This window comes from Scleropages formosus, chromosome 10 (genome assembly GCF_900964775.1).
Source record: "Scleropages formosus chromosome 10, fSclFor1.1, whole genome shotgun sequence".
NCBI lineage: Eukaryota > Metazoa > Chordata > Actinopteri > Osteoglossiformes > Osteoglossidae > Scleropages > Scleropages formosus.
The window spans coordinates 24373092-24507770 of NC_041815.1; the positions used below are offsets into that span (position 1 = coordinate 24373092).

At 46.7% G+C, this 134679-nt stretch overlaps 6 protein-coding genes across 9 annotated transcripts in view; 5 read left to right on the plus strand and 1 right to left on the minus strand.

Annotated features, from left to right (window-relative positions):
- LOC108932198 (class A basic helix-loop-helix protein 9) overlaps positions 1 to 275 on the minus strand; it is an 864-nt gene extending 589 nt beyond the window's left edge. The window contains exon 1 of the mRNA XM_018748441.1: positions 1 to 275. This exon is cut by the window's left edge and continues 589 nt beyond it. Coding sequence (XP_018603957.1) covers positions 1 to 275 — 275 coding nt within the window.
- Positions 276 to 22011: 21736 nt separating this feature from the next.
- nufip2 (nuclear FMR1 interacting protein 2) lies at positions 22012 to 30875 on the plus strand. 2 transcript variants are annotated; one of them, XM_029255751.1, is made up of 4 exons: positions 22012 to 22293; positions 25157 to 26860; positions 27586 to 27618; positions 28044 to 30875. In XM_029255751.1, exons 1-4 carry the CDS (start codon positions 22080 to 22082, stop codon positions 28094 to 28096), a joined length of 2004 nt encoding a protein of 667 aa, XP_029111584.1. In that variant the 5' UTR covers positions 22012 to 22079; the 3' UTR covers positions 28097 to 30875. The 2 variants fall into 2 exon arrangements, with proteins under 2 accessions (XP_029111584.1, XP_029111585.1); XM_029255752.1 differs by lacking the exon at positions 28044 to 30875 and adding an exon at positions 27733 to 28027.
- A 16123-nt stretch (positions 30876 to 46998) lies between these two features.
- Positions 46999 to 92671, plus strand: nlk2 (nemo-like kinase, type 2). Its single transcript, XM_029255773.1, has 11 exons — positions 46999 to 48782; positions 67405 to 67534; positions 68292 to 68347; positions 73758 to 73864; positions 74332 to 74417; positions 78163 to 78372; positions 80207 to 80308; positions 87516 to 87602; positions 89525 to 89723; positions 90520 to 90613; positions 90848 to 92671. Exons 1-11 carry the CDS (start codon positions 48301 to 48303, stop codon positions 90900 to 90902), a joined length of 1608 nt encoding a protein of 535 aa, XP_029111606.1. The 5' UTR covers positions 46999 to 48300; the 3' UTR covers positions 90903 to 92671.
- Positions 92672 to 97165: 4494 nt separating this feature from the next.
- Positions 97166 to 100257, plus strand: lyrm9 (LYR motif containing 9). Of its 3 annotated transcripts, none has more exons than XM_018748532.1 (3): positions 97166 to 97452; positions 98946 to 99038; positions 99490 to 100257. In XM_018748532.1, the coding sequence occupies exons 1-3, from the start codon at positions 97327 to 97329 to the stop codon at positions 99502 to 99504; spliced, it is 234 nt and encodes a 77-aa protein (XP_018604048.1). In that variant the 5' UTR covers positions 97166 to 97326; the 3' UTR covers positions 99505 to 100257. The 3 variants fall into 3 exon arrangements, with proteins under 3 accessions (XP_018604048.1, XP_018604046.1, XP_018604047.1); XM_018748530.1 differs by having other exon boundaries at positions 99495 to 100257; XM_018748531.1 differs by having other exon boundaries at positions 97166 to 97443; positions 99495 to 100257.
- Positions 100258 to 102398: 2141 nt separating this feature from the next.
- Positions 102399 to 112583, plus strand: nos2b (nitric oxide synthase 2b, inducible). The gene is made up of 25 exons (XM_018748513.2): positions 102399 to 102454; positions 102631 to 102690; positions 103379 to 103527; positions 104041 to 104203; positions 104296 to 104387; positions 104471 to 104612; positions 104716 to 104855; positions 105949 to 106123; positions 106517 to 106618; positions 106778 to 106972; positions 107126 to 107208; positions 107445 to 107589; positions 108391 to 108495; positions 108628 to 108677; positions 108803 to 108977; positions 109155 to 109287; positions 109487 to 109565; positions 109865 to 110055; positions 110228 to 110397; positions 110875 to 111085; positions 111224 to 111311; positions 111406 to 111527; positions 111678 to 111826; positions 112150 to 112344; positions 112533 to 112583. The coding sequence occupies exons 1-25, from the start codon at positions 102410 to 102412 to the stop codon at positions 112581 to 112583; spliced, it is 3210 nt and encodes a 1069-aa protein (XP_018604029.2). The 5' UTR covers positions 102399 to 102409.
- Positions 112584 to 113416: 833 nt separating this feature from the next.
- On the plus strand, positions 113417 to 116383 carry mrps23 (mitochondrial ribosomal protein S23). The gene is made up of 5 exons (XM_018748547.1): positions 113417 to 113587; positions 113881 to 114060; positions 114280 to 114357; positions 114527 to 114650; positions 115202 to 116383. Exons 1-5 carry the CDS (start codon positions 113544 to 113546, stop codon positions 115334 to 115336), a joined length of 561 nt encoding a protein of 186 aa, XP_018604063.1. The 5' UTR covers positions 113417 to 113543; the 3' UTR covers positions 115337 to 116383.
- Positions 116384 to 134679: the final 18296 nt, after the last annotated feature.

Here is a 134679-nt window from a genome sequence, read left to right on the forward strand (position 1 = left end):
GCCACACGCAGGGCGTTGAAGGCCTGGTTGTAGTCCAGGATGCGCTTGCGCTCCCGCACATTGGCGGCCACGCGCCGGGCCTTGGAGCGTACCGGACGACTCCGCTTTTTGCCCACCCTGCTGTCATCGGACTCGCTGGGGCAGCTGCTGGTGCAGCCCTCGCTGAGCGGGGAGGACTTACCGAGGTGTCCTTCACCTCCGCTGTCGTCGTCGGGGCACAGAAGGCTGTCTTCCTCCGAGAGCTCCGACTCCGTGAAGCTGGCCCTGCTCGCCATGTCTCGGCACTGCGGGATGGTTTTCTGGGCGCCGGGGCTCGCGACTTTCGCAGGGGGGCTCACAGCGGGGGCGTCTTCCTTTCGGTCTGCCTTGGCGTCAGCATTCACCGCACCTGGAGCCCAGGTACTTTTCTCTCTCTCTCTCTCTGTCTGATCGCATCTGTCTCCAACCGACAGGCACGTCCCTTTTTAAAGGCGTTGTTTTACTGGGTCACATGGTGCAGCTGCCCGCAAGGAGAGGTGTACCCTGCATTTACGAGCGCCCTGCAGGCAAATGCGGCTGAACGTGGGTTAACTCCTCCGACACACCTCCAGCCCTCGCAGGATCCGCACAGCTCCTGGGTTTACTCGCGTGCACGGCTCCAGTTGCCCATCACAGAACAAAACATGCAAAGTCAAAATAGGGCACCTTTGCATCCTGTCTCTTGCGAATGGCGCAGAAGGTACTTCGGTTCGTACCGGTTCAAGTCTACACAACATCGAGACATCGCAAAAATCGTAAAGGAGAGCGTGGATCGCCGGCGAATTTGATGAGAGGCGCGTTTTGTCATCACTTTGAAATGGGAGCTTTGCAGACAGAAAGGGAAAATTGTTCACAATTTAAGCTTCTAAAAATTGTCGCATGATGTCATCCAGGGGAATCTGTTGCATTAAAAAGTAAGGAAACTCTCGTCAGCTTTTATCTATTTTTCCTCACATTTTCCCTCCAAAGCCACCATCGGTGTTACCACTTATAATTATTCACACATTTATGCAGCTGGGTAAGTTCAGGCTGAAAGGCTGTGGTGGAATGACCTTCCCCTGTCACTCAGAACTGCAGAAACTCTGTCTATATTCAAGAAGGGTCTGAAAACTCATCGTTTCCGGATCCACTTCGCCCAAGATCTCTCCAGCTCATTTACGGTGTAACAGTTCACCCATCGTAACTTCATGAGCATCCCCTGATACAACCTTTATTCAGCCACTACTCTGGCATTGACAGGGGGTGCGGTGGCGCAGTGGGTTGGACCACAGTCCTGCTCTCCGGTGGGTCTGGGGTTCGAGTCCCGCTTGGGGTGCCTTGCGACGGACTGGCGTCCCGTCCTGGGTGTGTCCCCTCCCCCTCTGGCCTTACACCCTGTGTTACCGGGTGGGCTCCGGTTCCCCGTGACCCTGTATGGGACAAGCGGTTCTGAAAATGTGTGTGTGTGTGTGTACTCTGGCATTGTACTTGCTTATTAGTGTATCTTATAATATTAAAAAAAAAAAATTGGTGGGAGGGTTTCGGGATTCCTGTGTCTTATGCACCTACTCGATCGACGAACCTCAGTGCAGCAAGTGGTAGGTAATGAACTAGGTTTGCTTGAGACTTTCATGTCTGCAGCTACGTCTCCTTCTCTCAATGTAATGCATAAATTGTACTTTTGCTGAGATGCACGTCGCTTTGGACAAAAGCGTCTGCTAAATGAATAAATGTCAATGTAAATGTGAATGTAAATACCTTGCTTAAGGGTACTACAGCAGGTGAGCGATCAAATCTGGGTCCTTCGAGAGTAAGGTGGCAGCGATAAGCCTTACGTCATCTGCTGCTCAGTGGATTTTCAGATACAAACAATTTTAATGAGAGGAACCATTTATTTTTTTTATTAATTTTTTGCAACGCTTTTAGCTGACAATGATTTTTTTTTTTTAAATTCGAACACTGTTTGTTTTTTCTCGTAGATAAGGTGCGTTGCTCGACATCCTGGGTGTTCCTTGAAAAACCGGCGCAGGACCTTCCTGACAAATTGTACCTTTATCAGATAACTGCTATTTATAAATTTCCCCTTACACCTTGCGTCTGAGAAAGGGGAGAAAACACTTATCATCCCTGACCTGTGCCGCCGATATCGCGGTGACCACAATTAGTGGCGCTCCATTATGCTCTGTGGCAGTAGCCCGGTAGGGGGGACAGGGTAATTTAGGTGTCTGTGCTCCTGCTGCCCCATAAATCAGGCCTGAACATCTTGCAGGACAAGAACAGACAAGGGCCACAACTTCAAAGCTGAGGAAAAGGGAGCACAAATATTTTACAGTTATCACCTGTAATCGCTGCTGGCTCAAGAGCTCAGCCCCTTTGCGGGACTATTCTTCTCCCAGCCCCGGTACGCCACGAGACCGTCTCAAAAGGAGCGGAACCGTCCGTCCAAATTAATGGATCGCGGTATAGGCCAAATGGTAGGCGACTTTCTAGCTGTGATTTACTGGGCCCAGGCATCTCCCCCAGTACGTGCTACTTACCCGTTCAACCCGTCATTTTCTCTTCAGTTCCCCCATTAACATTTTTCTCAATCTCATCTTCCCGTAATGTTTTTTTCTGCACTTGTCGACGCCGTAGCGATGTCACACCGTATTCTTTTTGCAAGCCAAACAAGACTGGCTGTTCTTTGTCGGTTTGCGCGTTGCCTTTCGCTCAGCCGACCGCAGCGCTCCACACAGCTTCTTCCTATCCCCTATTTTAAGAGAGCGTGAACGTTCGTGGTACGCGCCAGTCCTCCATCCACGCTTTTTAATACCTGCAAAATGGCAGAACCCCTTGCAGTTACAAGCAGAAAGGCACAGATGATCACAGGCTGAAACAATTCCAGCGGGAAGAAAGTGAATGCCATCTGTCTGCCCTCACGTTGCTCATCGGGAGCTACGATGACAGCAGTGAAGTCTCGTGGTATAAGCAAGCACAAGGTCCAAATATATCTGGGTGAAATAAGTTCACGAAAATGTCCTCTTTTTTCTTTTTTCTTTTAGGGCACTGTCATTAGACTGGGGATTACAGCTTTCAGGGACTTTTTAAAACAAAATTTACAGCCAAACTCCTGAGAGCAGAGCTCCCAGCCATTTCGGAATTGCCCGCAATCTGGGAGGACGGAGCTAAAGCGTCACCTGGCAAAGCAGCTCCCCGACAGCGTCCCCCCGGCATCCATAAGCGGCGGAGTGCAATTAGATCGGAGTGTCGCGCCTTAACGGCCCGCACTGAGATGCGAGATGAATGACGAATTGGACCGTGCTGCTTGTCCGGCAGGATCGGGCGCTGCATTTAGCCCGTCCTTCGCATCGCCTGAGGGGGCGGTGAACTCTAGCCATTGCGTGCCGAGCGAGGGCTCGTTGAGAACATTGCTTCCTTCCTGCCCGACTTTTACTGCACGCGGCTACGTGAGGCCGAGTGTCTCGGCCATCGTTAGGCTTTTAGGAAACCTCACAAAGAACGAAAAGGATCTGGGGGCTGATTGCAATCTTTGCATTTTTTCTGATCATCATACCTCCCGTTGGTGGGAAGTTCCAGACTGATAAATTAAAGCAGGCTGTAGAATTCTGGAGCGTTTTCCGCACCGACGCAAGCAGCAGTTAGCATTTTTACTTGTGGTACCACTGTACCAGCGGCACCTTGTTTAATCTTGGATCTTGATCTTGAGGTGGGCACCTTTTGAATCAGGGGAAATCGAGGCAGAACTCGAGCTGGAGGTACGAAATCACGAATCTGAAGTTTTCAACCTTGGACTTGGACTTGGTTGAGGGCAGAAAAAAGAGGCAAACAACCACCAGATGGATGGACTCGGTTAAAGCGAAAACGGACGGAGTCTTTTCAACTCTAAGGACACGAGTTACTCACGCTCATGAGCTTTAAATCAAAACAGATGAGAAAATGTTGCTGTAATGAGCAGTTCTTTGCATTTTTGCTCACACTAGCATGATGATTTTGCACAATTTTGCCAACAAAAGCAAAAACAATAAGAAACAAAAAGATCAACTCATCTTTTCTTAATCTTTAAATTCATGAGGCATCACTGAAGAAGAAAATAAACCTTTTAAATTAAGCTTTAAATCTAGACTTTGTTTGCAATAATGATAAGCACTTGAACAAATATAACGTAATAAGAAATGTGTCCAGACACCAATACTTTTATTGTTTATAGTGGATTGAAATTTTTAACAATACTGTCTTCATGCTTCATTTCATATTTTTAATATGATTTTAATTTGGGTTGCTCCGAAAAAAAAAAAAAAACAAAACAGTTATTAAAAACCATATGCATCTGATTATGTACGTCTATTTTGAATCTAGAAACATTACAGTAATGAGACTTTTTTTAAATGTGATACGTTTTAAAATTAATTTTTATCTCAAAAAAATATGCAGAGTTGTAAATAGTTTACTTTTCAGAATAGTGTTGAAGACTGGTAGCTTATTTAAGGCTAGGTAACTGAAATCACCGCCACACCCATCATTTATCATGGATTCATGAGACTGACCAACATCGATATCAACTCAATGGCTCTGAACAACTACAAAAAAAGCTGTTTGTGCCTTGCAGTCATTTTATATAACAGTAGCTACCTTGTCAGACTCTAGTCAGGTTAGTGATTTTGGTCGGTATGTGACAGTTTTCTGTCTACAACTGTCCATTTAGCCAAATTCAGTCATTATTTACCCAAATATGAAGTCATTATAGCAAACTTTAGCAAACTTCAGCATACAATTTTTACTAATTTACTCAATATCATCAATTGCTTGTCCAATTCATTGTACAGACCCTATCCCAGAAACATCAAGTGCAAGGCTTTGGAGGAAATGTCAGTCCGTCGAAGGGTTAACAATTTTTATCCAACATTTCTTGCATTGTACTCCTATATGAAATTCTGAGCCATCGTTTCAAATCATGCCCTTGGATTACAGGAAAGGAAAGTGTTAAATGCTCCCAGGTCGTGATGATGTGTTTATTTGAGACGCTTGTCATGAATCAGCGGTAAGGTGTTTTCCACGTTCTAACATCGCAGTGAAAGACAAATAGCTCTCTGCTTACGGAAAAAGTTGTTAAATGAGCGCTGCAACAACGCCCTTCCTTTTTTTAATCTGCCATTAGAATGTAATTCATAGGTTGCTCACGTCCAGGTACCAGCATTCTGTCACATGCCCTGTTCTCTGTAATTTAAAATTAGCTGTAAAAACAAGAACCTGTACATAGTAATCATAGGTTTGTTGTCAGAATAGAATTTTCCAGAATTTGCGACATTCAGGTGACCTAAAAATCACCTTAAACCTCTTCTCACCCTATAAATCCTTGATGGCAGAAGTGGGGAGAGGAACTATGGAAGAGAAGATGGAGAAGTTGGGGGCTTTCTGCACACCTCTGATGGGTCTCTCTATGGTTGGCCATGACCTGTGACCTTCAGACCTCTCTCCGCCATCGCTGTTGTCTGAGCACCCCTGCCCCAGGGCCAGAGGGTTCAAGGTGGACCGGCAGGTCATGGGGAAGCAGAGCCCCTCACTGGCGTGCCTGTGTAATTACCCCATTGCCTTCCCCTAAGAGTCTTTTCAATGGACTGGGAGGCTAGGAAAGGGGGGGGGGCAGGTAATGCTTCTGATGGTCTGGTACGATAATTGAGGGTTTGTCTGAGGAGTCCACAAGTGTGGGAACAGCAGGGACAGTGAGAGGGATCTCACAATCGAACCCCACCCCCCATACCCCAATGTGCCTCCGACCGAATGCAGACCGTGACCTAAAGTGATCAGTGACATTATGTGATATGGTCTTAACCTGTGCAATTGCAGAATGGACAATAGCTACTACTTTTAAGGTTCTCACTCATATTTTATACGCCTGTCTTTTGAATTATTGACTTTTCTTGATTTGTTCTTGCAAATCGCTCGTGGACTCACCGGCTTGCGAGGAAAGTGGACTCAGGGAAAGTGACTGGAAGCGATAACCAAACACAAAATGAGTAACAGGGTAATGCTACGTCACAGATAACCTCAAAGAATAAACCAGGAGCGACCTGCAGCAGCGTGTCGTGAAACTGTGCCGTATTAAACACGGATGGGGCCCAATTTACGACGGTTCGACTTGTGATTTTTTCGATTTTACGATGGCGAGCCGGCAATAGACATTCAGTAGAAACCGTACTTCGAATTTAGATTTTTTTCCCGGGCAAGCGATGTGCGGTGCGATACTCTCTCGTGATGCTTGGCAGGGGCAACGATCCACATCTCTCCTCTCATCCTTGTTAGGGCTGGAAGTAGGGGATCAAACCTTCGACCTTTGGGTCCAAGGGCTGTAGCTCCGACCAGTATGATACCAGCTGTTCCGTTCAGCTGCCAACAGCTCATTGCTGAGAAAGCTGAGTCCCGGGAGGATATGCTGCGATCTGGGCGCCTGTTTCCGATTAACTCCGGCCAGCCAACGGACATGCTCTGAGACAGCTGAAGAGATCTACAAGCCAAATCCTAAGGTTTTTCCTGGAAATAATGATTATACAGCCCCAAGCCCACCGAGACAGCTATACGTGAAAGCGAGAGGCAATTCAACATTTTGCACACCGTAAAAGCAGCATGAAACAAGTGGTTTATTGCTTGTGAACAAGACTCTTAATTGAGGAATAATGACCCCTATATTTCTTGTTTGCTTATAGAAAGGCTGGACTCACCTGCTGCTAACAATAAAATTACACTGCAGCGCCAGCTACGGATGCTGTACTTTTTGCGTGTCACATTTTGTTTGGAATCTTCCCTCGGATCCCCGCGGTAACGAAGCAACGCCGCCTCGACAGGCCGAGCCGAACAGTTGAGGGCGGAGGTCGGGAAAGATCCCGGGAGAAGGGCACTTAGCCTTGATTTTGCGCCACTCGGACAGAGCGGTACGAACGAGTTCCAGTTCTGAGAGTCGATAGGGATAAAAGAGTCCGTAATGATAGCGAAGACAAAACCGAGAACAACATCCATTGCGGTTTCACAGCAGGAAGTTCTCCCGCAACATGAGACAGGGAAGGGTGGTGGTTTTCGACGCACACCATTAGCTGTGGCTGAAGCCACAGTGAGCCCCTCACCTTCCTCCAGAACCTTCTATTCATCTGGCGCTTTTATTTTTAATTGCAGCGTTGATAAAGGCACCGAAGCCTCTTTCCGCTCTCCCCCCCCCCCACCCCCCGCCGTCTGTCCTCCAAACACGGACGGACGCCGTCAGTCGACGGAACCCTCTCGTTCGCACCTTCGGCACAGTTCCACCTCGCGCCTGTAATTATTCAGCTTCCTCGACTCGCTCATAATGGAAAGCATTTCGTGTTTCTCGCCCATACCACAGTCTTGAGTAATGTGGCCAGGCGAGTGGAGCGCAACACTGCCATTCGGCGGACAGAGATTTACAGCCGGATTTGGCAGATTTATAGCCGTACGCAGAGAAGTCTGAAGTGGGTAGTTAGGCGCATCCCAGCCGGGCCTTTTGACAGATGACAACACACTAGTAATTATGGGTCGCCGCGCATAAATCAGGGACTTTATTGTACACCCGGTGACGTCCCCGGAGAACTAACCATTTTAAAAAGACGGCACAGAACCGGCCCGGCAGTGCTTTCCTGAGATTTGTAAACCCGTGGCCCGGGCCCCAATAATGAGTGGTTGTTAGCCAGTTGTTATTAGAGGTCTGGACCATATTTTATAGATACATATTTCCACAGGGGTAATTAGGGTAATAAGTAAGCAGGGGGACTCAGTGTCCAGTCCTTGGTTTTTCAAGTGGTATGTTAATGCATGTTTTCTGGACGAGCAAAAAAAAAAAAAAAGTGTGGAATTTGTCCATTTTGCTTCGCGTTTCTGCCGGCTCCTTGATCATGTTTCAGCAATGCCGTTAAAGTGAAGCGTGAGTTTTTGACAGGACACACATGCTTCAAAACCATCCGGCATGTGTTTTATTTATGGCATTTGTGCCGCGCAAACGTTTTCATTTGACGGGCTTCCATTTTTTAATCCGCTGCCTCCCTCGCGTGCAGCAGCCGTGATTTCGTTCAATTTCTGCCACGGATGCAACGACTCCCGTTCTTTTGGCTCTTTTGTTAAGCGTGCCTCGTAGCGAGGTATAATTGTTTAGCGCTTCTTGAATATTTCACATGAGCGTTTTGATATGCATCGGTGCAGATTACTTCAAAGGGGACTGTTTTTTACGGACTGAACAGTGTTAAATTAATGAAGACCACACACATCGAAATACAGCATGTCCGGCATAACAAATGAGACTTTCCGCCAGCGCTGACAAATTCTTTTTGACATATTAGATTACTTCCTTCTGAAGTATTACAGACATTCCCAGCTGTGACTCTGCCAGCGCTGAAATTCCCGGCCTTTCCATTCTCATTACAGAGCATCAGAAGTAACACATTGACTAAATTATCCATCCATCCTTGGATGGATAGATGGATGGATGGATGGATGGATGGATCGATCGATCGATCCATCATCAGTTGGATGGATGGATGGATGGATGGATGGATGGATAGATGGACATTGACCAAATTATTAAAAAGGAAAATTTCAAAATGCCTTTTTTGACAATTGAACACTAGTCGCATGCCAATGATAGGATTTAGCGGGCAATTCTAACTGATCGTGTCACAGGTGGACCCACCATGACGGCAACGTGACTGCTTGCGTGTGCAGAAGCCCAACTGCTATGCAAGCGTGCGATTTGCAAACAGATGATGATTCGTGATTTCAGTGAGGCAGCTGGGATGTCCATCATATATGGAGATGTCAGTTTCTCAGACAAAATGCATGTTTGTGGGTTGTCCTGCTGGTACCATATGAATTGGTCCATGCTGTCATAAAGTGGACCATCATCCACACGTCCATCCTGTTTATACTGTCAGGGTAGAGTGGCTCCTTCTATCTTCTGGATCAAATTTAAGACCCTGGTTATTGCCTACAAATGCATCAATAGAACTTCTCCCAGCTGCTTATAAGACTTGATCAACTGCTACGCCCCAACCAGACCCCTTCGCTCATCTATTTCTGCCTGCTTGGTGGTCCCACACACGAAAGGTAAATCACAGAGTTTCTCAGTTCTGCCTCCGTTGTGGTGGAATGACCTCCCCCTCTTACTCAGAACTGCTGAAACTCTGAGGGTCTGAAAACTCATCTCTTCCTGACTCACTTCGCCCAAGATCTCTCCAGCTCACATATGATGTAAATGTTCATGCACAGCAACTTTCTGAACAACCCCAGATAAGCCTTTACACAGCCACTGCTCCTGTATTGTATGTAAATGTTTGTGTACCTTTTTAATTTAAAAAGAAAAAAAAAAATTGTAGGAAGGTGATCAGGAATTGTCTATTGAGCTTTATGCACCTACTTGTGTGATGAACATCGGTGAATAAAGTGGAAAGAAACAAATTAAGTTTACTTAAGAATCACACGTCTGCAACTGTCTCGCTTTCTCCTAATGTGATGAACACATCGCATTTCTCCGAGATGTACGTCGCTTTGGAGAAAAGCGTCTGCTAAATGAATAAATGTAAATGTAAATGTACCTGGTTCAGAACCTTTCCCAGTTAGAAGGGCAACGGCAATGATACCGGGGCAGGAGGGCGCCACTACCTTTTGCATAATCCACCCATCCACCCATAACAACTTGTCCTGATCAGGGTCAAGGTGGTACAGAGCCTATCACAGAGTCACTGGGTGCAAGGCTGAGAGGGATATACCCCGGACAGGACACCAGTCCATCGCAGCCTTTCAATATTGACTGTGTTAAATACTTTAATTTTTGTTTTTTTGAGTTGAACTCAGAGTTGAGCAGGTTAGATGATTTCCTGCCCCAGGTGAAATCTCCCGTCTGACTGGTGTGGTGATCTCATAATAATCCCACACCCAGTAACGTCAGAGTATCTTGGCAAGTCAGAAATGATACGTCAATAAATGCCAAAGTACTTCAATAATAAATATTTCACAGAGAACATACATGAGAACATACATGTAGTAGTAACAGTATTAATAAGTGAGGGAACTAAGACTGGGTTAAAAATTATATTTCAGTCAAAAAATTATGTGGGAGTGAACATAGCAGCGGGGGTGCGGTGGCGCAGTGGGTTGAACCACAGTCCTGCTCTCCGGTGGGTCTGGGGTCCGAGTCCCTCTTGGGGTGCCTTGTGACGGACTGGCGTCCCGTCCTGGGTGTCCCCCCCCCCCCCCCCGGCCTTACGCCCTGTGTTACCGGGTAGGCTCCGGTTCCCCGTGACCCCATATGGGACAAGCGGTTCTGAAAATGTGTGTGTGTGTGTGTGTGTGTGAACATAGCAGTGGGTTTGGCCGGGTCCTGCTCTCTGGTGGGTCTGGGACTCGAGTCCTGCTCGGGGTGCCTTGTCCCGTCCTGGGTGTGTCCCCTCCCCCTCCAGCCTTGCACCCTGTGTTGCCAGGTTAGGCTCTGGTTCGCCGCGGCCCCGCTCAGGACAAGCGCTTTCAGAGTGTGTGTGTGTGTGTGTGTGTGTGTGTGTGTGTGTGTGTGTGTGTGTGTGTGTGTGTGTGTGTGTGTGTATCTTGCTCCAGGGTGCTACAGCAGGAACATGGATTAGAACCAGGGACCTTCTCACAGACCACCAGTGCTGTCCACTCTACTGACTGGTGCACCAGTAAAAGCTATCTGATGCAAAAGTTGCTGTTCTTTTGCAATTATATCACGAAACTGCCAATTTTCCAATACTGAATTTTCCTTTGGTGCTCCCATATCAGTCGTTCAATGTGCGCTCTCTCTTTTATCAGGCAAAGAGACAAATTTTCAAAGGTGATATTCTGCGAGAATGAAGTTGGGCACCATTCATATCACACATCTTGTGATAGAGTTGGACACATTATCATTAATGTAACCTGGGGTAGGGGGTGCGGTGGCGCAGTGGGTTGGACCGGGTCCTGCTCTCCAGTGGGTCTGGGGTTCGAGTCCCGCTTGGGGTGCCTTGCGACGGACTGGCGTCCCGTCCTGGGTGTGTCCCCTTCCCCCTCCAGCCTTACGCCCTGTGTTACCGGGTAGGCTCCGGTTCCCCGCGACCCCGTATGGGACAAGCGGTTCTGAAAATGTGTGTGTGTGTGTGTGTAACCTGGGGTCTGTGGCTTTTTCAGGTCTTTTAACCTCAGACACAGTCTCCCAGACAATGCAACCAGGGTCGACGACACCCCATCCTGCGTCCAGGTGGTGTTGCCCATTGCACATCTCTCCCAATCCACAGCCACCTGGATGCATTTTCTGCAGCCTCGGTAACAGCCTTGGCTGAGATACCCAGCATGCGATACGCTGTATAGTAAAAAAGCCTCCGGTGAAGCCCCTGCAGACTATTCTGATGGCAACGCACCTTGCCTTCCAGGCTTTTGAGCCACACTCCTCCACCAGTTCCTCATACTTTGCCCTCTGTCTTTCATCAGCCTCTTCCCTCCATTCTTCCCAAGCAACTGTGAGCTCCAGCAAGATGACTTCCTTAGATGCTTCTAACAGACATCTGGCCTCAGGGATGTCTCTGATAGTGGCTAGAAGACTGAGCTACCTTGCTAAATCTGTCACGTCCCACAGGGTCATTGCCCCTCCTGGTCAGAGGCGGCGCCACTCAGTGCCGCTAGTTAATGCTTACGTATCACCTCACAGTCTCGTAGGACACGGAGGTATAAAAGGAGCCAGCGGAGCAGAACTACTCGCGGATTCTTAATCAGCGGTTCTCTTGTGCTCCCTTGGCGATTAGTAGTCTCTTGTTCCCTCAGTCTGTTTTCTAGGTGTTCATGTTCCAGTCCCGGGTGCCCGTCCTGTCAGTCCCTGCCTCTTGTCCTCCAGTCCTGGTCCATCGTTCCTGTCCGGTATTTCGTCACGTCTCGGGGTTGTGGTCAAACTCACTGAATAGCGTTTCACTGTTCACCGTAGTTCAAACATCGTGTGTGTTTCCTGATCTCGTGTTTCCTGTTTCACTTTCACCGAGTGTCTTACAATACGCACAGTGCACTTCTAACATCACACTGCACGCGAGGTCATTTTGTACTTCGTCCGTCTTCGGACGTAATAGCAACGCGCGTCCGTGTCGGACTCCCGTCTGGACGCTACAAAATCAGCCATCGGTTGCCACTATTGCACCATCACCAGGAGACCTGGCCTGACACTGGGTGTTCATTATACTTTCACCTTCCTTCGCAAACTCTTTGGCTGAGATTTTCAGTAGGTAGATCCTACTATGTGCTATTCCCGTACTGGGAGATTCTGCCACAGCCTTGATCACCTGGTTCTGGCAGCAATTATAGTAGTTTATAGTTGCTAAGGATGTCCTCCAATGTTGCAGTCTTGGAGCACAATGGCCATGATTGACAATCAACTTTTCCCAAACTGAGCAGGTAAAACAGACTTGCCATAACATCATATAGTCTTTGGATGAAGAACATCTTACCTCGGGGCTCTACTGTCCAGAGCTCTGCCCATGAGACCTTACATTTCAGTGCCTACTCCCACCTTGACCATGCTCCATGCTGCTACAACCCAACCATCGCAGTCACGCATTCTTTTTCTACTGCTATGCACACATCCTCTTCTTTATCTTTCTCTCAGATGCCAAAACTGCTGATATTGGGGTTTCATAAACCAGAAGGGGCCAGAGAATTTGTGGCAGGATGCTCTACCGATATATCTACTGATGCTTTAAACCTACCTGGAAGTCTTGACTTATCTACTGCTGGTGTCCACCCCTCTAACTCTTTGCAAGCTGTGTCAATCATCACCGTGTCTCTGAAACTGTTTGAGAGAGCTCTCGAACCACTTTCCTGAGCTTTTCACTGGCTTCTCCAAGATGGATGGAGTTGATGTGCTAAAGTGGGAATAGTAGGCTGATCACTTGGCGATCCTTTCCTCAGCACCAGAGATCTGAACTTTAGTGGCTTGGAACTCATCTTGGTCCAGGTAACAAGCTGCCCCAGCTTCTCATAGCTCCTTCCAGATAGGTGCACCCACATTCAAGAGAACCTGTGAATTTTGTGGTTCTGCCAACGCTCTATGGGGACGCAGTAGCACAGTGGGTAAAGCCAGAGCCTAACAGCTGCTGAGCTGCTTGGTGGGGGTGGGGTTGAAGTCCTACTCAGAGTGTGCAGAGTCTGCACGTTTCTCCCTCTGTTTGCACACCCCCTCTGACCTGTGTGGTAGACGGCACTGGTAAATCACTTCTCTTCCTCCCCTGCCTTACAAACCATGCAAGTGGCAGTATGAGTTGGGGTTGACTCAATGGTATGTCCATCATCACCAGTGCCCTACACTGTTCCAGCTGTAGGACCACTGTCTAGTAGGATTGCTGTAAGCAGATTTCAGGTAGTTTTCAACCTCCTCTTTGGAGTGGAGAAGCTGCCCATTGTGTTTGTGCCCCAGCAGCCATTTACTGAACCCAAAGGACCCAAAATCTGGAGCCAAAGGACTTAAAGTCAAAAGCTTCAGACTTTCTGCCTCTCTCTTTCCTCTTTTCACCGGTGCCGCTCGGCCCTCTTTAAAGACATACACCTCTTCCTTAGAAGTAAAACATACCCAGTTGTACAAATGGGTAAATCATTGTAAGTAGCTTAACACTGTAAATTGCTTTGAGAAAAAGCATCAGCTAAATAAACAAATGTGACTGTTTGTGTTTATTGGAGCAGGCAAACGAAACATAGAGTTGTGAAATGCACAGGGTTAATTATACTGTTTTTTTCTCATAACAAGGGTTCAAGTATCGAAGAAAGATCTACGCAAGGGTGACAACGTGAGGAATGGGGCGACAGTGAAGGAGAAGCGCCAAGACCTCCTGTCCTCCCATTGAAGATGCAGTAAATCCTCAGTGGATCTCTGTCAGCACACTTCCAACTCCACCCCTCCACCACCACCCCCCACCCTGTTCCTCTGTTTGCTGGCAAGTGGAACTTTGTCCTCTGGCAGAGCGATGGTGTCATCTCTTGGACCTAACTTCCATCCTGTTGGGGGAGGTTCTCTCTCTCTGCCTGAGTCACGGACCCAGTGCAGTCTGGGCTCAGGGCCCTTGCCCGCGGTGGGGTGGGGAGGGGTGCGGTGGCGGGAGTGTGAGCAGGCAGGTGGGCAGACTGACACGGGGTGAGTCACCCTAGCACCACGTTCTCTCTCTCTCTGCCATCATCGTCCAACAGAGCACAGGGGTTCGCAGCCCAAAGTTCTCTTAAATCAAGTAAAATTCAGCGACACCAGAAGCAGCGTGAAAGAACCTCCTGCTCCACAGTGACCTCCTCTTCCTTCACGTATTTCTGCGGAGAAAACGCCAACCGGAAGGCGCATTGCGGCGTTCTTTCTCACGGGACCATTGCATCGATTCTGCAGAAACAAGAGCACGGCACGTGTAAGGCAGAAAGCATCGTCTATGAACATTGTAAAATGAGTGCATTTATGAAGCTGTACAATTGCAAAGAAGTGAACACGTTCACATCTAAAGCGATGCTGCGACGCTCACCTTGCGAACCAGTAACCGCCCGAGCGTCTCTTTATGCGTTCTGAATAGGCGCTGTTCCGCCAAGGGCTGTGAGATGTTCCTTTGTGATTTCCTACCAGTTTCATTTACTTTCAAAGCCCTTGATGGCATTTTTGAAACTCTTAAAAACCTTCTTCCATCCACTCAGCCGTACGCTCGTGTATCGTAATGTGCTTTAACCGAAATGCCGGTTTGTTAAAGAATCCGGACACGGTTTTACACCCATTACTGCGCCGTAACAGTCATCAATACGGCCTCGGCTGGATCACTCTGCACTATGGGAAACGCTCTCCCCGCACTAATGTACCCATTACATTTGTTACAAGGTACCTGCGATCAATAGCAGACGGAGGCCAAGCGAGATGGGAAGTGAGCAGAACGTGAATGAAATCCCACTGGCTACCCAGAAGGTATACAAAAAGGACACTGCAAGAAGTATTCATGATGAGCTGCAATAAAGTGACAAAAGTTATCTGCATCAGGAAATTATATATGCGTTGAGATGGATTTTTTTATATGACGTGGCAAGCTGTCAGCACGCAAGAGCACCGAAATATGGGAAGCAGGTAATATGTAGGATGGCGTCCCAGGACTTTCCATGAGATGTGGATATTTTGACATTATATCTGAGGTCAAGAATATCATAATCGAGTTGAAACTAGAGGGAACGTACCCTACGATGGACTGGCATCCCGACAAGGTGTACCCTACCATAGTCTTGTGCCCTATCCTTCCAGGACAGGCTCCCGACCACCACGACCCTGAAGTCAGCAATACAGAGTGTGTGAGTGAGTGACTCGTAGGGAAAGTGTATCTCTCGTAAATTGTGTCTGTGGGCGAAACAGGTCAGATTTCGTTTGAAATTAATTTAATAGGAGGCTGTGCAGGTATTGTGACTGAAGGCTGCTGCACAAAATGCACAAAACCGAACTGTGCGACAAGTCATCAGGACACCCTCCCCCCTCAACCCCGATGTTCAGCCAGGACTATTTATTTTACAATTTCTATTTCGGTATTCCTCTGATGCACGACATGTTTTCATGCCCCTGCCTCAGGTCATTGGTCACATGCACAGTGGAGGAGGACAGAGGGGTGGCACCGTGGCACAGCGAGTAACACTGCTCTCTCATGGTACCTGGGTGGTGAAAGAGGATGTGGGTTTGATCCCTGCTCAGTCTGTATGGAGTTTGCATGTTTGCCCCTTGTCTGTGTGGGTTCTTCTGGGTGCTCTGGTTTCTTCCCACACTCCAAGGACATGCTGTTCAGGTTCACCCATAGTATGTGAGTGACAGAGAGAGAGAGTGTGTTCCACTGGTGTATGGATGAGTGAGCCATTGTAAGTAGTGTATCTAGCAGTGTAAGTCACCGTGGTGAATAAGGTGTGTGGGCTGATCACACATAGAGTTCATTGGCAGTGGCTTTAGAGAAAAGTGTCTGCTAAATAAATAAATGTAAATGTAGGAGGGTATTGGTGACCCTCTCCCATGGTGATGTTAGTGTACGTGTGATTACGTTTAGCCTGTGTGCACTAAAAATGGTCTCATAGCAGCAAAGCACTTCGTAGTCCATTAAAAAACCTCTTTTTCTCAGCTTTTGCTGTGCAAAAACAGGCTGGACATTCCCTTCAAATCCTGTGTATATAATGCGGTTAAAACATGTGTTTTTGAAAAGATGGAAAGTTCTCGAACACAACACCGGAGAGCTTTGAGGAACAGCGTCGTAAATCAGCGCGAGCAGAATCACCTGTGATTACATGCGCTCGTCGCCTGTAATATTTCTCTCTTAGCACAAAGTACATAAACCGAGAAATGTGCAAATCGCCACGGGGCCCAGCGAGAAATACAGCTCAACGTTAAAAATTCGACATTAAGCTCACATGTCAAAGTAATGTCTGTTAATCATCAGGTAGGATGACGAACGGTGACGACTCCAGCCTTGGCTTTCTCTTCAGGCTGTTAAAAACGGAGGGAGTTTTTTGTTTATGTTATGTCTCTGTCTCCATGGCGACCACTGGCTTCTGACCGTCTTAAGCAGGAAAAAAAGTTGTTAATTCATGTGATTTTCCTCTGTTTCTGACAGAGAAAAAACAGACAAATGAGATAATGGGTTTTTTTACTTGTATTAATGTTTTTTATTTAAAAAAAAAAAGATAGGCTCCAGTGCCAGCTGCAGAGCTGAGTCTCAAATTTCCCGAGACTCGTCGCGAGTTTGTCGAACGTAGACGTTCAGTAAGATAGCTACTGTTTTTTTGTACGGCCGACAAATTACGCAGAGCGCTTCTAGATTATGGAAAGCTCGTGCGATTTCTCCGAGCCGTGGGCACTCCCGTGTGTCACAGCCCTTCCGTGAGACAATAATACGTTCCTGCAGAAAGAAGTACAGGTTGTCAGCAGCAAGACCCAACACAGGTGCGCGTCCATCCTCAGTAAACAAGGGGAATTAAACCGCTGCTACGGGCCCTTCCAAGTGGAGCTCCTCCCCGACTGGTTTCCCCGCATTACCAAGCCTCCGCTCTAATATTACCCCCGACTGGCAATATACAATTAAAACCTGCGACTTTTCACTCGGGGAAAATATTATTAGGCTCCTGGCCGGTGATTTATGCTCCGGCTGACGTTGCGGCAAATGCCTCTGTTTTTTGGGGCTGAAATGGAATGACGGGTCCTTTAGTTAATCCCGTTAACAGTCCTGGAATGCGAGCTTGTCCCCGGTGCCCTCGCACGTTGCGTCGGCTTTCTAGAAACTTCTGTCAAAAGGTGCCTTGGGAGGGAACGAGGGTTCGCTGGGGAAGAAAGGAGAAAGAAGGGCCTCTTCCTGAGGACGGTGACGGTATCTGAGCAATAAGTGTCGCCCTGATCTTCTCCGAGATGAAGGTCACACGCTGAATAAACTGCCTGGTTGTATTTTGTCGCACAGTGGCCCTCGTATACACTTTTTTAAAAGTTCTATACCTGTAAATATTCTTTGTTGCTAGTATAGTACAGTCCCACTTTGTTTTTATTAAAAATATATGAATAATTTGGTTTCATGCATTGTTCCATGTAAGGAAAGGAACCACCCATCCATTAAACTAGTGTCAAGACTTTTCAAAATGAAAATTCCAGGGTTAAGAAGCTCTCCTCCTCTGAAGGTTAAGGAGCTGCTTTGAAGCCACATTCCAGACTGTAATTATGAACAGTAGTCATTACAGCACCGTGGTCAAGGCTTTGTGTCCAAGATCTGGTTCTCACACGGGGCCTGGAGAGAGGGGTCCAGTGGGGGGCAGCATGGTGGACAGGTGCACATGCTTTCGAACCCAGTGCAGTCCTAAAGCAGTTTAATTCAACAGGTGAACCGCATGTATGTTTACATGTATGGATTTCACGGACGCTGTTCCCCAAAAGAGGGGGTGCGGTGGTGCAGTGGTGCAGCAGGTTTGGCCAGGGACTGCATTGTGGTGAGTCTGGGGTTCGAGCCCTGCTTGGGGTGCTTTAATGTAAACTGGCATCCTGTCCTTGGTGTGTCCCCTCCTCCTTCAGTCTGGTGCCCCATGTTGCCAGGTTAGGCTCTGGTTTGCTGCAACAAGTGGTTGTAGACATTGTGTGTGTGTGTGTGTGTGTGTGTGTGTGTGTGTGTGTGTGTGTGTGTGTGTGTGTGTGTGTGTGTGTGTGTTCTCCAAAGGAATGTACATTTGTTCTACTGTGCCGTTCACATATCCTAGTAGGTGTCTACATGAATGTAGGAAATAGCAATGTGTGAGTGTTAAACAAGGGGGGTGCGGTGGCACAGTGGGTTGGACCAGATCCTGCTCTCCGGTGGGTCTGGGGTTCGAGTTCCCCCTTGGGGTGCCCTGTGGCAGACTGGTGTCCTGTCCTGGGTGTGTCCCCTCCCCCTCCAGCCTTGCACCCTGTGTTGCCAGGTTAGGCTCTGGCTCCCTGTGACCCTGAGTGGGACAAGTGGTTCAGTGTGAGTGTAGAACATACAGCTTTCAAGACTTTGGGATGGACCAACAGACTACAATAAGCATCTCCCAGTGTGAGGGGACAAGTGAGTGTGCTGTGATTTGAGCTGGGTCTATTACACTTTATTATTTACTATTACGTTGGGCTTATTGTGGCATATCTCAGTGTTGCAGAACCAATGTAATGACTCCTGTAGTTTAGCACAGTAAACACTCAGCCTTCAGTCAGCTAAACCACACTTGGATGGTCCTGCAATCCATCACTGAGGAAAGATGGACTGGCCACGTGTACAGCTTAACTCAGATCGATATCGTGACCTCTGCACCGGTTGAAAATTACAAAACCTATTTCGCGACCGCTTATTTAGGTCGCTCAGCAGTCGACAGCTAACCCCAGAGCATGGTTACCAATCTCTCCACATGGGGTGAAAAGACAAGAAAGCAATGGCAAACATGCTGCTGGGAAAAAAAAATCTTTTCATTTTATACTCCACATATCACTTTTAGTCTATCCAAGGTCTAAGACTGATCAAAACACACAACATTTACAACAGTTAATTCTGATTTTTTTTACATGCTGTGGTTTTCATTAAAACAAAACTATTATTAATAATACACACACATTTTCAGAACCGCTTGTCCCACACAGGGTCACGGAGAATCGGAGCTTACCCGGCAACACAGGGCGTAAGGCCAGAGGGGGACGGGACACACCCAGGACGGGACGCCAGTCCGTCGCAAGGCACCCCAAGCCACTGCACCCCCTCTTATTAATAATAATTAAGTATAAATAATAGCAGATAAAACTGTTAATAATAGTCAATATTAAGTAGTAGGATAACAATATCATACAACTATGTATTCCTCTTAGTTTAACAATATACAGTTTTAATTCCCATAATTGCTACATAACACACCCACAAAGGCAGAAAGACTGATAATAGCATAAGATATGCAAAAATAAACCACAAAGAGGCCTCAAATTCAGATACCTGTTTAACCGATACAGCCGAGTAATTTTACTGGAGCAATTTAGAGTAAGTACCTTGTTCAAGGGTAATACAGCTGGGATTTGAACCTGCAACCTTTGGGTCCAAAAGCAGATCTAACCAATATGCTACCAGCTATAGGTGGCAATTTTTTCTCCAAGTGTAAAATTAAGTAAAGCACAGGAAATTTTAGTATTGATGGCACTGTTACTGTACACTGCTCAGGTTTACACAATGAGGTGAATTACTGTTTTTGACCCTGTTTCTACAGGAGTTCCTTGGTGCGCTATGCTGGAAAACTCAATCTCTGGGGACCTCTAGTGGCCAATGGCTGCATTACAACTTCAGTTTAACTTTTTTCTAGGAAAAACTGATTTTTTTTTTTTCTAGCCCTGTTTTAATTAGTGCCCTTTCACATGAAATTAAATTTTCAGGCTCTAAATGTCAGCATATCTATTCTGAGAAAGTCCCTATTAGCAACCGGAGACGGAAGGCAGGAAATACAGTGCGAACAGAAAGAGATCTTGGGTAACTGTACTGAGGGCGTATAAAGAAAATGCAACCAAGCCTGTAGCACAAGTGAATATACAGAATTGCTCATATTTTTACATATTTCAGAAATGACCCTTGGTTTGTTTATAAATTTTTTAATGCAATTTAAAAAAAGACAACATTTACAAAAAAAATTTGCCGGCATCATTCACAATTCACTTTAGTCTGAACGCTGTCGCAGTAAATGACTTACATATAATTATGACCTGTTTTCAGCCAGATAAAAATGACTGAAAATTGCTTAAGAAAAAAGTTTTATTCAGAGGGCACTTCAATGCTCACTAGGGGGCAGCAATGCCTTCGCAGCATCAACTGATGCGGAACTTTCTAGGCGACCTCTTGAAACATTCGACGAGTGAACAGAGGTACTTTGAAATATGATATAAATTACATTTTGGTATGAATTTTCAGACGCAGATATTTGCTTTAAACTGGAAACTTGGAAGCGTATTCTCTGAATAGGGAGTATAATGTGATGTGATGTTCTTGTATGTATTTTATTTGAATTTGGTTATGAATGGCAGTGCTAAGTGGAATTATTAACTGTATTTAATAGTTATTGAGGGAAAACTGTCTATTATATATAGGATACATATAATATATATTAATATAAATTTAAGATGTGTAAGAATATAATTTTTATATTTGAATAATATATTTATAATATACTGTTTTTACTATATAATATTTATCATATTAGAATATATTATCTTATGAATTTATAACTATATATCTGTATATCAGTGATTAAGATACACTGTTGCTTCTTCAAAAAGAAAATGTTTCCTTATGAGCAAGCAAAATGCAGTTCGATTTGAACTATTCTTTATCCCACTGTTCCAGGAAGATCCAGAAACAAACTGCTGGAGATCCTTTAGGATGACCGCTTTGTAGATGATTTACAGCTTTTCCATGATGAAGCACAGATTGAGATCCGCCAAGAACCCGTTCGTTCGACATTCTTTGAGCTGTAAAACAAAGTCCATGGCTGGTAAAAAGTCTCCTTTTAAATTAATTTAAAAAAAAATAAATAAATAAAATAAATGCTAACCGAGGGAATCATGTGTACTTGGTTTGTTGCACATATTTTATTGTTCAGGGAAACGCCGCTCCTTAACTTAAATGTCTGCGTGCAGATCGTGGAGTTTAACTTTAACTAGAAGTTCAGTGTGAAATAATCATGTGATGCCTGACATTTAAAATGATATTTGCGTTCATGGCCAGAAATGCGTCGAAGGACGTTTTGGAGCCGAATCCCCGCGTCCTTTGCTCATGTGCGGAGCTCCGAAGGGCTCGAATTGCCCGAACCGACCGCCTTGCTCGCTTGCGGGCGGACCGATTCCACACATTGAGTGACCGCCGTGAGACTGGAGCGCCTTTTTTCCGTCATTTTGTTGCAGGTTCCAATGTGCGGAGTATCTCAAGGCGATGATGAGTCACTGCGGCGTCTCGCCAAAACGAAGGGGAAAGATACTTTACTGGACGAAACTGTGTTACTGCAAGAAGAAACTCCCACTTCCATGATGATGAAGCGAGTTACACTGAAGCGCTGATCCAGGCTCACGTACCGTAACTGTACCATAAAAGAGCTCGGGACACGTCACGTGTCTTCCCCGCGCTCCGCTCGCGGGACGACGAGCACGGGGTTGCGTAATAATGCTGCCTAATTGTTGTTTTCGAAAAAGTTTGCCCCACTGTGTTCTTCTTTATTTGCCCGGCGAGCGAGTGTTGGTGTTATTTGCGTGTCGCGATGAAGAATAACGGCGGGGCACGCGGCCTTCGAGCCCTCCCACCGCGGCTCCGCTGCGCTCAGGGGAATCGTGGCTCTTCTCGTGCGGCCCTGCTGCTGCTGCTGACGTTGCCGCTCGTGCCCCGCTTCCAAGGCGGCGGCTCGCGCTAACTGCCCCCGGCGACGGGGTCGCGGCGGGTTCCCTGCAGTCGCCGGCGGTGATTGGGCGGCAGCCGCAACGCGTCCCATCGCCCCCCCCACACCCCCCATTCCCCCACCCCGCCATTCGCTCCGAGTGCGCGCCGGCCCGAGCCGGAGATCCTCGCCCCGCGCCGTCGATGGAGGAGCCGCCCGGCGAGCGGCCTTGCGAGCAGCAGCGCGAGCGGCGGCAGCAGCAGCAGGAGGAGCAGCACGAGCGGCGGCAACAGCAGCAGCAGCAGCAACAGCAGCAGCGCCGCCGCCGCCGCCATGGCGAGGAAAAGAGGAGCCCGGGAGGCGCGAGGAAAGCGCTGAAAAACGACCAGGACACCGAAACACAGACGAAGAAAACAGGTGGGATGTTCGCACTTAAACTTTTCAAACTAAAGCACTGAAACGTGCCGAAAGTTAGCTGTTGGGACAAGTTGGGGCTGTCTGAGGAAGTGTCTCCAGTTACGGGGATCTGCCGTCCGCGAACGCGCATTGACCTTGTGCGCGCTTTTCCACCCATTCGCGCTCTCCGCCTGATCCGATCGTCCACCGTGGCTGTGGAGCCTCGCTGTCGTCGGATTGGCGACCACCGTAGATCACTAGTGCATAACCCCGTAGGTGAAGGGTAGATAAGAGGAGTTTTAAAGAAACAAGCACGACTTTTGCACACTCGCTTCCCCGGCGGTGCGAGCCGGCTCCGCTGGAATGCCACTGCCATTTCCTGTCCGCCATGTTGGAACTTGAACATTAAGCACTATTCTTTTATTTAAAGGATTAGAAGGGTTTTGTGACTCAATATTTGAAGAAAACTATACAACTCTACGTCTTGTACTATTAATCGAGGTGCTGGCTGTATCGGTGTGGCTTTCGGCGGAAGGAAGGGCCTGTTGCTCTCGGCTGGCTAAGCTAATGTAGCGAGGGCCCGGCAAAAACTACAACGAGACGGAGAGTTCAGTATCAACACACCGAAAGTGTTAATTCATGCCGAGCTGAGTACGGTGTCGGCTCTGCTGTGATCAGTCGGCTTTTTTTGACCGAGAATACACCGTTACTTGGCAAGGCAGAGGAGCTAGCTGGAGTTAGCATTCGTTAGCATCCCGCTGTCCTGCTGCTCGCGGGAGGCTGGAGGTACTCGAGCCGAACCAGACACTGGATCCGCAAACTCACTCGACTGTAAGACCCCGTGGTTGTTGTACTTATTAGTAATATTTACGTGTGAACTATATAGAAGAGAGCCCCGGTTAGTAGTTGGTTTGAATCAAATGGATGTCACAGTGTTGATTCTTCATCCAGTGACCCACTTACAACCGGCTAGTTATGCCAAGTACTAGTTGTCTCTGTATCATACACACACACAAATCTGGGTTCCTAAATCACGGAAAGAGGGAAAGCTGCCATGGATGGATACACACTAATACACGCAGCTTCGTAATTTCGCTGTGTAAGTGGTGTGTGTTAAAGCACTAAACTGGGGGGGGGGTGAAAACCACTCCCCGCGCACGTTTAACTCTACGCTTAACGGATAATCGTGCTAGTTAAAAAAGACTGGTGTTCGGTGCACACTAATTGGTTTTCCCCCTGCAGATTTCCTTGCGCGCTGACGCGCACTTTGCTGCGCCGGGGAGACACGCCGAGTTTGTCCTGGAGGAAATGGCTCGCGTGCCAGGTGCGCGTGGGCGAAAGCACACGGACGTCTCGGCGGCAGACCTGATGTGGCCCCTCGCGCGGTCGGTTCGGTTTCGCAGGCCGGTCGTGGTACCGTTCGTCAGACAGGGGGGAACGCGGTTCTGAGCGTTAAATTGGGCTTTTGTTTCGCGAGATGTCGATGCCGGTTAAAAACGTCCCGCTCGTGACACGTCACACGGGGTGGTTTAAAAATAGGTGGCGAGAACGTAGCTGGACTCTTAGAAAGTAGGGAACCACATTCGAGGAGTGTTCATTTAGATCTTTTTTCGAGAAGGTCCGACCGTAAAATGGGTGCCATGTGGTTTAGCTGTTAATGTTCTTTTACCCTTGAAGTGGTTTGAGGAGAAAAAGTGAACCAGGTGGACATCCGCTGTTCTGATATTAACAACTTTGTGTTTGGGCCTGTAGGCCTCTTGGCCTCGGTCATGTTTGCCTTGTTATTCTGCTTCGCGGCCCTATTTCTGTTGGCCCAGCAGGTGTCTGACTCCAGCTCCATGCCATCAGCTCCACTGGGTCCCACCGCCTCATCATTTGATCTAGAAATTGGGGTTGTACAGACTTGTTAACTGTGCTGATTCTGCAGCCGCTGCACTGCATCTCTAATTGGGTGTAATTATTCTCTTCTCTTTATGGCTCTCTTTCTTCCGATGTTAAAGTGAAATGTCAGTTGTTTTTGCTTCTTTAACTGGTGCATATTTTACTCTGTGTTGTACTGTGATGTAGTGGTAATTTTGACCACTGCAAGTGCAATATAGTATAAAATGTTTGTAAAGAAGACTTATGTTTTGGGTTCTTAAATAGTCAGAAGCCAGTCAAAACGGTAACTTTGGTATCTTATGAACATCTTAATTTTTTATGTATGTTTCTTTCTGTCTGGTGTGAGTATGTATTTATCAGAACTAAGTAGGTCACCGATACTTGCGTTACTACGTGTGTTTTAAATTAGTTTTTCCTTACTTTGCTTTGTATTATGTATTTAAGCATCTGCAAACTCCTGGGCTGATTTCACAGTGTCTTCTGATAACCCAGTCCTTCCAGGTTCACTTTTGCCGTTTTACTCTTTTCCTGAACTGCTGCTGTGAATTTCTTGTTTATATTGTCCCTCTGGAATATGATGACCTGTTGTTGTCCATAATCTGTAACAGTTCTGTCCAGGCCAGATGGGCTACTTCATGTCTGACAAATTTCTGATTGTAGTTTGTGTTAAACAAATTATGGCCTCTCACTAAAACAATAATTGTTAGTTTTGTCTGTAATGTGAAAAAGAACAAGATCAGATATGCAGGCAGCTCAGCTGTCCCTGGCTGGGTGCCACTTGACGCATTCAGTCTAAACACCCATCGTCGCGCCAGGCCATATCGCAGAGCTCATGCCACGTCTCCTGTGTACGGACCTTGTGAGCTCTGCGGAGAGCAAGAGCTCTGTTTTGAACTTGATGTTTGTGGACAGCACACTATCATATTTGTCTTGACTTGTTTTTTCCTTGTTATGATGATACAGTTCACTTTTTCATGTCTTCCCCCCCCCCCCCTTCCCTCAGGCAATGGAAGAGTAAATGGTAACACTACAGAGAGAAAGAAGATTCTTCCTGACTTTGACTCAGTCAGCATCCCTTATTCCATTAACGGTCATGGCTGCAGACAGCTAGACGCAACCTCCAGATTGAAGCAGAGTGGGAAGGTTCCTGCCGGTCTTTCAAAGGAGGGTTGCAAAAGCAGTTGCAGTAATAAAAACAGTATGGACATCAAGAATGACAAGTCCTTCGATTTCAAAAGTCATGAGGGCAAGAAGGAGCTTGTGGCCCTCCTGAATGGTGTTGTGGCTCCAAGTGGGCGCCTTACAAATGGTTACCCCAGCAAGTCAGCTGCAGACAACGATGGCAGTGGTTCAGAGAGTGGCTGCGGCACCCCTAAGAAACGTAGGCCCCAGCGCGCTGGCTCTAAGTGTGCAGATAATGTCCCACAAGACAAGGCTACACGGCAGGGCCTTGCAGAACTTCCCAAGCGGGAGCCGGAACTAGTAGAGAGAACAGTTGGCTCTCAGGCTAACTGTGCCAGGGCACCTTCAAGAGCCGAGGCACCTGCCTTAACGCGGGCCAAGCCAGCCCTGGGCTCGGCTTCCAGCAGCCCCCAAACAGGAGAGTTGGCACGCAAGAACTCGGATGGTAAGGCTGCTGGGACCACAGGGAAGAAGTATGAGGACCGGCCTGGTAAAGCCAAGATCTCGGCCTCAGTGACCGCGAAGGATGATTCATGGACTTTATTTAAGCCCCCACCCGTCTTTCCTGTGGACAATAGCAGCGCTAAGATTGTGCCCAAGATCAGTTATGCAAGTAAAGTCAAGGAGAACCTTAATAAAGTGTCCCAGGTGAGCGTGGATGCCCCCAATCCCCCAGCATGTGGCACAGCGTCGCAGGTTCCCCTGTCTGCTGTGAAAACCATCACCTCTTCTAGCTTTTCCAATGGCCCTGTGTCTGGAGAAGAAAACGGTGGGCCCCTCTACACTGCTGCTTGTACTCTGCCGCTGGCCTCCTCTGTCCTGGGTGGTGAGAATGTAGCATCGTGTCCTGAAAGCGCTGCTAGCATAGCAGCTGTCCCCTCTGCCAGTGTTGGGAGCGAGCAGAGAAAGCCCAACCTTTTTGTTTACCCCCTAGGCACTTCAAATATGCAACCTCCACTCCCCAGTGGCTGTCAGGCAGACCCTCCCCTCAGTGCTCCAAGCAATCAGAAAGCTTTGGGTGACATCTTCCAGAACCAGTGGGGGCTGTCGTTCATCAACGAGCCCAGTGCTGGGCCCGAGGGGGCCATAGGGCAGCTGGCAGTGAGTGGCCATGTGACCGAGGTGAACTTCCAGAGTGGTTACTCTGCAGCCCCTGTCCCTCAAGCCCCTGCTGCCCTGCCTCACGGACCAGCGCATCCGCCCCTGCCAAAGGCCTATGACCCAGACATGCGGACTAGTCACCAAACCCTTAGTGTATTAAAAACATGCCCACCCTCGGCCTTAGCCTGCGAGGGCTGGACACAGACTCAACCTCTTGATCTGGATGCGCAGGAAGCCACAGCTGCGTCTCTAGGTGCAATAGTGTTCAATTCATTCAAGGACCCCGGCCACGAGGCCTCTCAGGCCAACCCAGCTAGTGCCGTAGTGGCTCTGCCCAAAGAAGCAGGCCATCCCAGGGGCCTCGACAGGAGATCTGATTGGGGTCCCTTCGATCTCAGAGCTGCTGTAATTTATCACACTAAAGGTAAAGCTCCCCAATGCACCAGTCTGAGATGAAGTTTACAGGGCTTGAAATGCCTCGATTTGGCTCATTGAGTTGTCATGCCTGACTGGCACTTGGTCTTTTTTATTGTAATTATTATTTATTAATTTAGCTGACCCTTTTCTCCAAAACAACTTAGTGTCAGGTTTGTGTACTAAGCGCCCTACAATGATTTAGCCATTTATATAGCTGGGTAATCTTTACTTGAGCAATTCTGTGTAATTAAGTTTTTGTTAAGGGTATGGCAGAGATTTCACCTTGTGTACTTTGATTGCAAAGCAGGGGCTCTAACCACTACACTACCTGCCACCCCTGTTCATGTAGTTTGGTATGCCTTATAGTCCTTATAGTATGTTATATGGGTATGGAGGATTTTAACTGAGATCTATTTCCAGCTCTTCTAGTTTTGCAGATAACTTGGGTTTGGCCCAAGATGCATGTTAACTGGTGTGTTAATATATGGGCATTCAAATACATTGTTTTTTTTTTATATTTAAATTAAACACTGAAAAGATATTGTACTTAGGAGTTTTTCATTTGTGTATATATATTGCTTTTTCATTTTGTTGAGAAACTGAGATGATAGCAATTGTTTTTGAAATGAATGTTAATCTCTTGACCTCTTGAAAACCATAGTTTAAAACTACATCATGTGAATGCTGTTATGTGTGCATCTCAGTATGTAATCGTTTTTCTTTTCCTTACAGAAATGGAATATGTTTTAAATTTGCAAAAACAAGGTAAGAACGCCATTTTTTAATCATTATAATTGTGGAAATTATGTTGTTTGAAATGAGTAAATCTTACTATGTTAAGATTCCAACATAAATAAGCAGAGGTCGTTTTGTTCTCAGTCATTTACCAGGTCTTTGTGGCAGTGTAGTCTTTCCAGTGGTGTTCCATTCAGTGCAGGGTTCCTGATTAAAGTGGTATGTTAATTATGAGGTCGTTGAACATGCTGCTGTACATTTAGCTGAAAATTCCACGGTTTACTATTCTTGACTGTGTTCTCTTGTAGCTCTTTAAAACTGCTGACCAACTTATTACTACTCTGCAATAGAACTGAAACACCCAAGCGTGTACGTTTTGTTCAAGCCTTTATAAAGATGCACCATCTGTCTGCCACACGTTTTAAGAGAATCTTTCCCTTCCTTTTTTCCTTCAGATCCAAAAAGAGTTGTCCTTTATGACAATAGTCAAGATGGACCTGATCAGTGAGGCTGGGCGTGCTAACCTGCCTTTCTCCTGAGTGCTGTGGGGACATGTAGCTTGTTGGGTTGCCTCGACTTGTGTGACAAAATCAGTAGATATAAAATTAACAAATTAATCAGAGACCTCACTCATGTGGAGGAACTGAAGGAATGTCCAATGGTGGATACACTCATAATTTGAGAATCAAATCTGAGGGAAGAAGAGAGCAAAGCAGCAAGGAAAAATGCAGAGGAACCCAGGGGACGGAGGATGTTCTGGCCGAGCTTGGTTCCAGCTGATTGTGGGAACTGCTGAAAGGAGTTTGGCCACCGAAAACTGAGCCCTTTTACGGGTTCCATTTATCTACTGGCACAGAACTGCAGTACCGAGGCTTGAAGGCTGCCTAACCCACACCACAGACATGCACAACACCTCATGCAATGACAGACCGGGCTCTCAGTACTATTTACTAAGGGACAGGGGGTGCTGTTGGTATTGAACAGTGGGGCACTCGTCCTACTTTCCGAGCCCTTACGTGAGAGGAGAAAGTTATTCATAATGAGATTGCGCTATTAACTAAACTTCATTATGAATTCAGGTTAATTGTTATATGCATATTCAAGTTTTGTGTATACTAATTTGAATTCATAATGGAAAAAAAATATATAAATTGACATTTTGAAAGGTTGCCTTGAAGTTTAAAAAAAAAAAAAAAAAAAGGATAAAAATGGCAGGAAAAACTATCCTGTCTTGCTGCAGGTAAAATAAAAACAGATCTAGATACTGTAGATGGGACAGATGTCAGGCCTTGGGGAAAACGTTGTCTTAACTTTATTTTTGGAGTAAAGATCGCTCCATACAGTATTGACTTTGACAGAGTGCGGTTGGCGACGCTTTTTGTTTTTGTTTTGTTTGACTAGAGACTAAACACAGAAACAGGATCACAGACAGCGGAGTGGGAAGCAGCCAGTCGGACAAGGAATCAGTCACGTGACAGCACATGCTCCTCTCTGTCTTCTGTTCAACATTTCACATAACGGGGTCATTAGTGGTATTATTAGTGTCTTCAGATTTTTCCTTTTATGTATTTGTTGGTTTATTCATTTAAGCCATTGCAAATTTCACCCCAGATATAGATTTCACTAATTGAAATGGGAGATTGTGTAGAGATTTTTTTTTTTTTTTAAGGAATGGTGGAGGTCTGGTGGGAAACCTCAAAAGGGAGACGGGTAGTATTGATGCTTTTACTTTCATATATCATTTTTGAGCTTAAATAGGCTGGGAGCTGATAGATTTGAATCAGAAGTGATATCTTTTTTTAATTACATTAGCATGTCTTTATGGAGGTGGTTGCAGTGTCCCTGTTTAAATTGGCCTGATGCAGTAATGTATTATTTCTTGACAAATTTAGGCATTGTCTCCCTGATCCTTAATTTGTTTTCATGTTGATCTGCAATGTTTTGCACATGGTTGTCTAAGACTGGTGCAAATCTAATATAGGAAGCGCTAATTCAAATCACTCAAGTCTCCCATCAGCAGGTTTCATGACCACTGGAGCTAAATGTAGCAGGAAGCCACAAATATACTATTTTGTTTTTTTTAAAGCTGTACGTAGGCAGTTATGCCATATGCAGGCCTGCAAGGCTTTATCATGTTCCGAAAGTCAACATTTGTGTAGAAAATGACATTCACCTGGTTCATCAGATGGAGTAACTAAGTGATTGATTCACCCACTTCCCAGTACACTTTTAATTTTTACATGCAAAAACTAGGTGAAAATATTAAAGCTGTTTAAGTGATTTAAAGTATTGAGCATGGTTGTCTTCCCAATGTTTAGGGGTCTGTTTGCTGTCCCTGACGTGCAGCTAAATGAAATGAATTGTATCTGCATCTCTTAAAGTTGATTTTAGAATTATTTAAAATTAAAAATTTAATGTTTCTCTTCCCCATCGTAACTTATTTGGTTTTAACAAATTAGCACTTTATGTAAACTAATTTCTTTGAAAAAGCTATATATGAATCTGAAAAGTAGATAAAATACTAATCCTGGCTAAGAATGGCTTTTTGGCTGTTTGTTTTTCTAAATAAAGCAAAATACACAAAAAGACACTCAGGTAGAATTAGGAAAGCCATTATTTCACAAAATGTAGGAACATAAATTATTGCCAAATATCATCTAAAGGCTGGTTCTTTATTCTTGATTTTGGTCGTTTTTTTTTGTAAGTCAGTTGAACAGTTTGTGCATAGTCTTTAAACGGATACCAAATTATTTGGGAGTTAAACATCTAATTTTTGTCTTGTCTGTCCCTGCACAGTATGATTCATATTGTGAGATGGACTAATGTTTTTAAATGTGCTACTTGTAACATTAGTGCAGAGTGTCCTTGATATCCAGAGAAACGGCACACGCTACTGTTTGCACCCGTCTCCATGCTGAACCTTTACGTTTCCTCATACGCTTTATTCTGTTATATTCCTTCCAGCCTTTTGCTGTTCCAAATTTAAACTTGCACGTGGCCCAAAGAGGTTGAGGGAAGGCCACACCCCTTCACTCTTGTGTGTCTTAAGTGTGTGAATGTGTGAGAGATCTCAGTTGCACACTGCCTTTTTGGCTCTAATGCAGTGTTAAAAACTAGGGTGGAAAATTGATTCCTGAAATTAGCAGTTTTACTCTGGCATTTCTTACCATATTTTTTCCATGTAGTTCCTGGGAGAGTTCAGTCTCTGGTGATTCACTGTCTTAACAGTTGACAACTCTCATACTGCTGCTCAAGATCAATTTTAAATATTTTAATGTGTTTTTTTTTTTTTTTTTTGGCGGTTGTTTTTATTTGCCTTTGTAGGCCTTTTTGTGTTTTCCTTCATAGCATGTTGTGTGTGGCATATTGCTTTTTGTCTTGGCACTCAGACCTGCCAAACACAACACTTTAAAAAGCTTTCAACCAGCATACTGTTGTCATAATGGAAAATAATTGTCTAAAATGGGTATTGTATTTACCCTTACGTTTCTCATTATGAATCTGCTTTGTGTGTGCATTAGGTGGCGTAGTGGTTTGAGTCGCCACCTCTGGGGTTGAAGTTTGCAAATTTGAATCCCACCTCCTGCTGTAATACCCTTGAGCAAGGTACTTACCCTAAAGTGATACAGTAAAAATTATCCAGTTGTACAGATTGGAAAATCACTGTAAGTGGCTTAACACTATAAGTTGCTTTGGAGAAAAGTGTCAGCTGAATAAAAGTTATGTAAATGTGTTCCCTTTTTTTGACTTTGCAGGGAGTGTTCAGTTTTTTTTTTTTTTTTTTTTTTTATCCTCCCCTTCTTTCCACTCTCTGTCCATGTGTATAGTGGGTTCAAATTGCAGGAGACAACTGTGCAGAATGAGCAGGTCTGAAAATGGCTTTAGCCAACATTTCTGTTTGTACCTTGCACTGTGGGCTTGAGACTTCTTAGAACCTGCTTCCCAGAGATGGGGATAAAGCATCTTCCATAATGACCAGTGATGTGGGTCTTCTCAAAATGTTTAGACAACGCAAAAGACTGGCCCAGTTGGCAGAACTGACTCTCGTTTCAGTGTCAAGACTGCAGCAGGAGTGTGAGGGAGAGATTGATGGCTGTGCTGGGAGGATCTGCCGGTTCCCTCTGTGTGCGCACTCACCATCGTAGTATATGGAGATTGTGTCCCCGTTATAAATTCTAATGATGGGACGTTAAATCATTTCAGTTGGATTTCTAGTATTCTTAGTTAATTTTTAAATACTGTGAGTACTTAGTTCTGTAATCGGTTCGCTTGGTTCCTTTAAATTGTTCAAAAGCACTTACTGAGTTGAATCTTTTGAAGATTATATAATAAAGTATGCATAAAGTGAAAAGTTTTTCTTGAAGCTATAGCAAATAATAATAAAAAAAAAAAAAAAAAAAGTTGTATTGGAGAGCAGAACTGTTCCAGTTCAGATTTGGTCTGGAGGGTTTGATGAGGTGTGTGTATGTAAAGTGTCGAATGAAACGTCATTTATTTTCGCACAAGAATAATTTATGATAAGCAGAAAATAGCATTTGTCCCAGATATATATTATCCTGATTATATTGAACGCCTGTTTTGCATTGACAAGTCAATACTAATGGCCGTGTGTGTGTACGTGTCTGTTAATCACTGAAATGATATGCAAATGTCCCTGCATCTGTCAGCAATCCTGACATACACAGTAAGGGGTGCCTATGTTTAAAGTAAAATATAATGTATATTTTATTTACACTTTCTCTGAAATCTTTGTGGTGCATATTGAACGTTTTAAAATACAATACGTGGCATAATTTGCAGTCGGTTATTTTAATCTTAATTCTTTGTCACGGGGACAGTGAAATCCGGTAAAGAGGTTAAATTATTAGAGGTAGAAAATGTATTGGAAGAGATGAGTTCCCTAGATGGGTGTGTGTTGTCTTTATGGAAGCAGCATATGAGGTATGGCTCAGTCATACTGAGATACTGACATCGGTACCATGAAAACCTATGCAACATAAGGTTATCACCTTTAAATATAAGCATAATATTTTGATCATGTGATGAGTAAGTTTGTGCAGCTTTGTCAGACTTTTTAAATTCACAGCACACATTTGGATTAAACTGCTTAAAATTAAAGATTGTAGTGAATTAGTGAAAGCATTTGCTTAAAAATTGATAAGGTCACTAGAGTGTAGTTGGTTAAGTGAGCGATGATAGAGATGTTGCCAAATGGCCGTGACTTCTGGATTAAATGGAAGTTCAGGTCAGTTTCCCCCCCCCCACAGTGGATGGATTAGAGGCACAATTTTAACCTTTAGATTTGTGTGATGGTCCTGATGACTCATTGTCAGAGCCTCTCACCTCATGTGGGAGAGAGGAACAGTTTGAATGTGCTCCTGCTGGGGATGTTAATCCTGCCCCCCTCCCCCCCTTTTTTGCCTTTTTTTTTTTTTTTTTGGGAAAGCTCCTTATGCAGATCCTTAAGTGCATAGTGTGGATGACACACTTACCTTTCCAGTTGCCAACCTTTTTCATAGAGCTGGGGGCACTAACGTGTGCACTTGTGTGCCGATTTGAGTCGGTCGGCATCTTCATCAGGTGAAAAACCAAAGCGGAATGACTGTACTGGACATTTGAGGTCAGAGGTCAGCCCTGATGAGAGAGGGGATACAAGTGGGAATAACTTTCCCAAATGATGTTTATTCAGCACGTTATCTCCTGTAGCGAAAACACTGCTCATGTTCCTTGTACTCATGTGTCTTGTCTTGCTGTCTGTGCTGCTTGCAAATGCGACAAAACCCGGAAGCAGAGCTTTGACACCTGATACAGCTTTGTGTGTGTGTGTGTGTGCGCGTGCGTGCGTGCCTGCGTAAGGGAAATAAATGTTTGTCTTGCAGTGTGTTAACAGTTCTCGGGTCTGCCAATCATTTCTTACTCTGTGGTGAAGTGCTCTTATTTTTGGCGTGACGTCAGTCTCCACAAACGGAGCTTTTCTGTCTTTTTTTTATTATTATTATTTTATTTTAAATGATAATTCTGGAGTTAGATGTTGCTGTATTAGAGGGTTTCCTTGTCTTCTTTATAATCAGTAGTGATGGAATGTGGAATTGCTCTGAGTGGGGCATTTTCTTTCATCCCCACCAAGATTTAATGCCAGTTTTTGTGTGTCGATCTCAAGGTTCCACTTCCAGAGCTTTGGGGGGGTGGGGTGCGCTAACGTAAACCTCTTCCTCCTCTCCGTGTGTCACCTGCTTCTCGTTACCGTTATGCACGTTGAGGGTGCGTTTAGGGAGAGCGCTGCTGGCCCGACTCCATTCACAGCTCTGCAGGTTCCTGTCTGACTGAGCACGTCGCCGTGAGCGGCGCAGGGTCGCGACCCCGGCCACCTCGCCCTCGCTCACGTGCTGCGTTTTCAAGCTTAAACTGTAATGAGCGCATCCTTCCTTCCCATCCCCATCTCTTTTCATGCGTTTACTGGAAATTAAATTTTTGTCCCTTGTTCTCATTTAGTACAAAAATACTTTGAATGCCTGATTTGTATTTTTTTTTTTTTTTTTGGATGTGATTTGTAATTTATTTTTCCATGAGATGTGATGTAAAGCCTGTTTCAAGGTTTCCAAGTGCTGGTTGAATGTGGTGCGTTAAGGAGTAACGGAAGGACGACGGAGACGTGTTGGACTGCGCGTGTGAGCAACGGAGCGGGAGGCTGCTTCACGCCCATGGCCACTGTGAGCTTTACCGCAGTTGCACTCTGAAGATCGGCGAGGCCTGCGGTAAACTTGAATTTCAAGACATTATCCGCTTTATTAAATCTTCTGTTATTTCTAGTATGTGGCTTATCAACATGTTTAACAACCTTGTTCATGTAATTCTGTCTGATACGCAAGGATCAAGCGTCTCTTCCGTTTCCCACGATACACATTCGAAAGAACAGTTTTGTGTCGATTGCCTTGTTGCGGATCCTTTTCCACTGGCACGGGTTCGACTTTGCTAGCGAGCAGATACCTGTTGTTCCTGGGCATTTTTTATGTTTTTGTCTTCATTCAGCAAAAACCAGTTAATCTGGCCCTCAAAGCAAGATATTTAGGGTTAGAATTTGTTTTAACATCACAGTACCCCCCCCCCCCCAGACAAGTGATTTTTACAAATCCAGTTTCTCTGGAGATGCTCTGGGGCAGCAGGTGCGAGGTGTTTTCTAATGTGTTCGCATGCTGTCGGGAGAGGCTGCGGGGGGGGGGCCGTTGGTGCCCCCCACCCACACTGTTCTGTGCGAGGCCTTTTGCCTAAAAGCTGTGTGCGAGTGTGAGAAAGACCTCACCTCCAGACCTCAAACCGTTTGCAAGAGGGGGTGGGGAGATCTCAGGGGTGTTGCTCTCAGATCTGTGGAGGGAGACACCTGTAAGTTATGTACTTATCAGTGTGTGCAGCGACCATGGAGGAACCTGTGTGTGTGTGTGTGTGTGTGTGTGTGTGTGTTTGCTCTTCTGTTTGCAGACACAGCTCCCTCACCTGCTCAGATGCCCATCTCACCTTTAAAAGTATGAACATCTTTGACTTATTTTTCTCCCATGTTGTAAAGTTCTGCCATCTTGCTTGAAAAGGCTTCAGCTGTCAGCAGCCGTCGTCTTCAATAAAAGCGACTGCTCCGAAACGCCTCTTTGTTGCCGCTCACTTCTTGTGGATCTCAGCTGTTTAAACGCAGGCAGGTTTTTTTTTTTTTCTTCTTCCCCCTCCACGGTCACTGTTAAAAACAAACTACACCTGAAAACACATGGCAATTGCCCATCCGCGTTGGCAAAATTGAAATCCTCCCCCTGTATTTTAAGTCACACTCCAGCATAGTAAGCTAGATCATGAATTAAGTCAAATATTGAACTGTTCACAAGGTCCCGTCATCTGTTTTTACAAATGTCCTTGTAGTTAATTGCTGCTTCTACAGTGAATCCCATTGTCTGTTACGGCCCATCGCATCAATCGTTCCAGCTCCTCTTCGTGTCACGACACCAAGGGTAACATCTTTTTTTAATTAGAATTCTTGCTTAAGGCCCCAACCCAAGGCAAGTGAGAGCATAAGGTTTGTTAGTACAAGGCAAGTAGGTATAAGGATAAAATGATTACCTGCTGTGAAGTGCTGAAACATTGCACATGATCAACCTGCCTGTACCAAACAATCATTTAACACAAAACGGGAGAATAAAGACCCGCTTAACATATAGCTCTGCTCAACGTAGTAGTGCAAGTAAAATACAGCTACAAGATATTAAATTTACATATTCAACATTTGTGTATAAATGCATTTTATATATATGCAAATTCAATTTATTGACAGTGCTGAACAAAGGCTCAGAAGCACAATAAAAGGATGGCTATGTATTAAATTAACTTTGTAATTATAGGACAGCTGGTAGAGTAGTAGTGGTTAGAGCTGCTGCCGCCGCCGCCTTTAGAGCCAAGGGTCACCGGTTCGAGTCGCACCTCGAGCTGCGGTACCCTTGAGCAAAGTACTTGCCCAAAATTGTTCCACCTAAGTTACCCAGCTGTACAAATGGATAAATAATTGTACGCAGCTGAACGTTGTAATTTACTTTGGAGAAAAGCATCAGCTAAATGGGTAAATGTAATTATAAAAGCTGTAAAAAGCTGTAGGCCAACAGAAAGGAGGAAGTCTGGTGGCGCAAATAAAGTAAATATTGTATCGCTTCCTGAAAGCGCTGAGCCCTAACCCCTGTGGAAAGCACCAGGTGCACTTGGACTGATCTTAAATATTCACATTATGTAGGAGGGAAGCCAATTTACAGACACATTGTAGCGATTCTTCACCTCGTGGAGTTTCGTACCTTGTCAGCAGAGGGCGCTGTTGCCCCACAGACCCGGGGGGGTGGAGGGGGTGCGGCCCGTTGCCAACCCGGAGGGTTGATGCCACAGCTGCCAGTGTGTGTGCCCTGACACGCCACAAAGGTGTCTAAATAGTGCAGATTTGGCCAAAATCTCCATAAGATAATGAAAAGTGTCTGACAGTGTTTACATTTATATATAAAAAAATGATCAAGTGGTCCAGCTGCAAAGACCCCCTCCCCCCCTAGAGGAAACGAGAATAACCTTGATTTCGATCTCCTGGAGGAAAGACTTTAGCGAAAAAGATGACCTAAAATCTTCGTTGAATGCGACGAGACGTTTTGGCGGCAATGAGGGCGACGCGGCCGAGGCACGTTGCGCCGTTGCGTCCTGGGTAACGGGGAGGGGCCCGAAGCGGCGACGTCCGTCGGACCCCCGGTGCGCGAGTCGGGTTGGAGGGCAAATCGGAGCGCGGTGGCCGCGGACCGCTTTGCCCGGGCTCGGACGCGTGTCGGCGCTGGGACTGTCGCCGCTGTCCTGCGGAGCTGTCGTAGCGCTGATCTGATTTCGCCCACTTAAATCCTCATCTCCTGTCTGTGCCTGCGGCCTCATTGACCCCAATGCACCAGCCCCCCAGCACCCCAGCACCCCCCACCGGTGCAGGCTCTCCCTTTGATTAAATATTTACTCTGAGGACACGTTACCGGTGGCCACTAGAGGAGAGGAGAGGAGAGGAGAGGAGAGCAGATCTCTCTCTCTCTCTCTCTCTCTCTCTCTCTCCCCCCCCCCCCCTTATGGGGAACTGGATGCAGGGGATTCTGGGAGATTATACATGTGCACCAGTCTGGGGGAGATTCTGACCCCTCTGGGCCATGTGAGTGTGACACCAGCAAATGAATGGACTTGGACTTGCAGGACCCTGTTAAACCCTCACTGCTACGGTCACATGCCACGATCCAGCTGCAGGCCCACCTCTGTCTGACACGCTTGTCCCATCAGGCTCTTAGCAACGCCGCCTACCCCCCCCCCAACCCCCACCTCGCAGAGATTGCAATCAGCAATCAAGGCCTGACGCTTTGCGCATTGATTATGCAATCACAGATATTCAAAGTGAACGATGCTCACGCGCACATTTTAAATAAGGCACTCGCACCCTCTTTTTTTCCCCCACACAAAAGCAATCAGGTTACACACGGTGTGTGTGTGTGCATATGTGTGTGTGTGTGTACAGCCCCCGGCAAAACATTTATACGGCTCCCTCGAAACCCCAGTTATTACCCAGGTACGGCGCAAGTGCCTTAGTTATGTATGGTCATGCTTAGCGTCAGTGCAAGGTGTCATTTCTACGGCATCGCATCGCAGCACCGCACTATAGTTTATCCTTTAGGGCTGCGGTGCGTCCGGGTTCGTAAGCCCGTCTTTACCGCGGAGCGCGCGGTAATTCGGGAAACCGAGAATTACACGCGAAAGAGCCAAATGAGAGCGACCGACGATAATATCCTGCTACTTTTTTGTCGCTTTATATTCTATAAAACGTGTTCCTGTCATTGTAAGGGGGGAAAAAAAAAATTGGCTCCACGTGATTTGTTAGTCAAATGAGTCTCACGGTTGTATTATTATGCAAAACTATTCATAGCCATAATCTGCATTTTATATGTAAATCCTTTGAAGTTTGGTGTTATGAGGCAGACTGTGCTCCTCTCCTTCACAGGTGTCTTACGCGATGACTTTGAATTCCCCCTCACATTTGCATATGCATGGGACAGGGTGTCCATTTGAATATTGTTGTTTTATTAATATACTGATTCTTAACAATGGGTCTGGTTCGGGGCCGCGGTGTCCCGTTACTGCAAAACGTGGTCATGGTACGGTGTCGTCAGAGGGGTCCGTACCGCGCAGATCATGGGAAAACACGGCCCTGTTTCTCGGAACCGCGGCGGGGAGGTTTGATTTCCCCAGCAGCCCGCATTGTCCCGGATGTCCCTTACCGCGGTCGGGAAAGCGATCCGCTGCGGGGGGAACCGTTTTGGTTCTCTAAGGAGCGTCACACAACAGCGGAGAGGAACAAAAGCCGTGCGCGTGTTTGACCTTAACCGTATTTTCACGAATGTCACTCGAAAGCGAGCATCTAGTTTAACCTGCTGAGCTGGATGTTAAAAACACCGCATTGTATGGGGTTCCTCGCACGAGCGAAAGGTGGTTTTGGTGCGAGAATCGTGTGTGTGTGTGTGTGTGTGTGTGTGTGTTCTGAACAATACATCCATTCTTCATCAGCCACCGCTTGTCCAGGATATGGTCCCAGTGGTCCAGAGTCTAGTCCAGAAGTACAAGGTGTGTGGAACGGCGCACCCTGGATGGGATGCCACTCCATCACTGGGCTCTTTCACACACACACACACACACACACACACACACACACAGTGTCACTAACACACTCACACACAATGGGCAACTTAGGGCCACCACTTTAGCTGAAACACACATCTTTGGACAGCGGGAGGAAACCAGAGCGCTTGGAGGAAACCCAGACCAACACAGGGAGAACATGCAAACTCCATGTGGACTGAGTCGGACTGAAGCCCACATCCTAACCCCTGGCCCACGAACTACGAGGCACCAGTGCTACCCGCTGTGAAGTCATCACCAGCGAAATGAAGGAGTAAGTTGGGGGTAAACAACATTACAGAAGGGAAAAAGAGTGTTTCTTATTGGTGGCCCCCCCCCCGGCGAGGAACATCAGGGTCAAAGGACCTCATCCAAACGTCCTACTGATGTTTCGTAGTCCGTCACGCCGTTATGGAGGAGATGTCATCACCGGGCTCTGCCGCCATCGAAAGAGACACAAGGAACGTAACGTTTCCAGCGCGACGGACGTCTCGCGCCCGGATTGCGAAGCATCTCGTTTTCCTCGCGAGCCGTTCGTGTCGAAGGAAGGTCGCAGAGAAGGGCAGTGAAGAAAAGATGACATTTCAGAGAAGTAATTACCGAAACTCTAGATATTTCCGGAGAAGGCTTCTTTCTTGGGCTTCTCCATCGCTGACACGGTTCAGCATTAGAGTAAAGCGCGTCGTGCCGATGGATACGACGCGTCCCGCCCAAGTCCAGTCCCGCTCGTACGAAGCCATGCCGACATGGCCGCAGAGCTTCTTTAACCGCATCTCCGGAGAGGAACAGCTGCCCTTCGGTCCTGTCCGCTGCACGGAACCGCTGGCAAAGACAGGCCAAGGATGGCACCTGGAAGAATCATTCATCAAGATGTGATATGCAAATATGATCTGATATGCAAATTGCCTAGCCTGCTTTCTTCTTCTAATTCTTCTTCTGTGCAGTGGCACAGTGGGTTGGCCCGGGTCCTGTTTTCCAGTGGGTCTGGGGTTCGAGTCCCGCTTGGAGTGCCTTGCAACGGACTGGCATCCTGTCCTGGGTGTGTCCCTTCCCCCTCCGGCCTTTTGCCCTGTGTTGCCGGGTTAGGCTCCAGCTCCCCGTGACCCTGTATGGAACAAGCAGTTTCAGATGATGTGTAGTAGTAGTAGTAGTAGTAGTAGTAGTAGTAGTAGTAGTAGTAGTAGTAGTAGTAGTAGTAGTAGTAGTAGTAGTAGTAGTAGTAGTAGTAGTAGTAGTAGTAGTAGTAGTAGTAGTAGTAGTAGTAGTAGTAGTAGTAGTAGTAGTAGTAGTATTATTATTATCTACAGACATTTACTCATTTCTCGTAGTGTAGCGGCTAGAGCTGCTGCCTTTGGATGCAAAGGTTAGGGTTCAAATCCCACTTCCTTCTGTAGTACCATTGAACAAGGTACTTACCTTAAATTGCTCCACTACAATTACCCTGCTGTATAAATGGCTAAATAACTGCAAGCAGCTCGACATCATAACTTGCTTTGGAGAAAAGAGTCAGATAAATGTAAACAGCAGGCCATTCTTACTGAATCGGTTCAAGGGTATTACAGTACAAGCATGGGTCCAAACCCAGGACCTTCAGGTTGCAAGACAGCGGGTCTCTTTCAAATTCGCTGCAGGTAGTGATATTACCAATGTGGCACATCGACATAAATCCCGAAGGTTGCTGGTTCGAGTCCTGTAAAGGCGTCCTCATGAAAAGTACTTAATGAAATTTAAATAACTGTCTATATACAGTAAATGCTTAAAATGAACACGCTGCATATGCAAAAATGCAGTAACGTCTTCATCTGTAACAGATTTATTGAGTAATAACCATGTTGAAAGGTGGTAATTTATGCGGATTTACCTCACCAAGCATGTGATGTGTTGCCAGCGCTGGTCTGACGGGTTAATGCATTTTCCCGGCTGCACGTTTCATTTCGGGCAGGTATCAAACATGCACCGCTCACCATTCGTGAGCTTCGCGGGTACACCTTTCGTCCAAATTTCATTTTCTCTTTTCAGGCCGAAGCTTTTCTTCAGCGGCGGCCTTGACGAAAAGCATCGAGGCAAATATGAGACGAAAGGGGGGAGGCGATAAAAAAAAAGCCCGAATCGTTGGCTGGCTTTGTTTTAACAACACAGCTCCTTTGCGCCGAAATGAGCCGAGGACACTTTGTTATTACTGCGGTGTTTTCAGACGCTTTTCCCCCAACCAGAGACAACACGCCGCCCTTCGCTCCCATTCCACATTCCAGAGCAGCCGTCCGGTTATTTAAACCATTATTTTAAACGGTGTCCCTGCACAGCCCTGCATGTCCGCAGTAATTAGAGGGACTGCCTGCGCTGTCCAGGCGGCCGCTGCCCTTTGTTAAGTGCCTAACGTGACTGCTTTAAATGTGACCATTATTTTTCCCTGTGTGTGTGTGTGTGTGTATATCCATCCAGCCATCTGTTTTCTGCTCCAGTTACAACTAGACCTGCAGTCTGAGCTCCAGCCCATCTTACATTTATATTTATTTATTTAGTAGACTCTTTTCTCCAAAGCGACTTCCAATGAACTCTATGTAGTGTTACCAGCCCACACACCTTATTCACCGCGGTGACTTACGCTGCTAGATACACTACTTACACTGGGTCACTCATCCATACATCAGTGAAACACACACACTCACTCTGTGACACTCACACACTCTGGGGGAACCTGAACAGCATGTCTTTGGGGTGTGGGAGGAAACCAGAGCACCCAGAAGAAACCCACGCAGACATGAGGAGAACATGCAAACTCCACACAGACTGAGCGGGGATCGAACCCACGTCTTAAAGCAGCAGGATCGATACATGGAGCACCGCCGCTCCCGCACCCTTCGCAAACTGGGGCGATGTGACAGCACGCGGTCCAGATACCGTGCCCCCAGAGTGACCGTCTCAGACAACGCACCGCCGCCGCCAGGGACAGCCATGGAGATGGTGTCCAGTTTTAGCGAAGGTTCCAATCCGACCGGTGCCATCGCTGGAGGGAAACGTCCCAAAACGGGCACGAGCAGCAAAGGTCCCGTGGCTTTTCAAGCCACGTGTTCCCTCAAGAACATGATGAAGTGTTAGGCTAAGAGGCTCCAAATACTAGTTTGTGGACTACGAAGAGCTCCCCACGGGCCCTGAGAGCATACCGTGGTCATTCGGGGTATTTAGGCTCTCCGAGCTGTTTGCACAAACATCTCGGTCCTTTATCATTATTCACCTGCAGCACACCTTGCAGCACACCTGCATACCACACACACACACACACACCTCTCCTGGTACTTAAGAAGGACATTCTTTTGACAACTGCTGCATGAAAGCGATCAGTAACGGATGCGTGAGGAGCGGCAGAAATTGTGCAAGTGCCACATCACAAAGCAAATCCACAGGACTTTAAACCCAGTGTTTGCATACAGAATCAGGGCGATGAGATGCGTTCTACACACACGAGGTTTTGCCAAATCGGTGCGTCTTGCGTCAAACTCCGAATGCCGCAAAGTCCCGGACGCGATTCCTCATCAGGATATTTAGAACGAGGGAATTTGCTTAAATCTTCAGCGTCTTCGTATGTATAGAACAGTGAGGCGTGCGGATTGGTGTCTGGTTGAGGGCTTCGCGGAAGTGCCGCTATTTTACGCTCGAGAAAATTACTTAACCGCCTTCACATTGAGTATCCAGCTGCTTATATGAGTCGAATGAAAAATGATGACCTGTATAAGGTGATTTGTTTAAAGCATCTGTGGGATCACTGCACTAATGAGGGGACTGCTGGTAGTGTAGTGTAGTGGTTAGAGCTGCTGCCTTTGGATCCATAGGTTCAAGTCTCATCTTGAACAAGGTACCTCTGCTAAATTGTAAAGGGGTGAATAATTGTAAGCACCTACACAGTGCAGGAATGTGTCAGCTGAATGAATAAATAGTGATGTAAAGGTACAGTGTGTAGGTCCCCAGCAGGGAGTGTAGTGGTCTGAACTGGAGACTTTAGATTTGAGGGACATGAGTTCAGATCCCTGCTCCTGCTGTAGCTCCCAGGGAGATGGTACTTAGCATAAACTGTTCCAGTACAAATGATATATAAAGAGGTGAATCATTAGAGGTGGCTTGTTTCAGGGGTGTTGCCTGGAGGGTGAATTATAGAGGAGGTTCTGCTGTACTGGGGATGCAGCTGCACAGCAGGTTTGGCTGGAGCCTGCTGTGTATTGAGTCTGAGGTTTGAGTTCTGCTTGGGCTACCTTGCAGTGGACTGGTGTCCCACCCAGGGTGTGTCTCCTCCCCCTTCGGCCTTGCACCCTGTGTTCTGGTTTATCATAACCCCTCTTGGGACAAGTGGTTGTAGACATGGGGTGTGTGTCTATAGCTTCCCTGCAATGCATCTCAAGGTGTGGTTTCAGTGTTGCCCAAAAAAAGATGCAGTTAATCCCTCTGAATACTGGAGTCCCTTCATGCACCATCCTTATGTTTTGGCATTGTACGGGATTCCTTTAGTCCGTGTGACTCAGAACGAAGGAATCCGCACAGCATGTGGCTCGGCAGGTCAGATGTCAAGCTGTCGGAGCGTCTTCGAGTGCGATTTCGGGTTCGAGGAGAGAAACACGGGCCGACACCCCCCCCCACACCACGACTTTCAGCACTTTCGTGGTGCTTCTGCCCCATGTGGGCCCTGCCTTGAGCCGAGAGCATGGCAGCGCTCCCATCTGCTCAGCCAAGCTCAGCATAGCGTGTAGCTCTAGTCACCCCCCCCGACCCCCCCACGCAGCTCCTCAAAAACCAGACAGGACAGAAAGAGTGCAAGCTGGCCAACAGAGCTGTCACTGGATGTGTGCAGCGCATTTAAAGACGATGTCAATGCCTTTCGGTTTTTTTTTTTCATTGCTGTCTAGGTTTTCCTTCTTCCTCGCGTCGCTGACGTCGCGGCACTCTCTGCGTGGCGATCGGCGATGATCCTGAAAAGCTTCGGAACAGATGGACCCGCTGAACTATATTTAGACTTTGTTATAATCACTCCTCTAATAGGGAAGCTTTAAATACAGCGATGAGCTTTGCAAACAGCCCCACATACTTCACATGACCACCTGGTAACATCTCTTATTTAATGGCTCTCCAATTAGTCGCAGATTTTTGTATTAACAGTGATCACAAACAGGGTCGCTGAGATGTAGGAGGGCAGTACAAGGACATAACGCACTGTCAGCATCTAATGATGCCTAATTTTACAGTTTACATTTTTAATTTGCAACTCGTGTTGCTTTAGTTTTATTGCGCCGCTCTAACTCATTTGCAGAAGCTTTTTTCCGTAATGACTTTTTTTGCCTCCGAATTTCAATGTTCGCAGAAGCGAACCGACTTTAAAGGTACGACAGTGACTCCCTCACATGGTGTTTGAAAATGCAAAATTTGTGAATTTCTCCAAACAAGGCACGAATAAGAGAGGTAGCTCAAACGATTACTGTCGATAGATCTGATGGGGGATTCTTAATATGAGCTGAAGAAGAACAAAGCAGACTGTAATGAATGGGTTGGCCCGACCCATGACCGTCCACCGAGCTCCTAAAACCCCATCGGCGTCGCCCAGACTGTGCTCAGCTGAAGCAATAATAACCCCGCTGCATAGATCTCATATATGGGTCTCATCAATTTCTAATGCCAGTGTGGAGTTTTTAATTTCCATCTGAAGCACAGCCATTACCCCTGGCAGTGAAATTCTGCAAAGGGATCTGTGCTTGGGAAACCCATGCAGGACTTTGGAACATATGCACCTCTCGCGAACGCGCTGCGGCGTTTCAGCCGACGAGCTGGAAGATCCGTAAAAGACCGCACTGGGATCTTGCATCGGGGGGGGGGGGGATGTCTTCGTGAAGCTAATTAGGTGGTCTCTTCACATAAAGGTTAAGACTGTGTGTGTGCGTGTGAGTGTGTGTGACACTCAGCGCGTCAAGGGATCTGGACGCAGGTAGTTTTAACCAGGGGGCTGAATCTCGTATTTAGTCATTGTATATATGGAGCATGTGTCCATCTACCAGGAAAAGTAGGCTTATAGTTATAGAGGACACTTTTTTTCCCGCCCGAGCTGGGGATTAATTATTCTTTCTTAATTAGTGCCAATATTTAATTAGAAACATCATTTATTTAGGCTGAAGATTTCTGGTGCAGCCCTTCGCCTCGAGGCCCTGAAATAGATTCGGACGGCGGTGTCCTTATTTTGTGGAACACTTCTCCCGGCGTTACACCTGGAGCTGCTCCCGCGGTCAGTAAGTGCGTGGAGGGCAGGGTCAGGTGGCGCAGGCGACGGACGCAACGCTCGCATCAGCGGGGTGTGAAGGCACTTTGCTCAAGGCGATCGCTGCCATCTTCTCGTTTTCTGGAGCGGGTGTCTTAGACGCGTACGCACTGTGGTTTTCTGCCTCCTCCACCTTGTGCTTTCGCTGCGGCTGCAGCCTTTCCTGTTTCGACCTGCAGCTGCTTTCGGTCGAGTGTTCAGGTTCTCACCTTATGGGGCAGCTGGTAGTGTAGTGGTTACAAGTGCTGCCTTTGGCCCCAAAGGTTGTAGGTTTGGATCCCACTTCCAGCTGTAGTACCCTTGAGTGTGGTACTTACCCTAAATTACTCCAGTGAAAATACTCAGCTGTATAAATGGGTAAGTACTTGAATGTTGTAAGTCACTTTAGAGAAAAGTGTTAGAATAAAGGTAAATGTATCTGTTATGCACACATGCATCTTCAGAACCGCTTGTCCCATATGGGGTTGCAGGGAACCGGAGCCTACCTGGCAACACAGGGTGTAAGGCCAGAGGTGGGGAGGGGACACACCCAGGATGGGATGCCAGTCCATCGCAAGGCACCCCAAGCGGGACTCGAACCCCAGACCCACCAGAGAGCAGGACTGTGGTCCAACCCACTGTGCCACTGCACCCCCCATGTATCTGTTAACAAAAGTGAAATAGCAACTAAGCTTTATAGGTGTGCTAGAGTGTGTTCATGTCACTTGAGCACCACAGGTGCCAAAGTAACAGCTTAGTCTCCCATTCCTTTCCCAAAAGAAAGGAAGCTATTGCAGTACACTGTATTTACACCACTTTCATTCATTCAACCTACACTTTGCCCTAAAGCGACTTGCAAAGTTAAGCTACCACAATACTAAAACAGCAGTCGGTGACATTTTTTTTTTTTTTACAGGTGCTCTTGGATGTGGTAAGTAATTAACCTGGCTGTGTAACCCCCCTACTTTTCACTTTCCACTTTTCATACTTTGGATGCACACAGAAGCTGGCTGGCGCATCCAGTGCGTTGCGCGCAGAGCTAAAACGTACAGGTTTCGCACCTCCGCGATCAAGATCTGCGTTGCAGCAGTTAATTTATTGCATTTAGCCGTTTTTTTCTTTTTTTTTTTTTTTACGGCCATCGTGTTTTCATAGGTGGTATGTGGGTCAGTAGTGTTTTTTCACTCTTTTTCGCGCCACCTTTGTCACCGTCCGCAGCGCAGCGCCGCTGGAACAGTAGGGGGCGCTAACGCACGGGTTTCCTTTCAATTCAATAACTGTTGCAAGGGGCGGATCCGCTGCTGATCTTTTTATTATCAGATCAGTAGGCGGATGACACTCCCCCCCCCCGGATCTTTTTTCTTTGTACTTCTACAAATAACAATACCATTATGTGCGTATTTATCCGTGGAAATATCGCCATGGATTTTTAAAACCCTATATATATTACATTTAAATAGGCATAAAAAGCCGATAAAAAATGAAAATAACTGAACCCGCACAATACCGAGTCCACAGTAGCACTTGTTCACTTGGTCAGTGCCAAACTGCTAGTTACCCTTGTCGTAACCCCAGCTTTTCAATGAGTAATATAAGTAGCCTTTGGGTTTCACTTTCATGGCCACCGTTAACGGACACTGATCTCTCTTCTTCGACGGTCAACGATTGGTTTGCGTCCCTCCTAAAACCGCCGGATGCAACTGGGTCCCTCATCCGCCATTTGGGATCTGCGGCTCCATTAGTTTATACTGCACTTTAACAGATCGACTAAACCGTAATGGCGGTAGTTTTAAGTGTCCGTAAACCCTACGTCTTAGGGTGAATCCCCTCGTCTTAGTCTCGCCTTAGATGATTGGCTTCTCTGCCGCAAACATGTAAAACTCTTAGTTCTGATTGGTAGAGAGACCTGTCAATCGCGTAGGATAGGACGGGTACCAGAGAAGCTGAGGCTGCGCGTGTCCCTTCCTAGGTTCAGGCAGCACCATCCGGCTCCGGGGAGTCGACAGTACGCGCCGCCTGTTTTTGATCTCGAAGAAGCCGGTCCCGGGTGTTTTTTTATTTTTCATTTTTTTGTTTATTTTCTTTGTTTCATCTCTATGTCTCTGCCGCATAGGACGACGCTGCTACAGGCGAGCTAACAAACAGACGCCCGGATCAGATGGAAGAAATAAGTTGACTGTTCGGCCGTGGAAGAGTTTTGTTTTCGTCGCTCCGGGAGAGAAAAGGGGGGCGCGAGCAGCGGTCGGAGCGATGCGGGTTTCTGGGAACGTGGAGCTGCGGGACTCGCTTCGTTTTTAAGGCTCGACGCCGGTAGCCGAGGAGCCGTGCAGCCGAGACCAGGCTGGCCGAGGGACGTAGCCTAGGGGACGGCGCGGCATCTTCGCCGTCTCGGCGCTTCACTCCACGGCCCTCCCGCCGGAGAGAGATTTGGATCTGTCTGTCACGTCGGATATTTTTGTTTTTCCCTCTTTCATTTGTGTTTGGCGCTGAAAGCGGGTGGCGAACCGGCCCGGCCGCCCCGTCCAGCCAGCCAGCCAGCCCCCCTCGACCGAGGCTTGGAACCGCGGCAGCGCTGGATGCGTCCGCTCGGCCGGCATGGGGCGATTTAAACGGATGAACCTCCCGTTTGCCGAGTGACAATTTGACAATAAAAAGAAGATGAAGGTCCTGTTTCCCTGCTAACGGGGAAAGGCGGGGAACTCGGCCGGTTTGGAGCGGACTGGGGGGGAGGTGGGTCGGCGCTTCCAGCATGACGGAGCTCCAGGGCCCCGGAGGGCGCCTTCACTGAGGGGGGAAGCGGGATTTTTTTTTTTTACCTGCATAGTCAATATAATTCAATTTCAATGAACCGAGCAGTCAGGATATCATGAATTCGCATGATAGTGGCTGTAAATGAAAGATATACAACAGAAATAGATAAAAAGGGTGAAGTGGGAGAAGTAGGTCAGATGGGAGATGATAAGGCTGAGGGCGACAGCTGCCTCGTTCCTCATAGTAACATTTCGGCTTCTGTTTTCTTTATTTCCTTTAATTTAGTCATTTTTGTGCCACGTTAGTCGTGTCCAGGTGACCGCTTGACAGCCACCTGCCCGACTCCCATCTCCTTTTCTGAAAAAGGAGGTGAATTTTATTCCTCGAACCACCACCACTACCACCTCCACCAGCCCTTCCCTTCCCTTCCCTTCTCGCACTTTTTATTTTTGCTTTTCGTTGCTCCTCGTTTGGCTGCCGCTGGGCCCATGGCTCTGTGCGGCACCACGGCCACCAACGCAGCCAAGATGATGGCCGCGTACAACGGCGGCGCCTCGGCCGTGTCCGCCCACCACCCGCACCATCACCACCAGCTGGCGCACCTGCCGCCGCCCCACCTGCACCACCACCACCACCACCCGGGCCAGCAGCATCACCTGCAGCACCCCGGCTCGGCCGCCGCCGTCCACCCGGTGCAGCAGCACGCCTCCACGGCCGCCGCGGCCGCAGCGGCCGCCGCTGCCGCCGTCATGCTGAACCCGAGCCAGCAGCAGCCCTACTTCCCATCTCCGGCCCCCGGTCAGGCCCCAGGTCCTGCTGCAGCGGCGGCCCCGGCCCAGGTGCAGGCTGCGGCGGCCGCGGCGGTCAAAGCGCACCACCATCACCACCACCAGCACCCGCAGCACCTGCAGCAGCAGCTGGACATCGAGCCCGACAGGCCGATCGGATACGGGGCCTTCGGGGTCGTGTGGTGAGTGAGCGCCGGCGCCGGCTAATTATATAAACTATTATTATTATTATTATTATTATTGATGATCAGTCATAAATAAAGCCCGCCGCTAGTAGTACTACTAGTCGAGTCGCTGTTGCCCTTTTTTTCCCCCCCTTGGCTAAATGATTCAGAGAGGTGTTGGTACTTTCGAGTTTTTCGGGGAAGCCAGGTGCTGAAATGAAGCGTGCTGTTGTTGGCGCCACTCGCTGCGTGGAAGCGCCTTAACCCGCGTCTCGAGGCCACTTGCACTGCGTAGAGCGAGACTCACTGTTTTGCGCCACGAGCCTCGCGGGTGGCGGGAGTGAGGCATGACGGGATGGGCACGCGGTGACACGCACGGCACTGTAGTGTGTTCGTGGACTCGGAGAGCACGGCGTTGCGGCTCAAACGGCTGTGTTTGTGTCAGAATCCGTCCCCCGTTCGCCGCGATGTCGGACTGCAGGTGCAGCCGAGAAGCGTTGGGGGTCTCGCCTTCCTTCCGCCTGTCGCTCGTGTGCTGCTGGTCCAGAGAGCTGGAGTCCTGCTGCGTGACCCGCTGTGCGTGTGTGTGTGTGTGTGTGTGTGTGTGTGTGTGTGTGTGTGTGAGTCGGGCCCTGGAGCTCAGAGCAGCGCCCTGTGTCACTCACTGTCTCTACATCCTTCCACTTCATCCATATGCTCTTTTAAGAGATTAAACTTTTGAGCCTTTTCAACAGATTCTACAGGGCATCGGCTCGCCTGTGTCGAAATAAACCCTGAGGACTGGCGGTCCACGTGCTGCCGATGGGGGGAGAGAGAAGCCTGTTTGTGGGATGAAGCCACGTCTCTTTCTTTGCCTCCTTTTTTGTACTTATTCAAGCTATGAAGTGTTTAGTGCGCAGCATAATTAAGGATACTGGCATTCCGGCAGGGATCCTTTTATGTCTAACACACGTTATCTATTAATTTTGGAACTGTGATGTTGGTCACAGCTGTAGCTGGGCCAGCAGGTGGCATAACAATTAAAACCCCTTGAGATGTGAAGGTTCTGGTGACACTTGGGGACTTCGCTCAAGTTCTGCTCCCCTGTCCACTGCTGCTGTACGTTTGAGAAAGATACTTGCCTGATTTCTGTAGTAAAAATGCCAAGCTGTATAAGTGGGTCAGATACAGTAAATTTGAGTAATGTCCTCTAATCTGCCAGTCCGTTAATCTATAATCGGTGTAACAGTCTTGTCCTACTGGATTGATAGTGCTTTGAGTGTGTGAGTGATATCTCATATAGTATATGAAGGAGCTGGTGCTCTGATGAGCAACCCTAATTTGTCTTGGAGAAGTTTGCTATCATCTCCTATCCTTGAACCATCAACAAAAATGGGACACAAATAGCTGGATTGTTCCTTCACATAATGCTGTAGGTGAGCCGCTGAGTCGTATTCTTGGGATATCGAGTCCTATTCTTGTTCTCTCCCTTAAGTAACCGATAGTTGTAAACAGTGACTAATTTGCCTGTGACGTTTCAGCTCCCGTGTTGCTGTGGAGGACAGATTTGTTTTTGAGGAATTCCGCCAAACACGAACCGCAACATTGCAAAAGCCCAGCAGCTGGGATGCTGAAAATAAAACGATTGTCTGCCGTGTCTGAAAACTCCGCTGGCATACCAGGAAGTTTGTGCTCTCCTGGAAAACAAGCAGTTTGACATTGTTGTATTGCATCCAAGGGGATACTGGCAAATATGCTGTTGAACCACTACCTGACTTACCTGAAAATACTGTACGATTAAAGGTGATTTCACAAAGGCTTTACAAGTTAGGTTCAGATCCCCTTACTAAACAAGTAATGCAGGAAGAATTGAGCTGAATTACGGACTCAGATGCTGTAATTTCAGTAAAATGTCACAACAATGACAGCTGTTAGGTTGATGGCTTAGATAATGTCTTGATGCCCTGTGGTTTAGTTCAGATTAGTTCAGGTGTGTTCTCTTGAAGAGCTGTTACCATTTCAGGGCATTAAACCTATGTTGTCAGGCTCTTTTTCAGATGAAGAACTCCAGATGTACAACGTAATATTTCACGATGCTGTGGTATGTGCTGCCACATGCAGTCGTACCAGTTGTGCGTCTTCAAAAAAAAAAAACAAACAAGCCTGGTGGGTGCAGCTGATGGGCTTTCCATCTCCTCATGCATCATTGCTCTCTCAACTGCTGCCTGCAATCTTAGCCTGACCTTTTCCCAGAATTGCTTCCTGTTTGTCCATCGTCATCTTCTAATCTGTACTGGCTCTCAGGCTGTTGATGACTGTAGTGAATGGAGGAGGCCTCCACACCTGGCTTTACTTGCTATGCAGGGCAGGTACGACAGTCTCAGCGGGAGCATCCAGTTCATCATGTCAGTGCCGCTGCGGATTGGCACCAGATTGGCCCTGCAGTGGGTGGGGCTGAGCGTGGTGTCAGAGAGTGCTCCGCTATCCAGTCGGTGCTTACCGAGGCATGCAGCTGCGAATACCCTTCCCGCCATGCGGATGTGCGTCCCGTGCTTAAGCAGGGGTCCAGATGGGTTAAAATTTAATTCCCCCCACCAGCTTTCCTTGTACTGTGTTCTTGAGCAGAGAACACTAAAAATAACTGCGATATGCTAGAGAAAGAGGCCTTTTATCCTTATCCTCCGCTGCCTGGTTCGGGTCAGGAAAGCTTTTAAGTCTTTGGGTTATGAGCAGTGAGAAATATTACCTCAGGATGATATCTGTCAACTCTAAAATTAAGAAATATTCATCCATCAAAAACCAACTATAAATCTAAGCATGTGAGAGGTCCTGAATTTTTATAAAATGAAATCAGTTCACAAAGCTTACGAGTGAGGCATGAGGATATTAAAAGCGTCATCTTGTCAGTCCCCATTGTATTGTTTTTAAAAGCAATTACTTTCCCCTGATGTTTGGATAAGGCTCTTGTAATAAAAACCAACCAGTGAGCTTTTTTTGTGGCTTGTATTTAGGCGCTGCTGTCTTCACAGCTGTGAGGTTGTGACTGGGAGAAGGAGGAGGCGTGAGGCAATGCTTCACTCGCTAGGAAATCGTTAAAGGCCGGCCTTTTGGTCCAGTTTACTCCGCGTTCGCGTATTTCTCTTCATTTCTCGGGGCGGCGCTCCTGCTGCAGACCGCGAGGCTACAAGCGAAAGATGGAGGTCAGAGAAGAAAGGTCCAGCTTCTCTGTGATCCTTGCTTTTATTACACTTGTGGGTCGAAGGTTGTGTCTGAGTCTTACTAGTCTCATTTAAGGGGTTTTTTTTTTTTTGTTGTTTGTTTTTTTTTTCGTTTTTGTGTTTTGGAAAGAAGTTTTCTGTCAACCTGCCTCCCCTTACCACGTTTTAAATGTTTTGCTTCTCCCAGGTCTGCGTTTTACGTTGAATTGTATTTCGGTGTATAATATAGGAGCTGTTCATGGAATGCAGGTTTGTGGGTTAGTGAAGTGTTGTTATGCTTACGGGGAGGGTTTATTGCCCTGCTGACCCCCTGATGTTAAATCCCCGGCTGTGCAGTAAAGATCTACTACTCTTGATGATGGAGAGGTCTTAGGAATACTGCTGGTAGCAAATGAGCGGCAGCCATTTTAAAATGCCCTCGGCAGATACATGCGTGTGATAAAGTGCTTTTGTAGCAAAGGGCATAACAATGATTTGCGGGGTCGAGAAAGGGGTATATCTAATTTTTCTGAGTCTCGGGCTGCAATAAAATTTTTCACAACTTTGCTGTAGGGACCAACCTGTTACCTGCGTTACGTAGCTTAGGTACAACAGACTTTTGATATAGTTCTTATGGTGGCATCTAGGTTCCGGGCCAATCGTAGCAAACAATAGTTTTCATTACATCACTTTTTTAGCACTAGCAGTTACGGGAGTTAAGACAAAATTATGTGAAATGGTAAGGAATTTCTAAAATGTCAAAGCTTCCTGGTATCAGAAAGCATTACTCGACTTCTTCTTAAATAATGTACTATGAGTTTTTAAAATTTTGCCAGTGTGTTAGACAAAAGCTTTTGTACATTTTGGACTTCCAGCTTGAGTAACTCGGTAAGACGAATCTGACATTTGTGCGAAGCTGGAACACACGTTCTCAGTGTAGACAAACCTGAGGTATTTTCTTAAAGATCTCCTGTACTGGCTTGTCTTCTCAGATTTAATCGCAGACAAACTAGAATCTGCTGTTCTGGTCACAAGACACCGGAAGAGTGTTTATTCTTCCATCTTATTCAATATATTCTGAGGGATACAAGACCAGATAATGCACTTTGCAAAAGTTATCACATGATTGCATTGGTGAAATGTTGAATCGTTTGAGCCCTAATAGAACTATGTCTTTGTTTGATATGATGGTTACTTGGTCACGAGTAGATTTTACATTGGAGGAAGAAATATGGAGTTAACATACTACACTGTTTCCAGAGATTTGAGATTGGAGAAATATCAAATGCATGTAAATTTAAGAAATATTCTGAAAGCTTACAAGTCACCTCTCCCCTTGCATAACAAATATGATGCTGAACTGTTTCAAGTGATCTATAAACCATGATGCCATAAAGCACTAGATGCCACTTTACAAGCACTGTGTGATGGCTGCTGTGTGTTGTGCAGAACCTTCTGTTTATTTATTTATGCATTTGTTTATTTCCAACCTTGTTTGGATCTTACGATATAGGCGTGCGCCCTTAAGACACTGAGTAGTAGGAGCCATCTTCTTAGAATCCCTGGAGTTTGTTGCTAGGAAACCTGACATCACACTTCAGCAGCGTTTTATATCGCAGCACGATTCATAAACACTCAACAGGCTCCTGGTCTGGGTCCAGCATCCTATTGTTTCGTTGCTGCCAGGAGGTCAGGGGTCTGTGTTTTAACGCTGTTTTATGAGGAGCTCAGCAACCCCTTCCCCATAAGCTGTGAGCGATGCTGGTTTTCCAAAAGGTCAGTAAGTTTGGCAGTTTGTTGTCTTTCAGAATATATTTGCAAAAATAGGGAACATCGGCAACACTGTACCATGTGGGGTGCTCACTCCAATCTACAGCTTGATTCCCCCATTGCCAGCATTTCCTGAGACCTCCCTGGGTGGTTTTGTCAAGGAGTGCGGTTGCTGTACTGGTTTTGCGTGCAGTTTTCTGTGCTACTGTGGTTCGTGTACCCAGCATGGAGTGCTTATTTGGTCAGCCGTTGGCGTGCAGCTGTATTCGATGCTTCGGTACCAGCCACCCTATGCAGGTCTAGAGGGCCGCTTGTTACAGGTTCTCACTGCATTCTCTGCCTTCTCCCTTTCCACCCTCCTGCATTGCAAGTTGGTGGGATTTGATACCTTTGACCAAGGGCCAGAGAACCTGATGAAAAACACTGAAGTGAAACAAGTTTGTATTGTCAAATGTAAAAATAAACTCTCCCACTCCTCATCCCACCGGTGCGAGCGTAATAGTAGCAGGGAAGGCGTTTGTGTTTGAACAGCAAGCATAGATTTTGCTGTGTCAGAATAATTCTGGCTTGGTACCTCAGTCAGTATCCAAAAAAAATTAATTCCATCTTTTCCGTTTCGATTCAGAACGCACTTTTGTACCAGTGTTTACATTTGTAACAATACTTTTGGTTACATAAGCAAAAAATGTAAACTGAGAGAATTAAGTTTTTAATTTTAAAGATACAACAAAAATGTAGAAAAATGGAGCTGTCCTTTTGAGCTGAACTGGTCATAATTGAAACGTTTCACAGTTTGAATGTGAAGTGTTCCACGTAGTTTGTAATTACAGTCCGATTAATCGTTCCCGTGTATTTCAGATTACAAATTGCATGTCTGTAATTGACCCCAGGTCTGGTGCAGACAATGCAGCTCCGTCTAAGGTCCTTGATGCTGTGTCACTCAAGAGCCTCCATCAGCTCCTTCTCAAGTTAATTGCACTGCTGAGACCTTAAATGTTGCCAGATACAAAAAGTCTGCCATATTTTCCCCTCTCCCTGGTTTTTAATCCACCCCGTCCAGATGGCGACATCAATGTTCCATCTCATGCATTATGATGCCTGTTTTTACTCCCCCCCCCCCCCCCCCCCCCCCTTCTCGAGGCATTGTGGTGGCACCGGTGGCTCCGGTGGCTCCGGGGCTTTTAGTCCCTGCAGCACGAAAGGCTTGCAGACAGCCCCGGCATTTATAGGAACCGCAACCGTCAAAGGCAGCTCTTAAGAGGCCTGCCTCTGGCAGGATTGCTGGCCGAGACGCGAGCCCGCCTCACCTTTGAAGTGCGGTGCAGGCCTTCTGTCGTGTGCTGTTAACCCTTTACCCCACCCCATTGCCTCCTGCCCCTCTTCAGCCACCCTGTTTGGAACAGTCTGCTGAGCTATCTGTCAAAGTCTGAGCTGTCCAGCAAGTCATCCATATCACAGTGGGTGGAGAATGCATGCATTTACATTTCAATATACTGATACATGGGGTTTTTTGATTTGCGAATATAGCTGGTTCTTTGACCTGGTGTTCAGATGTTATTGTCTAATTTTAGTGACCAGTTTTGACTGTCACATCATTGTCATGCCCCCAACCACCGCACCTGCACCAAATCACGGAGACCAGGTGTAAAGAGGCTGGCCGGACAACTGCAGACTGCAGAACCTTGTTTGAGCAACTGCAACTCCGTGCGATCTGTGTTCTCCCTTGTGCTGTTCTTCACTTCCTCCTCCCTTGCCCTCGGGCGACTCCCCTGGTTCCTCTACTCCTTGCTCGTGTCCTCTCAACTCCGGCTCGTGAACACCACCTCAGACGACGAACGCCGATCGACCGATCCTTGCCTGTCCCCGACTGTTCTCTCGGCTAGCCCTTAGTAAAGAAGCACCTGCAACTGAGTCCCATTTGTAGGCTTCTTGTTGGACTATTACACGTTATCTTTTTTGTCTGCTTTTATAAAATTAAATTCTGTGACATTCACAAAAACAGCTTTTATAAATGTAGCTCTCTATACTGCACTCAGCCTTGTCTCTTTACATTACCTGCAATGGACCTGGCAAGGAGTATTTCCATTGCTGACCCCAGTGGAACCAAACCAGTTGTATTTGCGTGTAATGGGGTATTTTCCACCAGCAAAGCTGAAGTTTACTTGAGGTCCCGCTGTGTTAAGAGCTGCCTAGGTTTTAACATGTGACTTGCCGGCATCGAGGTGCAGTAGTGGCATGCGGTCTGAGCAGCAGCTCTGGGAAGGTGGGCTGTTTTAGAGGAAAAGAAACTTTTTACTCGTGCTCTGCAGCATTAGGGCTTGAGTGCTTTTCCCCCCTAAAGCCAGTGGTTATGCTGAATTAAGAGAACTGAGGTGTAACTGCAAAATGTGGTGCTCAAGTGCAACAGCCCCTCAGTGCAGCTCATAGGAACCCATCGTTAATTTTGGGTTCAGGCATTTTGGCATATATAGGGTTAACCACCTCACTTTCTCCACGTGGGAGCTTGGAGAAAAAGCTGGAGCTGATTAGAGCATCCTGAGGAAATGTGGAAGATGGCTGATAAAGCCATCGATTATGAGTCTCGGGGGGAGACGGGAGCGGGCCGCTACTCCGGCGTCTTAATTACACAGTCCCCTCCCCTCTTCCCCGCTTGACAAACAGCATGCTATTTTCTCACTCCTGTTTCTGCAAGGGAAGCTCTGCTGCAGAGATAGAGATGTTTCACCCTCAGCGAGGACTCTGCAGTCTCGGCACAGTGGAGGGGACCGTGCCTCTTGAGCAGGGGATGGAGGGGGAGCGGCGAGCAGAGTGCTGCTCCTGGAACACCTTACCAGAGTCCTCAGTCAACTAACACAAAGGGTCAGGAGCCTCTGTGCAAGATTGCAGTTGCAGGTAGATATAATGCATGTGAAAATTTATACGTACCATACCGGTTAAAGGTTGGAGGACATCTGGGCAACACTTTTGAGATGAGGTGTACAAGGAAAGCAATCCACTATCTCCTACATCCCTGGGAACTGCTGTACAAGAGCTGAAAAGGCATGATTTCGTACCAAAACTTGTGGGGGGGAAAACTAGCTTTCATCAACTTGACGCATACTTTTCAGTGGAACATATTTATGAAGAATGAATGTTGTCTATATAGATGTATACAAAATGTGTATTGTTGCTTGTAGGTGTACGTGGAGGTTGTGCAGCAGTGCTGAACAATGTGTGTCAATGGAAGTGTTGAGTGCTCGTTTGCTAAGTGACAGTCACATTTTTCTTGTAGTGCAGGTGTTTTCCAGCAAGGATTTTGGAGATATTTTCATAATCGCACCTTCCAGTATTGCACCTACCAAGCAAAGAGTGAAATGTCTTTAAATTTTTTGTAAAGGGGTTTTCCTCTCTGCAGGATACTCACTGATACTTGCGCTGAATTCTAAATCAGATTATGTTGGTGGAAGTTTATACTCGTAAAGCACACGATTCCCTTTTTCCGTATTTCCACTACTATGCAAATGTTTGCTCAATTATCTCTTTTTGATGTTAATTTAGTGATATGTTGAATCCTTGTGTCCCCCCCCCCCCCCTTCTTTTGCATGATATTTAGAAATAGAGCCAAGTGCCATTTATTGTTTCATAATTTTATTTCCCCCTGTAGGAAAAAGCAGAAGACACAAGGGAAAACTGGCAGTGTGTTGACCGCAAACCAGGGTTTTATCTGCTGGCCTTGTATTTAAATCCACCACAGTCCCTTCTGCCTTTGGCCATGTTTATCGACCCACCTTGCCGAGGGGCTGCGCCCCTTGCACTTAGCACCACAGATTTTTTTTTCTGGATTGTCTTCTCATTCTAATTTTCCGTACATTTGGAGTGAGCTGCCTTGCTGATTGCCACCACTCGCCCCCCCCATGTGATAAAGGGTTCCGCTCAGTACATTTCACCAGGTTCTGACCTAGTCCTATATTCATCACAAATGATACCCATATTTAATAAAATGCATTATATTTTTAAGCTCTGTAATTAGTGACCACTGTTGCTGACTGGAAATTGCATTGGATTTTTCATCCAGTTTGTCTGATACATTAATTTTTTTATTGTGGTGTGCGATAGTTTAAATTGCCTTGTGGACACAATTGTTCCCTGTAAAATAAAAGTGGAAAATTGAAAGAGTTCCTCATTCCGGAAAGACGATCACTTCTACTGTCAGCAGGAAAAGACGTCTCTTTTCTATGAGTCTGCTAAATGAATAAGTATAAATGTCTCCTGGGTGTCCTGTTGGAGTGGCGTCTTCACTTGAGGTAGTGTTTGAAAACTGTTAGTCGGTTGTTTACTATGGTAGGCACTGGTCGATCTGCGAGGCCTGGTGCTGACTGGCTGGAAGGGATGTGCAGCACCCTTCGGAGTCCTCCCCTGTATCTCCTTATCGGCGTGGAACACCTGCTGCGTGGCCTTATGTGACGCAACCCCCTGACCACTGTTCACCAGCCTGGGCAGATTAAAAAAAAAAAAAAGTCTTGTCCTTAAAACCACTGGTGCCTCTTCCTCCTTCACCTCCTTTTGCCTGTTCCCTTTACAAAGGGTCAAGCCTCACCCAGAAACAGGAAATGAACAGCCTCTTATGTCGAAGCACCAGCGTCATGCCATCCTTAGTGCTGAAGTCTCCGTTTATGACTTTACTGATTTGTATTTTTCATTCTTCCCTCCGGGCAGTTTTATTGGAGCCGGTGGGTCAGCAGGGGCCCCCACAGTCCCTGTTGCAGCAGACCCTTCCGCTGCGTGTATTTCAGCAGCTGTGCAGTGAAGTGAGGTGTTCAGGCGTCCTACCCCTCTTTGTACCTACTGTGTGTCCTGCCCCCAAAGGCCCCCCCCCCCCCCCCCACTGTAATTACCAATGTTGTTAGCCTGCCATATGTTTGTCTCCCTTATCCTATTTGAGAGGGTTTACCTTGGGGTGATGTGGTGAAGAAGCAGGGGAGGGGGGAATGGAATGTGTTTCTGCTAATGACACGTGCTGTCACCACCCAACTCCCACCCCCATCATGCATCTCTGGGCAGACCTGCTCCTCTGCACAGCTCTCTGCCCCCCTCTGTAGGGGGGCTCCTAGTCTAATAACAGGCCAGCACTACTGCTTCACAAAGCCCTGAAGCTCAGCTTGGCTGGGGGGGCAGCACAGTAGACATGCCCCCCTTCCTATAAAGAAATACTCTGGCTAATAGGCCGCTCGCCGCTTAGAGGGGAGTGGAGTCAGAGATTTGCTCTGAGAAAGGTGCAGGCTTTTTCTCCAAGGAAACACTGAGTACGAAGACTGCGTTTTACTCCCTTTGTGCTTGCTCCAAAGAGGTGAAAAAAATATTTGATTTTGATACGTGGGAAAAATTGTTAGAGGATGAGAAGCAGTATACCTCTCATCTGTCTTTTTTTCCCCAATCCCAAATTTCCAAATCGCAGCAGGGGCTCCTTTGTCTGTGCCTGTTTTTCAGCCAGAGAGCTGGGGAAGGGCACAAAAGAGTTGCGTACAATCCATTATCTACCATCAACCCCCCGGTCTTCTGCTGTCTCCGGCTGATCGATCCTGACAGCGGCTCTGTTCCGTGAGCGTGTGTCGGGGGGGGGGGGCTTGCACTAGACTGCGTGTCTGTGTGCTGTGTACAAGCGTGTGCGTGCAGGCCCGTGTTGATCCGTGTTTCCAATATCGTCGTCCTGCACAGACGAAACGCCCCAAGTTGGTCTTGTCTGATAGAAGACCCGCTCCACCCCCTGTGAAACCTTTCCAAATTCAGTAGATGCTTCTTGATCACTGATTACCAAAGCCCCACAGCTTATCATGAGCGCTGGAGAAACCTCTAGGGTGACTTGACGTCAGAGCACAAGGGGACTGATCAAAAAAATGGTTTGGCGTAAGATGATTAAACTGTTACCAGACCTGTCTCAGTAACCCCCTTAAGATTAATTAGTCCATGCGTGTAACATGTGCCACCAACTTCATGGCTATGACTACAACTTTGAGAAACCATGTGATGTACTATGGGTAGAAGCAGAGCACAACATGCTAGAGTCCATTAGTGGCTCTATTAATAACAAAATGTCCAGCTGTTGTGTGTTGTAATTCAAGTGTCTGCATTTCCTTGGTTCCTGGTTGCAGTCTACTTTTCGATAACATTTGCTGATTTTTATCCTCCTGGTAGGCGATACCCCTTCACCAACTTTCTTTGCTGGCTACCTGTGGAGCTGCCCTGACTCTCCGCATTGGCAGCATCATTAGACCAGAGTTAAGTGCCCAAGGCTCATTTTTAGCCTACATGGCTGAATTAACGTTCAATACTCCATTGGGAAAATATGCTTTTGTGATTTGGATGCCCATTTGAATTTGTGCCATTTTGAGACCTGTGCCAAATATTTAATGAATTGAAATGAAGCTGTAAATGATTAATAAAAATAATTGATGGGGCATTTGCAAGGTTTGGCTGGCAGTGGGCCACATCTGATCAATCCAAGAAGAAACTAAAGGAGTGTTTGTTGAATTCATTTGACCAGCTGATTAAGGAGTCCATCCTTCTACTGTATATAAAGGGTGAAGGATGCTGATGAGATAGATGGCCAGCCTTACATTTTTCAGGGATCAGTCTGATGACCCATGCATGCAGTGCCTGAGCACAATGACAGTGACATTTCAGTAAGATGTGGGGGAGCAGCTGGCAGTTTCTGGTTGCTGGCTGCTACTAGCTGTCCCTAGGCTTTGTCCACCCTGCAGATGCTTTAGTTAACTCACTTTAACAGTCCCATAAAGCCAAGTCTGCCTGAAAGCCTTTAATAAAGTTCTTCTCTTAAAGGCGAGGCAGACACTAGTGGTTCTTTGCACTGCCTCACAGTTCCTGGAACAGACTTGGGTCTTTATCATCACTCCAGGCTTTGTCTCATTACTGTACCACCTCTGTCTGCACTGTCCCACTCTTCTGCCTCATTTTTTTTCCACCAGCTTAGTGATTCTTTTTTTAAAAAATGATTTGGGTTTGTATTTATTCATTTTGCTGTGACTCCCAAAGAAGGTGTTAGATTTGTACTCTGAAGTACTTATTTACCCATTAGAATTATTTACCCATTTATATAGATGGGGTAATTTTTACTGGCTTGCTTCAGAACTAACCTGTTCATGTGTGCAACTGCAGGAGTGGGGATTCAGACTGATGTCTGACTGCAAAACACCTCTAACCAATATGCCACCTGCTGCCAGTTCTGTTTTTAAGAGTGTTTGAGTTTTCTAGTAGCTGCCAGTGGGATGCGTTGATGGTGAGCTTCTCTCAAGATGTCTTAATATCACAACAGGACCCTCCTCATCGGCCTGTTAATTGCTTGGTTTTGGTTGAAAAACATGTTTGTTTTCTCTGTAAATAGCCCTGATGCCCTTTAAGGCAAGGTTGTGCTGATCCCTGTGTTATCTAATCCATGGATGGGAATTCTGCACAAGAGGCCTCTTCCAGCTTTCTCAGTTGGTAGGAATGTGTTCCGCTGTTCACTTTTCAGGATATTTGATCGTGAGACTTTCCTGCGAGATCAAAAAGTGATGTTTCCCGAAGCTGGGTCCTGCAGTGATCGTGAATTATCTGGGCACTTGAGACTGCAGTGCCCATCTCCTGGGGTGTACATGCACGTTAGCCAGGACATTTTACTGTGTTCCCCTGAATATAGGAATTATATCCATCTAGTCAAATTTTCTGGAGAATCAGCAAGGTAGGTACAGCAGTGTTGGAAAATGTTACCACAGCCCTGCCCCTTCCTTTCTCCTTCAGTGTAGTCTGCTTGTGAGTGTGTTCAGAGTTGCACAGTTGTGTCTCTTAGACATTAAATTTGCAAGTACCTAGGTGTGTCCACTAGAACAATAAAATACTTTTTGGCACTGTTCTCCAGCATGAGCCCACCACGTTCACTAACTGAAGACCTACTGCACTGGCTCTTTGGTTGCTGAGTCAGCAAAGCACCTGTGCGCATTGGGTTGACATCAGGATGTGCTGCTGGGGAAGTTAACATTCAAAATCTATTGAAGGCGTGGCCTGCTATTGTGCGTTAATCACTCAGTTGATGGGAATGTTTTGTCGCCCTGCTCTACAGTGGGACCAGAGCATTTGTCAGGTGGTGCGTGAGGGATTCAGAGGAGGCTTTAGTGAGGGAACATGGAAACATGTTTGTGTTTTACTTTAACCTGACAGTTTCACTGCCTGATTGGTAATGCAAGAATATTCTAAATGCTGCAAATGGTAGTTCAAGGGGATCCCCCTGTCAAGCCAAACCCAGAAATTTGTAAACAGATCACCAGGAAGGAGGGCAGGACAGCGGGAGCAGCTGACTAGACATTGCAGCTACTCTTAGTCCTCAGTGTCCCCCCCCTCCTCTATTTTCCCCATCCTATTTTCCTCTGTGCCTCATCTGAGGACACTGTTGGGCTGATTGTCCTGCTTAGTTGGAAACCCATTTCAAAGCATCCAAAGGATTTCCTGCTGTGTACTTTGATGCTGTCTAAGCAAGCATGTGAAAAATGCACTAGCTGAAATGTGCGTGCTTACAAAACTTCCCTGGGCGTGAAGCTGTCCGGTGGGCGGGCCTACACTCTGAGCGCGGGCAGATGTTGGCGGAAAAGGGCGGTCACCAAATCTGCCCTTTGTTTTTCCATTTTCTATGTGATCTCTCTGCGTTAGTTGGAGGTATTGTTCATGTGCTTGCTGTTAACAGTCCAATGACACAAATGTGGCTACAGTTCACTGTTGCACTTGTCTTTCTACATGTTCCACCTTTGTAAGACCTGTGTATAGGTGTGTTTTGTGTCACCTGCATTTCTCGGTAAGCTGTGACTATGTATATAGTCATGTAGACAGGCTTTAGAACAGCTGATGTAAACAGCATCTCTGTTAACCCTGACTATTAAGGCCTTTGTTTGTTGACTAGCACAGGAATCTGTTTTTTTCAACAGCCAGCTGATATGTTAAGGAAACTGAAAAGTGAAGCTGTCAAGATGTTTTTATTGGCAAGTCATTGGCTGGAATTAAATAAACACTAACCAGCTACAGAAATTTGAACTGTGGAGGTTGGTTCAGTACATCGTGTTCAGTGTGGATGGCGGGAGCAGCCTGTAAATACCAAAAAATTGGCATAGGTGAGAAGGGAATTTCACAGTGCTGTAAGTAATCTCTCATCAGCTGAGTTAAATAGGACTTCAACACTATGGGCTTCTCCTTCACCTCTGTGATCAGTGGGTTTGTGGTCCTTCTTACACTCTTTTCTGGTCCGTTTGTGATCAGTTGTGTTTCACCCTCCCTGTTTCCCTGAGTTGTCTCCTAGATATGTTTGCTGTTGTGATGTTGCTCTGTTATGCCCCGTGCTGGTCTTGGACACACCCCCTTGGTAGCAATCTCCTGCAGTAGGTGTTCGATGCATCTCCATCCACAGATTACAGGGCTGCTCTGACTTATCATGTGAACATCATGATGGTGAGATTAGTGTTAAGTCTTGTGTGTAAATGCATGTGGTATACTCAGTTGGTTTTTTCCAATTGTACCTTTAGTTATTAGTTTTTATTGTGACATGTACCTATCTGAGCTTGGAGGTGAGTGTACGATGAAGCAAGAAAAGGGTGTCCTTAACGGTTTGGTTTTTTGACATGGTATTAAACATCATGAAATGAAACTCGGGCACCTAGAGATGAGTTCTTGCTGTCCGCTAGGGGAGATGGGACATGACTTTCTGCACTGAAATATTGAGGGTCACACCTTTGCTTTAGTAGCTCCTGTTTGTGGGACAGTTAGCCTAGCAGAGTGTTCAGCTGGAGTGGGCTGAGAAGGATATGGCGTTCTCCATGTCTATAAGACAAACAGTTTTCTTTTGTTCTGATCTGAGTCCTTTAGGATTGGTATTATTTACAATGACTAGGATTGCTGGAAGCAAGATGTTTCCTTCCCGAACCATTGAAGTAAACAATTAGGTTGGAAAGGCAAAGCCCCGTCAGCGTTTTTATTTATTTTCTGAGTACGCTTAGTGGAGTGCGTTCTGGGAAATCGTTCTTTATATGGTTTATCATTCAGTCCTAATGGCTCCAGTGCCAATAGTAGTTATTACAGATTATTACAGCCTTTAATATTTTACATTTAGGAAAAGCAAATTAAATGAGGATGAAGAAGGTTCAGTAAGGCTAAAGGTAATATTTTGTGTGAAACTGTCTGCTCTTGTGGATGCTGAGAGTTCATCAGTGTGAACATGCTGTGAATTTGGGGCTCTGCATGCATGTCTTTGTGTCTGTGTTCATCTGTGGACCTTCCAGCCCTCCATGAAAGCAAGCAAGGATCCCAGTGAAGTTGGTCCCGCAGGGCCCTATGGAGAGTATTGTGAGGAAACCAGTTTGATTACTGCATCCGAGAGTCATCCTTTGCTGGCACAGCTGTTGGGCTCATCAGAAGAGGACTATGGCATGACACCGCTGCTCCACCTCGTTACCCATCTTTTCAGCTTGCAAGGCTATTAATGAAAAACAAAGAGGGGCTACCTTCCTGTCTCGCATCCTGCTTTTCCTTTAAATAAGCCCTTGAAAAATGCACATGCCGGTGTTTAACTCTGGGAGACGGCCTCTGCCGCTGTCAGTGAGCTGCCCAAGCTGTTGTGATCCAGTTTCAGTGCTAAAAATAAAATTATTGACATCTCGAACGTGCCTTTTCTTCCTCTGTGTGAGATGGATTTCTGAAAGTAGTCCAGAAATTTTAACGGTGGGGGTGGAATTGAAGCTCGGCTGCAGGGCAGTAGTATAAGCTAAATTGGGGGGGGAGTCCTTGTTCCACCACGCACAAGCATTATAATCAAAATCATAAATAGCCTTTGGTTTTCCACCGCTCTGTCACCACTCTAATTAGTAAATTTAAAAAGCTGACATTGAGAAGTGAAATAATGGAAGTAGAAGGACTAGTTTCTTTCAGTGATTCAGGATGTGGCCAGTGGTCCAGTGCTTCTGTAAGTGTGACAAGCTTCTCTCTGCAACAGAATTGACTTTTGCAAAGTCTTAATGTTGATGGAAGTGGTGGTGGGCAGGGGGGGCAGGAATGACTGATAGCCCTTCAGAAATGTTTTGCATTTGACGCTCCTGATGAATTATTTGTACGAAGGTTATCGTTTCCCCAAGTTAAATTCTGCCTTTTCAAGATTCAGGAGTTTGTCATGTGTACAGTAAACAGTTCGTTACACCATACAATGAGTTTCTTACTCTGTGAATCCTCTCAGCAGCCTATGACATAAATTATAAGGATGTAAGGAAAAACACAAGGCATAAATCACAAATTTACAAAAATTTACTATTAGTGCAAAGTCACAAATTACAAAAATTACTGTTGGTGCAAAAATTCAAGAAATGAGGTTATATACATGTATAAAGTGTGCAGTGCGCAATGGAAACATGGAAGTCGTACATGTGCAACCAGCGACTGCCGGTATGAAGGTTCAGGTAGCCCCATGAAGCCTTTAAGGTGGTGTTTTCAGAACCCTCTGCGGTCCCCTCACAGACCTCAGTGCATCAGTGTGAAATAAATACAGGTCCTATTAAAGGCACATCTGCTAGGTGCTCTAAACAGTGCTTCTGTGCGTCCGCCTGCAGTGTTACCTTGCAGTCTTTTCAGTGTCAGCTCAAAATGTGCACCAGAATCTGTTTTTCACAACCCTATTTCAGAGGAACATAAGATTTGCACGGCACACTAGCTTTTTTGGTTGTGAATTTTCGATTCACAACCCATTTCCAAGAAGCCTGGTAGCTTTCATTTCATTTCTTTGTGGCCTTTGCATTGTCAGCTGGTAAGGTGGAGCTTGTGAGAGGTGGGGCTGGAGTGCCAGGGATTTTGGGATGGCTGAGCTTACAGTTCACTCAACTCACGTGGAATTGTTCTCCGCTTACTTTAAGGAGATAGACGGGCCACTGTTTGTCCCTGTTTGAACCCTTCAGCAGGCTCCAGATATTGGCTGTGTGCTTTGGCGTTCAAGGGATGGGGTAACATCACCACGGTGACCTCTCAGGGCTCTAAGGACTCTCCTTATGCCGTGCTTCCTTTGGTCACTCAGAACTTTGTGTAGCAATGCATATTTGCAGAAGTGAGCGGTTTTAAAGAATGATTCAAACAGAAAATCCCAATTTGAATGTAATAGTTTTAATAGTTTTCACTTTTTCTATTGCAAGACCCCTTCATGAAGGTGATGGAGTCTGATTACTGAAGAACAGGGACTAATCACAGATTGGTTTGCAGGCATAATCAGCATGGTCAAGAATGCCAGAAACACAGCTAATCGTGACAAGGAACACACACACTCACTCTTTCCACCCTCCCCTCTCCTTCAGTTCAGTTTGAGTTCAAACTCAAATGTGCTTTTCTAGCCTCACCACGCAGAGCACGATATTGCCAAAGCAACATTACAGAGCCAGAATCTCTGCAACAGTAAATACGATTGCTATCAAAAGTTAGCAGGTGATAAAACTTAAAATGTGAACCCAATGTCTAAACAGCAAAAGCTAACCCCCCCCCCCCCCCCAACCACCACCACCACCCCCGCTTCCCTCCACCGCAAACAGAGACCCTTCAGAGCCACACAAATTCACACGTTTCACTTTTTGTTATTGTCGGCCTCCTCTTTTCCCAGTAGGTTTGACACGTTTATGTTGTCTGTGTGGAGGTTAATTTGGCCCATTTGGTTCTGAAATTCTGGCAGATATTTTTTCTGTGTTTGCATGGTAGGAGGAGGAGGAAATTCATCTCTAGTGCACTGTAGTTGCTCACACTGGTCTTTCTAGTTTTTCTGATTCTTTCCTGCAGTCCCTTTATCTCATCTTCTCTCCTTTTTTCCCCCTTTTCCTGAAGACCCCCCCAGCTCTCTTGCCTTCATTCTCTTCCTCACTCCTGTTTTCTTGCCCTCCCATCTGTATTCCGCCTCTGTCCCCACCTCCCTCTTGCTGGTTCATGTGTAGCCCACCTCGTGATTCACATGCTGCAGTCTCCCACTGCTTGTGTGTGAGTGAGGGAATATGTGCGCATGTTTTTATGTGTGCGCATCTCCACATGCTGCCAGCCAAGATATCAGACTCCCTGTTCTGACATCCAGCTCAGGATCAGTCAGAACCCAATGAATATGAAGAGGACATTTGTCCTCCCTCCCCCTCAGTTTGGATTCCGCGTTTTCTGCTTCTTGTCATCCTCCACAAACTCGTACGTTGGACCTCCTATCGACTCAGATCCTGGTCACTGCAGTTTGGTTCATATTTAATGCATGGCCTTCTCTGCTGCATTGAGGTCTCAAAAGCAGAGAAGCGTGTCCCAGATCGGGCCTCGCTGAGCACATGGACTTCAATGCTTCTTCCTAATTAGCACCTCCCCCTTCATGTTCTCTTGTCTCTCAGGGACATAATCTGTTGTACAGCTCTTGAGTTGCATGTGTCAAGCACGGTGTGAGTGCCACTTGCGTGTCAGTGTCTTTTTTTATTCACATGCAGAAGACATAATAGCCTGGAAATGGCTTTTCTCCTTGGATAGCATATGAAGAGTAGTTTGCTGTAACCTTATGTGCGGTTGAATTAGCTGGAGAAAGCACAGTATTCAACCTCTTATATTTTTACTTTATTGCCATCAGAGTTGAACTTTAAGGTTTGTTATGTTCCTGTTCTCAGAGCCCATGGTCACTTTTGTCCCCTCCACCCCAGGTCGGTGACAGACCCAAGAGATGGGAAGCGCGTCGCCCTCAAAAAGATGCCTAATGTCTTCCAGAACCTCGTCTCCTGCAAGAGGGTCTTCCGCGAGCTAAAGATGCTCAGCTTCTTCAAGCATGACAACGTGAGTCTGTTTGCTGAGGAACATGTCAAGCCACGTGACCTTTCACCTCCAGGGCTCTGCAGAAGACATGAGCAGAGTTCTGCTTCTCTTCCTCTCACTTAGCTTCATCTTTAGCCATTGTACTGTTCATCCTTGTACTGTCTTTACCAGATGTTCTTTTTATGCTCAAAGTATCTATGTTAGTTTGTTCTAGATTGCTTCCATTTTTTCCTTTTACTTTAGATTGCCTATCTAGACTTCTGCAATTATTGACCTTTAACCCAAGCCCCTGAAGCTGCCTTAGTTGATTCATATCCCTGTCTGACCTCATGTTGACCCATGGTAGCTGCCCGAGAGCTACTCTGGAATTGCATTCCAAGAGAACGCTCTTGTGTGAAAGGCTTACCCTTTAGGGGTTAAAGATCAGGTGGCCCCACCCCCTGGGCCAAATCTTTGAGAGACTGCTTACCTTTTCAATATCAAGGCCCCCTCGCAATCTGTGGGCAGTGTTTTCTCCATGAGGAAAGAGAAGGGATTCTCCGTGTTCCCAAAGGACTGAAAAGCCTTTGTTGTTGTTAGTTGTGTCAAGTTTAATATAGGAGAAGGGTTCACTAAACCACTAACAGCTACTCTCAATGGCTGTGCTGGATTCATGGGTTGTCTGGCTGCAGAGTTCTACTCCACGCAGTCCTGCTGTAGATCGTCTGCCTGACTTATAGAATGGGACATGATTGCCTCGCACGCCACTGACCAACATAACCTTGTTTTCTCTCCACAGGTCCTCTCGGCCCTTGACATCCTGCAGCCCCCGCATATTGACTACTTTGAGGAGATGTATCCTAAACCTGGGCATCTGTGGTTTGCTGCACCTCTCTTTGCAGTCTATCATTAGCATTGATTTTTCAGGTCTGAACTTATGGATTGCCGTTGTCAGTTTTGTTGTTGTCATTGTTTCCATGGTGACAGCAGTAATGGCAGCAGTAGGAGTAATACAGAAGCTGTTGAACTGCTCTTTTAGTTTGTTGCTCAACAGGTGACTTTCCCAGCACTGTCTTTGCTGTCTGTTGCTGTCGACTAAATGTTGTGCTTCTAATAGGAGAAGTTAATTTCTTAAAGTGCATAATAGCTGAGAGACTTAAGAGACTCAGATTATCAGCCTGTGCCATCTGTCACCCTTGTTTGTGCAGACATTCTTAGGAGAACAGTTCAAGTAGGACCCTGGTTTCAAGAAAATGAGAGCAGTGTCCTCACTCCAGTAGCCTGTAGCTCCTGATCCTGGAGGCAATGCAGGCTGCCTGAAATGAATCCCACAGACTAGATAAGATCCGCCTTCGTGGTTGATTGAAATGTAATATGTCAACCAGGAACATGCGTGTGCATTGTAGCTGTTCAGTGATTCTGTAGGTGGCCTCCCTCACCCTGGATTTCATGATGCTCACCCACCTATTTTTTCTGCCAAATACTGAATCTCAGTCCCAGGGTCAGTATGGTAGCATTTCTCCCCCAGCTAGGTGCTCCTTGGATCTGTAGATTGCCAACGGATTTGTAGATATGCTTGTATTCGCACTCAATCCACATAGCTCAGAGGCAGAGCATCTCATGCAGGCTGCTTCAAGGGTGGGGGTGGGGTTGTTTCAGCCCCCATGCTAGCAGCTGTCCGTCAGTGCTGTCATGGTTGATCTGCTGGGCTGCACCACTGACTCACACTGACAAAACAGTTTCATTGGGCCTTTTTGCAAGGGTGCTTCAAAGCCTGAAGGGTTTTCTTCCTGCCACATTCCTCTGTGAAACTCTTATCACTTTGAGCAAAAACGCTGACAATTCCTTTTTTAGATTCCCACCACAAAAAAAGCCATATTTGTCATATTACACAGCTGGCATTTTTAATTGAGTTCTACGATATAAGTACCTTGCTCGAGAAATACATCAAAAGCAGGAAGTGGGGCTTGAACCTACAGCCTTCAAGTTCCAATTCCACATCTTAACTGCGACCTCACCTGCTGCACCATATAAAATCTAACATTGATTTTTGCATCTGGCTAATTTTCATTGGGCTCAGTTCAGATTTGGACTTTGCCTTAATTGATAAGCTATAGACTTTCAGCTTGACATGACCATAACACCATAGTGATATGCACTATGCAGCTTAATTTTAAAATGTAAAAATTTTCTAGGTTTTTGATCAGCAATATTGACTATATTAAATGAGACACATTTGCACCAAAGGCAGTTACAACTTCATCAGGTCAGGCTGGTGTTTGTCGTCGTATGTTTCATGTTTTATTTTCTTTAATTTTGAAAAGTCCCTGATGTAATTAAATTGGAAGCATAAAGATAAAGAATTTCTCATGCATGTTTGTCATTTAATAATTCATATTAGATGCTCTTCCATTTTCAGACGCCTCCAAGTGATTTGATAAGCGGCCTTTAAGCTCCTCTGAACAGCAGAGAAGGAGGAAAGAAGCAATGAAGTTCTCATTTGAGACTTACTTGATGGTATTCCTTCTGAATTTTGGAGCAATCTGAATTTAATTTGAATGATGGAAAAAAAATGAGGTTGGGGGTTTGTCGATATTAGTTGAAAGTATTAATTAGAATTCATTGTGTTTTTGTACTTAAGTTATTCAGCATGGTTGTGTTTTTTTTTTTTTTTTTTTTTTAATGGACAACAGTCTTTTTTGTTTTGTTTTGTTTTTTAAACCATTGATACCAGGCCTCCACTAACATCTACATAACGTAACAGCTTTTTTGACAACACCCATGATAACCTTTAAGTACTCTGTTGTCAGATTCCCTCCCCAGGAGTGCTGGGTCAAACACACCTCCAGCTGACTCCTGCAGACCTGCCTCTCACTACTTAGTCTGTCATTTGTCTTCTCTTCAGTGCACATGGTGCATCCTTATATTGTGTCTGTCAGACTTCTCGAGTAACACAGAGAAGTATTTAGTTGGCTTTGTGTCAAGAATGCATTTATTTTTAGCCATAGCAGTTTTTGTAAGAGAACTTCAGCTTGCTGTAATTGTTATCTCTGGTGGTAATTTTTTTAAATTAATTTTGACAAGTAATTCTTAAAAAGCTATACAAGTCATTTGAAGCTAGAAAGACTCATGATTTGCTCATATTGTTTTTGGTGTTATTTTTTTTAAAGCTGGTTCTGCCGTTCAGCTCACTGTTCTTTGTGTACCAGTGCGAATAACAGTTCCTAGGAACATGAACTTGAATCAGTCTGAGATGTCAAGATGCATTTCTGATCTTACGGTTTACATTCTGATAAAAGCCGGAGTACCATCATCTGGCTATTGTTAGTTTTTGGGGGAATGCTGTTCTGGGTTACCAGAACCCTGCCCACATCTTGCCATGCATAAGATGACATGCATAAGAGGATATGAATGTAAAGCTTGTCAAATTACACCACTTAAGATGAATGTGCTGCAGTAGTAGTGTGTTTGTCACAGGTTAGTAGACAAAATCACATATTCAGCTTGGCTACAGCTGAAGGACAACTAAAGAGTGAACTTCACACAGTGCCCTTATGATAGAGGATATGTAAAATAAAGGTGTGCCAGGTTTAATTAAGAGTGGAAAAACACTAACAGCAGTTTTGTCTCATCCCGTAGGACTCAGAGAAACAGTTTAATTAGCACTAAGCAAAGCTCATTCTCATTGCGCTGTTGATTGTGCTTTTTGCTTTTACAGGGGAACAGCAGTGAGGTTTGCTTCTTTTCCTTTCTGTTGCATGTCATCAACACTTGGCTTTTTGCATTTAAGGACAAAATGAAGAATTTCTTCACTCGTCTTGCTTTTTGGTAGAAGAAATGAGCATGCTTTGTGAGATCATGCAGTTAGCACCTACTCTCTAGGGGTCCAATATGTTGCACTAGTAGTGAAGATGGATAGCTTGAACAATATCTAGTAAAATGATTTTTCATTTTTAAACATTCACCATTAAATGGGGAATATATATTGCCTTGAACTCAGTTGTAGATCCAAGTATTTATTATTGACTAATGAAATACTGGCAGGACACCTTCAGTGGCTTCCATAGTTACTTGTTATGATGAGTTTGAAGCAGATTTGGATGTGATGGTGCCACAAACTAATGGGTGGTCTGGTGACAGTCAGTCACCCCTGAGGTACCGATACCATGTCTGTCACATGGCAAAGAGCAGCTCCTTGTTGCCTCCCCGTGCTATTAACAGTCGTGTAATGGAGCAGAGGGACAGTGAGAGAGGACACGGGGGCTCTTCTGCTACCTTGGCTGGGTAAGCTGCTTTAGTTGACATGGTAACTGTTTAGTTGAAGTACCTGGGAAGTCAAAAGATTTTAAAAAAAATAGTGGAATAAATGGAGAGCTGTGTGGAATAAGGATAAGCACTTGTCATGGCCTATAGCGAAGAAGCCCTCTTTAGCCCCCCAGGCCAAGACAAGCCTTGAAGACAAACTCTCAGGCAGTGTGTGAAGTACAGTACCAGTTTGCCCTTCCCCCAGCTCTCTAATACCTGCAAGGGTGTGTTGTGGTGGTGGTGTCCTCTCCAGCCCTTCCAGTGGAGAGGAGGACCAGGAAGATGTTCAAGTGGGAGTTATAAAGGAGCAGTAACAAATCATTTGCATGGCACTGCAACAGCACAGCACACGAGGCAAAAGTCCTGTGATTATTTTATGTTTATCTGCTCAGCAATCAGGCTTGTGCAGGGTGTGCACAGGCAGCCACGTGTCACCTGCACACGAGACAGCCATACAGGGTGTCCATGTCCTCATCCTCCTGGCAGTGCTTGGTCTGTGGACCCGAGTAGTGCGTGCCATAATTTCATCCCCTGCCCTGCTTTGAGACAAAAGCTCATGACCCAAGTGTCACATGGAGAATGGTTTCTGACAAAGAGGATTGCACAAAGCCAGGTTCACTGTCCATTGTGTTCAGCATAGCGATTTGTCCTTAAACAACAACCCCCCCATGCCATGCTGGTGGAACTGCGAGCAGCAGAGTGAACGATGAGGCAGTGCTGTGGTGAGATCAGCACTAATCACTCTGTCACCCCCTGCTCCCACACACCATGTGCAAAGCCCTCCGCCACTTGCAGGCTTACTGGGAAGCCAACAGGCCCAGCAATGGCTGCTTCTTGCTGACGGTGCCAGATTGCTGGATGGGCCTGAAAGTGCAGCTGTGGCACGGATCAGGTATGGCACGCTGTGTCACGTATTATATGTCATCGAATTCCGAATGGGTGGAATCAGGAGGTGGGCAGGTGGGTAAAGGGCTGATCCAAGGAAGGAGCAAGATGTGTGTCATGAGAAATATCTGGAGATCCCATTTGGCTTCAGGCGATGAAAGTGACACAGTGACTGATTAACAAACACCCCAGTAGGTGTGTAAATTTTATAGGACCATCAAAAAGTTGTATAATCCTTTATGCTTTACCTTGTAGATAAGGCTCTGAGCAACATACATTATGCGTATATATCCTGTATTTATGGGTCTCCTATTTTGTGTGTTTCACTCCCACTCTTACACATCAGGTATCGAACCGCTAAGCTGCCTAGGTGTCTTTAGGTTTGCTTGAAAATATTCATGTTACAGTTTAAATATGATCAACCTAGCTTCTTCACTTTTTTATTCCAGCATCGAGCCTTTAAGGATGTGTAACTGTAGTTTGTGGTCAGTGTGGTCTGATGCTCTGTTCACGTATTCCCGTTTCTTGGTCTGAGAGCTTATAATGGCGAACCTTCCCCTCAGTGCTCCATTAGCAGCGACAGAGTCGAGCAATTGTCCTGTTACCCAGAGGGCTGTGTGTGGGGAGAAGCTTTTCGTGACCTGTTCTCCTCTTGTGGCCCGTGGGAATGCTAAGAGTAGACGCGGTGTCCATTGAACTTATTAATGTGACCAAGAAGAACGAAAGCCAGTTGGGGAATCGGGGGCACTGGGTGCAGGCATGACCAAGTGGTCATTAATTGCCCCTACAACCATGGGCTGTGTACCTGTCTCCAGCTGACTGTTGGTCTGTCTACTGTAATGAGTGGGCTCACCAGTGCCCCCCCTCCCCCTTCTGTGCTGGGCTGTGAGCCACTATCTCTCCAGTGCTGGTTCTGTGGTTCTGTCTCCCTCCCCCACACTGGCCTCTGAAGGGCCCCATTGTGAACACCCCCCCCCCCCCCCCCCCCCCCTCTAGTGCCTCCCTGCCTCTCCTGTGTGTGTGTGTGTGTGTGTTCTTTTCCTTTGCCCCCTCCTTGACTCACCACCCTTACCAGCTATGTGGTTACGGAGCTGATGCAGAGCGACCTTCACAAGATCATCGTGTCCCCACAGCCCCTCAGCTCAGACCACGTCAAAGTCTTTCTGTACCAGATATTGCGAGGTGAGGATCTCTGGTCATGGACACACACACACAGAAAGGGCTTCTCTAAATGCAGGAAGGGATCTATACTCAGACACTTTTCTTTGTTTCTTTCATCCACACTCCTTATTCAGTAATTAATAGGTGTGATTAGTGAAAATGACAGTGTTTATAGAAGCGTACAGAGCTCCTCTTCCTAACAGGATACTTAGAAGAATCATATTGAGTTGTTAGTCATTATTGTTATTGCTAATTTTAACAACAGTTTAAATGGTACTGATTTTTTTTGGCAGGTGTTCCATTTCTTTTTTCCATGTATAAAACAATTCCCTTTGGCTCTTCCAACAAAAGACAGAGTTTGTCATAAGAGTTGTTCAGACATGTCAAGTGCTCTCTGTGAATCTCCCCACTCACCCCCCCCATCCCACCCTGATTATAAACATCCAGCACTAAGTCTCTTGATGTCACCTGTCCAATCTGCTCCCCAGGACTGAAGTATCTGCACTCGGCCGGCATTTTGCACAGAGACATCAAACCAGGAAACCTCCTTGTGAACAGCAACTGTGTGCTTAAGGTGGGTGCACCTGAGCAGTTGCCATCCTCATAGATGCTGGCACCTCCAAGTCAGCATGCTTGCACTCCTGCTGTGTGGAAGTGGGTGCTTGTTTGGTGCAAATACTGACTGTGAGTCAGGTGTTACAAACGTTTGTGTGTGCTCCCATGTGGGTGGTCAGAGATGGGTGTTCTGATCTTGTTCTCTCTACATTTTGTTTTTCTTGAGCTGTTGTGTAAAATACACACCTACCAGACAACCTGCTCTTTTACTCTTGCCCAAGTGGACAGATTCTTAACAAGCAGACACATGGTTTTCAATTAACATTCCACTGATCCATGTGAGCTTCTGGGCTGCAGCACCACACATTACAGGCCACTGTTTATGCCACTCTCTGTGTCAGGAGGTCAGTGAAATCCATCCGGTCTTTATAATTTTTACAGAACCACTTTCTTAAATGCTTTCCTTTGCACGTCTGGGATCTTTGGTCTCTCACTATTAGGTAGAGGCTTGTGTTCCTCTGGAAGGCATTCAGGCACTTTGTTTTTGATTTTGCACCAAGTGGTAGATGAAGCCCACAATAAGCTTACAGAAACAGAGCCAGAGAGTAGTCTTTTGGGGGGTTGATGAGGTGTGCTGCTAGGCTCTGGAGGAGGATCCTTCACTCAACTAGGCTAATTGCTCCACTTGAAGTTGAGGGTTTCTTCTTCTACAATTCTGTTTTAATGGTGGTCTACACGTCATCAGTTTTCTTCTCAACATATACTCCAAAGTATGCTTCGTATATATGTGCACATTTGTTCAGATACACATATGTACATTTTTGCATTTATTAATGCTCAGCCAAGGCTTTATTTTATAGCCAATGCTTTTCTCCAAAGCAACGTACAACTCAGAATAAACAAATGCATTTTACTAACAGATAGAGAGATAAAGATGTAGACAAGCAATTCATAATGCACAGTCAAATACCATCATATATTATATTACAAATGGCTGCGTATACAATTGACAAGAAATTTTTTGACAGATGATGTACATGTGTATATTGGTGTGCCTGTATGGGCATAAGACTCCTCACTGTGTTCCAACTGCGTTCTCTATTGGTCATGTAATCTGTACTGTGTTGAAAGTTATTTTCCAAAAATAACAGCCCCCAGTTGATGTTTGCCTTTGCTTGCATGCATGAGGGGACTATTCCGAGAGATGTGCAAATGAAGTCGAGCACCAATTACTTCCCTTATTTCCTTTCCTTTCTTTTGGTTATACATGGCTAACGTGCAGTGGGAAATCCAAATTAGCACAAGTAATTTGCATAGATCAGGTCGTCTGAAGGCAGACCCTAGTGGAATCACGCATCTCTTTAGGGAGAGTGGCTGATGTAGTGTTTCTGTGCTAAACTGAGTGTGGTTCCATCACAGAGGGTCATTAGTCATGCACTGCAAACTGCTTAATGTCTCCTCCCTCCCAGCTGTGGAAACCAAAATCAAACAGTACCTTGAAAATGTTCCAGCACTGCCTTTACCTCCCACTGTGTCTGCAAAGAGTGGATTCACTATTGACTCTCCCCAGTGGACCTTTGTGACCTGCCCAGTGTGTTCAACCTTTCTGTTGTGCAGATATCAAAGGAGCCAGTAGAGGTTATGAGTCATAGCAGATAGTTTTTAAAAAAAACAACCAGAGACAAGCCAGCTCTTGATCTTATGCTGACAGACCTACAAAAGCACTGTAGCAAACAGTCCATGGGTGATCCTTGACTTGGTTGAGTGGTTGTAACAAGTGACTGGGTAACTAGTCTGAAGAAAAGATAACCATGAAGGTGCTGAATAGGCATGGTTCTCAAGTGCAGGTTAATAGATCACTCAAACTGAAAGCAGGGATGCGCTGTTACTAGATGCTCAGAGTGGCTGACGCAGTGAAGGCAACATGCCTTGAAGGCAGCCACAAGTTACACATTAAAATGAGGAATAAAGTGAACATTAAAGGCAGTTTTTTGTTTTTCACATCTGACTTTTCAGTATGTGGACATACAGGGGGGTGGCTCAGGAAATAACTGCTTTGGTTTTACAAAAATCATATTCGCAACACACCATGGATAAGTGTACAGGTCAAACCGAAACGATTTGAAGTTTAAATTGCTGTTGAAAAGTTGAAAGGGAGGTACTACAGAGAGAAGTTTACCCAACTGAAGAACCCTAAACAGTTAAATTCTGACCATCCAGAATTATATTTAACCACCTTAGTGCAGAAGATGACAACTGCTACATATTCCAACTTTTAAAAACCTCTTGTCACAATTCCACATCCCTTAACTAGGTCTGTCATAGCTCTCCTGCTCGCTAATCATCTTGCCTTGGGAGATAAAAATTGAACACCTGTTAAAGAAAAAAATCTGCAAGCTTTGATAACAGCAGCAGCAGACTTATCAGAGGGTTTGCATGTTACCTTAAAACACTGAAGGTTGAAATGAGTACATCACAGGACCAAGGTAAAGTCTCTCCAGTGTGGTAAGTGATTACCACTTAAGTGCAAGTTTTCTTCTCTTAGAAACAAAAGCCCCATTTCAGGTTGGATTCAAATGAAGTGGGACATGATACACAGATCCTAAGGGATTGTCAGTAGCCTCTTTCCCACAAAACATCAGCAGCTAATCTTGGTAATAAGGAAACTATTAAAAGCCTGGTTCTTATAGATTTTTCAGAAGCAATTACCATGTTCCTCACGCAATGGCAGTCACAGGTAACTGTCTAAAAACTCTGAACCACTGCCTTGGGTGTATACCTTTCTCAACCACAAAAGAAATGCCTAAACATGTTAGTTCCCAGTGGAACTGTACATCAAATAAGGTCCCTTGTGGGTTCCCTTGGAAAAAAAACACATTTTGAGAGTGAATAATTTAATTTTGGAGTTTGGGGGTATTAGAGTAAGTACCATAGGGAACTATTCTTGTACCTGTGCTATATATATATATATATATATATATCTCCCACCCATAAATGAGAAAATGGCAAGGTCCCTGGACAGTACTTGCTAAAACTTAGCTCCATCTCAGTCAGATAGACTAACATGAGGCAGAACCATAAGAAATGTACAGTGATGCCAGTTTTGCAAATGCCCCACTACTTCCACTTGAGCAAAATATCACGGAAAGGTCATATCATGAAACTTTGGCATGTGGTAATTGAACAGACATGTTCATAATAATAATTTAAAAATCCAAGATTGTAAGTATTTTTGTATACTTTGAATCGTACCAGATCTTATCCAAAGTTCTTAAAAGCTCAGTGCCTTCAAGATCACGCTCAGTTCTGATGACATGATCTTAAAGACATCCAAGAATTTGGACTTTGCATCTTTGTACTGCAGCAGAGACATGACCCTGACAATCTGGACAAACATCAGTGCACATGATTTAGTAAACTGTAGTAAACAGGCTTTAAACAAAGAGGGAAGATCTGTCTGGAATCAGCACATGATGGAACAGATAGTTTGAGCAAATGAGGTTCAATTCATACTATTTCTAAGTAGTCAATCTATTTAATTTTATTTCTGATTTATCCTAGGAAGTAAAACTGTACCCTTTCTTATATAACATATGGGACTTCTTGTAGTATATCATAGAGAAAACCTTTACATGAGTTAAAATGTGCACATGTATGTGCATAACATTGTAAGTGGCTCCGCACAAGGTAAATGTGAGTACACCTGTCTGTAGCTGGACTGTATGTAGATGTGATGGTTTACCTTTGTCTGGCCCAAATGACAGATCTGTGATTTTGGCCTGGCCCGGGTGGAGGAGCTGGATGAGTCTCGCCACATGACCCAAGAGGTGGTCACCCAGTACTACCGGGCCCCAGAGATCCTCATGGGGAGCCGGCACTACTCCAACGCGATCGACATCTGGTCTGTGGGTTGCATCTTTGCTGAGCTGCTGGGCCGCCGTATCCTCTTCCAGGCTCAGAGTCCCATCCAGCAGGTTAGTGTAAACCACTATTTTAGTGCCGACTAAAAGTAAAAGTAGCAGCCGTTGCTGTTCTAGTGCCAATGGCCATGACCGTTACCCAATCTCTTTCCACCGGCCTAAACTGCTTCAGTAAAAATGTTCATTTATTAAAAAATGTGTAAATTTGTGAGCCGTTTCAGTCGCTATGGGTGAAAGCAATAAAACAATTTTAGCTGAAAAATGTCCTATTTCATTAAATGGATGGTTACGGTCGTACTTTCAGACTGCTAATTTCAGTATTTTGGCTGTAATATATTCACAATACATTTAATTTTTGGGGTAAGCCTAGTGGAGAGTTTTCAAAGATAAAAAATTGTTTCAGTTCATATTCTGTTGCATTTTCTTTCATAACTTGTTTTCAGTTTGGTGAACGCAACCTGTGTTTATCCACCAAGCTGATGGAGTTTAACGGGAGCGTGGAACATCCTCGTTCAACTCACATCCACAGTATTTTCAGCTGTTGTCTGGTGTTCTTGAGTTAAAAAACAATGTTCATTGCACATGCTTATGCGATGAACTAATGAGCAGTCAGCACTGAATAGTCATTTGTGGAGACCACATATCCATAAGTCATTTTAAAATGGGTTTAATGTGAATGAACTTTTTAAAATTGTAGCTATAACCAGATGTTTTTACAGAACCTAGCCATCAGACGGATCAAGGGAGGTCTGTATTAAACTTTTAGTGACTGTGGTTGAGAGGTAAAAATTAGTTTGGAGTTGAGAACAGGACTCCCTTTCCCCATGTCATTTGAAGGTTAAGGAGCAGTGTATACCACTGATATATTTGAGCAAATGAGATACCACTGTATACTGTTTCGAAGTAGTCAGTCTTTAGTGTACTTAATTTTGGTATTTAAATTGAATTGTGGAATGACTTTCAGTAACTGTTCCACTGATGATGTGTTATGATCATCAGTGATGTGTTAATTCCCCGTTCACTGCTGTATACATGCAGAATTTCATAACTCATAATTAATATACACAAATGTACACAGCTGTAAACAGATACAGCACACACACTGTTCAGTGTGTGTTTTAATATTTTGCTTTATACTCCTGACATTTAGCTGTAGATATATTTTCAGTGCTGTAAAACCTCTTGTCTTACTGCTTTAATAACCCTTACAAAAAGATTTTTATGTGAATTGTTTCTCCTGTTTGAAATGAGGCCACGGTTGCAGGCCTCCTTGCGCTGGGTATATAGATATATGTGGAAACCTTGGACTTCATTCCACCTTCACTCTCGGTGTTTATTACGACACCTTTTTGAAGCATAGGGCTCTTCCTAGGAGAGGAGAGCCCTTTGTTCTATAAATATCCCCTCTGCAGTGCATGTGAGACCTGTGCCTGCCCCCCCAACCCTCTCTGAAGCATCCCCCCCACCATACATCTCCCCTGTTCATCTCCAGCCTTCAGTGTGAATGCACCACGGCTCTATTTTTTGTGTTCTTTCTGTTTGTTTGCTTGGGTAATTGTGCCGCATTTTCCTCAGCAACAGCTTTAGGGTTTCTGCATTTGTGTTCAGTTTGTTTATTGAATATCTACACTGCTAATTTGTTTTGGTGGGTACAGTGCAGCTGTGTGCCGTTTATTTGCGTGCTGTTCGAACAAGCTGATGGATCTGAAATGGATACCTCATTCTTTGCTCTATTAATATTTCATAAGTGTGGTGAAAGGCTGTTGATATCACCCAGCTTGTTGACTCTTTCATATAGACTTTGTCCTCCTGTGCTATTTGGCCAAAGAGAGAGACTAAAAGTCTTCGATGAAGCGGAGCAGTCAGTTTTACCCTCTCTCTGTTCTAGCTGGATCTGATCACAGACCTCCTGGGGACCCCATCTCTGGAGGCCATGCGAACGGCTTGTGAAGGCGCCAGGGCCCACATTCTCAGGGGACCCCATAAACAGGTAAACCTTGCAAAGGATTATGGATGGACCACAGGATGCTTTGGTAGTTAACTGGTGGATCCTGCCAAGATCTGGGTGGGGTTTGCAGTTTAAATTTGGCAGGGTTTACACCACAATGCAGTACTGGTCAGTGCTTATTTTAAGCTTATGTTAAACTGGACAGGAAATAGATGGAAGTGGAGGTTGCCAGCCATGGGCCTCCAGATTGAAGGAAGTTTTTTGGTGTTTTTTTTTTTCTTTTTTTTTCTTTTTTATAAAAAATGTAGTACTGGAAAGGGCTCAATGATTTCTCAGTTCCTACCATCACCCTCCCAGACAGACATTTTTATTGACGATTGACAGCTTTTCTACTTTGTGTTTTGGGAACGAGTGGATGAGGATCTTCTGTGAACAAACCTCGAGGCATCGGCATTTACTCTGTCCAATTTCAGCTCTGTCAGGGTTACGGATTTGCTGCAGAGTGCAAGGCATGCCTGTTTGACGTCTTAATTAAGAGCCTGATTGATTTGTCTAAGTGGGCAGTCTTTCTAATGGAATGAGCCTCAGAGCCCCTTTTCTTTGTTTTCTGATGATAATGGAAGGATTATGCATCATCATGTGTCATAATATTGCAAGATTACAGTCTGTTTTTGCACAGCATGCCATCATTTGAAACTGAAACATCCCGGGTGACGTTTTAAGATCTTACACGTGCGCCGTGTTTTGGGAACCTCAGGAGGTTCAGAGGTAACAGCAAAAACAGGCTCACGATGGACGATAGATTGGCTGGATTTGAAGGCTTTTCCAGCATGTCTGCAGGGGCATCTGCGTGAGAGCCGTGTTTGCCTAGTGGTCCAGTTCACATCATCCCATTCCATGGCCCCTGCCAATTTGCCACACAACTCCTTGGCACTATCGCTTGGCTGACCTTGCCTCTGCCTCCTCCTAACCCCACCCGAGAGCAGGATGTTTTAATCATGTCTATCGACTGGCATTTGCATTACTGGGAGCCACTGTGGGAGAGGGGAAAGGCATGGGTGGGTGGCAAGGCTGTCTCGTGTTACGCAGAGTGTTGGGATTGTCGGGGGCGGTTGGTCGACACGTTAGCTGAAAAATTTATGGCCCACAGAAATGTGCAGGAGGAAATGTCGGGTCGGGGCCCGTTGGCGTGTTCCTGCCCAGAGACTGCTCAGAAGCACGCAGTGCAGCTTTCACGGCTCATTCAAGAGCACGGACCTGAGATGACATTTCACGCAAGGAGTTTATTTTCCAGGCACAGGGCCTGGGTAATTTGAGGATGCATGGAATGACTATTTGTTGATGTAGTAAGTTGAACTAATTGTAATCCTGTTAACACCAATTTAGTTTTTTGTGGTATGTTTCCATCAAGGACTTAGCAGTAAAGACAAACATCTGATAAACTCAAACCCATGTTGCTGTCACACATTCTGCTGACTGTGGAGTTTGTGACAGAGTAGGAAGGGTGTGTGTGTGTTGGTGCAGCACAACTCATTCCTATTCAAGAAATGACCCTCTTGAAAGCTAGAAGATTGGAGGGAAGGAAGAGAGCTGAGTGGGGGGTGAGGTGGGATGGAGGGTGATGGTCAGAGTTCCAAAAAGAGGAGGTGGGGACAGTGGAGAGCCCCATTTAGGAGGCTGTGGGACCAGTCCAGATGGATCAGATGGGGATCAAACAGCCAGCTAAAGAGTGGAGCTGAACTCAGAATTCACCAAGAGTAACGGGGACAGAGAAGACAAAAGACAAGTACAGTGGCCATACAGGGAACGGCATTGTTGGGAGGTGAGCTCCAGGAATAGCGTCTTCCAGCTGTCTCTAAGGGTGGGTCAGGAGATGTGGTGGAGTTGATATGGGTTTGGCTCAGTATGGCACCCCATCTGATGTCGATCTGTCAACTTTCTCTGTGCAGCTCCTCAGAGGAAATGGGGATCACTACATACACTGAGCATGACTGCACTGCAGCACCTGATCACGGTTGTTTTGACTGGCATGTGGGCAGGGCAGCACATGGTTCCTCAGAGCTTTGGAAAGGCTTTATCTGTTTAAAGTGGCCATGTGCAAGTAATAAGATTATACCCCAACCCCAGATCTGTAGTTTTAATGCAGCACATCACAGGGGATGGCATTAGTATTTCACATAGGGGAGGGGCGATGTGGTTTGACATGTTTGGATGGCATGCAAATGTTGTCCGATCTAGCCCCCTCTATCTCAGAAACGTGACCTATAGCACTACTCCGCTGATCTCACCACTTGCCAGCATTTGGTCGTTTTATGTGCACCTTCCACCATTATTTTCCAACCACATCAACACCCCTTACAGATGGACCATGCGAATTCCACTGCCTAGAATGCGGCACCAACCACGCTGAACAGAGCTGCTCAAGCAAATGAGCCAGAGGTTATGTTGAACATGATCGCTCACTGGTGTCACTGACCATGTTGTTCAGCTGCAATCCTTAGGTTTATATTACATTTATTTATTTAGCTGATGCTTTTCTCTAAAGCAACTTACAATCTTAAGCTATGTACTAGGGGTTGTACGACTTCAGATTTTTTAAAAGTCGACAGGTATATGATGAAAGTCAAGTCGATGTTGACTAATCGCTGATGACGTCATGAATAAAAACACAGGAGAAAAGAATGCTTTGTAACAACTGACAATGTTTTGTGAAACCGACAACGGACAGCTCATACATGGACTATCTATATATATATATACATACTGTGTATATATATATAGCTCATACATGGGCTATATATATAAACAGATTGCAACTCAGCAGCAACAAGAACACTTGTATGTTTATGCTGCAACTCCCATTTAAGTACAAAAGAAAAAAGACAGATGCAAAATAAATAACGCTATAAAACTTGGGGAGGAAAACAAAACTCACGCACAATCTAACCCGTAAGCCTACTCTCAGTTGTTGTCCTGCTCAGTCGCAATTTTTACTTTTCGATCCTGGTTTGCGTGTAAGAAGATGAGGGCCAGTGTTTAATAGTATTCCACAGTGTGTTGTAAGATGGAACATCGTAGCCGGGTTCAAATAAATGCTGTATTTCTCTGAAGCCTTGTCCATGTACTGCAGTTAAAGGTCTAATATCTTTGACAATGGAATTCATCAGCAAACTGGTGATTTGCAGCCGTCTTTTCTCTGTTACAGCAGGGCGTTTGGTGAAGTCGCTAATTGACTGCTGTCAAGTGGATTTGCACTGTTCCTCTGCTAATGTTAGCAGACGGATGCCTTTTCAGATGAGTCAGTGTGCATTGCACTTGTACTTTTGTTGTACTTCAGGACGGACTTGCATATTTTGCAAGTGACAGTAACACAGGCTTCATCTTTAGTGAAGTATTTCCACACGCTTGATGAGCCGCTGCTGCTGGTTTGCTGCAATGACCCACCAAGCTCCTCCCCTGTTGTCTTCTTGGAGGCGTCCATGCTGTTAGTCTCATAATCACGTGATTATAGTCGATGTCGAGCTTAAAGCGCCATCGCAGAGCAGTAAGGTCGACAAATTGACTAGTCGACTAGTCTGTTCAACCCCCTACTATGTACATGTATTTACCCATTTAAGCAGTTGGACAATATTACTGGAGCAATTTAGGGTAAGTACCTTACTCAAGTGTACTACAGCTGAAAGTGGGATTTGAACCTGCAGTTGAGTACAAAGGTAGCAGCCCTAACCACTGTGGTACCAGCTGCTCCTCTGCGACTGGCCTCTGGCTGCTCCATTGGGTGTGTTCTGGTCCCAGTGAGATCACACATGGGTTAAGCTACACTGGGGACACCCCCTAGTTTCTGAAAGTGTCCAGGCAGGTGGAGTGAAGCATAAGGAGCCAGTGCTGTGCGTTTGTTCCACCCTGTCATTTCTTATTAACTTATTATTAAATGGTGTTCATCCAGGGTGACTTGGACTGCTAAACACACTACACTAAGCTCTTTAAAAGGATCTAGCCACTGACACAGCAGAGCAAGGTAAAAAAAAAAACACACACACACACACACAGGACAATTGTGAGTCGTCAGTTCACCTGAAACACGTCTTTAGACTGAGGGAGGAAATCGGCGCACTCCGAGTAACGCCACACAAACATGGATATAACATGCAAACTCCACAGAAACAAACTGTTTCGAACATATGTCTGAACCCACAGGCCAGAGTCAGTGAGGAACCAGCACTACCCGCTGTGCCGCTGTGCAGCCCTATGACGGTTCAGTTTAAATAATATATGTTAGCCTGCTGATGGTTCCTGGAATCGGACCACACCCATGTGCAGGATGTAGCTCTGCGCAACACTTAGTATTTGGTAGCGAGGCCCTTTAACACCTCCTCTAGCCTTCTCTGATTCCCACTGTAATTCAGCTAAGTGCTGCCATTTTCACTGACACAGGAAGCAAGCAGGGCAAGGCGGAGGCAGGCGGGGGGGATTTACTTTCGCTCAAGCTGTCTTGATCAGGCGGTAATTCAGATGCGAGATGGCGGCGTGAGCCGACTGCGTGCCGCCAGCCCTGGGGTTTGACCGCTCCCTTTATCAGGGAGCGCTCTCTCTCCTACCTCACAGGCCACAGTGGCAGCGTTATAACTCCTCACACTCCTGTGTTTGTATTTGTTTTTATTACCATCAGAAACTTAGCCCTCTGCAATCAGCAACTTCAGCACCGGGTTGTTTGTCATTTTATTACTCAGGTTTAAGTGGCATTTAAAATGCCAGTTGTGTGACAGCTCTTCTTCGTTTTAGTATCGTCTGGTTAGTTTTTCACGCACTGTGGGAGAAATGAGCCCTTTGTCTGCTAGAAAGTCTGGTGTCGCTGGAGGAGGTGTCCATGCCGGGCAGTAGCAGGTCAGACGTGCTGGCCTAATCTGGATTACAGACATGATGTATGTGTCCCCAGAGAACAGCAGTTCTGCCTCTTTGTCACTATTACTGATTTACTACATTAGTCTCATCCCACCCTGTCCTTATATTCCACGGGGGTTTGCTCACTGATGGAAGTTGGCAGGTTACAGTATGACACCACTGCCAAGGAGCAACCTAGTAGTGAAAGATGGTTGATGTGGATTTTTTTTTTAAATTCCTGTTATATGTCTACCCATTATCATTAACCACTTGTATAAGTCAGCATCACAGTGGTTGAAACCCTATCCTGGAGGGTGTGAGACAGGGTACATCCTAAATGGGACAGGCAAAAACAAACTAAGGGCAATTTACAGTCACCAGTTTACATGCATTACATTTGTACAAAACACATTTATACAATTTATACAAACACATGTCTTTGGACTGTGGGAGGAAACCCACACAGACACGGAGAACACCACCAAACAAACTGAGCCAGATTCAAACCCACATTTCAATTCATGGGTGTAAGACTGCAGTCCTGCCAGCTGTTCCACCATGCTGCTCATTTTTGTTGTTGTTATTATTCTTATGGTGATTAGCTAGCATTCAGAGGAACATGAAATCTGACCTCTTCAGAGCTGAATGTTTTACTGGAGCATCTTATGCTACTTGAGCCCATGGTCTTCAGGATACCGGTCTGTGTTATGAAGTTATTCTATCTGCTGCCTGGTGGCTCTTCCTGCTACCAGCAGGGACCCTGTAGGTCCACCCTGTGCAAGGGATTAAGCTCGAGTTCCTCATCTGGCTTTGTGGACTAGTGTATCCCATGCAAGCAGTGTAATAAACTTGGGGTGAAAGTCTGTGCTGAGCAGCTGAATGATAATGAAGGGAAGCAACAGAGGAGCCAAGGGGTGGGATAGGGAGGGCGATGCCCCTTTTCCTAGAAGAACTGCCCGAGTTATCTCCTCATTTACAAGAACAACATCCCTTTCCTTCCTGCGACAGACATAACTGCAGCTCTTCAGGAAGTGGGTCAGGAAGCCCACTGTTTTGAAACACTCCCCCCCCCTAAAGAGGCCCATTGGCAATGCAGGATGTCATTCACCTCGCTGCTCCACCCAGGAAGTTGCTTAGCTTTATTGCCTCCAGTCAGACCTTCATCTCCATTGCCCTTCCTCGTTGTTCAGGGCAAAGAGGGCCTATTTACACCAGGGTATGGATTGGCAGGTCACGTTTGTAGAAGGGGCAAGTGGTACAGAGCTTCTCCGCTGCGTGTTGGTGCTGAATGTCGGACGTGCCCTTTTCTTGTGTGAGAACTGGCAGTCTGACAGGTAGTATCACCTGGCCAGTGGTGTGGAGATGGCAGAGCCTGAGGCTCCTGGCATGAGAGGCTTGAGGAAGGGCAGTAGTGTTTGATGTGCCTTCTATCCCCGGTTGTGAAGTGTCTCTGACACACTGTCTGGCTGGTGAGACTTTGCTCGGACAGCCGTGACCGTCTCAGAAAGAGAGAGGATCTCTTCAGAAGCCAGCAGAGCGGCATCACTATCCGGTGCAGGGATTTGGGGCCTTTGGCCCGAGTCAGCATTGCTGTAATTTTCACATGGATTGAACGCCAACCCCATTCATATGTCTGGAGTGACATCCTCTGCTAATCCACAGTTAATGCACACTTAGACCACAGCAAACCCTTGGAACTGGTGCTCAGAATAGCATGATCACAATCACACATAGTGACACACACAGACACGCACGCAGATCACTCCTTCCACAGTAACACACCGAGCACAAAGCATCCGCAGTGACGTACTGACCACATGTATCAGACTTAACGCAGTTTTAACTACAGCACCACTGCGTCCAAATAGCGCACATACTGCTCCCAGCAGACTGTCTCAACGCACATGCCTTCTGTCTGTCCTGAGAAACCTAGTGGGAGAGAGGAGTGAGGCACAGACATGTCAGGAAGGAGCTGTCCTGATGAGTGTGAATCACAAGTTGGGGTGTGTGTGTGTGTGTGTGTGCGCGTGTGTGCACGTGCGCTCTGGAGACCCTAATCAGTGAAAACAAACCCTTGCTGGGTGGCTTTTCAATCAACTCTGAGCTGGGGGGGTGCATAATGAGAGAGTAAAAATAGCTTTTACATTGTTCCCCACATCCCCATCAAAAAAAAAAGCATGCTGTCTAAAACAAGTGTTCATTTGAGCAAAAGCGAATTGTAAATTGTACACGGTGTTGCTTTTGTTTAGTTTAGCCGAAATGAAAATGTTCTTCAATAGTGTTCCACACGGCTGTCGTGTACACCAATTGTAAAATGAATGTCGCTGGCCATTCCTCTGCTGTAACATGTCATTTCTTGTCTCTGCAGCCATCGCTTCCTGTCCTGTACACCTTGTCCAGCCAGGCCACTCATGAAGCTGTTCACCTCCTGTGCAGGATGCTGGTGTTTGACCCGGTGAGTTTTGTTGGGAAGGGAGTGTGAGGTAATGCGGTTGATTGAAGAAGCTGAAGCCACCCATCGAAGTTTCCATACTTTGTCTGCTGCGTGACCTTACAGTCAGGGCTTTGCAGCAGGCGGTCGCCGAGCATCCAGCTCGACCCTCATCCCCTAACTTTTGTCGCTAAGATAGTGAACCTGAAGAGCGGATGCTTGACGAGTGTAGAGACGGGCCCTGTGAAACTCACACAGAGCTTGTCCATTGTGAGCTTCTGCTCCTGGAGTAAACCAGCAGATTGATGCTAAACCTATTTATGATGTTCAATGGCTCCTCATCTTAGACACAGTACGGACTGCCGGTCTGCTTGTGACTCACTTTGTTTCTTAAATCTGTAGTCACTTTTACCACAAAGCCACTATCAATAAAATGTTAATACAAATGTCCCTTGATTTATTTGCTTGTTAGGTTCTGTAAAATCCTCACATTAAACCTATAGCAAATTAAAAAAAATACTCCAGATAGGTTTATTTTCATTAACTTCAAACAGCACTGCACGAAAAACTAATTTAGAACCACTGAAAATAAACGTCATACGTGATGTTCCAACCTTCTATGCAGTCGTGTTTGCTGAGCGGTTTAATCCATAAACATGTCCAGTGTTCTTGCCACTTTGAAATTTTTCTATACGATAACGTGTTAAAGGTACAGGTGTCTCGATTTATTTAGACTAGATTATGTGAAAAAAATCTATAATGATGAAAATAAAATAAAAAATTAAGGGCCAAAGTAATACAGTTACATTGATTAATTTTATTGTTTTGAGCTGCATTAAAATGAAAACTAATTAAAAATAACACGAAAATGACCTTCTGTCTACAAACTCCTGTTCAGTGCCAATTGTTCATTGATTCATCCCATAAAAATGTGTTGATAATCTTATTGGTCACTAACACCGCAAACCCCAGATACAAGCTGTGAGCACTGGAAGGAATTTGAATCTGGTCGATCCCATACCTCCTGTTCCTTTGGGGTGTGTTTCACTGCCAACAAAGGGCAGAGGTAGTAGAGTCACAATAGAGGTTCTTTTCCCTCTTCAACCAACAAACTTTAGAAAATGAAGAAAATGTAATTAAAATGTTTGATGTGTAGCTCAAACTTAACACAAACTTTTACACTAAGGGGCCTGTGTATCATGTTGTTTCCTGAAACTTCCATGTAGTGCGACCTGTACCCATTTATACAGCTTCTCATTTTAGATTTGCCACCACTTTTAAAGGTGCAACAGTAGTACTCTGCATGGGTCTCAAACCTTCATTTAAAAGTCCATGTTCCTACCTGCTGCACAGACAGCTGATTAAACGACTGGGACCCTGTACGCACCCGTGTTTGCGCCTTAGGCGCTTAACGCTCAGAGGAAGTGTTCAGGCTGTGTGGAACCACAGTCTGCCACACGCTTGGTGGGGTTGGGACCATCGCCTTCTGTCTGCAGGCTCTCCCTGCGGGTCCTTGTCAGGAGACTCCGGCGACATCTCCCTGCCGCTGCTCCAGTGCTGACAGCACTCCGTGCTTACAGGCAGCACAGTGCTGCCTCAGGGAAGGAGTCAAGCACATTAATGACTGGCAGTTGGGAGCAGCGCTGTGGCAGCTGATGAGATTCAACCTGCTGCCTTTGTGGCATTGCATGTTTTTTTGTCTGAATACTTACGGGTACATATACCTGTAAGCCACTGGTGGGCTTTTATGTCTAAACACAGATCATCAACCCATAAGTGGTACCTTGTTGTCACTATAAAAGGCTTATTTATCCTGAAGCTGTCATTTACCCATAATGCACGTGAACATAGCGGTCGTGCCTACATGCATATAATATATACATGTTTAGTGTGCATGTTTGTGTACGTGTTGTACTCTGTCAAAGTGACCGACTCTCTCTGTGCAGTCGAAGCGGATCTCCGCCAAGGATGCCCTGGCCCACCCGTACCTGGACGAGGGCCGGCTCCGCTATCACACCTGCATGTGCAAGTGCTGCTGCTCCACTTCCTCAGGCCGCGCCTACACCAGCGACTTTGAGCCTGTCACGAACCCCAAGTTTGACGATGGCTTTGAAAAGAACCTGACCTCCGTGCGGCAGGTGAAAGGTCAGTGAGAATGGCCCCGCTCCGGATACTTAGCTTGTCTTCGTCACCTTCACCTGGCATCACCTCAGCAGCCAAGGCTTGTTTCTCTCAGCATGCCAGAGTTTACCGTTTGTGTAAGCTTGGTGTACCCTCTGCTGCTTAGGAAGGCTGTGGCTGGTAATCGCACCAGGTAGTCCTGCTTCATCCAGTCCAGTCAGGCCAGGCAACATCCCTCAGTGTGGCTCTGCCCCACATTGGGCTCTTATTGCTATACGAACTTGATGAAACACGGCCGGTGTTAATTTATGAAATCCTCAGCAATGTTTGTCCTGCAGTTTAGTCCCCTTCCACCCGGCAGGCTTCAGTCACTGACTGCTTGTCCTGTCCTGTCAGCAGGTATTAAGAGAGCCGGTCGGCTCAACGCAGGCTTAGTATAAAGAAAGCCCAAAATAAACCTGGCCTTCCTCACACTACTCCTCCTCGCATGCTATTTCCACTGAGGGATTAACCCGCTTCTAGGTAGTCGACGGTTTGTCGGCTTAACAGGATTTGCATGAAGGTGTTCCATGGTGCCCCTGTAGGGGGTGTCCCCGTTGAGCAGGCTGTTCTTCAGTGTTCCTTTGCCAGCAGCAAGCAGAGGGGCCGTGATCAGCCATCCCTCTGCATTCCTGGCTCCGACCACAAACGTGTTTGCTTTTCAGTTTTTGGCCTTTCCTGACAGGCCTAGTTTGGGGTAAAAAGGGCCTAGGAGCAGTTAGCACAGGACTGTGACTAACTGTCCACCACCTTCCCCTCCCCATCTCCCACCCCTTCACAGAAATCATCCACCAGTTCATCCTGGAGCAGCAAAAAGGCAGTCGGGTGCCACTGTGCATAAATCCTCAGTCGGCGGCTTTCAAAAGCTTCATCAGGTAACCCCCCACCCCCCACCTGTCTGACCTGACAGCCCTGCTTGTGGATAGACTTCAGTGTGGGCGTGGCTCGATGGGCTCCTCTTCTTTGCACGTAATTCCACTATAAAATCTCATTTGCGTGTTTTTGTACGGCACAAGCTAAACACTCAAGTGAAAGAGGATTAGCTGGTTCCATTAGCTAATTGCCCGACTCAGTTTTTCTCTCTCTCTGTTTCTCCGTGTCTCTCTCAGCTCCACGGTGGCCCAGCCCTCAGAGATGCCTCCATCCCCCCTGGTTTGGGAGTAGCCCATGGATGCCCCTCCCACATCCCCACACACCCTACTACTGAGGCGAGGGATCCAAAACCTATGTAGCATTTCACTGGAGTCTAGGACTAGCTATGTCGATCATGTGTGTACTGTAATCTTAACTAATGAAGTTTTAAAGAATCAACCACTGCTGTTTGTGGTCTGAGGGTTCAGGTGGGGAGGTGCAGGTGGGCCTGCACTGGGGGAGCCGTGTGTGCATGCTCAGGACATCAGCATGTTACGCACCGACATTTAGACCCCCACAGCACGGAGCTGACCTGGGCAGCACCCGGTGGGTTTGAATGTTACTTGAGAGGGCGGGGCTAGCAGACCCCGCCTACTCAGAGAGCAGGGCCGGCTTGCATGGCGCTACAGCATCTCCATCCAATGGAGACTTGCCACTCAGTACTCAGTTCACGATGCAGGGCGTTTGAGGGAACTGTGGAGGAACACAGTTTTCTTTTTTCGTTTGCCGCCACACAGCACTGTCACGTAGGGCTCTTTGTGCGAAGCCCTTGCGGGTGTAGCCTTCGCAGCGGCATCTCTCCCAGCCAGTGTCTGGGGTGCTTGTGTGGCTCAGGCTGTACTTGGCCCGCGTGGCAGTCTGTTTGAGTATAGCACCAGGGCAGCGAGCAGGTCTATATTACCAAGGCGGCAGAATGTGGCATTGATGAAGCGGAAGCCACAGAGTTCAGGTGCCACCCGTGTGCGTCTGGCTTTTTTTCTTTTTTTAACCTCTCTCTCTCTTCAATGCATTGTGGCTAAAAACAGACTAGGCAAGCAATTCCAGTCCTGTGCGGCAGCCACATCAGAGGGTTCAAATCCTCACAGGCCATATGCCCAAAAAAGCGCCAGGTTCGGAGACCCTTGCGTCAGTCGTAGGACACAGTGGTGTAACTAAAGCAGAGCGGAACAAAGGAGGCTCTGCCCCCTCTGCGTGGACAGAGTGGTGTGCTCTGCAGGGCTACAGGGCATGCAGTGTCGTCACTTCCTGCTGTACTGCTGTGCTCATCCCAGTCGACAGCGGTCTCCACCCAGTCAGTATGTCAGTCCTGGGAAGACGGGTGGCATCACAGTGACAAACTAAACCCAAAGAAATAAGTTATTCTGAGGAGGGAGGTGAGATGGTTCAACGATGAGAGACGATAACTACGGAGGGGTTTAAGAAGTAACATTGAGCCATTCCTTGATGTCATAATTTATTTTAAACAGTTGACTGAAGGTTGAGGACTAAGATCCCCTTGTGGGACTGCTGGCGTCAGTGAGCGGCAGCGGGGACTATGAAGGAAAAAACAGCGCGGAGGAAGTGATGTTTCTGTCCACCGTCTTTCCCCCAGAAAGCGCACGGACACACGCAGCGCAGCACGAGTGTGTCCTGTCGTTTCCAGAGGCTCGCTTTTCTGTGAATGGCATGGCTAACAATTTTTTTTTACTTTCCACCCCATTAAGTTTCCTTTATGGTGTCACAAACAGCAGTTTAATCCTGTCTGCATAAACACACACAACCACACACCTGTACCACTGACTGCATCTGCTCAGAAGCACCCTCAGAATAAAACTATTTTTAAATTTTGTTTCTTTTTAGCATACTATGGCATGCATTTCTCATGGTCCACAGATAATATGTACATACGTGGGAAAACAATAGTAGTTTAAATGAAAACATTTTAAAAAATGGAATAAAAACCTACAAAAATAAGACGAGACAGTACTGCTGTATAGAAGTTGAATTAGCCTGCACATTTGGTAGGGCTGTGAATTTGATTTTATTTTTGAGACTCTATATATATATATATATATATATAAATATATATAAATATATAAATGTATAAATATCTATTTTCTTTTGTCTTTTTTTTCCCCTGCACTGGAAAGTGTTTTTTAATCAGTCTTTTTTTAAGCAAAAAAAAAAAAAACACATAACCAATTATGTTAATTGTGTCTTGTGTGCTGAAGAGCTGTGGATATCAGTATCAAAGTAGAAGCTTTTTCTGTTTTTTTCTTTTTGCTTTTATTTTATTATTGATAATATAATTATTCTTTTAATTTTTCCTGCTTTAGAAAAAACACTGAACTATTGTGTGTATATGTATATAATGGATTCAAAATGCTGGTCTCTACCTCCTGAGCTCAACGACTTGGTTGTTTACCTCCACACACTTTTAATTTAATGTTATTAGAAACTTGAATGTCCCTTCCAGCTTTTATATTTAAATCATTGACAGTCTCCCCCCACCTGTATGCAGACGTGCAATGGACTGAAATTGGACTGGGGAGGGCCGTAGAGTCCCTTGTTCGTAAAGAAATCGAGATCTTGGCTCATAGATTCTGCACTGTTAATTATTATTCTTGTTCATGTATGAAAATGATCCTTGACCTCTGTGGCCCAGAGAAAAATTGGCTGTGTGGAGTTTGCAACACTTTTTTTTTTCTTTGAAATATTTTGCATTTGAAGGAAGTCTGGGGAAAAAATGGACAACTTTTTGTGGGAAACCAGACAAAAAACTGTGTGCTGTGAGATACTAACAACATTCTGCCAATTGTGTTGGACAAAATCTGAACTGGTACTTGTGCTATCAAAAGGTTTTTATAAAACATTTGAAGTTTATACTCAGAGGTAATGTAATTTGATTATATAATAAATTTTAAGATGTACAAGAAGTCCTGCTTTTGTCATCCAGAAAGCTAAACTTAAAGTGAAAGAATAAGAAGGCCGGGATTTTTTCCTTGGGATGTATTTTACTCTGTGTGGCAAAATCGCCGGTCACTTTATAAAAATGTAGATTTGAAGTACAGTGGTGAAACTCATTAAATGTGACATTTAAACAAAACGAAAATGTTCTGTAATTTTTCTTATGTTCTGCCACATGTCATTCATTCCTCTTCAGTTTCCAGCTGCCACCTAGTGGACACTTGGTGACTTGCAGTGGACAGTTGTGTGACCAGCCATTCATTAGTGAAATGTGTCCCAGGTGTCAAATGGTCCACAAGGTCCCTGCACCTGCCCATAACTTGAATCATACGTTATTACACTTTTACCCCTTTTACTGAAGTGGCAACACATTCCAAGTGGTGCGGTTAAACTGAGGTTTAATTCAATTCAGCCGAATTGAAAAAAATTGAGGTTGCGCAAATTAATACAGTACAGAAACCACAGCCGATCTGTCTAGGTTGAACATGCACGTTAATGACAAGTTCGCTGCTGCGATCATTACGCGTTGTGTGAACCATAAGCTGTCAGATGTTGTGTAAATATGAATTCTCTGTTTCTAGAATGTGTGCAGCAGCAGGCCCTGGGAGTAGACATCCTATCTAAATGCATTCACTGTGTAGTTCGTTTGCAAAGTAAAAATGTAAAAAAAAAAAAAAAAAATTGTCACTAAATTCTAAATGGTTTGTAACTGTCAGATTATACTTTCCATTTCCAAATTCACTTATTTGCTTTTCAATGAGAAGTCTGTCTACCTGATGCATAGGCTGCATACTGTATAGTGGTTAGGGTTGCCTTGCAGAAGGATCTCTGTTCACATCCCACTCCTGAAGGGAGAAAGGTACAGTATTTACCCTGAATCGCTGTAGTAAATGTGCAGTGCAGAAGAACAATACTAAGTTGCCCTGGACAAATATGACAGGTGTATAGTTCTAATTCTGATTTGGATGTAGAAATTACTGTCCACAGGGTGTCGCTATTGATCAAACCTGTGTACCTTTGGGTCCCCCCCCACCCCACTTTCTGATCTTAGTTCATTCTGCAAGATTTGAGTCGTCCAGAAGGTTCTCGACCACCCCAAGGAGGTCTCCAGGTAGGGCAGAGTCCATCTCTGATGGACCACAGTACATCGCCTGTCCCGGGGCTCTGGAGTCAGGGACCCTGCATGGACCTTCCGACAGGGAGAAGGTGAGCTCCTCTGAAAGATGACCAGGGGTTAGTAGGGCTACGTGTGAACCGAGTTCAAACAAAGGTTTGGTAACCAGCTTGGGTTTGCGGCTCAGAGACGAGCTGGTGTCGTGGTTGAGGAACATGTTGGATGCTAAGCGGAGATGTTCGAAGCTGTGGCAAAGTGGGAATTCTCTCTGGTTCTTTGGAAAAATGACATATGCAGTGCTGCTTAATTTTGTGAACCCTGTAGAGATTAATATTTCATACAAGGAAAATGACAAACTTAAAAACTAATTTTTGGAGCTACACTGCAGTTTTTCTACTACATATATGATTTCCTCTAAAGTGAGGGATGGAATTGCTCATTACTCACCTATTATGTCAAGGGGGAAAGACTAGTTCTCATTAAACCATCAAAACCATTTAATAGTAAAAGTAAGGGACACAAGGGGGGTCACATGCTTTCCAACAGCACTGGGTGAGTATGAGTATGTACTACGGGGGGTGTGGTGGCTCTGGGGTTCGAGTCCTGCTTGGGGTGCCCTGCAAGGGACTGGCGTCCTGTCCCGGGTGTGTCCTCTCCCCCCTCGGCCTCGCACCCTGCGTTGCCGTGACAAGCAGTTGTGCTACCTTCCACTTCCATATTTATCTGACACCTTTCTTCAAAGCAACTTAGTGTTGAGCTACCCACCCACAATTATAGTGGGGTAAATTTTACTGCAGAAGTTTAGAGTAAGTAGCTTGCTCAAGCAGACTACTGCTGGGATTTGAACTTATGACCTTAAGGTCCCGACACACACGGCGCTTCTAACCGTTGTGCCACCAGCTGCCCCGACCTTTCGCCTTCCCTTTCTCCCCTCGTTGTCGATCCTATGTTTTCGAGAAGCCGCCTTTCCCACGATGCCGAACCGCTGCGATCGGACGCCAGGTGACAAGCAGCCGCGCTCCATCCGAAGGTGGGCTTGCGAAAGGCCCGAAAAGACGAAATTGCGAAATGTCACACGCGGGGTTGGGGAATCCTGTGGGGAACGGCCGGCCCGCCGACAGAAGGAGATGAGTCACGGCCCGCTAATGCGCGGAGCGACGGGGTCTCCGCGCGCCTTCTCGGCCCTCACAAAGGGGCCATTGATCCCCGCGCGCGGCGGGAGCTCCGCGCGGCCCCACGGCGCAGCTGGACGAGGCCGAGGGCTCCGGCCAGACAGCGCGCAGTCAGCACCTCGCAGCTCACGGCCCCCTTATTAAAGCGAGCCTCGACATTATGACAGAGAGGGAATTTCACAGCTTTCCAGTAAGCTGCGGCAAGTTACCGTAGTATGTGCCGCAGATGGGGATTGTGCGCAACCGGCGACAGTCTATGAATGTATGAATGCGTCGGGTGTGGGATGTGGAACATTTTGTGTCAAAAAATTCATTTTCGCTACAGATGAAGTCGTGCAAGAGATTTGGATTATATAATCCTGACAGATCTACCCATCTATATACCGTATCTGTTTGTCATTATTGGGTGGGATGGCGCCACAGCAGGTATTGGAGAGGGCTTCACGCTCCTGGGACACGGGTTCGGACACGGGTTCGGATCCTGCTCGGTCGGTGTGGAGTTTGCATGTTTTTGCAGAGATCACAAACCAAACGGGGGGGGGGGGGGGTATATATATATATATATGTGTGTGTGTGTGTTGTAACGATCCGGCTAATGAGTTAGCCCAGATCCTCACGTGGATTCCAGAAACTTTGGCGTATAATTATATAAATCCAGACGGACACGGACAAAAGAAAAGGAAGCTCTTCTTTTTAATATCTTGTAGGCAACTATGGATGACATATTTCACACAGCTGTCCTTACAATAAAATAACATTAAAGTAATCTCCAGAACGTGCGAGGCACAAAATGTGTACACGGCCAAGTATATCAGCCTGCGCGCGCGGGAGCAAGGGCCGAGGGGGCGGAGCAACCCCTTAGTCTCCACCATGATACGTCATCATTACAGTGTGTGTGTGTGTGTGTCCATCCTGTGACTGATCGCCATCCCATGCAGGCTGTACACAGCCGCACGCCATATCATGCATCCCGGATAGGCTCCGGACCACTGCGACCCTGCGCTCTACACACAATGTGTGCGACTTATTGATACTGGATGAATTATTGTTGTCGTAACAGCAATAAAGAACTAAACTGTTGTGGTATCAGTACAACTAATCTATGATTTTCGATACAAGCTTTTTAGTTTTATTTAGCGCAAAAAAAAAAAAAAAATTCATCGGAATATGAAAATGTTTGGACGTTACATTTAAATATAGTGTGAAATGTAGCAATAAGAAGAATTCGCGGTCCGATGTGTAGGAACCAAGGTGAGCGGCCTCTGTTTCCGCCCGGCTCGGACAGGCCGACGCACGGCGCCGTCCTCCCGCGTAAGCGGATCCCCGGAACTCAGTCGGTCTTCAAACGGTGTCGCTGCGCGGAGTCTCTGTAAGGACCTGCGGTTCCCCGCTCCTCACTGCTGCACCGCTCGGCGGCGCCCTGCTGTGTCCCGCTTGCGCCCACATGTCTCCCCGGCCGAGCGCCGCCCTGGTCCGGACCCCCGCGCACCTGTACCGCTACCTGCTGCGCTGCTGCAAACTGCTGCCAACGGCGGCCATGGAGCAACACTACCGACATGCCGTGAGACAGGTGGCATCGATCGATTGATTGATTGCTGGTACCGTTGGTTAGAGCAGTGCTGTGACTCTTTGGATCTTAAGGTTGCAGGTTTGAACCCCACCTGCTGTTGTACCTGGCTTGTACAAGGCCCTTTGCTCCAGTAAAATTACCCAGCTGTATGGTAAATCATGACTGTGTGAGTAGCTTAACACTGAGTCACTTTTACATTTATTCACTTAGCAGACACTTTTCTCCAAAGCAACTTCCAATGAACTCTATGTAGTGTTACCAGACCACACCCCTTATTCACCACGGTGACTTACACTGCTAGATACCCTACTTACACTGGGTCACTCATCCATACATCAGTGAAACACACTCTCTCTGTCACTCACACACTATGGCGGAACCTGAACAGCATGTCTTTGGACTGTGGGAGGAAACCCACACAGACGCAGGGAGAACGTGCAAACTCCACACAGACTGAGCGGGGATCGAACCCACGTTCTCTCGCACCACCCAGAGAGTGTGAGACAGCAGCGCCACCATGCCCCCCCCTCCCCCCCGAGTGAAAGTGTCATAAATTAATAAACCTAAAAGGAAAGATTTGCTGAAAGGTGTCACAGACTGGGGACACAAGCGAGTTACAGTATTTAATTATTTCTGTGACCCTCACCAGGCCAAGCAAGTAAAAGCTTCTTTTTTTTTTTTTTCCCCCCCAGTGACCTACAGTGTGAAGCTGCTTACAATGTTTTTTCCCCTTTTATACAGCGGTACAATTTTCCTCTGATAGTTCAAAGTACCTTGTTCAGTTGAGATGGGTGTGCAGCTGCCAGCTTCTCATCCTACTGAAACCCTAAAACTAAAATTCATACGTTTACCTGAAACTTTATTCACGGTAACCAATAGCATTTGGCCCATTCATACAGCTGGGTATTTTTACTGGAGCCATTCAGTGTAAATACTGTGTAAGTACTATGATCCGGGGTACAGCAGCAGCATCAGGGAGCTTAAACCAGCAACCTGCAGGTCCCAAGGCCATGTCACTAACTGCTATGCCACCTGCTGTATCGGGTAAGTGCGGCATTATTATGTTACACATTTAAAGGTTCACCACTGACTCCAGCCTGCCATGTGTCGTCAAGGCTGGCCTGGGTCGCTCTAATTTGCATCTCGCTCAGTCAGGCTGGGTCTCCTCTGGAACAGACAAGACACGGTGTTTCCGCTTCTGAATTTCTTCCTGCCGCAGTAATCTGGAAAGTTCTCTTTAATCACTTTGAGCAAAAAAACTTACAATGATAGTTTATCTTTTTTCCAAAGCACCTTACAGTATTTGGTCCATTTATACAGCTTTATTGGACCAGTTCATGTAAATACCTTGCTCAAGGGTACTAGAGCAGTAGCAGGAAGTGGGGCTTGAACTCACAACCTTCAGGTTCCAAGCACACCTCTTTAGCTAACTATTGGTTGCACGAGAAAGCGATTCGTAGATGTCATGTGTGGTTTATTCCTGGTCTTCTCAGGGCTTCAACAGCCACTCGGATGAAGATGACCCCGAGCGTATCCAGCAGATTATCAAACGGGCCATTGATGATGCTGACTGGATCCTGGAAAAGGTGTGTGTGTGTGTGTGTGAGAGAGAGAGAGAGAGAGAGAGAGAGAGGGGGAGGGGGGCACACTCCCTGGTTCGCAGGACACACTGGAACTCTGAGGCTGGGCCAGGTGTCATGACGGGGTGTGAATCAGGAGACTGGGCAGAGACTCGAACCCCCAAGTTCTTGGTCTGTCTCTTCACTGTGATCAGAAAGTGTTGTTACACCAGGACTTCTTGTTGTCATGGCAACAGGATAACTTACGTGTGTTTGTGTGTACGTGGTGCACGTTGTGTATGTATGACGTTGCCGTATGCAGTTGCAATAGAGGACGTGTCCGGACTGACTGTGTCTCCTAATGGAGTCAGAGTCCTCGAACACAGATTTAATCTTTTCTCCAAATCGCATGTTTGTTTGACAGATGTGTGTCGTACAAACTTTCAGCTCTGACTGCTTTGGCCGTTTGCTTTTGCAGTACAGCAAAAAGTGAAGAGTTGTGGGAGAAGGAGACAAAGGTGTGGAAGGTGCAGAAGAAGGATGGATGTTGCGCTGCTCCGGGTCCCTCTCTGGAGTCCTCTGTAATAACAGTGATGGAGCCACTGAGATCAGGGGACAGCACCTTGGTTTCTCTACAGCTTCCCTCTACGCTCTTAAACACTTAAAAATGTCATGGAGAATAATGTCTTCGTACAAATGAGCTGAATGCCCAGCTGCAACAGGTGACAGCCCCCATCGCACAACAGAGACCCTGAATTACTGTCTCAGACTAGACTGGATGGATTCAAACAGCCAATGCTGTGAGTTAGAGATTTTCGAGATGTCAGAGTTTCTGGCAATGGTCAATCACAGGCTGCTTACGATAAATGTATATAATTTTCAGACTGTGATAACAGGCAACTCAGGGAACCAAGGTGTTTGCTATTATTATTATTATTATTATTATTGTTATTCATGTGTGGCACAGGCACAAACCTTTTACTTTTTCCTCACCCTAAAATGCATACAAATACAAGGACACAAGGTGCAGCAGAAGGCATGCTGGTGGTGGGCAGTCATATATTACAGATTCGCAATAACCTGCCTAAACCATCATTAACACATGAAGAACTAACACAATGCACCAAAGGCTTATTAAAACGTCATTAAAACACAAATACACTGTATGGCACGGGAGGAAGGGAGGGGTCCCGCCACCCGGCCTCTACGATATTTTTGTTTTCATAATAAATCCTGAATGTCTTAACTCTTATGTGTCTCGCTGTGATTTGCAGTGTGTTGCAGTCATGTATAAATGTTATTGCTCAACTGCTTTTAAAGTCTAGAATCTACTGGGTTTTTGGTTGCGTGTGCGTCTAATACAGTAGCAAGAAAAAGTATGTGAACCCTTTGGAATTAGTTGGTTGCATTAATTGTTCATAAAATGTCATCTTCATCAAGGTCACAAGTATAGACAAACACTGATTATAACAACACACAAACAGTTATAATCTTTCATGGCTTTATTGAACGCATCCCATTAAACACTCACAGTGCTGTTGAAAAAGTAAGTGAACACTTGGATTTAGTGGCTAGTTGATCCTCCTTTGGCAGCAATAATCTCAACCAAGCATTGTCTGGTGTGCACGGCTCTCTTGTGGTCGTTCCCCAAGAACAAAACAATAATTTGTGTGTTATTAGTTAAAACAGATTGTGTTTGTCGATTACTGCAACTCAGATGAACATCAAACCAGATTTTAAGACATTTATACACGAATGCAGTAATTTTTGAAGGGTTCACATACTTTTTCTTGCTACTGTATAGAGTATTAAAATGAGCGGCTAGCACTGGAGCCTCAGGGCCCAGGGTGCTCTGGTTTCCTCCCATAGTCCACAAACATATGTCTCATTCAAACTGGTGACAAAGCTGCCATTAGTGTGTGTGTGCGCAAGAGCGAGTGAGTGAATATGTGTGTGGCATTCCATCCAGGGTGTACCCTGCCTCATACTGTGCGTCAAGGACAGACCCTGGACTACTGTGACCCTGCCTTAGGAAAATCGGTTATACAAGATGTATGAATTAAATTAGTATTTGAAAGGACATCTTCACGTGACTTCTGTTCATTCATGTTCTTGTCTGTAAATTAATTGTATTCTCAGGCTACCGTGACAACACTGTGAGACGGCCTCAGTTTAGGGCTGTATCATACTCAGCGTGTCTGCTTAATGACTGCGGTGTGACGGGTCAAACTCCATAACCAATACAGATATGAAAAAACTGAGGGGTGTTCACTCATACCTCATAGATACACCTGTTCTAATGTAAAATGATGTTGGTTAGATCAGTCCAACATTGGGCATCTCAAAAGAACAGTATATGGCTAGTTCCACACTTCTCATTCATCATGTACATTATTACATCATTGTTATTGTTGGACAATAACAATAACCAGAACTATGGTTAATAAGGATTAATATCTTTCATTTTGGTTTATCTCTGCTGGGTACTCATGTATTAATAATAAGAAGAAGAATATTATAAAAATAATAAACAGCGGAATATACAGTATATATGCAGGCAATGTGTTCATCAGGTTATTCATAATATTATGAAAGCTTTTAAAATTTCCCACCTTCATTAATTGTCTTTCCTGTAATTTTAATGGACACACAGGACCGTATTTCTCAAATTAAGATTTTGTTTACAGAAGGAACGGAAGAACATCAAAAGTAAGAAAACAGTACATTTGAAAACAATAATGATCTTTGACCGTCTGCAGTCTAAAACTCGGCTTGAATGAATAAACAGCTGAAAAACGGCTCATCTTATCAGAGACTGATATGAAACACCTGTTAATTTTACTACTGAATATTTCCTTTCTTTTTGCAAGGGGATTTCTGACCTTTATTCGTACATTTTTCACATTATTAGCGGGTGGGTGGGGGGGGGGGTCAGATGTTTATCTCAGCACTTGAAAGCCATTCGATTCATTCCCTCCGACTGAATACTATTACTGTAATACTCCAGGTTTTCCATGGGATCCAAGTGTTTTTTTTTTTACAACATTTTTTTTTTTTGTCTCTGAGACCTATAAATGTCGCTGTGCGAGCTGTTTAAGAGACACGAAAACACAGCAGAGTTGATCCTGGCAATATCACTCGTGAGGATATTTTCTAACCTATTTAACCCATTTTTCATATGTATTTCACTTAACATGTTTGCAGTAATGTTGTCGTGTTAAGTTTTAGTGCCCATTATGGCTTTTTATATAGGCGGTCAAATTCCGTACTTTTTTTCCGAGCAGTTTTAATTATTATTTTTTCGCTTACATTAGTAAATGTTCATTTTCGTCTTCTCTTCTTTTCTTAAATCTCCTGTTTTTGTGTGCCGCAGTTTGCTGAGAAAATCAAGGAAGAGGATGAAAGTGCTGCAAGGGAAGAGAGCTGGCAAGGAGGCAATATTGGTATTCATTTGGCACATTGCTGTTTGTTTACATGTTTTATAGATGGGTGTTTGAAGGATCGATCGATTGATGGTTGGACTGACGGACTGATCGATCGGTCGGTCGGTCGCTCGGTTGCTGTTTGACCCATTTTTGTTCCGAACCTGAGACTCCTCAGATGCCCATTTTCTTTACAGGTGCACAACCTGTGTGATGGCTCCACCCTTGAAGACACCTTGCATCACAGAGCTGTCAAGGTACACACCTTCTTCTCCACTGTTCACCACCTTCAAGAGGTGCCAAGCCTGAAAGGATCATTTGCATTATGCTCCCAGAGAATCCCGAAGCTGTACAGTTACTTAAGTTTCTTAACAGGCTCTTATATTCACATTTATTTGTTTAGCAGACGCTGTTCTCCAAAGCGACTTCCAATGAACTCTACGTAGTTATCAGCCCACACACCTTATTCACCGCGGTGACTTACACTGCCAGATACACTGCTTACACTGGGTTGCTCATCCATACATCAGTAGAACACACACATACTCTCTCTGTCACTCACACACTAGGGGGGAACCTGAACAGCATGCCTTTGGAGTGTGGGAGGAAACCAGAGCACTTGGAGGAAACCCATGCAGACACGGGGAGAACATGCAAACTCCACACAGTATTTATTCATTTAGCTGACACTTTTCTCCAAAGCAACTTACAATGTTAGTCTACCTACAATTATTTACCCATTTATACAGCTGGGTAATTATTATTACTTTGCTCAACGGTACTACAGCCAGAGGTGTGATTCAAACCTGCGACCTTTTGGGTCCAAAGGAGGTAGCTCTACCCACTACACTACCAGCTGTCCCGCTGCCAGCTCTTCCATATGTTGTAATATGCCTTACATCAGTGGCCCCCAAGCCTATTCATTGAAATACACATTTTCCCCAGAGCCAGCCTTGCCGTCCAAAGGTGTGTCAGAGCTCTGTTGCGATGCCCAAGTCGCTGGTGGCGGAGCCCAGCAGAAACCCAACCCCGTCGCAGGACCTTCTTGTGCAGGCTGTCGAGTTCATCAATCAATACTACAACTCTCTGAAAACGTAAGTATTCATACAGGTGACTTAATTCGAGTTAGATCTACATCTCGGCAGCTTTTAGTCCGACACACTGCAGATGACTATTTGGAAAATGTGGATCGGTTGGAGGGGGGCGCGGCAGGTTTGGCTGGTTCCCGCCGTACGACGGATCTGGGGTTCGAGCCCTGCTTGGGCTGCCCTCCGATGGACCGGTGTCCCTCTACTCTGCGCTGTCAGGTAGACTCGGGCTTGCCGTGACCCCACTCGGGACAAGCGGTTGTTGGTGTTGGTTAGAATTGCTTGGAAATTGTCGGCTGACACAGACCTTAGGCAGTATGAAGCGATTTCCCATTTTGTTGTTCTGTCAGTACTTAACATTTTGATGATACGAATATTTCATTGTCAGCTGTAAAATATAAAAGAATTAGTTTTCCTATTATGGATTTCCAGCTTGGCAACATCTTTATTCCACCCTACGGCAGTGTGGAACGAAGATGCTTATGAGTCACTTGACTCGGCAATGATTTTGATCCACAGCCCGAAAACTGAAGAGCACCTTGCTCGAGTGGAGGCTGTCGCCGCGGAGATAGACGCCACGGGAACCTATCAGCTCACGGAGGAGGAGCTGGCGTTCGGAGCCAAACACGCCTGGCGGAATGCAGCACGATGCATTGGCAGGATCCAGTGGGCGAACTTACACGTAGGCCGTCCGCACGAAAGCTGCCGCAAACTCGCCTTACGCGCTCGTGCACTTTGCTCTTTCGATGCCAACGTGTCAGCTCCCCGCCGCAGGTGTTCGATGCCCGAAAGTGCCGGACCACCCGGGACATGTTTCGGTTCCTGTGCGGCCACATGCGGTTTGCCACGAATGGGGGAAACCTGAGGTGGGTACGGTCGCGCGGGGTCGCTTTCTTTGTTTCCACACTCAATCTGAACCCTGAAATCCTCTCGATTCTCTTCTGCCCAGGTCGGCCATTACCATTTTCCCCCAAAGGCTGGATAGGAAACGTGACTTCCGGGTGTGGAACAGCCAGCTGGTGCGATACGCTGGGTATCGGATGCCGGATGGGAGCATCCGGGGGGACCCGGCTAACGTGGAGTTCGCAGAGGTGCTCGTCTTCAGGACTCCCTTCTGAGTGCTTTTGTCTTTTTTTAATGCAAAACGGAGCTGTGAGGAGTAAACCCGTGTACACGCCCCTCGCTTTCCCGAAGCTCTGCGCGCAGCTGGGATGGACACCGAGATACGGCCGCTTTGATGTGCTACCACTGGTCCTGCAGGCCAACGGAGGCGATCCTGAAATCTTTGAAATTCCCCCAGAGCTCGTTCTAGAGGTCCCGATGGAGCATCCTCAGTGAGTCCGATAAACAAGACAAACACAAATATTTCTTTAAACACTTCAATAAGTCACACCTCCAGCCCTGACCTTCGAGGGCTGGAAGTGGAAAGAAACCTTTGAAACCGATAGAGCGCTGGAATTTGAGGGCCACCTTGATCGAGGAGCCCAGTTGGGGGTACTGGATGGGGTACAATTTTATTTTCTACAGGTGGTCCCCAACTTACGATAGTTCGACTTAGAATTTTTCGACTTTACGATGGTGATAGATATTCAGTACAAACTGTACTTCGAATTTTGATTTTCTCCCGGGCAAGCGATAAGCGGAGCGATACTCTCTCGCGATGCTGGGCAGCGGCAGTGATCCGCATCTCTCAGTCTGTCACGCAGAGGTGTGTATTAGGTGTATTAAATCCATTCTCGACTTACGATGGGTTGCGTGGAGTGTAACCCCATCGTAAATCGAGGACCACCTGTATTTAAAAATCTTGCCTTGGGGGCTGAGAGGTAGGTAGGTGGGTGGGTGGGGGGCAGTGATCTTTTCACACTGTCTAAATACCTAGGACTTAAAACCAGACGGCCAGTTCTAGCTCTTTAGTTTTCACAAGCTAAATGGCAGATTGAAATATTGAAAAAAAGCGTCAGATAAATAAATTTAAATGTGAGTATGTGGCTCTCTCACATTAACAAATTAATCAAATAAATTCCCAGGTCACCAGCTGGTCTATAACAATATGGTCGTATCTCCTCGGCCTTTTTAGGTTGTTTTTTAATTTAATTTGGGAATTCCTTCATCGCTATATTGTCAGGACAAGCGTCGGAAGCGTTTCAGAGTTATTTGTAATGTTGCATCACTCCGGGACATTAATAAATCTTCTAATGTATTCTTGCCACATTTTCTGTCCTGTTCATGTCACAACACCGTGACAATAGATATAAACAGAGTCTAACCTTGAGGATTCCTTCGTTAAAAGTTGGTTAGAATAATACATTTCCGACAATCTTGGTTTTCCATTTTAAAAAATAATAGAGTCGGTCTAATCCAGGGGTCGGGGGTGTCTTTTTGGTTCAACTGTATAGCGTGATTATGCACCCCTCTGCACCTCTGTAGGTACGAGTGGTTCCAGGAACTGCAGCTCAGATGGTATGCCCTCCCTGCGGTCTCCAACATGCTGCTGGAAATGGGCGGCCTGGAGTTCCCCGGCTGCCCCTTCAACGGCTGGTATATGGGAACGGAGATCGGCGTGAGGGACTTGTGTGACTCCCAGCGCTACAACATCCTGGAGGTGACAGTGCTCAAGGGATTTTGCCAGTTGCCTTAAAGCAGACGAAGACACAACGTTTTTCCCAGATCAGTCTTCTTCTGGAGGCACTATTCTAATCCATATTACAGTTTATAGCTCTATATGAGCCCCAAAAATAGGCTATCCGTCTGTGACCCAAGTCAATTTTAGGAAAAAATTAATTAATTTTACTCCTGTGAAGATGTGCCACGCTTGCAAGTAAGAGGATCTTAATCGTTCCTCATCATCACAGTTTCCATTAATACTGTGTATTCTTGTTTTGCAGTCTGAAATAGTGTTTCAGAGCAGTTTATTATCCTGTGACACGGCTCGGGTTCATACAGCACGCTGGGCCACCTTTGGTCATGTTCTGTTTCCTGTGCGTAACTTCCACAGCAAGTTGGTCGCAGGATGGGGCTGGAGATACACAATCTGTCTTCGCTGTGGAAGGACCAGGCGCTGGTGGCCATCAACGTCGCGGTAATCCACAGCTTCCAGGTAAACCGATGGCCTCCTTGTCCTTGAGCTGCCCTCTCTCTCCTTTCCACACGCTTCAAACAGTGTGTCTCATAACAGCAGCATTTCCAGCCAGAGATCTGGAAGAGTCATGATTCATGTTGAGTGGTTTCCATGATCATCTTTCTTTGGGGAATGCAGAAGCACAACGTGACCATAACGGACCACCACTCAGCAGCTGAATCCTTCATAAGGCACATGCAGGCTGAGTTTAAGCTTCGGGGAGGTTGTCCAGCAGATTGGACCTGGCTGGTGCCACCTATGTCCGGCTCCCTCACACCTGTTTTCCACCAGGAGATGGTCAACTATGTCCTCTCCCCATACTTTTATTATCAGGTACCATTACTGTTTCCTCGCCTATCCAGCTGTTTTTCACTTGATTCAATACTATTCAAGACCTGAAGCTCTACTGTTTAGTTCTTATTAGTTTAAGGTTTTACAGCTGAAACCTGCCCTTGCTCTGCATTTCTCATTGATGATGGTTCAAAGCCAGACCCCTGGTTGACCCATGTTTGGAGAGACAAGAAGCGGAGACCAAGGAAAAGAAATGTTTCCTTCGGAGGGGTAGCCAGGTACGGCTACAAGTCCATCTCTTTTGTATAATCCTCTCGAACATCAGTTTATCTGGAGCAAGGTACATCAGTGCTACTAGACTTTTGGGAAGATTTGGGGGACCTTTCCTGTTAGAGCAAAGCTCTTTGGGAAGTTCCCACTGAGAAGGCCATGACCACTAACATAGGAAAAGCATCAGAGACAAAATAGTGTGAAACGTTTTCCCTCCAAAAGCATGTCGCTTTCCCTCCTGCAGGGCGGCACTGTTCTGCTCCTTGCTGATGCACCAGGCCATGACTGCGAGGGTGCGAAGCACAGTGCTATATGCCACGGAGACTGGCAAATCACAGGCTTTGGCCAAAAAACTCAACTCCATGCTGAATTGCGCATTCAGCTCCAGGGTAGGAGTCCAACCTCCGCTCCCTAGGCTGCTCTATTTCTCCATCCTTACACCTGAGTGACACTAAATTCACAACTGGATGAAACAATATGATGATATCAGGGGTGCAGCAAGTCATCTTTACTCACTGCATTTTGCATCTGGGAAGTAGACTGTGGTTTAAGAACCTGCAGACTATTGCAGGTTCAGATCTCAAGCGGAGCTCTGTTATTGTGCCCCTGAGCAAAGTACCCAAAGTTCCCTGAACTGCTTCAGTTCAGTTTCTTTTTCTATAGTGTCCTTTGCTTTAACGAAGACAAATGGTAAAAGAACAGAGACACTCAATATTAAGTTATAGAAGAATTATAGTTTAAAGAAAGTGTGAAACAGGGCCAGAAGGAGAACAGGAGACAGAAGCAAGACTCTTATGACTTGCAAAGGAGGTAAAAAGAAACCTCCGTGGTCCAAGGCCAACTTCCCATCCTTGGCCTGGTAATGCAACACAATGAGAGATCAAGTCTGAATTGATTTTGGGGGGGGGGGGGGGGGGGGGTCAATGATCCTCCCCGTTTGGTCAGCATGTGATCTTCAGTGGGTCAGACAGTGTAAAACTGCGAAGGCTTGCAGGTCCTGACTTGGAGGAGTTCCCTGAACATTCAGCTGGATATTTGTGTGAAGCTATGTAAGCTGCTCCTCAGTGAGGGTACCTGCGTTTTTTTGCATGTTACAGTATCGTACAGTTTAGTAAGTGAGATGATAAACACCACGTTCTGGGGGAACCACTGTGTTTGTTCAGCCGACGCCATCCCATTTTCGCACACAGGTCCTGTGCATGGAGGACTACAACCCTGGTGACCTGGAGAAGGAGGACTTCCTGGCGGTGGTAACCAGCACCTTCGGCAATGGAGACGCCCCGGAGAACGGGAAGGTGCGCGTCAACAGCAGGCAGAGCAGCTGTAACTGTACCAGCTGTGTGATGTATGCAGTGATCCCCCTCATTGACCTGATACATTTCCATGAGTTTTCAGCCTGTGATGGTTTTTAAACTTTTGTGTTGCAGACTTTCAGGAGGCACCTTTTTGCCTTAAAGCACCTAAGAAACAAATTCAGGTTTGTTCCCGGTGCTGTGGCTCCAAGAGTGTTTTGCCTGTTCCTGCTTGATGTTGGATCTGGGCAGCATGAGCATGGGAGCACACGGGTTTGACTGAGCAGCCCCCGGGTCTCCTGTTGGCCAGGTATTGCGTGTTTGGGCTGGGCTCGCGTGTGTATCCACGGTTCTGCGCCTTCGCCCACGAGGTGGATGCCAAGCTGGAAGACCTTGGTGGCAGGCGTGTGACTCCCACCGGCGAAGGCGATGAGCTGGACGGGCAAGAAGAGGCTTTCTCTGCCTGGGCAGGAGCTGCCTTCAAGGTGAGTGAGTGCTGGACATGGCTGCTGAGAGCCTGCCAGTCGCTGGGGGTCAGAATTACGGTTCTCTTTTGCTTTCGCTTTGCATTAAGTTAAATTCTCTGCATTTCCTTCTGTTGCACTTCACCATGCACCTGTGCCGCAGTACCTCTAAACGGTGTGTGTCGTTTTTGGATGAAGGAGGCTTGCCGGGAGTTTGGAATCCACAACCTGCTCACGGTCCAGCTCTCGGGGACAGAGCGGCCGACACACACCTGGGACCCCTCTAGGTACAGAGTGCAACCTGAGAGTTTCACGCAGGATCGCATCACAGGTACCTCGTCGCCCTCACCTCCACAGACGAAGTGACATCGTGTGCTGCTGTGGACAGCCACGCCAGATGAAAGCACAGGCCCCTGGCAGGATTTGTGACAGCACCTATCAACCAGACGTCCTTGTTCTTCAGTATTACCGATGGCATTTGTTGGCACAGTGGGTTCTCTTTCATGTGTCTTGTCCGGTGTTTTCTGCAGCCCTCTCGAGTATACACTCCAAAGCAGTTCTCCCTATGAAGCTAAAGAGGAGGCAGAATTTGAATAGCTCAAAGTCAAGGTGCAGTACGGACATGCGTCACTGACCATTTTTAATACCCTGTTCTCATTAATCACTCGAGTCCGGCGCACACACCGACTCGCCTCTAGAGTCCTGATAGACAGTTTAATTTGTCCTGCACGGGAAGCAGATTTTTTTTCCCTATTTTAATTATAGTCATGGCTCTTATTGCGCACTGGGTAGTCTGGTTGCCGAGTATCTGCCACTCGCTGCCTACGCATATCTGGAACCTCGGTATGGATATAGAACACAAAGATGATGCTGATGATAATGACGATGACCCTGTCCCTTGTTCCCAGTCGTGCCACTATCCTTGTGGTGCTGGAGAGCGAAGGCGATGTGGAGGGCGTGCGATGCCTCCCGGGGGAGCACATCGGGGTCTTTCCCGGTAACCCGGCACGGCTGGTCACCGGAATCCTCAAGCACCTCCTAGATGCGCCCCCAACCAATCAGAGCCTTCGCTTGGAGTACCACTTTGACTACGGCCTGGGTGCGGCCCTTTCCCATTCACAAAGAGCACAGCAGTTGGTTCTTTGATAAATGATTTGAGTGGAATAAAGGCAGAATGATGCGTTTTTGTTTCGGGCTGAGTTTAATATCCTTTTCCAGCAGCACAGATGGCCGGGTTTCTTAATGGCACATCATCTCTTTCTCTGCTGTAGATGGGGATAAGAGCTGGCAGACGGACAAACATATCCCAGCATGCACTCTGTCCCAAGCACTGACCTACTTCCTGGATATTACCGCACCCCCCGTGCAGAGTCTTCTTTACAAACTGTCTCAGCTGGCCGGCCAGGAGGGTCACCGGCAGCAGCTGCTCACATTAGCTCGGGTAAACCCATAGGCTGCACAGAATATCCGTACCATCACTCCCCCTTTCCAGTCCAGATAACCAACAGCCCTTTTAAATATGTCTTTTTATAATTACAATATTTCCATCCAATATCACATAAATGGCTTAGTGTGCACCACTGTAAAATACTCCACTAAAGCAGGTTGAGTACACTCTCAAGGGTACAACAAGCAGGACCTCTCCTGTCATTTCACATATATATATATTTCAGTCAACAAGCCCAATCTCTTTTCACGATGCTGTTTGCCAGTCAAGTCCAGATGAAGCAATGACCTGAAACTGTCAACAGCTCAGGATCTGAAGTGTCCTGGAATCACCTCTCACTTTTGTTTGCTTACCAACACACATGTAGATGAAGGTAAAAGCTGGCATCGCTGACAGCATCGCTTTCGTAGTAACACCAGTTCAGAGGTGTGAATCTGACGATGCTTTGTGTGATGTTTCGCCGTTATGCAGGACTCTAAGCAGTACTGCGCGTGGAAGGAATTTCACAGACCCACCTTCTTGGATGTTCTGGAAGAGTTCCCTTCTTTGGCGATCACGACAACCTTCCTCCTCAGCCAGCTACCCATGCTGAAGCCCCGGCTCTACTCCATGAGCTCCTCTCCTGACCTCCATCCCCGAGAGCTCCACCTCACCGTGGCTGTGGTCAAATATCAAACCCAAGGTGCAGAGTGCATGTTTCTAAGGGTATCACACACTGCTCATCACCAGCAAAGAAACACCACTGAGAGACTCCACAGGCTTTCACTGAAATTAAGACTGGTCTTTTCCTGGGTTGTGACTTATGACCACCAAACTTCAGACGGACATGGTCCTCTACACCATGGGGTCTGCAGCACCTGGATGAACACCATCAAGGAGGGAGACATGGTGCCCTGCTTCATACACAGGTATGGGATATCAGTCTATCTGATGAATATTTCTTTTTGTGTCTCTAAGTGAATCTGGTCATATTGCATTGCTGGAAGTGCCTCACATTTGCAGGTCCAGTGGCTTCCACCTTCCACCAGAGTCCTCCATTCCAGCCATCCTGGTTGGGGCAGGCAGTGGCATTGCCCCCTTTAGGAGCTTTTGGCAACAACGGCTACATGACATGAAAATCAAAGGTGATGTTTAGTAGAGTTAATGACTACAGTGCACAAGGCTTCACTCAACACAGCCTTGACGACTCGCTTGGGCTCATCTGCTGCCCGCAAGTAAACTTGGAAACAAACAAAGCAGACTGACATGTGAAGTTCGTGTGGTTGTCACTGCAGGGGTGATGTGTGCCGCCATGACCCTGGTGTTTGGCTGCCAGAGTTCCAACAAAGACCACCTTTACAGCGAGGAGACCCTGGAGATGAAGCGGCAGGGAGTGCTGAAGAATGTTCTTCCAGCATATTCTCGCCAGCCTGGGCAACCAAAAGCAAGTGTTTTTTTCCCTCAACTTACTGTATATCACCCCGGCAAGCAGTTGTGTATAAAAGTTTGAAATGCGTGTATTGCACTCCCATACTTCCATTTCATGCCCATTGCTTGGTTGACCAAAACCCTGAAATCTGAGCCTCTGAAGAAATCGAACAAGCGAGTATCTCATTGTGGCCACAAGCCAGAGCTGCTCAGTCCTTTGGACTTTTAACTCCTCAAAACTTTATGATCCTACTGGTTTCTCTTAGTGTTATTGCCGTTGTTTCTTTGTAGTCTTACTGTTTGGTGCGTTTCATTTTGACCCTCTGATCTTTCGATCAGGTCTACGTCCAGGATGTCCTGAGGAAACAGCTGGCAGGTGAGGTGGTGAGAATCCTGCATCAAAGCTCGGGGCATTTGTACGTCTGCGGGAATGTGGAAATGGTGCACGATGTGGCGTGCGCGGTCCAAGAGATCTTGGGCCGGGAGCTGGATATGAGCTCTGCCCAGGCTCGAGAATACCTGATCCAGCTCAAGGTGATTGTTTTTCTCCAAAATACATCTTGACAATGTAGCAGTCACTAAACAGAGCCTCTTCTGTCTTCCGTGTGCAAAGTCTGAATTACATGGTAAACATTATTCTCTCTATTTGCAAAAAGTGCTCTTCACTTTGCCAGCACATAACCCGTATTATTTCGTCTCTGCTTTTTGTCTGCTTGCCTCAGACTGAGAAGAGATTCCATGAAGATATATTTGGAGTAACATTTCAGAAATAAGAATGATCACACCTAACGTGTTTGCTCTGCGAGTCCGTGGAGCGAAACAAGCTCCGTAAGAAAGGAAGTCTGGAGTTCCACAGCTACTTCAACCCCACTCTGGCTCTCCTGATTCTCTCTAGACACAACACAGTTTCTGTCTGCAGTCTTTAAACCGAATGGATGACAACAATATACCCATCATACCCTTACAACCTCTGTTCGTGTACTTTTCTGAATTAATTATATTTGCACATTGTTTTTTATTATTTTTACAGATACCTTCGATACTATGGACACAATGTATTTTTTCTACCATAGCACAGCACACGCATTACGTCTCATGTATACACTTTGGAAAAACAACATTTTTACATCAGATAAAATACCTGTATATTTTGTTACGATTCTGAGTATTCTTTAAACAGGAAGTGATAGTATGTGTAATGGATATGGTACAATTTATAATACATTAACTACACAGGTGTGTTGCATATGAATGTAACCATTTTAAGCGTTAAGCTGAAGAAAACCAAGGAGCCACTAAACGTTTAGACTCTAAAGCTTAAGACCTGTACGCTTGTCTATTGGGTGACTTGTTATGTTACAGTACATGATGAGTGAATATGTTTGTAATAAAGATTTATGACAAAATAAAAATGGAAAAAAAGGCCCAACCCACTGTGTTGTACTACTAAAAGTGAACAAAGTACACCCTCACGCTTAGCCCTAATCACACGTACGTTTACCCTCGCCGCTCGTAATTCCACCTAGCGATACAGCGTCTTCTCCAAGGAAACGCCCTTACGACCCGGAAGTGCTTCAATTCACCGGAAGTTTTTCGGCCATCTTGATTTTTATTTTTTTTTTAGAAGTGCCGAAGCGACTCCTTCTGTAAATCTGAAGCTTGGCAAAAAGCTTTCATTATATTTATTTCTTACGTGTAACACAATAATAAAGTACTGTACTTATAGCCAGGTGATGGCTGGAAGTCGACTTGAGAAGTTTGGCACGATTTTCTCGCGGTAAGTCTACATAAATTATAATCATGTTGTTTACGGCTCAAGGTTAACTAGTGCCACTAGTGCTCGCTGGGGTTTACCTCAGTGGGACCTCTCGTCTGGCCATTTTTATGCAAAATTCATTGCATGGCTTTTGCTATTTTTGCTATTTTGTAGAAGCAAGGTCTTTACGGACGGGGCTGGTTGCAGCAATGAATGAATGAATTGATCAGAGTGCTCGTCTTGGTTTTGTTTTTTCCCTCCGAAACGCACTCTCCTCCTCCTCCTCCGGAAACCGCGACTCGTTGCGTGTCCAGCATGACGGACCTGGTCCGCGCAGGCGTGCTGAAGGAGGCCGAGAAGCCCGTGTGGTACGACGTGTACGCCGCGTTCCACCCGAAGAAGGAGCCGCTGTACGTGAAGCCCCTGGTGAAGAGATACGGGAAGGTGACGATGCAAGTGCCCGACATATTCTACAAAGAAGATGTCATTAGAGCGTAAGTCCATGTTCCGCTTAAAATATTTGCGGTAAAGCGGTCTCTTTTCGTTTACGAACACTTATTCATACGCCAGTTCACTCTTTACCGCCACCTGCGCTGTACTTTGACGTAAACGCCTCTAGGCGGCGCTGTCCTTCCATGTTGTAGTGCTTCCATTTAATCTTGTAAAACGACTTAGTTTCCCTTTTTTTTCTTTTTCTTCTTTTTCTTTTAAAGAAAATTTTACGCAGTCTACACTACTGGACCAAGGGCCTTCGACCTATTCAAATCCAACTTTGTCTCCACTTCCCAAAGGTAGGAAGTACGTGCATTTTTATAGTGTTCGTTCCCGCACGTTTAGAGAGTTTGTCTTCTGTATTTGAAAAGTTGAACAGAGCTGTTAAGTTTATAGGCGATAGAAAGTCCTTTATATAGGGCAGCGTTGAGAATTTTTCGTTGACCGTGTTTCTGTTGTGCTGTATAGGTTTGTGGAGAAGTACAACGAGCTGGAGAAGCAGGGAGACGTGCCAGAGGAGGCTCTCTTTGAGGAGACGGGGAGGGCGCTTCTGGCCGAAGGTGTCGTGCTGCGGAGGAGAGGCACCCCTGGGGTCTGTAGGAGTCTTCAAAATCTCTGTGTTCGGCGGATTATCACCCAGCACTTTATAAGCCTGATGGTCCATCACACGGGTTTTAAAAAGCGAGTAACATTTACGGTTAATGTTAAGCAACACACGCCATATTAATCAAGCGGGCGCTTATGAAATTTGAAACCACGGCTGTGTTATTTTAAAAAGGTTGACAGATTGCCGATGAAAAGCTGCTTTATCACCCGGGATAACAAGATTTCTGGCAGAAACCATTTATTGTACTACTTCGTTTATTGTACTTGTAATTTATGCTGAGCCTACACCATGTCACGGTGTTGATTTTTGGGTTGGCTTAAGCATTTTTATGCAGGATACCCAGAGTGTTACCTTCAGCAAAAGGAAAAAAACTTTCCTCAGGTTGCACTTGTAATATTCCTTTATTTGTAAGGGGGAAATGTTTGTAACTGATCAGTTTTCATACACTTCACAGTTCACTGACCCTTCCAGAAGAGTGTGATTGAGAAGCGTGCCAAAACTTACTGCTTCTCCAGCTCATTGTACCTCTCCTGCAGGTGGCGTCAGAGAGTCGGGACCCTGTACTTGGAATGAAGCTAACGGACATGCTGTCAGAGCAGCAGACAGACACACCCAGCAAGGCAGAGACAGAGGGGGAGCAGGTACAGGACGGCACCACAGAAACTCTGTAATGAGACATTGTTCTGCGGCAAAGCCTCCCACACAGTTTCTACTTTTCACTGAGGGGACAGAGGTGGTTAGAAAAATTGACATGACTATTAGAAAGGCTCCTGTTGCCCCTCCCATCCACCTGTCTCTCAGTTCATCCTATCCCCTGATGTGCACGTGGAGCAACATCTGTTCCGTGTCCCAAGTGTCTGCAGTGTACAGGACTGTGCAGGCCTTCTGGAACTTCATGTGTCGACGGTTGTCACTCTGGTAGTTTAATGGACGACTCCCTCGGGTTCACCATGTCAGACCTTGAGATGAGTGGTTTGAAGGAAGGACAATGCCTTGAGCACGTACCCTTGTGTACAGTTTCTCTCCTGCATCACTGTCCTGCCTTTCTGTCGACCTCACAGAGGAATGTCTCTCTGCAACAACTTCAAGACTTTTTTCCAGAACAAATCTTCTGGTGTTTCTTTAATTGTGAATGTATATGAACAAAGGAACACAGCATGTACAAGGTGTGTGATGGTTCTCGTTGGGTGAAAAGATGTGGTGGCCATGGGCATGATTGCTACATCAGTAAAGCAAGAATTTGGTTGTTTTTGTGATCCTCCACTTTAGTCCTTCTACCCCTTGCCACTTTGATGTAAAACTCTCAGTTCAGTAAAGCAGTCTGTTTAACAGGCATTAGTGTAGCTTTGAGCAATTGCAGTGAGCAGAAGACTGATGCTGCAGTACTTCAGAGAAATGATACTGGTGGCAACAAGGTAAGTGTAACAGTATTTCCACAGCAATACAATAATACACTACAGTAGCATTTAGCGATCTTCAGCAGGTCTTGCAAACACTTTTTATATTCACATTGAATAGCTTGTAATAAACATTTGAGGTTATTGTTATAATGCAGGGCAAAGTGTTTCTACCTGAAATGTAGATGTATACCTTTCATCAGTATATGTGTTCATTGAACACACATACTCTAGGAGGGAGGTAAAACTACTGCATGGCTTGAAAGGCCATCATGCAGATGGATAGCTGATAAACAAGAGGGTGACCAGGTCAAATCCTGAGACGAAAGTCAGTTTTGTATGCACGTACGTGTGTGTGTGTGTGTGTGTGTGTGTGTGTGTGTGTGTGTGTGTGTGTGTGTGGGGGGGTCTGTTCAGGGTTAAGGTACTGTTACTGTTGGATATCGCAATTGAGATAATCAGTAAATGACTCTTGGTAAATGTGACCTGGCACAGACTTGGCAACAAGAAATTCAGTGTCAGGAGACCTATAAGTTCATCAAGGTTGTGGTGTAAGTATGGTTTTCTTTCTTTGATTCTTTGTACTACCCTGAGTTTCTGGATCCATTCTGATTTCATGGTAGAGGTGTGGAGCCTAAGAGGTAACCATGTGCTTGATGTGGTCGGGGGAAGGAAAATGCTTTACCATCTAGTCTGCAGCCGTTATGGTCTTGGAGGATCCTGAGCAAGGTGGATCATGATGATCTCATGATTTTTTGCTATTTGTGTCTGATTGACCTGCCCCCACCCACCCAAGCTGCTTCCATTATCAGCATGTTGACTGTGCCACTGGCCTTTGTTAAGGGCTTGCTGTTCCTCTGGCTGAGGCCAGCATGACAGCACCTCCTATTGTGAAAAACTGAGAACTGCCCCCCTCATCCCCCAGCTGTAGGATGGAACAGATAGCATGGATGGCAGGGCAGTACGGGCAATTCGTATCGGGCCGAACCTCTCGGGTCCTGGCTCTAAAGGCGTCACCAGGCCATTCACCTCCCTGACGGGTCTCAGAGATGCAGCTGCGAACACAGAGACTCATGTCGCACCCAGGTTCGCTTGTTTGTTTTCCTTTGTTGCAGCCTGACAGCTGTTCTTGGCGTGTGTAACAATGGATTGCATTTTGCGTCTCGACGCTGCTGTGAATGGGAGCGACCGATAACAGGTATTTAAAGCGAGCCATTCATGGGTGTGACCCTCAGCCATCAATCCCCCCCAGCAGACAGCGGGGACAGATAAGCACCGGTGCATCAGGAATGACTGCAGTCTGTAAGCTTTGGTTAAATGCTGCTGTCTGGTCTATAAATATGAATAGCAAAATATTATTTGCTTTCTTTGTTCTAATTTAAATATTTAAATATTAATGGATATTGACAATGTCTTGTGTATTCATTCTGTGTGGATAGATGTAGGTCTGTAATTTTTCCTTTTACCAACCTACATAGTACAGCTTCATTTTGCATATCATATGATGCCCAGTTAAAAACAACCAGTACAGGAAGGCCGCGTGGAAGAAATGATACCGCAGTCTTGATCTTTGGAAAAACCGGGTTCTTTTCAGGATCGTTTTTTTCACCTGTTATCTTCAACAGCAGGCACTGGCGATCAGGCTAACAACCTCTTAAAAGTAGTGACCTTGTTGGTGTGTCTAATTATTAACCTTTAGGGTTTTGTGGAGTATTGAGAAAGTGGCTACCCATCTGAAGGTTTTCACCCCCCCTCTCCAACACCCTATTGCTGGAGAAATATCTCCACTATAATGGAAGCACTGATTGTCCGCGCACATTCAACTGGAAAGTAATCCTGCGGCTGATAAGGAGACTGGCTCGGCTGTGGAGCCGAGTAATAAACACAGCGGCACAAACGATCACCGCAAGATGACATGCGAGAGGGGAGGAATGCAGGTCGCTGGCTGTCCGTCCCGCACTGTAGACGATAAATTGACAATGAATGTGCGGCACAGTAGTGAAGGTGGGGAAAAGGCCCACTAGTCTACTTAGAGACCTCGGGGTGGCTTAGGAAGCGTATTTGTACTCTTCAGTGGTCACTGAAGGGCTGTACTGGCACTGCAACACCTGTGCGAGCGAGTGTGTGTGCGTGCGTGTTTCTGTGTGTCAGCCATGGCTAAAGCACTTTGTGGAGTTACAAACGCTGAAAAGGTAGGAATCAAAATTCAGAGTTCAGCAATTATCAAAACACCTCGGTAATCTAAATCAAACTTTTTGCTTCGACAAAGAATTGGACTGGATTACTCTCAACAGGATGTGCTGCGTCAAGGCTGGGTTCCCCCAATGAGCCTCAATCAGCTTGTCTTTGCAGTGTGTAATCATGGTCACTGTCGCCAAAATGTGAGCAAGGTATCCTGGGGTGAATTTGTTTGTGGTGTGTTCTTCAGTGCGCCGGACGCGAGCCAGAACTGACTTAATGTTGTAGAAGAAGCTGGCGGTGGATGCAGCGGGAAGCGGCAGACGCAGCTGTACGTCTGCTCAGTGTTTAAATACCTCGTCTTCTCTCCGCGTTCCCTTTTGAAAACGTCTTCTCAAGCAGGTAATTAAGTTTTCGGTTGGACTCCTGGCAAGTATCAGGCGGTATAAATGCCGCCAATTGAGCGTGGACAAGAATTTAATTGATCAAAATGCTTTTCTTGCTGTCATTCAAGTGGAGTGAGGATAAAAGTTTATAGCGCCTGGCACAGCCCTCTAGGAGCGAACGCCAGGCAGATTCGAAGGTCGTGCCAGAAAGGCCAATTAACAGCGCAAATGGAACAAACATGGTGGTAAGACGTCCTCCATTCTGTGCAGAGTAGGACATGACCAATGGTGGTGTGACCACGGTGCCATGACCATAGCAGCATGACTGCATGGGCAGCGGGTAGCGTGGTTGGAGTCGTGGCCGTATAATTGAAAGAAGCACGTTACGTCTGCCTTTTGTTGCAGTATTCTTTACCGGGTACCTATCCTTAATTGACACAGAAATACTCAGCTCTATAAATGGGTAAATCACTGTAAGTATCTTATTATGCAAGCTTAACATTCAGAAGTTTGTTCAATTGATGACTCGCTTGACTGCATAAGGGCAGGATCTGGCAGGCCCTCCCATCCCCCACTGGTGCCAGGTTTGGTGGGTGGAAGTGTAATACCACGACTGCCTTCAGACAGTTAATTTTCAGTAGTGCTGTTTTGATTTCCGTTTGGAAGTGTCGGGTGATGCGTGCGTGTATGCATTTAGGAACCTTTCCGAGCTGTTTAGTTTTCGTCTGTATCTACGAATTCCTGCCATGCAAATTATTAAATAGACCCTTAACTATTTTCTTTTGGTTCAGCTCTTTCATTGTCTTCCTTCTTCCTAGCAGACAGAAAGATATCTCATCTCCTCAGCATTAAAACGTCTGAATGTCTGAAAGCGCCTTAATTGTTTTGCCTTTCCATTGTCCGTGATAAGGAGCTGCCTGTCAGTCACCGTGATGGACAGCTCTCAAATGTAACTGTATCAGAGCCTGGGAGGTTTGGGGAAGGCAGCTTTGAGTGACTTGTTTTTATCTGGATTTTGATATCCTGTGCCTAATATTTGCTATAAATTCCCTCTTTATCAGTGCATCTCTTTCCATCAACCCCTCCTTCAATAGCGTTGTCTTGCGATAAAGAGGAATGAAAAATACTAGCTCTGCTTGTCTCTCAGAGCTGAATAGCTTTTTGAACCGTGACTGACATTTGACTGTTTCAGGCTGATGGGCATTTTTTGTTTTTTGGTGGTTTCTTTCTTTCTTTATTTATTTATTTATTTATTTTTTGGCTTTGGCATTATGTGCAAGCGACAGCACGCGTGTCCCTGAAGAATGAACGAATGTCCACAGTTCCTTCACCCGCGACTCATGAAGATATGAATTCTGCTCTCTCTGGAGTATATGGCAGCTTTGCGTTTAAACGTACGGCAAACGCTGGCCGTGCGCCAGTAACCAGCTGCTAACTGTGGTATATTTAGAGAAGAACAATGTTGGAAAATGCTGAGGATATACTTAGTGCGGGCGGTCAGCCGTGGACACGCGGGCAGACAGATACTCGCGCGCACAGGCACTAACTGATGCCTCACACAATAGCCTTCATACAATTTCCCAAAGACTCGGTTCAGCCTGCGTTGACTGCCAATGATGAGATATTGATTGGCTGGGAAATGTCATTGTTGAATAATAGCCTGGAGCCGCGAGCGATCTGTGGTGAGGTGGAGTTGGCGTTCTCTCCCGCCACCGAGTGGTGCTGTAGTCCTGCACTTGTGCCCCCCCCCCTCCACCCCCCCTCTCCGCTCAGCCCCGAGTGCTCCAGAGCTCCTCAAGTACACACACTGCACAGTTCAGTGCTTCTGTAGCAAATTGAAGGACAGATGCTCGTCGCAGTGTACTTCCTATTTAAATTCTCACTGATATATGTATTTTTTTTTTTCTCTCCGAGTCCTTGATTTTGACTTTTTTTCCCTTCCGCTTTCTATTTGATTTTGAAGTGAAGTATATAATTAAAATGTGGAAAATTACCGTGAAACTCGCGCTGTCTGGAAAATCCCGAGTGTGCCAACGGAGCTCGGCGCACCCTCGGTACGACTTATCGTCGAAGGCGCCCCGATTGGAGCCGTTCCAGCCTGCGGTGCCTACGCCGAAGTTTTCTGCGCGATCGACGGCACGACGATGGCGTTGCCGAAGGCGAAGGGTGCGGAGGCTGGAGAAAGTGCGGCGTGAAGAGGGTGCAGCTGGGGGGAGGGGACTGCTGGCAAGCGAGGGGAGATGCGTGAAGGGAGCTCGGCTCTTCTGCTCCAGCGAAGGCCCAGGTGTGGCTGGAATTAGAAAATAAGAGGCGTGAAAGTAGGAAAACTCGGGGGAGCATGACGACCACTCAGAGGGCATGCGGCAGCAGATGAGGATGTTTTAATGCCGCCATCGCTCGCAGCACCCCAAAGGCTCAGTCCTCTAACAACCCCCCCCCCTCCCCCCCGATAAAATGAGCAGGTGAATAAATAAACGGGTCCCCATGACAACCGAGGACGAACGATTGTCACGCCGTGCATCCGATGACCGGCTCCGCCATCCCTTTATCCCCCACTTCAAGCCCTCCGCAGCAAATGCCACCGTATATATTATTCATATGGCCTGGCGCTGTTGACGACGAGCGGGGAGACGCTTGGTCTGCCTCCGCCCAGACTTGTACCGTGTCTGTCAGCCAGGGACTCGTCTTTCTGCTCAAACAGCAGTGATTTAGCATCCCTCCATCCAGGCTACCCTGGTACGGAAGTTGTATAATGGCAAGGAAGGAGTCTGTTTTGAGATAAACAGCCCTGCCAGGACTCAGGGTTTCTCATTACAGGGGGAAGTACATGGTCCAGAACACCCTGGGAGGCTTTGAGGCAGAACCATGTGGGTGTGTGTTCTCACTGCTCCTTCTTCCTCTTAATGACTGCTGAGAGATTAAGCCTTAAAAAAATGTTTCAGTAACAGCCAATTACTCTGAGGATGTCCCTCAGCATGCTGCTTTAAGTGAGCTGAAGGTGGGAAGTAGAATGTGGAGAATCCTGAGAGATCCATGCGACTCTCTCCTCTCTGGGTGGCGGAACTGCACTTTAAATGGAGCTAAAATCAATATCTGCTTTGGCTTACTTAGTGCAAGCAGAGTTGCAGCCCCTCCGTGAGTCTCCTTTCCTTCATCCCTCCGTACGCCGCAGCGAAGATCAGGGTATTGATCCAGCCTGGTGTGTTGTGTGTTTCTGTGTTTGTGCATGCCACCAGGGGGCTCCACAAGAGATGCCTTTGCTCTGGCTTTCTGGACACAGGTTCTGAAATCCACTCGCACAGTCTGGTCCGTGTGGCTTGTGGTTCCTTCGTGCCTAAAATCTCTTTCAAGACGTCTATTTCATAAGTATGTACGTTTGGGCCGTATGGCATCGCTGTAGGAAGCGCTGGTGCCTCACGACTCCTTGGACCGCGTGTTTTGACGAACGGGAGGTTTGACTCCAGCTCGGTCTGTGTACGTTTCGCATGTTCTTCCCGTTTGTGTGGGTTTCCTAAGTTTGCTCTGGATTGCTCTCGCTGTTCAGAGGTGTGTTTCAGGTGAACTGCCCCAGGTGTGTGTGATTTCCCTGTGTTGACTGGCGTCTTATCCAAGGCATATCTTGCCTCACTCCATATGTTTCTTGGATAGGCTCCAGACCAGCATGACCCTGCACTGGACAAGCGATTAGTAATGGCTGTGCAGGTTGGATTCTTATGCAAAGGCAAACAAATGCACCTGCTAATAAATCCCCGTATCTCTGTATCCCAAACTGTAGCCTCCCTGTGAATCGTATTGGAAATATAAGGTGGTGCGCACCTGTCTGGTCCCTCGTCTGCCGTTCCCGAGTCTCAGAACGGCGTCCCGCTGTGTGGCTGCGCAGCCTGCGGCCGTCTGCCTCCTCGCTGCTCGCCTGCTCTGCCCAGGTCAATGCAATTTGCTCCATGGGCAGGTTCATTTTCTGCTGGTGCAGGGATGCGCAGGTGCAGTGGGGCTCTGCCGCCCCGGGGTCCACATTCCTTTTCCCCCGTCACCTGTCGCTAACCTTTCACCTGATACAATCCCAAATAATTGGCCTCCTTAATTAATCCTTGCAAAATGGTTTTCCATAATATGCATAAATTGCATGCAACAGGCTCTCGTTTAAGCTCGCTCTTTAGAATCTAATCAGAGCTCACAATTAGGCTCAAAGAATAGGGCCTCAAGTGCTCTGCTGGACCAGGCGGTGCGTCTGAAGCCCGTAATTGGCCCGGTCTTGGTTGTGTTTACCTTCCGCTCAGGTGTTTATTTCAAAATATTGATGTGAATGGGCTTTGCGGAGGAGCTGGAGTTGCATGGCGGGGAAGGAAAACCAGCACCGAGGCGAGGGATCAGACACGGAGCCGACCCCCACGGGTGCCCCCGCAGGGTGGGATTTTACAAGGAGGGCAGGACCCAAAGCCGGGAAGTGGAATGAGCTGATGTTCTGGTCCTTAGGAGATCCCCGTGTTCTGTGGCGATGCCATCGAACGCACGTCTCTGCTGGTTTTTTTTTTTTTTTTTTTTGCCACATCGGTAGTCCAGTTTCACGACGCCATGTATGCAAACAAGGAAGCTTATAAAATCTGAACTTTCATCCATCCATATGGTAATTTTCCAAAATGATCTGAAATATACTTGAAACAAAGTAGCCATTGGAGACTTATGCTGTAAATTATGTAAACGCAATAAACGTAAATGTTTATGTCAAAAAAATTACTAGGAAAGTGATTTGGAATCGCGGATATTCGGATAGAGTTTTACGTGTCTGCTTGCGTGATGAACGTCGGATCATACGGTGGAAAGAAACTGCACTTAATCGTGTGTCTGCATCTCTTTCTGCTACTGTAATGCGCACATTGTATCTTCTGAGATGGACGTTGCTTTGGAGAAAAGCGTCCGCTAAATGAATAAATGTAAATTATTATTTAAGCTCTGCGTTCAAATTTGTTTGATATTGTTAACATTTTAATGTTGCTGGAGGGGGCTTGCTGCTTTTTCAGTGTAATCTGAATTTCCTCAGTGAAATGTCAAACGCGCAGGCTAGTCTGAAGTTTTAGAATATACATTGCGAATTTCGAATGAAGTCTGACAGTATGCGTTCAGCTTGAAATAAAAAAGGGCTTAAATTATGTATAATCTCACTTGTGTCCAAAATGCACCATTTGAATTGCATGGCAGTGTGATTTGTGACTGTGCCTTTCAGAGCTCTGCAGTTTTCCGTGCCTATTTCGGTCTGCCTGCTAGCATTGTGTCTTTTGAATATTATTGAAGGTGGGAAGATTAGCGCCGCTGATACAGAACGGTGAGCCCAATAGCAAACCGTGTGTACAAATGAACCGTTCCATGGTGGTGTGGCAGGTATCGCTGGTGCCTTGCAGCTTCAGCGTCGTGGGCTCAAATTCAGCGCTCTTTTTTTCTCTCTGTGGAGTTTGCGTGCTCTTCTCACGTCCGTGAGGGTGTCCTCCGTGCGGCCGAAGACGCGTGGTTTGGACGTTTAGACGTTGCCTACGATTGTGCGGGAGAGGGTGCCCTGTGAGCGACGGGCATCTTGTCAAGGATATACCACCCCTCGAACCCCGCGCTTCCCGGAATTGCCTTCGATCCGATCAAACCCCGAACAAGACGAGCGGTGTTTAAAAATGGGTGCGTGGATCAATTTTTATTACCCCCCAGGGATCTCTGCGAGGGCTTACGTTGTTTTGTGATACGCAGTGCCAGTGAACGGTTTAGGTGTCTACAGGTCATATTCTGATCATATTGTTGCACGTTGCCGATCCGAGGGACGAGCTACATGCAAGTTCATATTTCAGTTGTGGTCCAGGAGTGACCAGCAGACCAGTTTCTCACGGGACTGAAATGAGCCGCTGTCAAGCTCGCTCTTTGAAAAGTGGCGTTCGCCGTCTCGCAACAACCCTCCCTCCGCCTTGCAGGTTTTCCTTTGAAAACAATGAGAAACGATGAGGACGCAACAGGTGATGATGGTGCGCGCTCTGGAGACACGCGGCTCCTGGAATCCTGCGATACGGCGCATCTCTTTTAGGCGATAGATAAGGTAACTGACGGCTGCTGTGGCATTAGCTTGTTCTCGTAGAGCACTTCTCTAATCATAACACACAGCGTGGAAGAAGTACAAAGGCCTCCCGGTACGTCTGCCGAAGCTTAAAATTGGAGCAGACGAGATGAGCGAAGGAAAGCGAGTGAACGGAAACCCCATTAGAGCCTTCGCCGGACTGGGAGAGGAGCAGCATCGGTGACGCGAGCACCTTAAGGGCTCCGAGAAGGTGATCGCTCCGGGAAGGGGGTTCGCTTCACCCTCCCTCTCGATTGTCAAGTGTTGGAATATAATACATAAGAAGAATGGATTGGTGTCATTTCAATTTTCGAAACGCACTTCTACTTTGATATAAAGAATAGAGGAAAATGCTGACGTCGCAATAAATACACAGGAATAGACCGAAATGTAGACCAGCCTGGTGGCTGTACTGCCATGAAGAGCATGGCTTATTTGCAAGCACAAAGATCAAATGCATATTTTTCTAACTGTCATCTTCATATATCGCATGAAGTCATTTAAGTATAGAGCTCTACATCTTTTTCGGAACTGCAAATATTCTACGCGATAAGCTTATTAGAACTGGCAGCAAATTATCATTTAAATGGTGTTTTCCGGAGCCGGTACATTCCGCGTCCTTCCAGGCCGACGGTTAAACTGCGACGGCTCCTGTGCGGGTTCGGCGGCGTACAGTATGATGCCACTTTCGGCGTGAAATAAAGATCGGGTTTGTGGCTGAAATGATCAGGTGGGGAAACACAATTGTATCTCGCACGCACATCACAGCTTTCAGTTGCGGTCATAGCTTTTAATTATGATTGGTGTGTTATTGCTCACCGGAGCATAACAAATTGCCATTATGTTGTTTTGCTGAGTCTAATTTAATTGGCACATTGTCACAAAAGTAATTATCTGTCATTTATATTGATGCCATAAGCTCAAGTAAGAGCGCACCTGGTGCCTTCAGCCAGGCTAAAAATAAATGGAGATTCAACCCGGACCGCCGCTCTGGGACTCCTCCTCCTCGGAGGAGACGGGGTCGGGGGCGGGGGCAGGCCGCCCCGAAGCCCCTCCGACTGCGGCACCGCGTGTACCGCGCACGTTCTGCATTCGCCGGGTGCGAAATCCAGCGCCCGGAATACCTTCTCCTGCTCGGGGCCTTGGCGATGAAGCCTCCTCCCTCCGGCTGCCGCGTCTCCTTTCATAGCGGATAAAGAGGCCGTACGGCTGAGTTGTTTGAGGGTCGCAGGGGTCAGCCTTACTCAAGTGAGGGCTTCTCCCCACCCGCCAGCGGCACGTTAAACATTTGTGGTCTCTCTGACCTCTGCGGGACTGTGTGCGGTCTTATTACTGCTGTTGTGTGAACTGCAAACAGCCCTGGGCTCCTGCCGTCGAAGGCTGACTTGCTCTCGACGCCTCGCGTCTATTAAAATTAAACAAAAATTGAACAGAGGAGAGAAGTGAAAATGGATATTTTAGCATGTGCCTTACACAAACATTTGGTCTCCTTGCGGTCTGCGTAGAGCCTCTTTAAAATACACGCTTCCCCCCTGCGGGTTTGAAGGTTGTACCGAGGAGACGCCGCAGTACTGCGCCGACGTAGCGCTGGCTCTCGCCCGAACCGGCTGCGCTAATCTCCGATCCCGCGATGGCCCGGGCCACGCCCCCACCCCGGAGCCTTATTTCCGTGGACTGAAGCGCACGATGGAGGAAACGCCTTTCCCGAGCGGGATGCCCCCGAGGAACCGGCGACGACGGGCGCGAAGCTGTCCGATCTCGCCCCCTCCGAGTCCGTCCGTCCTCCTCGATGCGCTTGCGGAGGATGCATCCTTCAACGTTCGTTTCATATTAATGTTTGTCAGGAACGATTCGGCAGCCGTCTCCCACAGGGCCCGAGTGAAGACACTCCGAGCGGCGGGTAATGAGAATCTTTAATATTGCCCGTCTCACTCGGCTGCAGATGAGATTGTTCCGGTTAAACTCTGCAATGTGCTAAGATACTATTTATTTTCTAGCATGCTTGCTGCTGCTGCTGCTTCATTTCGTTTTTTCCTTCGTATTCTTCTTAGGGCCAGAAGTCGGCGGTGCCCTTGCGAAGACTTTGGAGGGAGAATCTTTCTCTCGCGGCCACTTCCGACTCGCCGCGCGCTTAAAGGCCTCTACCTGCGGCATTAAGGGGTTCGCTGACACCGTATTTATGTCCGACGGGGAGACGGCCGGGCTTTGCTAAGTACAGTAATCGCCTTCTGAAGTAATGCGACAGTTTCATGCCGCAGTGATTAGGGAAGAAGACTTTCTTTTTTTAAATCATCTTTTTTATCCCATGAATAGCATTAAAAATTGAAACCTTCAGAGGAAGGAAGATGATGATATAGCAGCTCTTAATAATTAGAGCTTTAAATAAATAATGCGGCCTCGTCTGAGTCCGTGCGCTCTCCCTCGGTCCTGTCCTTTCATTTCCCCTACTGTTGGTCTGATCAATCATCTACAGGCGGCAGGGGGTCGCGATGAGAGGGGCGCACGCTTCCCCGGCCTAAATGTCTCCCTTCGGAGATACTTTCTTCGCTTTTGTCCCGGACCGGGGAGCGGCGGAAGGCCTGCGGAACGTGGCGGGGCACGGCTTATCCGCTCCTCGAACTTTGGCAGCGCCGGCCGGCCGGCCGGCCAGCCCGGAGCGCTCTCATCAGGATGATGGCTGCCGGGTCGCTTATTCGTCCTTCATCAGAGGCACATTGACCGCGATAGTTAGTGCTCCATGTCCCACAATCACGGCACTGAGATTGTCTACTCGGAGAACTTTAAATCTCGCCCATTTACCGACCAATCAGAGCCATTCAGCGTTCCGGGGGCGCAGCGCGAGGAACTCGGCCCGTTTTCACGGTGCGACTAGCTCCATCAAGGACCACGATACAGTCCCTGACCAGGAATAATTATAATTAAAATGTGCCTGGCTGACTTCCTATGTAATCTCCCAGCATATAACAGAGGTTAAGAGACATTTGCATAAAATTGTTGGAATTTCATAATATGTTCAAATCAATTTCTGAAGTTGTTTTAGAACTGAGCCAAGTAGAAATGGCCACATTTTGTACAAAACTATTCTTTTTCTATTCTTCTATATACCACGTAAGTGTCTGGTTCTCTGTAGTGAAGGTAATGGTCATTTGGAGGAGATCCAAGGGGGAAAAAAAAGAGGAGCGCTGAAGGGCGGATGGAGTTTGAAGGGCGGATGGAGTTTGGAGAGCCCGAGTTTCTTCCCAGCTGCGTCGGTACGTTACAGCGATGCCTGCGGACAGCCGCGGCAGCCGGCAGCGGACTCCCTACGACCATCTAAACGCGTTACTGACGCGGTCTGCGTCGTGCGCTCTTGACAAAGGCGCATTGTGCACGTTTTGCGGGCTGCTTTTTTCCCAGGCATTGGCGCTGAGCTTTTAAATCTTCCAGATGTGTTGTTTGATAAAGTTGCTACGGCATTCGGTTGCAGCCGTCGAGGGTCTTTCTCTGAAGGGGAAGCCTTCCCAGACAAATTGGCCTTTGAAAGACAGCTTCTTTTTCATCCTGGGTAGGCGGTGAAGTGCCAAGAAAAGACAGGAAGGGGCTCGTCTTGAAGGCCAGGATTAAATAGAATAAAAAATGAAAACAAATAAAAGACCACCTTCCCCAGCACCCCCACCTGCCGCTTCTCCTCTCCACCCCCCTCTTACTCCAGACAGGGTTGCTGTTCACTTAGAGTTAAGGTTGTCTGCGATAATCTTATCTGGCTATGATGGTTTGCAGAACGGGACAGAAGAGGCCAAGGTGGACCGGAGGTCTGATGGGCTGCCGATTCCCCAGCTGTCCGTCCGAGAAGCACTTTCGGTGGAAATGATGAACGACACCGGCCCTGCCCTCCGTGGCCTTGGCTGAAAACAGCCCTCTCTCGATAAGAGGAATAACGTTGCCCGAAGTCTAATTTTCCGCAGCGTGCGGCTCGAAGCAGCCTAGTCGGCGTCGCGGAGGAGGACTCTCCTCTCGGTTCCTGTTTTGTTACAGTATTTAGCACTGAGCATCCTAGGGGAAGGGGGGGCTTGGTGATGTAACTGTCATTTCATTCATTATTATGACACGAGCGCCGTTACACCGCAGGTTAATAAATGGACCTAACATTTGAGAGAGACTTCAGAACAGCACCATTCACGTGCACACGAACACACGGTGCCGTCCTCAGGTACGATCGTGGTGATCCCACATGGATTGACTTCTATATGTGCAGTGTGTCCTGTGGGTTTGCACAGATTTTTTTTTTTTTTCCCCCCCCCTTGTTTTTTTTGCTCTCCACCCCTGCAGGTTTTACCTGTTTGCAGCAACGAATTGCATGTAAGCAGAGTTCGTTCGTTAAAAGGACGCGGCTTCTCGTGCCGTCAATTCGAATTTCCGGATGCAGCAGACGCAACGGAGATGGGTCTCCCTCCTCGTTCGTCGCTCTCGGAAGTGTAAATACGGGCAGGGCTGGACGGAAAGCGAGGTACGCGGCGCGGAACGGACCCAAAGGTGGCTCGCGAACCGGGAAAGCGCCGCACGTCCCCCTCCCGTCAGCGTCGCCGTGTCTGCGGTGGAGCAGACCGGGCGCGGGGCTTCGGGGAAGGGAACAGGCTGAAACTATTAGTTGTGCCATGAGTGTGTTTACCGCCAACGCAACAGGGCCTCTGCGTCTCTCCCGTGTGCCTGATTATGATAAATGGTGGCAGAGAAATGCACAGCCTGGCAAAATAACTCTGTCAGAGCTACAACGCGGCGTAGATAAGTCATGTATTTTTAGAATGCGCACACCTTTGGGTTTCTTTCCTTCTTCCTGTTACTGCCTTTGAAGACATTTAATCATGAAACACGATTTTATTTTAGGCACACTTGCAAATGGGAAGTAAATTGTTTTTTTTCTTTTTTTTTTTTGTAGAGATATATTATCTAATTAAAGTATATGTGACAATTGCTTCATTAGTGAGATTAATAATTTCCCTTTTATGCACTTATTTATACACTCTGGCAGTCTGCTATTCTTCAAATCTTGAGCAACGTTTGTAACCCAGAGGAGGACCCAGACACACCTTGCTACACAAATAAATGTACACACAAAAAACAAATATACAATTTAATAGTTATGGGCAGCGAGTACCGAGAAAGTTATTGAAACGGTCAACTCTTGCAGTGTTGCAAAACTCTTATTTCCGCTTAGAGTTAAGAGATGAGTTTGAATAAACATTTGTAGAGTGAATATGAGTTTTGTTTGGGTCCTTGAGTTTGCGTTTGCGGAAGAAATGCGACGTTATCAGAACCAGCAACGTTACCGAGGTCCCCAACCCCTTCTTCTAGGTGAGCTGACTAGAAGGATGACTTTAATGTTGTCTTTCCAGATGCGTATCCAGGAAAACGTAACGCCTCGGAAGCGGCACGAACTCGAACGCGATCTGCGTTCGCTTGGTTTCCGTACATGTTATTTGTTGAATTCTCCCCCTCCCGGTGTGACGCGCAGGGCGGAAAGCGCCATCCGAGCCCGTGGTGCCGTAGAGGAAGCGAACGCCGAGTTCATCGTGCCGAGCGATACCTTAAACGCTTCCTGGAAAGGAAAGCGGGGCGGGAGAGCAGGGGAATAAGACAAACCGATAAATAAATAGGAGGAAAAAGACGGATGTTAAATGTTCTTTTGTCCTTAAGAAAAAGTAAATTCAGCACTTTGACTCAGTTCAAATATGCTGCGCTAAACAGGTTTAAATTCAAACTATACATTTCGACCGTTTTTTAGCCAGAACGTGCAGCAAAGGAGGGGAGGGGGTTGGACGCGTGCGGAAAAACAAACGGCACCCGAAACGTTTACAAGGTCAGAGGATATGGAGTGCGTTGGGTGTGACGGCGACTCTGCCGCTCCGGGCTTTTATATCGCGTCTATATTTGATGTGCCGATTGTACCTCGTGCTGTAAATGAGTTTCGTACAGACCCGTGGTGTTGCTGTCAACTGATGGATTGCGAACGGAGAGGAAGTCTTTTCTTCGCGGCTGCGGCACAGATCTACCGCTTTGCCATAATTTACTATGGATTCCGTCAGAGGTGCCAATAGAGCTCAGCCCTCATTTGCTCTCCGCTTCCGTAGGATTTTCTTTCGTTTCGCCTCTTTGTGCCGTGTTTCGGCGCCCTCGCCGGAGGCGTCGCCTTGCCCCCGGGCTCGTCGAGCAGCTCCCTCGGGTAGCGCTTAAAAGGCCACTCGGGGAATTTGACGGGTAACGGGCCCCAGCTAGGTTGTACCACCCCTGTCCCCGAGCTGCTCTTGGCTTCCAGGGGGGCGGACGGGAGGGCTTCGATTGACAGATCGTCAGGCGGCCCTCCGGGCACCGTTGCACTGTTTCCCACCCCCCACGCCGTACCAGCTGTTCCCGTTCCCCCCCTTTGCCATAATTCATGCGGAGGTAGACACAGGCTTCCAGGCTCTCGGCGGTGGGTCTGAGTCACAACTTATTGAGTATCTCCCAGACCGATCAATATTTAATGCTGTCTTTAACAAGATCAGATTTAGCGAGGAGCCGCTTTTTTAATCTTTCGCACACGGACAGCCGCCGTGGCCCCGGGTGCGAACGTGCGGCAGAGGGCCGAGACATTCTGCCTGTTATTAATGTAAGCGCTTGACCCCGTGCCCGCGGGTTTCGCCGCTCCTTGTGAGCTCACGGCCCGTTACGGAGAGAGGCCAGACGTACGGCCGCCGCAGAGCGTCTCCTTCAGGGGTGGGGGTAACTGCCGCTCCGCTGCCAGGCGCACAAAGTTCCCCTCGCTCGCACCTTGTTATTAGTTTTTTCTCAAATCTGCTGCCGGTGAACGGATGATGGATTACTGTGTGTAATTAGCCCACCGCACTCGTGGAAACGTGTCCTCGGGGCTCGGTCGTCGACGAAGGCGCGCTCGCCCACCCCGGCCGCCGTCGTCCCGCCCCCCGCCCGACCTCCGTCTCCAAACACGGGCACGCACGAATATGCAGAAGGCAGAAATGGTGCTCGCGACAACAGCCAGCCTCCCCGTTCCTTGTCCTCGCCTCTCATTTGAAGCGGATTGCGGATACTGATCGAATCCCGCGGCGAGAATGTGCGTCTAAATGAATCCGCTGTCATCGCGGCCACGTTGACCGGACCCTCGCGCAAATAATACATCCATCTGCCTGTCGCTCCGTCGCCGTCTTTAACTTTATCTTTTGCAATGGTGCTCAATAGCGCTGGGGCCAGATTTGATCATCAGGCCCCATATTTGATAAAAGCCCCCCCCCTCACCTCCCCCCACCTCCCTTCCTGGGGCCCCAGTCCTGCTCTGAGCCCATTCATCACGGCAGTAATTACCTTGGGCTCACATCTGTGGCATCGCCCTGCGTGGGTCCAGCTAGCATAAATAATAATACATGTACAAATGAAATGCGAAAGATTACATTTGGTCACATGAAGCCGGGAAGGGGAGCTGGTGGGGGAGGCAGTTACGTCGGGTGGGGGGCACGGAGCCAAAGCGTGTCGCTTGTGTGATCGAGCAAATATTTGAAGGTTAATTTGTTTTGATACCTGAAGCAAAATCTTTAAAGCCCATCTTATCAAGAAAAGCCATTTATGATGTCATTAGCGAGGCCAGGAAGACACATCAATAAGGTTAACGACAGAGACGCACATCAAAGCCACAAAACAGGAAGCGGCCGCACGAAAGGGCAGGTTTGCAGGGAGCCCGACGCCAGAGGGGGCGGCCGGTGGCCGCCGGCGCGATACGAGACGTCTGCGACCGCGGTCGGGTCCCGGGAGGACCTCGGCGGATCCATATCTTGGTGGAAAAAAAAGCAGACACCTTCGACATAAAGTGCGCTCGCAGTTACAGCCATATTTCATGCTAGATGTTTATGTGCATATTTTTCTCTTTGTTAAATGTAATATATAGTTCTACATTTTGAACAGCGGAGATGTTTGGGTTATTTTTTTCCCCCCTTAATCCTCGGATCTATTTGCGGTATTTTTGGCGCCGAATTGCCGTCATCCGGAGAGAAAGGTGGGGCGCGGCGCGGCGGGAGCTCGCCGCCGACGGATTAAGGGGGGAGGGGGGGTTCGGCTCCGAGTTCGACACGTCGGGTAACGCGAGGTGAAGGAACCGCCTCTTGCAGCCGGAGGAGGTCTGCGCGAGTTCCTCATCTGAGGGTCCGCGTCCGGATGGTCCGTCTCCACGGCGACGGGCAGGATGATGCGGCGCGGCGGGGCCGAGCGGGCGAGGGCGCCGGAGCCGGGTCGCCCATCATCCCCGCGTCTCAATCAGGCTTTGTTTACGCGGCCCGCCGCAACCCACAAACCCAATTAACTTGTCAAGGTCACATCTTCTAATGTAGTCTTCGCTTCCTACCCGGAATCTCCCTCGAACCGTCCGCCGCTAACGTGACCTTACATCGATTTCTCTCATTCCTGGGGGAGAACTGAACGCGTTGAATTCCTAAGTGCCAGTTATTAGGGAGAAATTCTCGCGTTTGCTCCCCGCGCCTCATAATGACGCCCCGCTTTTCCTGGGCACAGCGCGTCACCGCCGAGCTCGCGCTCCAGGAGCGGCGAAAACGGCACCGAGCACGTACCGCGGTATTCCGCCCGCTGTCGAAAGGAGACGCTTCCTCCTTCGCGTCACGTGCGATGTTTTGCTGCCATGTGTCAGCGGATGAGGGAGACCGAACAAATTGGCGCCAGAAAATCCCGACGACTTCATGCCGAGAGAACAAGGCACGCGCTGGCATTTCTCATTGTCCTACATTGTTTTACCATCAAATGCCAGAGTGATTAATAGCCCGGGAGAGAGAGGAAGCAGAGAAGAGGGGAAGGCGCGAGCGAGAGAGTATATTTCAGCATGATTTACTTGAGGAATGCCCGCAGTCTATTCAGGAGGCGATGCTGCATGAGTCAAAAAAGCGTTTAATTAACAGTGACACCACACAACCTGTTCCATACGAGCGGAATACCAAATATCCAACTCCCTGATCTTATTACCGCAATAAACACATGGCCGTCATGCCGGCTGAGACTCGTAACTCTGCCAAGGAGGGGTCCACGGCAGCCGCTCCTCTGGACCCGCCCCCCCGCCCCCCGGCGCATCGCCGATGCTCGCTTCCCACAGCGGAGCGAGCTGCGGAACGGTTGGCGCCCCAGCCGGTCCCGAAAAGCGAGCACGCGTAGAAGTTTGGAGAGCCCGTAAAAGTGCACGCGAACTTCCCGGTGGGTGCGAAACGGCCCCCCGCGCGGGGCTCTCTCATCCGGGTTGCCGTGCCCATTTAGTTTATCGCGCTCGGGTTGCGGGGCCGCTCGGCGGTCCCGTAATTCCACGGCTCATCAGAATTCATTCTGCTCGCAGGTGTCCGACCCCGGCGGCCCGGGGATGGATGGTCCTCCGCCTCTCCCCCGCAGCCGCTCCTGTCGGCGGCGAGTCAGAACCCCAGCGCCACATGGTACCGCAGCTGATTAAAGATGCCAGGGTGCCAGGGATGCCGCGTACCTATCAGGCCCCCGTCCCCCGTAAGTCCTCCCCCCCCCCCCCCCCACGCCTCGGTGGGCAGCGAGCTCCATTTAGTTCCCTTGCTTTACTTCGGCCACCTCTGCTAGCAGACAGGTTAATAGGGGTAGTCCATCAAACTGCCAGACAGGTGCTCATGATGGCTCCGTGTGCCGTGTATAAATAACGGGGAGAGGGTGTACCGCATGTGTCCCGTACCCCCCGCCGCTGCCGCCAGCCGCCAGGGGTCCCGGGCACAGCTCCCCGCCACGCTGTCTCATTTGTTATTATTATTATTATTTTTAACTTGTCATACAGGGGAGGGAAACATTTGAGCGAACTTTTCTTCACGTTTGCACGTGCGGCGAAAGTCTCGCTGAAACAATTAATGGCAGCAGATTTTCAGAACGGTCCCGACCGAGTCACGGAGCATTGTTCGGCCCTGCCTGGAATTAATTACGCTTTGTGCCGG

Coding starts and splice junctions, on each gene's coding strand:
- nlk2 (XM_029255773.1), top strand. CDS start 48,301: ATGGCTCTGTGCGGCACCACGGCCACCAACGCAGCCAAGATGATGGCC. Junction 48,783..67,404: donor GGGGCCTTCGGGGTCGTGTG/GTGAGTGAGCGC, acceptor CCTCCACCCCAG/GTCGGTGACAGACCCAAGAG. Junction 90,614..90,847: donor GCTTTCAAAAGCTTCATCAG/GTAACCCCCCAC, acceptor TGTCTCTCTCAG/CTCCACGGTGGCCCAGCCCT.
- lyrm9 (XM_018748530.1), top strand. CDS start 97,327: ATGTCTCCCCGGCCGAGCGCCGCCCTGGTCCGGACCCCCGCGCACCTG. Junction 97,453..98,945: donor ACCGACATGCCGTGAGACAG/GTGGCATCGATC, acceptor TGGTCTTCTCAG/GGCTTCAACAGCCACTCGGA. Junction 99,039..99,494: donor CTGACTGGATCCTGGAAAAG/GTGTGTGTGTGT, acceptor TTTGCAGTACAG/CAAAAAGTGAAGAGTTGTGG.
- nos2b (XM_018748513.2), top strand. CDS start 102,410: ATGAAAGTGCTGCAAGGGAAGAGAGCTGGCAAGGAGGCAATATTG. Junction 103,528..104,040: donor TACTACAACTCTCTGAAAAC/GTAAGTATTCAT, acceptor TTTGATCCACAG/CCCGAAAACTGAAGAGCACC. Junction 108,978..109,154: donor GGGCAGGAGCTGCCTTCAAG/GTGAGTGAGTGC, acceptor TTTTGGATGAAG/GAGGCTTGCCGGGAGTTTGG.
- mrps23 (XM_018748547.1), top strand. CDS start 113,544: ATGGCTGGAAGTCGACTTGAGAAGTTTGGCACGATTTTCTCGCG. Junction 114,061..114,279: donor AAAGAAGATGTCATTAGAGC/GTAAGTCCATGT, acceptor TTTCTTTTAAAG/AAAATTTTACGCAGTCTACA. Junction 114,358..114,526: donor TTTGTCTCCACTTCCCAAAG/GTAGGAAGTACG, acceptor TGTGCTGTATAG/GTTTGTGGAGAAGTACAACG.
- nufip2 (XM_029255751.1), top strand. CDS start 22,080: ATGGAGGAGCCGCCCGGCGAGCGGCCTTGCGAGCAGCAGCGCGAGCGG. Junction 26,861..27,585: donor TGTAATTTATCACACTAAAG/GTAAAGCTCCCC, acceptor TTTTCCTTACAG/AAATGGAATATGTTTTAAAT. Junction 27,619..28,043: donor TTTAAATTTGCAAAAACAAG/GTAAGAACGCCA, acceptor TTTTTCCTTCAG/ATCCAAAAAGAGTTGTCCTT.